A 110,235-nucleotide genomic window follows, 5' to 3' on the forward strand; every position below is an offset into this window, starting at 1 on the left:
TTTTTAAAATTAGATTATGCTTTTAGAATTGCTTTATGTGTGTTTTTTTTGTTTGTTTTGTTAGAGGTTTCGCTTTTGATGACTGTAAATGATTATACTGGGCTTACGAAAAACTCGAGAATAAAAATTCACGTAAACATTTAATTATCACGTATATATATATATATTTATAATTAATACTTAACTTAAAATTATTGAAATTTTTTTTAACTACGATTGATAGTATATAACATAAATAATAATAATTCGCAAATTGTAATTATTCTTCTTATCTGTTTGGCAGTGGAAAACATAGCATATAATATACGTATAGAATTAAACGTATGAGTGTTTTCAGTATTGAGATAATGATAGCCATTGTTAGAGATACAGGGTTGATTATTTTCCGGATAAGGTTAAGCAATATAAATTTATAATTTCACCAAATTTAATAATTGAAATATTAAAAAAAAACTTGGTGTAGTAAAGTTATACAATGCGACTTAATATTTTCAAAAGCAGATTTTTATCCTTCGCCTTCTTTAATACCTAAACAATACAAAATGTTATACTTTTATAACATAAAGATGAAACATAATAATTTAGGGCTTTATTTTTTGCCTAACTAATTATATTGACGAATAGTATTGAAATCTAGGTACTATATAGATTATAGGATATAGGTAATAGGTAGCGGATACTACTTATTAATTATCTATTTATTATTTTGGTACTTTTTATATTTATAAATTATATTAGTTAGGTTAAACCTAAACTAGAAGTTGAAAAGACCAAAACAATTTGACAGGTTCGGATAGAGTATTTTTCTCTAAACAATTTTTACATAAAATGGTTTTTTCTAATTACAAAAACTGGCAAAGTTATAGGTATAGTTGAATTTTTATAATCTGTTGAATTTTTATTATTTATGAACAATTTGTTTTTGAAGAAATTTTAAGTATGTTAAACTTGCATTCAAAAAATTTGAAATTTATCTGAAAATGTGTATTTAAGTGCTCTATTTCATTTAGCGTTAATTCTGTTTTAATATAAGATCAACCAATTGAAATATTTAGTGGTAACTCATAGAGTGAATACACTGTATAATTATACATATATTAATTGTCACTTATTTATTTCATTTAAATTAGTTATTCCAAGATATTAATTTATTAATTTATTGTATTTATTGGATTAAAAGTGTTTGATATATTCATTAATCAGTCGTGTAATATAATAATGTAATAGGCAAAAAACAAAATAATGTGATAAAAACAGATTTTATTCATCTATAAACTTTACTTATCATTCGAAATGTTTTGCAGAAGGCTGATCTATTTTTATATTATCAAAGATTGTTTCTTATAGTGTTGTTTATAATTTATATTGATGTGACGTCATAATTTAAAGTTTGTGAGTGACGTTATTTACAAGATGACAATAATTTAATCAAAATTATATATACACTTATATAAAGTATAGTCTATAATTTATTCTATAAATTATACATCTATGGTGAATTAACGTCAAAGGTAACATAAGTTATGTACTTTAGCAATATCTTTAGTAATTTTGAATCTTATTATTACTATAATAATATACTAATATTTTATTTTATGTTTATCACATTTTTTAAGAACTTGGTTATTATCTTGAACATCACACTTTTTCAAAGTTTTGAAAAGTTACAGCATAATTTACGCAGACTTAAGTAATATAATGTTACACATTTATATAATGTATATATGATTTTGGTTATATCAATTTGTAGTATAGACGTGTAGTTAAAAGTTTTAAAATCTTAACTTAGTTTCAATAACTTTGGATGTAGGTTTTTAGATTATTACATTTTTATTTTAATTGATTAATCAATATATTATTATACAAAATACACTAAATAATTAGGTATAACATATCAAACTGAAGCTTAGAAAAGTATTTTAAAATACTCACCTGTGCATTTATTCTATATCTACATTATGTATTTTGTAATAATTAGTATGCAATACTGAATAATTTATTTTATAATAATGTAAAATACTAAAATTAGTAAAATGTAGGATGTATATTGTTAAAATAATTTATATACATAAAGCTAATAAATAATGATTAATAATGACTTATTTAATTTATTTAACCTGAGTAAAAGTACAGAGTAGTGACAGTAGTGTAGTAGAGGGTCTGTACAAGTATATAATATAGAGCGTTTAATTCCAAAAACTCCTATAGAAAAATAAAGTAAAATAAATACTTGAATGTAGATTGTATTTCTTTTTAAAGTAGTACTATATAATAAATTATTTGTAATTTCATTGTATACACTTTTTACTAGATTTGTTTTGATTTATAAAACTGTAAGTAAAAGAGTTATACAATGAAAAAATTGTTTTCGATTTTAATGTTAGCAGGTAGCCACTGGTCATTGATTGGCAACAGATAATTATTTATAAGAATTAAGTAAAATTATGGCTAACCAAAATATATGTTTAATTAACTCAAATAAATGTGTAACTTTATTATAGTGATCGGTATATATTTTAACAACCTAAATTTCTGTTTACTTAACACGACGAAAGTAAAACACTAATATTAAGCGATATATAAATTTAAATAAAAATCAAAGGCTAAGAGATGTTAAACACGGTGAAAATAAAATACAACTATTGAGTAGTAGATTTTAGTTATATACCTCTGATCTAGTTCAAGGAACGAGAAACGTTATTCATGTAAACACATTGAAAGGAGGCATTAGAAAAATAAATATTCTTATCAAAACATAGCCAATTTAAATAGGAGTCTTTGCGTGGATTCAGATAACATAATTTGTTAAGACCTTAGAATTAAATTAACAGTTAAAAATATATTAAACCATAATATGTTCAATAATATAAATGGGCCCACCTCATTACTGTAATATAATATGGAACCTGACTAAATGCGTTAAAAGCAATTGTTCTAGCACAGATCTGCCGATAATAACCATTTAAGAATGTAGTCATTAGCTTAATATAGAAAAAAAAACAATTTTTGCATATTTTATAAATTATACATTATTGTTATATTAAATTTGACAAAAGAGATAAGTATAAAAAGATAGTTACTTTAAAAATTTTTCATTTTTATATATTAATTATTTATATCATGTAACTGTATTTAAAAAATAATTATTAAATATTTAAACCTTTCTAAATTTAGGTGTGTACCCAAAACATTGTTAACCTTACAACATTATAAAACCTATGATTTTAATAATAGGTTTAAACAGATTTATTTCATATATAGGTATAATTATAATTATAATGGTTTAGCAGTGCATGCTCTACTAAAAAAAAAAAAAAAAAATAGTAAAAATACATAAAATAAATTATTAAAATGTGAAATGATAAACAAGATAATATAATGAACGTATTACTGTTTTTTTTTCAATTTTTCTAAATGAGTGGTATTCATAATTGAAATTAGATTAGTTAAGTAACGAAAATTTGATTATTTATGGGTAAAAGGATTTTTTAAATAATAATAATAAAAAAAAAAATAAGGTAAAATAATTCCCTTTTAGCACGATTTTCCATAACCATATAGGAGAACCACTCGTTATAATTAATAGTGTTTTATCGTAGTTGAACCTTTCAAAAATCAAAATATATACAAATTTATATTGTTTTATTTTTTTATCAGATAATATATAAATCATATAATAATATTAAACCTAGTACTTCTATGATTTTAATCATAATAAATATGTATTATTGAGCACATACTATTTATGTTAACAAATGGGTAATTGATATATTATTTGAATAATCGGCAGCTTAGTTTTCGATAAATGTCTGTGGTCTTTTATTTAAGACTATTAATAAAATTACAAAAGGCATGGTAAATGACGGGTAAATACTTTTTAGAAATAAATAATTTTTAAAGCTTCTGGCTGCGCTTTTACCACTTTAACAGACTTTTCGTTTCTCGTACGTGACATTTCCCTCATAAATGGTCAATGAAAGAATAAACGTATTTTGTGTTACGGAATAGTTCGCTATAAGATTTTCCTCATAAAATCAGTAATACGGTGTAGATTGGCGTAGTCTGTTTTAATGAAGAGATTTGAATTATAATAGTACCATTACTTTACAAAATTAATGTAAAGAAATCGTGAAAATAGTAATATAAAAAAAATATAGTCAAACATTATTTTTAAAACTATTAAATCTGAAAAATCATTTATTGCCAATGTTGTTGTTATACATTTTTTTGTTTATCAAAATAAGAAGTTTAGAAAATTATATATAAACACTATAAGCTGATTACCCTGTTAATAGTTGACGTTGATTTTCGTTGTAAATTACAAAAAAGGAAACGATAATAAAGTTTCCATCTTCAAATATTAATTCAAATATTTGTTATTTTATTAATTGTTAAATAGTAAAATCGTTTTATTATATATTTCATTGCGTGAATCTTATCAGTCATTACAACAGTATAGGAAAATATTTATATAAAATTAAATAAAAAGTGCACCTATACGGATATGTAATATACCATATTAGTTATAGGTACTTGTCTCACGAATTATTAATAAATGTAACTAAAATTTAATATAAATTATTAAATTCATTAGTATACTACATTATAGTGTGTATGGTACTTTATTTTCAATTCATATTACAGCAGTAGCTTTTAAAAACGATTGTTATACCTACATTAAAAATATTATGATAAATATTATATATAATATTTCAACTACAAGAGTACGGCTGTAAAATCTCACGACGGTAACAATCGTAAAATAGTTTGTTTTGTATTGTTTTGTTTGTTTCTTTGCTTTTCTTTCATTGCTTTTGTGTGGATCGTTTATTCTTTTGCGAGCGGATTTCGCAGGTTAGACTTTAGAATAGGAAATGTTTGCGCTGACCGACGACATAAAATGTATAGAAGTCGTATAACAATGATACTCGTCTGTTCTGTAGAAACATTCGGGTATGAAAAGCTGTGAAAAAAGACAAAGCCACAATATCAGCGACGTATTTTAGGTATGAAGCCACCCAGGGCTAATGGTTTTCGATGTCTTCTGTTCTTCTATAAAAATATAAAATATTCCATCAATTTATAATTTTTAACTTTTTTCCTTACGAATACGTGCGTATTTCATTACTCGAATAAATCATTTTAATAATAAAATAAAATAAAGGTAGGTAAGTAGATACCATTCTGCTGTACATCATATGTTGAATAGGTCACTCTTTTTGTCACTGCGAGATCTACGGTTATTCGTTTTTGAGTTAAGTATATCAATAAAAGAAGATCGATTTTGTTAAAAATTAGATTTGCTTAAAAATTCCTAATTTTCCTTAATTGTTTATTTGTTTTTCTTGGTTATAAAATCATAAAGGCACAATTTATTCTTTGCATGCATTTTAGTTTAATTTTTACAAAACTTGCCAAAATTATAAAAACTATAAATGAAGAGTACTTTGTAGTAAAAATATTTAATTTTTAAGCAGAGATTTCAAAATGCAATATAATATGCCTTATAGGTAAAGGCTAAATTTACAAGTATATGCGCATAGAATCTTAAATGTGGGGGGTGACAATGTAAAACGTACTATTTGCATTTTTGTCAAAATTGAGCTATACATTTAAACAATAAATATAAGATGTTTTTATGTTTTATAATTTCATCAAAACAACTTGAATTAATATTCTTTTTGAAAAAATGACTAATGAAAAACAAGGTTTTTTTTGTGTATGCAAACGATTTTATTTATATTATAATATATTATAACAATGAACAAATGGGATCATAAATTGATCAAAAATACATAAAAATTAGTGTGACAGAATAGATGGATAAAAACAGGGGGCGAAGAGAATCGATAGCGTTCGTGAAAATTGAACTGTTGTGGCCAGTGGTTATCTATGCACTTTATCGCAGACGGTCTTAGGCGGTGGAGTGCAGTGTTGGACATATAGGGTTGGCGAACATTTTATGAACCGCCGCACTGGTTCGTGTTTGATACTCCATTTTCTCTCCGGTGTTCCGTCGGTCGAGTTTGAACCACCGGTTGCGGATGCCGCACACCGATGTGCATCGGAGACCACTCCGAAAGACCGACAGAAACCGGTGTCTGTTCTGTTGCGATAGTTCAAACGGCACCGTTGCATTGGTGCCCTCTCATCTTTACCGTCTTAAATCGTGGGATCCGATGCCATTGTTTCTACGACTTATCACCAGAGTCGGGGTGACTCACGATCACGATACTATCGTTGGAGTTCGACCGACACCCAGGAATCGGTTTCTCTGAACAAATGGACAACGCTGCCAACTCAAAATCGTCGAAAGGAGCTTAAGTATTAGATTCTATTACATACATAGGCACTATTTTTGTTTTAATATTCACTATTTAGATTAGAATTTCGACAAAATTCGTTAAAATCGTAAAAAATTGTCAAACTATTTTATTTTGTAGTTAAAAATTTATTAAAAAAATTTTCTTTTTATACCTAAGTTTTAGAAATTTAATATAAGATTACTCATAACTCAAAAGTAACAAAAATGCATACTAAAACCATAACATTCTAAAAAAATATACAAAGACAATTATTTTATATAACATATTTTAAGTTCAAATTTGGACGAAAGTTGTTATGTAAACGATAAACAACAATATTAATTATTTTGTTATAATTTAAAAACATTTATGGAAACTTAAGAATTTTACGTAATTTATATTATTATGTATTTTACTATATGCAACGACATTTTTTATTTATTTTAAGATATTATCTATTTATACTATGAATATACTTTTGCTGTTTTACGGTATTCACAAAACATGTTATTAAATTTTGAGTTATATAAGTTGATATAATATGGCATGAATAACTATTGTTAAATTATAAGAAGGTAAATTAATAACAGAATAAATGCAATATTTTCTGTAAAAATTATATAATCTACTGTGATACTAAAAATAATATATATAACTTTAATATATCATAAAGTATACTCAGTGATAATAGTCTGACGCTTTGACAGACCATCTTTGCTCATAATTGTTCATCATTTAGGGATATATCATTGAATTTAGATTTAACACATCCATAACAGTGACTCACTCGACACCTAATGTACAGCAGGGCGTTAACCATTTGCCTAGTTTTTATTTTAATATTTATGACGCATCATTTGATAGCTCTTTCTATAGTAAATATTGGTAATTTTTATATATTATTATTTTAATTAAAAACGTTTGTGTTTTAAATGAAACATCACGATTATCCGTTTATCAATAGTAGTTGTTGAACATTTGTTACTGCAAATAGTAATTGTTTGTATTAATTTAGATTTTAGACTTCAGTCTTTGCAATGTATTATTATTATATATAATTTATATTATTTGATAATATATTTAAAATATTTATATAACATATATTATTATCTATATACAACGGTGAAGCAAACTCAATTGCTAGTGAGACAGACAACTAAATTTCAGGTGCATAATCCACGTATCTTATTAACTCAGTACCACTACGAGTGAAGGCGTCGTATTCACATAACACGATTTCATGGATAATATTTTAGTTTACTGAAAATTGTGTTTTCATCAATAAAAGTATTGTTTTATTATTATAAAAATACTGCTATTAAAGTCGTATTCATTGTTTACAAATAAATTGAAATAATAGATATTTTAATGGTTTTTTTTTATTAACAATAATATATTATAATATATTTATATATTTTATATTAATATAATTATTTTAATTATAAAGGTAGGGTTATCCAGACACAGAATCCTTAGTGGGTGTACTATTGCAGTGCTCTGCTTATTAAATCCATATTTATCTTGGAACAAATACAGTACCTGCCCATTATTATTGAACATTTTATTTCAAAATACGTATCTATATGTGGATTTAATGTTAATGAATTTGAGAATGTTCAAAATAATTGTCACTGTTCTAGATTTTGAGCGGAGTGACAAATAAAATGATGTGTGTTTTATTTTTTTGTACGTGCCTGTCTTCACTTTTTGACAATAAAAGTGTTCCAATATACAACTTTGAAGGTTATTTTTTTTTATAGTAGAGACTTGCATTTTTCACCAAATATTTATATTACCGTTTTTTAGACATGATATTTTAGGCTTTTTATGGACATTTAAATTGTTTTTTTCGATTTATATATGATGGAATTTTGCGAGAAAAAAAAACATAGAAATTGAATACAAAGTTCCTCAAAAGTTTTCTAAAGCAACCTAAAAATATCGAAAATATAAAGGTATGAATAACTTTTTTATACACGTATTAAGTTTAAATTTTGACAACATTTAATATTTCAATAACCAATAATGATTTGAATTATATTGTTATAACTTTATAAGTAACTTAAAAAAAAAAAAAAAATACAATTCATAGAATTTGGATTCTTCACCATTTCGTATATCATTATGAATTATATATAATTTGTGACATTACCACAACATATAGATTAATTTCGAGCTATTTATACGATGACCCTATTTTTAAAACCGATCTACTATCATAATTAGTCCATGTTATGATAATGTTAAAGTTAAATCAGTTATAATAGTAATAGTACATGAAATAACATTATAATACTAAAAAACTAATATTATAATACTTACTGTAGGTATATATAATATATTTACGTTTTTTTTTTAAATTTAGTTTAATTTAAATTAAAACTACTAGAAAATAAATTTATAATCATCAACACAGCATTCATTTTTTTTGCATTTCCAAATAAGTTTTGCTTGTCATCTCTTAACTACCTTTGATCATAATCAGAATGCAGTTTCCAACTACTGATTCATTTATAATTAATTAAATTGTTTTGCTTTTTAAAACACAGTTATCCGTGAATATCACTGTATTAACTCTTTCCATTTTTATTTGTATTTAATACCGTTATAAAATTCATTAATTTTTTTTTTATGCCTTTTTATATTATGTTAATTTATTTTTTTAAATTATTAAAATGTATTTGATTGTGGGTGTCCTAGACCCCTTTCCATTTTTTTTTATCGTATCAAAGTTCTTTAATGTAAATGCACTTTTCATATGTTTGTCTTCAACCTTCAACTGACCTCCGATCATATTTTATTTATATTTCCATTTGTATATTTAATCTTTTTGTTTCATTATTTAATTTATCATGATTTACGGTTAAAGATATTGCATATATTTTCTAAAAAACGTAAAAAAAAAAAAAACCATGAATAATTCCTCTCATATATTATGCGGGCTAAAGTAGCAGCTGATGTGACCGTAATGCAATCGTTAATCGTGTGAATCTTTTCTGGACATTTTTAGGAGCGACATTTGTCTCTTTCTTCTTATAGCGTTTTTTTCTAGATCGAACAGTTAGTTTTGATAACAACCAACATAAATATCCATATTATTATTTGTATTGTTTAAATGATTTTACCTGTGTTAATATATTAATATTATTTTAATACTCATCTAAATTATAATTATTGTTTATTTATTTACTATATTAAAATTAATATTATAATGTATAGTATAATGAAAAATGTTACCTAGTTTAAAAAAAAATACTTAAAAAATTAATATTTTACTTTGAAAAATTACTTCGGACGATCTGATAGTTGTTATCAATATCCTGCCGTATTTGCGTTATATCTTCTTATATTTCTCCGTCTTTTGTTCCTAATTATATGGGACAGGTCGCCCTTATCCTATATTTGCATAGGGCTTTATCCGGTCACTCAATACTTTTTTAAATTTATCCGTTATTTTTGTGTCATTCTATATTTTTGTTAATCCGTATTTTCTTCGGTATTTCTCTCTTTGTCTTTCCTTCTACATTAATTTCTTAAGCCACTCACACTGCATTCAAGTCACTTTTCTTCATAACATAACCGATCACGATCAAATTGGTGACACACCTACTATTTTACCTTTTATGAATTAATTTATTATCCTATTTTTCTTGGTCGTTCTGTGCATCCACACCTTAGCATTCTCATAATTGGAATATGTATTGATGTAAATATACAGTTTATTTTAATTTTAAATATGAGTTATATCCAAAATGATTGTAAGTCCTATCAATTTAATTTCTATATATTTTTATATATTATACATAATATTATATAAAAATATAATAAACGTCTATTTTTATTTTTATTTCGCATACCATTTAAATAAACTGTAATAATAATTAAAGTACTTATGAATATTTTAAGAAAAATGTATATATTAATCATTTGTGAGTTATGAACCATAAATTACTAAAATTACATAAATTTTAAATATTATTTCGTCAATTTCAATTCACCTACAGAACTTCAACTACTAAAATTTATTGAAACACTACCTACAATCTGGTAACTTCATATGCGTGCACTAAGTCAATGTTTTACTTATATTTATAGATGTTTTTTTCAGAAACATTATTGTTTATTATATCATATCATATTATACGCTGTTAAAACGTCCTCATATTAGTTTTAACTGAAAAGTATACGATTTCATCGGTTGACAGACAGTGTACAGTTATTTATGTTATTCGTCGACTATAAATCGTCGAATAGGCGTTTTCAAAATTGCTGCCCGTTAATGTAATTTGCCTATACAATCCAATCTCGGCGCAAACAAACGGAAATTAATTAATTGCTTGATATCGACGCCACTGCCGACGTGGGTTTGCGCATAAATTGTATATTCGCGTGGGTCATATAGTCGTCGGATTTGCCACAACGAAGAATCATCAATTGCTTTTCCGCATGATATATTAGACCAGTAATTTTAACGTACGTAATGGCAAACTAGATGACAAACAAAAATCGCAAAACTGCAGAAATTATTATTAGTTAAAAATGTTTAATGATCAGTTGAATACGTATTATATTATTATAGGTGTGTCCGAATTAAACACGTCATGTTAACAGTGAAATAAAACTATTATCGTGGTGTTTAATAACTATAATACTTCTTGATGTAGTCGTAGAAGTAATTACTAATTATACGCTGTAGAAGGAACTATGGCTAGAAAATGAAATTGATGCATAAGTTGCGTTGTACAATCACTCATCTCTGCGCAGGATTATATCTTTAAGTACTTGAATAATAATATTTTTATGACGATTGATGTAAGATACTTAAAAATCGATTTCGAGCGGAGCTTATAGTTTAAATCGTTCTGTCTAAGATGTCTTGAATATTTTCTAATGGTTCTATAGTAAGTTTTCTTTCATACTTAGAGAAATTCGGAACATTAGCTCTTCAAAGAACTAATACTAATTGAACCTCGACTTAGAAGTTAGTGTCGATGAAGTATATACATGTATAGGTATGTATGAAACTTTTATAGGTTTTTAGTTTATGACCGCCCGGATCAACTGTCAGAGAATAGCGTAATCCATTGTAAATCGAATATCTTTGTCGGTTACTTTGAATCCGAAAAAATAATTTATTCGGTCGATCCTATTAATTATACACATGTGCGTGCGCCTAATTATGCGTATGCGTCCATTACAATAATAGGACGCAGAATCACAGTGTACCTATCTATTACACGCGACGACAACAGACTATATACAGCAGTTCCGCGGTGTTGTGTGTACGTGTGTATAAAGTCGTAACTGTGGTAGATCAGTTGGCGGTAATGTAATGGGCGTAAAGTTGCACACACATCATCATTATATATATTATATCGCAGTATATTTACATAGGCGGTTGTGAGGTGATATTATTCGGCGCGGCGTACATATATATATATATATATATATATATATTTATATACAGGCACAAGTGCGCGTTTAAAGAATAATACGATGATGTACTCTCTCGGCGTCGTGGATATAGTAGCCACAAGCGTGGGCGTGTGGCTGCGAGAACGGCGGTTCCTAATTTAGTCGTGACCGGGGGAGCACATAAATCGACGATTAAACTTTGTCTTCCGCTGGAGACATGCAAATTATATGCAAAACGGAAACAACTCCGTCGACTGGCATTTGGCATTTATGCGAGGTGAATGTTAATAATAATGCTCGCGCCGCCGTGTATACATTCTGAAGTCAAATTATATCCAAAGCGCGGGCTTGCATGTGCGTATATGTGTGCGCGTGTGTTACTGGCGTTAATTGTAACCCACCGTATAACTGCAGTAGCGTTCGGTCGCCGTCGTGTGGTTCCGGAACTATATATATATATATATATACATGCACATACACACGAGTATATATACGCACAAACACGCCGTCACCGTTGCCATTCGCTGGCCAGCTAAGCGATTAACACATAGTTTACCCTCTCGACAACCCCCGTATACGCCAAAGCCGCCCTCTACCAATATTATACGACGAAATTTCACGTGTGCATTTTATGGTTTTTGTGGCTCACACTACCACCACAACCACCGCCACACTATGCTATAAAGTGTATATTTAATAATTATATATATATATATATATATGACTATTACCGTCATCAGCGATACACCCACCACTACTTTCACAGCTACAACTTCGTATCATTATCGTTGTCATAATCGGGTTTTCCACTCACACACACACACATACACACACACACTGTACTAAATTAAATCAAATAACGACATGTCCTCGTTTCTTGACATCTTATTCGTTAAGTTTAAATAAATATACCGTATCAGTAGAGAAGATTTTCTAAAAACACAAAATGAATTCGATATTACGAAAAATAAAATTGTTGTACTACGCATTACCGAAGCCATCTTGTGTAGTTAATTAACGTTTCCGACAGCCTTCAACAAATCTCAATATTCTGTTTTACTACCGTATCACATGTTTTTAACAGAGCATCATTTTATATTTCAAATAAACAATAGTAAACACGATTATATTTTATAAACAAAAAACACGATAAATACCACTGGAAAACAATAGCACAGAAAATAATATATCGATCAAACAATACAAATTATTGGTTGAACAAAGTGCAAAATAAGTATTTTATTTTCTTGAACATTTGCACAAAGTATACCGTTAATGAAGACTTTATTGAAGAATGCAGATAATATAAATAACTATTCGAACTACCATTACCAAGTTAATATTGGATATTTTTTCATAGGCCATTTCTGCAAGACGTGCGTTTATTATTATTCGTGTTGTAGTGTTAACGATATTGAATGACCAAATAATTGTCATAACTAAATACAATTATATTAAAGTCAATATTTGTTTTAAAATTATAGATTTGAAAAACCAATGAATAAACACTTTGCTCGTAAAGAGAGTATTGGAGTCTGTTACAAGTACGGAGTGGAGATTTATTCATGATTATTATTTGTTTAAAAAAAAAAAAAACAAGTAAATTAATTAATTAAATTTAAAAAAATATATTTTATATTGTTTATTGAATTTATTTAGATAGATATGAATTCAATTAATACCAACAGAAAAAAATTATTCAGTTTAGATTTATTGTAAATAATATTATCATTATAAAAAATAATATATGTATAGTACTAATAAATTATATACTGTACCAGCCGCTAGTTAAAACCATAAAATAAGAATCTATTACAAATTAGTAAAATTTATATTATTAAACTATTGTGACGAATAATTGTTTAGAAAAAAAGTTCAATATAATATATATAATATATACAAAGTTATGAAACGGGAATACTTGGTGAACAATTATTAATGTACATACTTACAAATAATAAGTTTATTTATAACTATCAGGTTGAAAGTTATGATAGAATAAAGATTGTTAATAATATATGAAACTTTAAAATGTTTTCAGTTGACAATTTTCGCATAATTCGTAAAATCACTCACTTATTAAAAACAATTTAACCCTATACTGACTATGGAATATATTATCATCCATAAAAGCGGTCAACTGTGGGTTCACACATTGATTAGTCCATTAAACATTTCTTAATTTTTCATATGGTCTATCTGCTTTTGAAGTTAAAATCCACGAATAAGTAATAAATTATAATTGAATAAAATTATTATTGTTTACAAATAAATTATTCATTCGATAATAGTTAATTGATATCAATTATACAGAGTGATAAGTTAATCATAAATCACAATTCCAAATATCTAAGATATTTTAACAAAATAAAAATGGTATATAATATATACTATTGAGAATGTATTTTCTTTTTTAATTAAAATTAATTAAGTTAACGATAACGCTCTATGTTTTCTTAAGTAATCTATTATGAACATAGATTACTTAAGAAAACATTAAGTTAAATTAAGTGTTAAGTTTTTAACTGTGAAAAATATATTTTAGAGCTCTATAGTATTTTTTTATTTTTTTTTTATCCTTAGCAATAAAAACATATCATAATTTTCAAAAAGTAACTTCAAACCATAGTTTATGGTACATTATAAAAATTATATCAATTCAAGTATAATTTATTAATATTTTATCAATTTTATAAAATTAATAAAATTTTGGGAAACTTAAAAATGAATGCGATAAATATACACAAAGGTATTTAAGATTTGTGATTATTTCTTAATTATTAGACATGCAATAAATAAAAAAAATATTCCTTTTTATTCATTGGTAAATGGCAGGTATTTAGCTCTCAGTGAATAATGGTTAAGTAAATATTATTATAATTTTAAACAGCCAAAGTCATAATTTAAAATTTGGATCCACAAAAATAATCGGATATAAAAGTGGAAAACAAATTACAAAATTACAATACATTTGCATTTATATTATGACATAATGCTGATTGGAAGTGTAAAAAACATGTTCACTAACTACTCGTTCGAAACTATAGGCAGGCTCGATTTATCTCAATTAACATCAATGACATTGTGATGAATTATTTATAATTCAAATACGTTTAAACAAATACATAAATATAAAATCAAAATTATAGTTTGTTTCCGGTGGAACTATAATTTGCATTTCAAAAAATTAACATTTATCATCTTTAGTTGAGCATAATATTATGTATATAGCATCATCAAATTATGGAAATGTCGATTTGACGAAATCATAGTGTTAAATAAGTGTATTCATTCTAATAAATAATCAAATATTTTTTATTTTTGTCATTGTGTTTTTTTTTTTTAATTTGGTACAATAATTTGTATTTTAATTTATTTTGTATTATTGTTTTGAATGTTCATTGTTCATACAATTGTAATATCGCACATTTTAGTAAAATAAAAACGTCTAAAAACAGTTTAATATTAAAAAACTTGACGAAATATTATAACGTTTCGCGAAAGTCGATTAATCAATCGAAATCTATTTCATAATATAGTTATGAAAGGATTAATTAATGAATTATCCTATCATAAAATAAATATGGGCGTACTAGTGAAATAAAGGAAAACACATTTTATACCTTCGCGTGTAAATCGCACCACCGGTTAAGCCCATTGTTTTTCTTGTATCCATTGATGATGGACAGTGGAAATATAATAATTATAATGACACTTCGTGAACATAATGATATTATAATATTATATTGGTGTAGTAACTTAGGCGTATCTATATGTTATACGTAATATAGAGTTGTGGGTTCAAACAAAAATATCAAAAAATAAAAAGGGCATAATTTTATCGCCCTCGCGAAATCGTTCACTTCGATTCGTTGAAAAATTGAAACGAAAACGGATCCTCGACAACGGGCCTCGGATACGATTTTATTATGTAGATTTTAGGCGGCGTCCGTTTTCTATCACGCCAACAATTTCACGAATTTATACGTATAAATATTATAATTCTCTCGTTGGCAACCTGTGAAGGCAGATGAGCTACACCGTTATACCTTACCCCTATTATGGCGTGCGCACACACACTTATTGCAGTTGTCGAAAATAAACGCAACCTCTTTCCGGCGTTAATGTAATATTTAGTCGTGTAGCGTAGTTGTAGCTGTGTATGTACGATGTCGGCGGCCGTACAGTAATTAATTGAAGACGCGCCAGCCGCTGCCCGGGGAGTGCGTAGTAGTGTTTTGGGTTCTGTTGCTGAGGGGAAATTGATTAAGCTTGACGGAACGGACCAAACCCTTTTTATCATATTAATGGGTTTTCTTAAAAGCCCCTTCTTCCGTATCTCCATACTTTCGGATGCCACTTACCGCCACTCGCGTTTATCTGTTGACTGCGATGCGCGTGCATCTCGCGCGCGTTGCCTCCGAACAAGTTGGTTATAACGACACCGCTGTTACACTTGATGTTATTAATTCTGCATGTAACCAATTAGGTAATAACGTGGTGTTTTAGTGAATAAGCCGGGCCTATCTTTCATTATACATAAAGTTATTATATTGCGTTATGACATGCGTTTGACATTTTATCACACGACATTTCTGCGACTCGCTTTACCTACTATTAACCGACAAGTAGTTATGTGTATTATTATATTATTATGTAATAATTTATTGTAAATATCTACTTGGGAAAGCCAAGTTCGACATATCGATATGTTATTTATTTTAGATCCTGATCAGAAAAAGGAAGTCATTGATTTTCCAATGGTTTTACTTCGGTTAACATATACACAGGCTTGCACAAACATCTTAAACAATTTGAAATATAAATTATTATAATTTTATCTAATCATATACATATTAATTGTTTGACTTAATTTTCGAATTTTTGAAATAATGATAAATATATACTTAAATTTGTTTCATAGACATTTATTAAATTAAAAAGAAGTAAAAATATGTTCTACTTTGTTTTATTATTTTAAGATTTACTTAAATATTTTGTAGCCGAATGTTTACCGTAAAAAACGTATATAATATATTAAAAGAATACAGCAAATAATACTATAACATAATGCAATGTACAATTTAAAAGTTAAAAGACAAGTATATTTTTAAAAGAAGAGTGATTAAAATTCAATTTAAAGGTTTGATTATTTAAATTGTATTCATCAATTATATAACTCGAATTAAACTGAATTCTAAATTAATCATTTTAAAATTTAGTCACCTTACAATTGTTTAGTGTATAAATTATTGATTATTCAGAGTATATTCTTCCGATATAATTCTTTTAATAGTGAAAACGTATGTTTCAATATTTTTTTTTAATCAACGATAGAAGCCTACTGTTATTTACATAAAACAAATGTTTTGGTTTTAATAAATCATATTTAAGTTTAATTTTTGTAAAATAAATATATTTAGTTTAATGATGATTTTTGTCGAGTACTCGAATGGATTAAATTTGGTTTCGTTTATGAAAATTGTATTTATATATATTTTTCTAGTAAACATACCTAATCTGCAAGTAATGTTTAGTTCAAAGTTAAGTTTGATTTTCTTATTTCCATAAACATTATTTAGGACATTTAGGTTGTTTTATAAAATGTTATTTGATATTCAATAAAAAATAACCCAATATAGAGCTATATAATAAGAATACATCATGTATAGATATTTAAATTACTTATTCTTAAAACACACGACGTTTTATTAATGAAAATGCTAGTAAATTACAAAACAAATATGTTTAAAAACTGTTCATCAATATAATATACTATACTATATTTAAATTTTAATTAATGAAGGTAAATGTAATTTTTAAAGCAAGTGATTGTAAAATTTATTTAAACTCATTTTAAAATAAGAAGGCTAATGTCAACGGTTTTTATTTATTTTATTTTTAATACTTAATGATTATGCAATGTTTTTGTGTCCTGATTAATTTGTTTAGGCAATCAAAATACATAATTTAAATGTTAATCATATTTGTCAAATTTGCAAAATATTTATTGTTATTGTATCTTATATGACAACATGTTTTAAAACCTTAACAATTTGACATTTTGAAAATATTATAAGATTGATAAATTGTTAAAAATAAATTTTACTTCTTGAATAAAGCTGTATTTTCGTATAGTACCAGTACTATAATATAATTAAGTACCTTATATTATAACTAGTATCTACTACATTAAAATTGTTAAAGACTCAACTTGAATTGTAGTATATAATTTTTTTATTTTTATTTTTTATTATACATGTGTTTAGTATAATATATTTGACATTAGTATTAATCTTACTTGGGATTTTTTTTAAATTTTAAAATACTAATAATTATTGAAATTTTTAAAGAAATTTCGGGAAGCGTTTACACTGACCTCCAATTTATTTTATTTGTATAAAATATTAATTTTTTTTCTAAATTATTAATATGTACCTGTAGCTCTAGGTACAATACGAATGTATTAGTCGAGTGAAATTGTACATTAAATAGGTTGGAGAATGAAGCTACTAATTGCTTAATATTCTAGTAAATTTTTTTTTTATTATTTAAAAACCACTATAAACTTAAATTCTTAAAATAATACTAAATTTCAAAATGATTCTGTGTTTTTGATTGATTTATGAAGAATGGAGTTGATATATTAATTTTTTTTAGCTCTTTAAAATATTTGTAGATTTATTTTTTGGTGTTTAAATTATTGTCTCATTAATAAATTGACATATCAATATATCAATATTAGCCATACTTGATACTATTATTGACTTTATATTAAAAGAAAATACGATACATCGTTTATAATTTATAGCAGTAGGTTATAGGACGCAAGGTATAACATAAATATAATGACTTTCAAAATTAATTTTATTATTTTATAAATGATTTATTTTAACTCATATCGTTATAAAATATATTATTTTAATGAAAACATTTTCTAACGATAAATTTAAGTAAGCCGTGTGGTTCATGTAATCATGTAGCATGCTGTAGAACAAGGATTTTCAATCTGGGGGATGCGCCATTGAACATGGACGTTTTGTTATTATGCTGATTAATATAATAGTAATAATAATAATACTATTGTAAGCTATTAATATAATAGGAATGAGGAGTGATATCATCCGAGTATACATGGTAATGAGTATAAAAGGGAGCATGGACCTCTAAAGTGTAAGAACGGGTACTGTGAAAAATATAATAATTCAAAATTGTACTTATAATACAACTTTATTTTCTAAATATCGATACATTTACGGAAAATAAACATTATAATCAATACACATCAGACATAATCGTAGACATCATAAATACATACAAAGACATCTTTTACAAATTATTTAACATTTTTTAACACAATATAATATTAATAGTATTTTATTATATTATAACAACTGGATAGTAATACAATGTCGGTTTCAAATTATCTTAAATATTATGTACATTATAAAGATAGAGTATAACTATATGTATATGTAGGTATGCAATTTGTTTTTGGTTTAAAATTTAAAGATATTTTTAGAAGATAAAATCGGGAGATATAAATCATAAAACATTTGATACATAATGAACATAAATATTATATACCTACTTATATTTCAAAATCTAGTAAAATTGTTACAATTTTGAAAAAATAATTGGCAACGTTTAGTTGTTAATAATATATATGTTATGAATGTATATATGCAACAGTTGAAAATATTTCTTGTACATTTTTATATTATTTTGTGACAAAACTAATCAATATTTAAAACTATTTCAAGTTGAAATATTCGTATACTTATTAAAGATGCACATATTTTACATTTAACTAAATCGGTAAGATTTTAATAAAAATGCATTTTTTTCTATATATATATATATATATATAGGTAGTTGAATATTTATTTATGGCAGAAATGTTATTTCACTGTTTATCATACATTTTTAGTGAAAGTTATTTCATTAGAATAGTAGAGGATGACCGACATTTTATACTTTATCGATGTATTATAATAATTTACACTATATTTTTACATGGAGCGAATGGAACATTTTTCCCATTTTACGATGGACTCGTTACCTTATAACCGCAAATGTGATCCACAATGTTATACTGAATGAAGGAGATAACATAAATCCTGAAAAAAACCAAAGATAAATTAATATTTAATACAATATAATATTGTAATAATTTATAAAACATAAAATGTTTATAGTATTATTATTTTATTATTTGCTATTGATTATCCGATAAAAGTCGTTAAGTAATTGTATAATTATTTAATTTTGTGTATTGGTCATTCTGGAATCATTTCAGATTACTATTTTCAAGTATATGACTTTATTTTATCCTACTAATTTTTATAATAATACATTTGAAATCAGAATAATTGTCTGTAATAATTTTCAATAGGTATTTAATATTTATTTAAAATTTTTAGAAAAATATTTTGTTTTAAGTTCTAAAATTTAAAGTATAGTAATTTTGATAACAAAAGTTTTTAGTGGATTTATTGACATCGATTAAGCTTAAAATAATAAGGACAACAAAATTACATTAAATGTTGAAAAAAGAAAATTTTTCAAAAAGTTATAACTTGAAATAATACGAGTTTGTTGATAAATGAATAATATTTTACCTATTAAATATAAATTGTTTAGGGGAAGTGAATGTTTTGTTCATAATGTAGAGTGTCTTCATTTAAACGAGAGTTTTAATAGATATTAACATGTTATTAATGGGCTTGACAACCTGATGATTGTCACGGTTGTAATCAATATTGGTGAGGGCATTTAAATATTTATGATGATGACCATAGATTGAACACCGCCAACAAAACCATCACTAACACAGCAGTAATGGTTATAAATTAAAACATCATCTTAATAAATATTAGAATAATAATTAATAAAAACTTACGACTTTAAAGAATTTGCTCATAGAAAGAGAAATATTTTTTTTTTACTTTTTAATATTTAATTTAATGTTTTGTTTATACTAATAAATACAATACCACAATGAAATATAATTTACCATTAAAAGAATTAATAATAACAATTATTTTTCTTTTACAAAGACACGTATTTTAAATTTGAATAATAAAAAGAATAAATAAATATTAATAACATTATTATAATTCAGTAAGTATAAAACATAATATGACGTATATGGATTTTAACTAAAAATAAAATTTTATTGTTTATTATAAACATAACATAAAAAATTGATATCTAAATGTATTACAAAAGTATATATTTATGAGAAATATAGGGTTGAGTTGTAGGTTAATCCTCGGATACATGTATTAAGGATATAAATTATTAACCATATCTAAAAATATACTATTAAAATGCTATGTATTAAAATTATTTTGGATGAGGAGATAAGAAGAATTAAAGTGAAAACGATACTTACTCTCGTTTAAATAATTATAGTTACTTGTATAGTAAAACAGATGAGGTGTATAGCACAGAGAGATGGTAATTTACTTAAAATAATTATTGAAAAAATAAATTGATTATTTTAAACCTTAATATGACGTTTGTATATACTATAGACTATTTAACATAACACCAAATTATCCATATTATGTTGATCTGTATTTAGGTTTAATATTAAATTATTATGATTTAAGAATTTAACAACGTTATATAATTAATAAATATCAGGTAACTATTCAAATAAATAAATAATATTAAATTTTAATATTATGTAATAATATCTAAGTAAATTTTTTTTATTGAAGGTTCGATAATAATGATGATAAAATTGTCTGTAAAAACAATAAGATGATAAAAATTTTATTGAATCAAGTATATAAATAAATATAATAATATATATATTGTTTATTTATTATAAATTATGTTTTGAATAATTTTTAAAAAACAGATGGCTAAATTATTACATTTTTTTTCTATTTGGAAATAGGAGGACCTAAATAAATTTTCATATAGGTACATTCAGGTTGGAAGGGAAAAAGGATTTCAAAGGACCCATGAGGTTTTATACGAAAAAGAGATCTATTAGACTTTACGACTAAGCAATGACCAACCCAGTGCCATCATTCCCTAAGGGTAGATATGGTTTACTCAGCTCCTGCTTTATTTTTTTTACACCAGACACATAGCCCTTCCTACCCTTTTTTGTGACCAATAATGCACTAATTATAACACTCGTCCACCTTTGTTCAGTATAAATTATATTTTATTATGTGCCTTTTATTTACGTTGAATTTTTATGTATTTATATAAATATGACTGTTAGTAAAATATTATTCATAAATTAATATTTAAAATTAAAAACAAATTAGTGAAAAAATAATTTTTTCATTAAATTATATTATAATACCTACATTGTATACAGTCACTGAAATAAATAAATTTCATATTTAAAAAATAATCAGAGAAGTCACTCTGTTATAAAATTGTTTTTAGTGCTTATCTAATTATTGAGTAAGCCACTATAATAATGGATGTATTTAATTTAAGTTTCAAATGTTTCAATCATTACACATAAAAAATGATTCACTTTAGATGGTGAACCAGTCTTTATATTTCTAAAATAATTTTCGAATTTATTTATGTTACTATTTATAATAGAACAATTTATGTTAGTAGAATAATTAATAAGTATATATTATAATATAAGCATTTGCAGACGTTTCTTTCAGTCGTTCTTTTTTCACTTTTCTTATAATCACTGAGAGAAGGTGAAAAAAATCGAAACCGAAGAAATCGTTGATACATATGCTAACAAAAATGCCATAAAAGTGTTTTGTTGTTATATTATAATATAATATTGTAATTAATACACAATTGCAACTTATCTTTTATTGTATGTATAGATTTTATACATAACAAGAAGTTACCTTATAATTTATTTTATATGTAATCATCTATGAAAAATATTATAGTACATATCTACGTTGATTATAAAATAATATTATTGACAGCCGCTTTCTAATATAATATTAAAAGTTGCAAATTTTTCAAAAAAAATTCTAGTGAATAGTACTTAAAGTCCTCTTAGGTCTTCAAAAATAAATTAATGCACGATGACCTATCATAAATATAGTTAACTTACTTCCACAGTAATCTACATACAATTGGAGGATGTCTCCATTACAAAACAGGCTTAAAATATCTAAAGTTAGATTAAGAAAAGTCAATAATCCTAAAGGTTTAAAAATAAGCACAAGGTAAAATATTAAGATGCATAGAAAATATTAATGCTAATGTTTGATAAAAAATTTAAGACTCTACGATTATTCTTTTTTAGATTACAGAACTAAATGAATTTTTTTTGAAAATATTGTCGTTTCGTATTTTTTCTCTGTTTTTAATTTAGGTTTTTTTTATATTTTTTACCCATTAGAGTATACGCTATATTCAATTTTCTACCAATAACTATTGTCAATATTGAAGTATCGCTTCTGCACAATAAATATCTTCATAAATATTAAAAAAAACACATTCCACTGTAAAGCAACATTTGATTTGATAATATTTGCTAAATATAATTAGAAAGTTAAACGTAGAATGTATGCAATAATAATTTAGATGAAAATAAAAATGACAGAATATAAAATGAGGTATTTGTCAAGCAATTTAAATTTAGAACTTCGAATAATAGTCTAAAGGTTGATTTTCAATTTCCACTATTTCGGACAGTGTCATTTTTCCGCAGTATGGGTTGCCCGAATCTTGATATTCACACTATTCAGAGAACCGCCTTGACAGCCATAGTGTTACCAGTGATACTTACCTCTCAAATATTTACCCAGCCCATAGGTATACCTACTTTGGTAAGAAATTTTCACCCCGTTTGATAATATGCATTTATTATAATACTATGATAACTTTTAAATTAAAATTTGAAAATAATACAGCATATAAGTATTGACTATCAACCTTGCTGTTTTACTTATATATTTACGAAATTCATAATAATATATTATATTAGTGTTATGATACACTTATTTATAATTTGTATAAAAAGTACTATGATTAGAAAATACATAAACATATTGCTGAGATACATATAAACGTATAATATATACACATTTAATTAAATCGATTTAAAAGCATACTTTCCAATCAGTTGTATTTAAAATGATTTAAGGTTTTAAGTCAAATATAAATATTTTTAAATATATTGGTGCTGAGACTATTATAAATGAACATTTATTAACAAAAATCAAATAGACAACGATTGTAGTAAAATAAAATTATCATACAATTCCAAGACGCAATCTCATTCTTGAGAACTAATTATTTCTAACAAATTTTTTGTAGAATTTAAAAGTGTTTTGGGGAACATACTGATTTTAAGATTTTTGTTACCTTTCAATAATTAAAAACATAAATGTATTCATCTTTATGTAGTGATAAAAGTTTGACGGAAGTTATAATCTCAACGCACTACGTTCGTACTTGTAAACTATCTTTAGAAATATCATAATACTTTACAACAGATGACAAATAAGAATTACACGGAGGAAACTTTTACGACGTATTATAGAATATTATAAAAATATTGTTGAGTAATATTATTTGAGCATTTATTATTATAATTGTTTGTATATAATGAACTTGTGTCTTAAGTTTTTCATTTCGTCGTGAAAGTTAAATACCTTGTATTGTATACCCCTAGGATATCCGCGATATCTAATATTTTTTTAAAAGACATTTTTCGAATAAATTTACAAAATCACAAAATGATTTAAAATTAGTTTTAGCCGGAATTATACACATTCAAAAACGCTTGATAAATAATGAAGAGTTCGCACTAACTAGTTTACTTTAATCATCCAACTTACATATATTAATGGCAAAGACAAATTGTACGGGATATAACTTGTTAACAAGTAAACTCCACGAGGGTTGGTTTGAAAAACTGCCATGACGTGTAGCTAGTTATATGTACACATAATATGCATAATATTATTATTATATCAGTTTTACCGTGTTATATCCGTACCTATATACATGTATAACACTAAAGTAATAATAATAATAATCATCGTAATGTAAGTATGATAACACTTCTCCCTCACACATCCGTCATATCGTTGACTGCGCGACCCATCTACTTTTCGCGTTCCAACATAACCTGGTCATGTCGATGTTTGATTTCCCGAGGGATCGCAGTTATCCCGCTCATGTCAGCGTTCTGAAAAAAGTTTCATTTCGCACGGGTTTGTCTATTGAAGAGGTGTCACCGATGTCATTTCCTTTTTCCCCCCATTTTTTTTTATTTTTAATTTTTTTGTTCCAATCTTTCCGTAACAGTTAATGTCCGCCCAGGTTTACCGGTGCACGGTCAGTTCCACCGCGGAACTTATTGTACCAAAATGTACCGTTAAAATAGCCACGGGTTAAACCACATTCTCTATTGTTGGCTGTCAAAACCAACAATGACTTTTGGAAACAAGCAATTTACCCACATCGATTGTACTCTCTTGTTAGCCACGGTCCACACCAGCCGACCTCCGTATTATAGGCCACTATTATTTTAATGTTCGCGTATGATCAGAAATGTTCGAAAGTCGCCTCCCGTTTATCATCAATAAAGGGTACGGAAATATGTACACACAATATTTGGCTCCCATCTACAACCCAGTCAGAAAATTAATCATTATTCACTAATTCTGAAACGTTCTTTTTTTTTTTTTTTTGTAATCGCTCTTCTGTACAGTAAGTGTAAAGTATACCACGTCATTGACCAGGTCACTGCATTAGAAGTGTTAAATTTTGAATTCAATGATAAATTATTGTACACCATGAAAAATTACTCCAAATGGAGACGGTCTAACGTTTTGTTAGCCAAAGTTACCAAACAATTATTTTGATTATAATATTAAAATTCTAACGAATATTCCACCATCATCCCTCCACGATTATTTTAAAAAGCATTCATCAGGAATTTCTACTTTTGATGATGAAATCATGAACTAGTTCCTACTAGAAATCACCCTTAAAGTTGATAATCGGAGCATTATTCTACTTAAAAATATGTTTTAAAACAAAACACATTGATTGTTTCAATCAGAATCTAAAAATTAGCTGTAAAAATGTTAGTTTATCAAAACTGTGTAATAGACAAAACCGCGAAATTGGCTTCTGTTGTATACTACATGATTCGGCAACCTGCGTCTATACTATACCGTCCATACCAACTATTCTATAGTAGATTACGTATATTACAAAAGACGATAGATTTTAATGACAGTTAGTTTATATTACATTAATATTAATATATTTTTTAGTTCGATAGATTTAACTAATGCTTAATAAAAATATTGCGTAGGAGTTATAAGTAAATATTAAAGTATTTTAGAATAATATGAATAGATATTTTGTAATATAACAATAGATTAAAAATACCTAGTCTAAATGTTTCAAAATTTAATAGTTTATAGAAAATAATAAAATTATGCATAGCAGATTTAGTCTCTATGATTAATATATTTTGAACTACACTAATATAACTAAAGTTATTTAATGGAAAATCTCAATTTTTTCTTTAAATATCTAGTTTCGTAAAAATTGACATTAATATTGTAACTCAATATTTGTAAAATTGCAAGTTTATATATGTAGCTTATATTTGTCAAATGATGTCGATTAACATGTGCTGCTACGTATTATATTACATGTATGATAGTTTGGTTGAAAGTCGATGATGGTTATTTCAGCTCAATTAATTGAAGAGGTCTATTTGCGCTTTTATATTTAGTTTTATTTATTTATATTTCAAATTTTAACATTGATAAATCTATATTATTAAAGAATAAATAATAATAATACAGATAGTTACTAAAGTTTATCTTAAACTTAATATATTATGCAGTGTTTTTGAAATAAGCTAAACGTTTTATTATCACCGTGTAGTATGAAAATATATTTCACGGGATTAATTTTCATTTCATTTTATATAATTTTGTATTTTTATTGATAAAAGTTTAATAATAAATACTAATTTAACTTAATATAAAACTGCTTACCTGCCGAATGACCATGTGGTTGTAGAATAGACGCAAGTCTTGGTTTATCTTCGTCCAGCATTACTTCAGTTTCCGACCCGATCACGTGGTATATGTCGCTATGGCATTTCACCTTCAGCTTACCAGCAATTAAAACGTCATATTCAATTGACGAGACAGTCTTAAATAATTGACCAGACGGCCTTACTGATGGTATTCTGATTATGCGGCCATTTCCCAACTAAAACAAAATTTATTATTTTACATTTTCATTTGGATTTTTAATTTTGTATTATTCTATTAACATAATATATTGTATGCTATTAAAGTTTAAGGAATTTTCATAATATATTTAAATCTTCATCGTATTTCAAAAATTAAATTTTTTGATATTTGGTTAAAAATAATCTTGTATTGATATTATTATCATATATTTTTTTAAGAAATTAACATTATAAAATTAATTGTTTTAAAGTAATATTTAGGTTTATAGTAGCTATATTGTGTAATAATATAACAATAAGTATCTCAATAGATTTAAATCCAACTAAATGATTTTTTACACTATTTAAAGTTTGATCTCAATACTTCATCAAGATATGGATAATGAATATCACCATTATAAACATAGCCAAATAAGTAATATCGAAAAATATTAAAGTCGCTAAATATGGATTTTAATCAGATAATTTAGGATCAATATGCAAAGAATGTATTTAGGATCAATTTTTATTTTATTTTTGCATTAGGATTGTATGATACAAATAATTTATAATAATTAATCAAATAGTGAAGTATAGTTAGAAACTAGGATTATTATAAGAAAAATAATAAAACCAGGATCATTAAAAGTGGACAATTTAACCATTTGCCCAACTTCGTTCTAATAATATACGGTTCATATAAATTCATATAGTGGAAAATCGAGTATATGAAAAAATAAAAAATAGATAACGTAAAATGTTAATAGGAACAAATTCAATATTGGACTAAATTATCAATGGAGCTTAAGTACTTAATGTCTGTCAGCTGTGTATTAAATTATAAAAGTTTTGCTCATAATATATTATAGCATCGATAAATATGTTTTAGTTGTCAAGTGAAACTCAACACTTAAATAAGCGATAAAAACTATAACAGTTAAAAAAAATCTTCCTTCATTTAAAAATATATACTTATTAAAAGACACATATAGTGACTTTAGTACTAATAAATACCATTATGTTACAATCAATATGAAAAAATCATATTAAAACATTACAAATATAATATAATAATTTGAGAGTGCTATTTAGTAATATTATTAGCGTACCAATTGAAATATTACCTAAATGCCTTTAAATGTTAAATCATTTATTAAACTGAAAAATATACCGATTTGTTTCAGAGTTAAACAAGACACCTATGTTTAATTTGGTAAATTAAGTTGTATTGTAGATAACATATATTTCAATACACAGATTACAATGACTTGGTATAAATGCTGTAATGTTTACTAAAAAATGTGTAAACAAATTTAACGTTTAAAACTTTTTAAATTTAAATATTAAATAATATAAAGATAAGTTTACTGATTTAATAATACATATAAATATAGATATCTACTTATTAATCAATGGAATGAGTTTTGTTGAAAATTAATCTACTGATAAATTTTATTTGATTTAAAGTATGATGTTACTAAGTTTAATGACGAAGGATTTAATTTGAACTCAAGAAATGTCTTCTTTTCTTATTTTATTTTTATCTTGTCATACTAATTATTTTATTCAAAAGGCCAGGTTTTGGTTAAAAATAAATACTTCACTATAAAATATTACTGCCATAATTGATATTATTTCTTTTTCAATTATCCTGTAGAGTTATAGTAAATTTAACTCAAATTAATATTATAATTCAAGATAATTTTAAAAATGATAAATTTAGATAGCTATTTAAACAAATAAAAACAAATCTTCTAGAAGAATCTTAATATTTTAATATATCCACGTTTTATTTATTACTAATCACGTAAGAATAAATTTAAAGCCACTGAATCTACTTTGATCACATTACTTGTATTCTTCTCCCAAAGGTGTGTAGAGTATATAGAAATAATAATAATAAATACCGTATTGGTTATTATCCCGAAAAAATGTTTCGACAGATAGATTACAAATATTATGATAACCTAAAATAAAAGTGTAATAATATTTCCTTAAAAACTGATAACTTATAATTTCTAAGATTATTGATTCTGAGCACAGCATTGGAGTACTTATGGCTATAAAGTTATGTGTGTAAATTATATATTTTATATTAATTTTTTGTGTCTGTCATCAACTTTTTAATCACTATAAACGCTTCAATCTTTGACTAAAAGTGGTGTGTTCTTCGAAGGTGAGTCATAATAATTTTCAATATAGTTGGGGAAAAAATTTATCATATTAAGCTCCATCAGTTTAAAAAAAATCGATTTCCTTTATATTTTGTTGTAAAAAAAATGAAATTTTTAATATAAAATATACTTAAATTTTCTTATGATGATATAAGTTTTAAAATATTACTAGCCCTAAGAATAACTCATGAGGAATCTTAAATTATATTTACACGTGTGTTACATATTACAATTTGAAATTGTATGGTTTTTAACTATAAAATATTTAGTAAATGATTGTGATTTCGAACAAGTTTTGTAAAAATTTGAAAATCAGTCTCTTTAAAACAAACCCTGTGACTATGCATTTTGGTATTTATTCATTGCTGTAAGAATAACTTATAAAGGATGTAAAATTACATTTTTTATACTGAAAAGAAACTTTTATAGTATTTTTATAACCACAGACTTCATAAATTTAATAGTATATTAGTATAGAATATATATATATTTGAATAAACTGAATAGTGTAATAAGATCTTATTATATATAATATGCTATTATAAGAGGTAACGATAATTGTACAGTTTTAATAGCTAAAAATGTACTATACAAAATACACTTATGAATAATGGTAAATATATTTTAATTAGGAAGGTTCTACAAAGTTAAAATATTTTACGTGATAAATATAACGTGGTTAATTATTAAATACAATTAATGTATCGTACTCTTAACTAGATAATAGAAGTGTTTTGTTTTTAGTGATTTATATTTATATTTATTGGTATACCTTGTGTTAAACGTTAAAAAAAATAATCAATTTTTTGAACTTTATATAAATATAACATATAAATCACGATAGAATAAACAAAAAAGTTAAAAAATTGTTTTATCTGATATTCTGGAACAGATTTAAGACCATTGGGTATTACACGTGGGAAAGAATAGGTTAAAAACTAAAAAGTACCTAATTTACATAAACATAATACGTTTTAATTAAAATATCATTCTTTTGAATACGTTTTAAAAAAAACAATTAACGTACCAAAAACCGTCTGTAGTTTGTTTAATTATTTAACCATGCTGGAAGTCGTGCGATAAGATGACAATCCCTTATGTCTACCTAGTCAAAGCTATATATTATATACTAAATGTTGTAGTTTTCTTAAGTAAGTTATAAAATCGGACAGTAACAATGACAAAAAAAAAACTTAAATTAAACTATATATTTTTTTTTAATTTTGTGTTTATACAAAAGATTCATTTTAAAAGCTGTATAATATAATGTAGTGTATTATAGTAAACTTTGGTTTGGTATAAATACTATTTTTGCAACATAATTTTCATTATAATAAAATGTTATTGTACGCACCTCTTTATCATTTATGAACCAAGTGATATTTGCAGGTGGATTTGAGGGAGGTGATGAACAATTTGCTCTCAACTTCTCACCGAGAGAGTACTGAGGCTTTTCAAGATATAACTCTGGTTTGCCATCCATTGTTCCTAAAATACAAACAATACAACACTCATGTTATATTATTTACATAATAATTTAAAATATATTTATTTATTCGTATACATTTTATTAACAAGAATACTTAGTCTGCAACAAACGGTGTTTATAAAGAGAAAAAAAGAATAATATCGGAAATTAAATAAATATTTTGAATTGTACTTTATAATATCAACAAGTTAGATTGATTTTATAAGAAAATATTTTATTCATTTATTCCTCAATAGGTGAGTTGATTCCCGAGACCTTTCTCATGTATTAGTTGATTCCCGGGTCATTAAGAGGTACGTACGAGTTGATTCCCAGCTCATTATATATTTTATTCAATATTTAGTAAAATATTCAACCTATTAGCATAACCCAAGAAACACCACGAGGAGGTTAGCTGACAAGTTTCTCAAAAATGTTGTTTTTTTAGTTTTTTCATACTTTGAAAATCGTTCAATTTTTATTTATTAATTATTTATTGAATTATATTATATTTAATATTATTAAAAACATTTAGTAGTAACTAGGTAAAAAAAAAAAAAATTTAGTAATTTGGTAAAAGTTTGTAACACATAAATTGGCATCTGGTAATGAGATTACCAGTATACCGTGACATCTCTTCTCTTAAAAAAATTTGTTTTTCTTGTTGTTTTTTAGATTTCTTAGTTCCATTTCTCCTGCATTTAATATACGTTTCTAATTGTACTTCTAACAGCTCATTTATACGTAGCGTGTGACGTGTAATGTTTTTTTTTTTGTTGTAAATTCGCGCGTGGTCTCGGTGGACATAAGAGCGAGTTGTGTGTGACGGTCGAATTCTTTGTATGGTCGTAAACTCTTTACTCGTACAATCTATTGATAATTGATATACAACAATAGGGAATCGACTCGTACGTACCCTCTAATGGCCCGGGAATCAACTCAACGGTGTCGGTGCAGGTAAACAGGTACCCGGGAATCAACTCGTATGCAGCCATTTATTCTTCCTATTTTATTTTTCTAGAATGTATTTTTGGAATATTTGGTGTAATAGATAAATACACAATATATTGTATAGGTTTTCGACCCCTTGTTTACACATTAATAATGTCACTAATAAATTAAACGTTACATTAATTGGAACATTTTTATTTAATCGCTATTTTGAATTATTTTGTTTTTAAATTTATTAGTACATATAATTAAATCTACCTAGCTATTTAGATGTTACTAAGTGAATACTTATATGATTAAAATTGATTCATTTATAATAATCAGGTGATTGCACATTACTATACAAAAAATAACATTAAATTATTCATTTAATTTAAAAATAGGTTTAGCTGCAGTATTTATGTGATACCAATAAAATGTACATTTTTATACATTATACATACCTAAATTTATGTATTAAAACTTATAAACAAAATAAAATAATGTAAATTAAATTGACATATATTAGTTTACTAACCATGTATAAGTTATAAAAATGTATAAAGTTGCGTAATATTCTGAATTTACAACTTAATACATTTTTACATTGTATAATTCAAAATAATTATTTAAATTTAAAAATAATATTTTTATATTAAAAAATGGTCCAATATTTTTAAAGCTTGTTATGAATATTTGTATGTTATATATTACGAGATTATATTAATACGTACGGACAACGTGCATCCAAGCAGCTACAATTTCTGTGTGAAATGTTGGCGCATCTGCACTAACTTCACATCTGTACTTGCCATCCAATTCAGGCGTCACTTGTCTCAGTACCACTTGGTTTGGTCCTGATTCGCTGACCTTAAAAAAAAATCGAAATATTTTTTTTTTTACATTTTTGTAGTTTAATTAATTCGCCCGAAAAAAAGGTAGGTGTGTGAAAACTTGTGATGGCAACGAGCCACGTATGAAGTTTATCAGTTATTCCATTTGGCTGATTCTGGAAATGACTACACTATACTAATTGCATATGTTAAACTTACGTCTACATTAATGGTAGCCAAAGGGAATACTCTAGTGTGCGGCAATTCTTTAGGCACATAACGAAAAAACTCCTGACGGCCTTTATACCATTTGACCGTGTACAAAGCTTCTTGTTCTAGGTCATAGTCACATCGCAGTATGGCAGTATTACCTTCTCTAATCGCTATTGGAACTTCAATGAATACGTCTTTGAGGCATGTTGCCATACCTGTAACAAATTTTAAATTTAGATAAAACTTTTGTTGTTTTTTAAGAAATATTTAAGTTTTTTCATATATTTGTTTTAATAATATTAGTTTGATATCAAGTACAGTTAATTCTAAGAGATACAACTAATCATTTTATAAACTTGAATTGAACTTGGGGTTTCTAGAGGTGAAGGCTATTAGCAAAGTACCTATATATTTAATATTTCAACTTTTTAAGGATGTATATTGCATGTGTACAAAATAAATTACTTTTTTTTTTAAATTAACAACGCTAACTGTTTTTTTCGTACATCAAAAATGATACATTATTAAAAATGATAAATGTATTAAAGGTTTTTTTAATTACAATATTAAGTTAAAGCAAGACGATATTAATTTACAAATATGTTATTTAAAAATCTTTTTCTTTTCGTAATTTAATCTAATATTTTACTTGTTCATTATGAATATCAATAATATTCATATTATTTCATAATTTGTATACAATTTTAATCGTGTTTATAAATATCTGTATTGAGTTTCAGATGTATCCAATAAGTATGTAATAAATCGAAATAACCACAATGATATTAAGGACCAACAGAAAAACTTAACTAACATATTTTGTAAAGGGTAAAGTTATATAATCTAAAGGTTGCTAATACTACTGTCCCCTGAGAGTATTGTAAATGTGTAAATATGTAAAACCGACAACAGTTTTGGCGAGATGCCCTAGTGTGTAGCAGTTCACCGATTGACTAGGTTGCCAATTTGAGAAGAGAACAGTATGCTGCTTTGGGACCGGCAGTATTTTTGTTTTTTTAAACTCTGTTTTCAAAACTGTTATTAGTACTTCGTATTTATTAGAATAGTTTTCGTTTGTTGTTGTTAAGTTGTTAAGTACTTTTCATCGAATTACAAAGATTGATCGTCTGAATTCGTAATTTAACATAATACATTGATCTCAGCCAAGCTAATTAAAATTACATAATGTTTTGAATTGTATGAGATATTTATTTTTACATCTAAAATATTAAATTTATTACAGATAGATATTACCAATTTAAAACTTAGTGCATAGATAGAGACGAAAACAAATATTCTCGTTAAAAAAAAAAAAATAATGATAATATTACTTTTATAATTATACTAGATATCGACTGTTCAATGTTTCTCATTGTAAAATTAAAGTTCTTCAAAACAAAACTGATCACATTTTTCTAGGTATGGTAGATAATCATTGATTTAATAATAAAAACAATGTCCATCTCTGTAATAAGTCACTAGATACTCTAAATATTGAATACAAATATTATGTTATCTTTATTTAGATCAATAATTTGGAACTGTCCTTAAAATTAGCTGTCAAGTGAAGTTAGTAAAAATATTTAAATATCTCAGATTGATGTTTTTATAAATCGTATTCGATTCTATGTTATATTATTAGAAATGTATCAGTAATTATTACTGTATTATTTAAATTTTGAAACATTTTCAAAATAATACATTATTTTATAATTAATATTTTATTTTTAATATATATAAATAACTATTTTGAACTATCTGTAATTGTATTATTTAAATCATTTCTTGTACTATAAAAATCTATAAGTAAATATTTATAATTGAGAAATTATTTAGGTAAGTATGTGTTTTAATAATTAAATATACTATGAAACAATAGAAGTATGGAAAAAGTCTTCTTATGTAGGGTACTTTTCTGTTGAATAGGTCACTTCTGCACATTTTTCGCAAGTACATTGTCTTGTTAGTTGTTAAAGACGCATATTTTAAAACAAAACGTATTATTATTATAAAAAAAATGATGAATAAATCACTTTTTTTTTGTTGATAAAATCTTTTACAACATTTTGTTGACATAAATATTTATAACTAAAATAATAATTTACTAGAGTAATTGCAAGTATTAAAGTTTTAAAGTGTTTCCATTTTATAAAGAAAAAAAGTTCTTAATTAAATTTGCAAGATGAGGCTAAAAATAATAGTGGAAGTATTGATCAGGATGTTGATTAAGGGTCATATTAGAAATTATGATATAGGTAATTATTGGAGTAAAATAAGGATTGGCAGTTTTCGCCACCATGCCAGGTTATTATTTTTGTATCTTTTCGTCGTATACAATCAATATCATAATGTTATTAATTATTATTTAATAAAGAAATTTAGCCAGTAACTCAACATTGCCAGTTTTTAAATAATATTTAAATATATTTACGTGGTAAAAATATTTTATATATTATATGATTTAATTTAAATAACGGAATATTCATATCTAGTAAGAATTATTTTATAATAAACATGAAATATGCATTTAAACTCTTTTATTTAAATCTTATAATGAAAAAAAAATGTTTTATTTTCAAACGCTTAGCTTACCAAGAATTGATTAATATTTTTTTAAAAACAAATTATTGTTTTCTTATTAAAATTAAATTGTTTTGAATTTATTATGATCCCATCACAATTAACCGGAAAAATATTTTTTACCTAAATAATTAAGAGTATAATATTAATCATGAAAAGTATTGTGCGGAAATATTTTAATTTTATTTTCATTATTGTTAAAAAATTATAAAACAAATTATTTTAAAATTATAAGTTTCACAATATTCTCGAAATATATATTAAAAAACAATCCTGTATTTTTATTTTAAATTTAATTTATTGGATCTTTTTATTTCAATGTACATTAATTATATTATCATTACTAATTTATTATAATCCGTAGTTAAATAATTTTAATAACTATAATATCTAGTTGTTATTATTCGTATCATAGAGTATAATTAAGTAAAATACTTTTTTATTTCAATTGAAGAATGTTCTTTAGACTAAGCAATGAATAAAATAATAGCTTGTTAGCTCGTCGTGCACAATACGCAGTGTTTCTGAAAGGACCCAGTTTACATTTTTAATTAGCACTATAAAAACATATCTTCTTATAAGATACTAAAAATGTTAAATCATTTTTTAGTCTGATTTCTTACTATTATACAATTATAATATGTTTATTAATGAATGCTCCCGAGTTGGGCCCGAAATTATTTTAGGTAATTACTACTACACTAGTTGGATCCCGGATTATTTTAATAATGCATATTATTATACTTTTTAGGTCCAGGATTTTTATTTTTAAAACAATATTACTATGGTTCAGCAGTTTGACAGCGGTAGTTAGTCGCACTGGTTTGATTATTTCGATGCAGAATGTCGTCCAGGTTTTAAAAAAAAAAAAATTAGGTTAAAATTTAGTCACGTCAATAAATGTTTATGCGTTGGATCGACTTATACATCCAGTTATTTTTCGTTGAACAAACAACATCCATTTGACGATCCTCCGAATCGTAGTGTTCAAATTCCACGATACTATACGTAGGCCAAATAACATTTGGAACCCAATTAATATAATATCTGTTATCAACTCTAGTGTCTGAGACCCAACTTTATGCATTTTAATATTAAAAATTTCCTAATATAATCACGTTTTAATTGACAGTTTATTCACGATCTAATAATAATTCTGAATTCAACTCTATTTTAGTTATTTCAGTACTTACTTGTATATATACTATATAGTAACATAAAATTGAAGCTTATATATATATATACATTAAGTATGTTTTTCTGGGAACGTTCAAAATGGATGTATACAATGCAAAGGACTCTGAGGAATTGTGGTCATCTAAGTAAGAAATCTAAAAAATAATATTTGAAATACTATTGCTCTTTTGAGAAATACATGTTTACAATATTGTTAATAAGTAATAACTTATAAGTTTGTAAGAATAAGAATTTCTTTTTCGAATTCGAAAATAATTAGAACTCCATGATTTTTACTGAAAATAGTACTTTCATATAAAATATTTTTATAAAAAAAAATTATAGTTATGGAATATTAAATCTAGCTCGAATAATAATACATGAAATTGTACTGATAGTGATTCTTTTATCGTTAAACACTTATTATTTAAAATATATTTTTCTTATATTTAAAAGTTAAAATAAATCAAATTTAAAAAAATAATAATATATTTTTATCATTATAATTTCTTAAAATTTTACTTTTTTGAACGACTGTAACTTTTAGTAAGCGAAACTTTAAATACTCATAACTCATAAACTTCTCGTCAGAATTTCTATTTTTATGTATCAAAATACCCTGGAGAATATGCTGCTTCAGAATATAAAATTAAAAATGTTTGTTGTTGTTCAAAAAAGTAAAAAAATTTAAACAATTATAACGATAAAAATATATTATTTTATTTAAATATCGTTTTATTTTGATTAGAAATTATGCATTACAATATTTTAAAAAACGTTGATAGATTAAGAAGTAATAAGTGTTGTATGATTAAAGAATTACTTTATATAAACAAGTACAAATAGCATAATAAAGTGATAAGTAATTAAAATACTTTATTAACAAAAAAAAATGTTATGTTGAAATGTAGGTAAGAAAATACATTTATTATTAGATTTTTTTTATTTCATACAATTTAAAGCTTTAATATTTTAATAAAATTAATATAGTATATAGTATATTTTTTTCCAAAATTCAAAAAGGCAATATGTAAATCTGATTATTCTGATTACATAGATTGGTATCATGTTGACCAAAAAACTAAATATTTTTAAATTATTTTAATAATCTATGTATATTATACTCGTACATATTAATCGGAGTTTTTAATAACACCGAATATTTTAAAGATATGGGTAGTTTGTAATTTAGTTTTCGATAACTTCAACGTGTGTATAAGTCATCAGATAATTTAATTATATTATAAATAATAATATATCATAATGTGTAATTAATAATTATATATTAATAATATGATATAATATATTAATATTTGTGCCAATACTACCTATGTATCATTAACTGACAAGCATAGAAAGAGAGAATGAGAGTATTTAAAATATGACAATTCAACATTTTAAATTGTGCCATACTGCCACGGTAAAAATTACCATGTGATATTATTTACTCATAGTTCACAGTATTTACATAAAATAGGCAATATATAATTATTTGAATTTTTGACTATATAGGTATATTAACATTTTCTAAACATCATATAATTTTTTAAATACTTTTGTTTGTTATATATTATTAATAGTCATTTAGAATTTTCAAAATTTTTCGTTTTTTATTTTTGATTTATATAATTTAAGTTTAATTGTAAGGAGCTCTGCTTATAGTTAAAAAAAACATTCATAATTTTTTACTTTAAAATTTTTACGAACTTTGTTAAACCAACAACAATTTGTAAACTAATTTGTAGATGCCTAAAAATTTATAAAACGATTAGTTTAAACGTATTTACTTAAAAACATATTATAAAATGATTTATATAATTTTTATAACTTTATAGGTAACTGAAGTTTAAGTAAAATTCTGACTATATTGGATATTCACATGTAGTAGCATAATTACTAGGCATGTCTCCAAACTATTTTGGTTACTGTGTTCTAATTCAAAAATATTAACCATACAAGAAACATAAAACATAAAACTTTAACTCAAATTATAATTTTTCATAAAATATGCATTTTTAAATACACTTTAGATAGAGACTAATTTTAAGTTAATTATAATCTTTGATTTTTAACATGGTATATTGGTTTTTGCATCAGATACAACTTTATTTCTAACCGATTTTGAGTTACAGTAAATTATTTGATTCATTTTTAGTTAGTAATACTACAAAAATATTCACACTGTTCCATGTTATTGTTATATAGTATATATAATTGGTTATCGATATAAACAACTTCTTGTTTTACAAGCAACAGTAATAAATTGTAAAATGTATTATAATATCTTCATAGCCGATATAAACAACATTATAACTTATGGTAATTAAATTTGTTGAAATAATTTAACATAAAAATATGCAAAACTATCTATTATTTGAGTTTATTTTAGTTTTGTTTTTAGTTATTTTAGAGTATTACTGGCAGTATTTGAAACAGAAAAAAAATGAATTTTAATTTTTTGAATACTAAATTAATAGGCAAATAAATTTACCGAAAAATATAATCTTTAAAAATAAGTTTTTTTTATAGTTAATAAGTTTATTTATAGTTATAATTTTGGTTGTTTGTATTTTGATTGTAACTTTAATCATTAACGAGTTATAAGCAAAAATTGTGAAGGTCATGCTCTTCTTATATGGTTGGGGAATTACACACAAAAGGCAGGTATTAGGACTTGTATTATGTTTATTGGTGAAGTATTAACTAATTGTATACCGATATTCAACTTCATGACATCGTTTTCGAACTTTTTATTAATATGTCTAGACTTTAATATTATACTGTTCTCATACAGAAACGTTTTACATCGAGCATAATGAATATTATTAACGAAATAAAATTAAACACATCAATTACAATCATCTACTCAATGATGCGATAAATTCGAGACTTACTGAGTAATTTCTCCGGGGTTTTTTCATCATACACACACACACACACATATAAATATTTATATAGTATACAGTATTTTGTATAGGAATGTTTCTTCAAAAGTTGTTTAAATAGCATTTTATAAATAGAAAATTTGATATAAATAGAAAATCTTTCGCATGAATATTATAACATGAAGGAAGACTTGGTTTACTTTAAAAGTTTTTTTGAAAATTTTTCATTCAATCTTATCAAATTTAAAAACAACTGTGGTATGGCCAATATAGTCCTGTTGTCATGCAATAAGAAATCGCCAATTTCCTAACGTTAGCGATGTGAAATAATAAATTTAAATACTATAGTTGTTGTAACAGGATACCGTTTGCAGCCCACACGCACGTTGATGTATCGAATTTGCCTATATAACGTGCCGGCCAATGAACACCAAAGTATAATACAATAATAATTTACGTACTACTTTGTGAACGTGTATGTATAATACAACTAATAGATAATAATAAATAAATACCAATAGTTCCACAGTAGGTATTGCCAGTAAAATCCAATTAATATGTTTTTCGATATAATTTAATGCTATAAGTATATTATTATTGTTTTAATAGTTTGACTTTGGTTACGAAACAAAAATATTGTTTTACATTCATTGCTTTTCTTTAATAAAATACATTAAGCAGAATATAATAAGAAGACACATTTATATACAGCGTGTAACTCTTCTATTTTACATTCTTGCATTTGTTCTATTATTGCATTTGTCAAATAGATGAGTTACTTACATTCTGTATATATAAAATATTTACTTTTATTTATTTAAACTATATATTGTGTTTTAATATTTCTGTAAGTCAACTGATAACATAAATATCGACAATTATCTAATTATAAATATTTAATATAGGTATTGTCTTTATTAAAGGTACATATTATTTTAAAGGTATTAGTAATAAAAACAATTGTAATTTTAAATTTTCATAATAATTGTCCATAAAAAGAAACTTAAAATTATAAATGTAACTAAACATGATATATTTATTATAGTCTTTATACTTTGCCTTAATATATGATCTTTTTGTAATTAAATATATACTATAATTTCTAAGTTTTAATTTCTATTACAACAATACTTAAGATTTATTTTAATTTTTTCTTATTTATTATGTAAACGATCATTATTATTTATGATATCTGATTTGATTGATTAGGTTACATTTTCAAACCAATAATCCATAGAATATTTACTATACAGATTTTCATGCAAATAAACACATTTTTAAATCACTGTAAACTAATACCCTGACCCGTATTCATCACATTAAAATGCTGGTATGGTGTTAAAAAGTTTTCCTGGTAAGAGTTCTTTCATGAAAAATGATAAGACGGAAGGCGGTGAACGCTGACACTAAAAAGTCTTCAAACGGCAATTCGGCTGTTGATAAGTTGACAATTTCTTAATTAGCCTCTACAGATGATTTATGACATCGATTTTTATATTTATACATATTAACATTGAATATAGTTTTTTTGAACTCAAACAAAATGTTGCAAATAATTTTTTTAACATATTTTTTTTTTTTAAAACTGAAGTAAACTTTAAGCGATTTTTCTTTAAAACAGTGTACGGGATATTATAGTATATTGTGTATATACTATAAAACAAAATGTTGTGGACGGGATATGATATGATCTATAAACAATGTTTATTACATTGTTATAAGGTTTTGTATTCAAATGTCTTGTTAACTGTTGGTATAAATTGAGTTAGACATTTACTGCATTTGTATTATATACACTTTTGTTTTAATAACATACTCAAATAGTCAAATATATTGTATAAATCAAATAGTGTTCCAACTCTATCGTTTGTTTTAAGACTATTGACTAAGTTTCGTAAACATAATTCAGTTATCGTATTCGGTGAATTCGTGTTTTGAAATAGTTAAGAAGGTATCTTAATTTGAATGAAAATCCTTTTGACAATATTAACAATTAAATTGTTTTATTAGGTGACAAAATTAATGAATACAATTTCTAGCAATTCAATTAGTTATTATTTATGGAGGATTTAATTTTTTTTTAATTTTTACCCATATCCGAAGACTATTTAAGATACGTTATTATATTAAAATTACTGAAATTGACAAGTCAAGTATAATAATATAGTGTTTAAAAATAATTATATACGTAGCAGAATTTTATATAATTTTTTATTAAAAAATGAAAAAATGTGCTTTTTTAGGAATAATGATGTGTACGTATGTTCGTAAATTTTCTATAAATTTGAATCAAAATATTCCTAACTAAATTATAAAACCATATGTTTGTCAATATTTTATTTAAATTTGATTTATATATATATATATATATATATATATATATATATATATATATATATATATGTATTATACGTAGAGCTTTACTCATATCCGATATTTTAGTACCAAACGTATTCCTTATTCTATAATATATAATTGTATATACATTAAAAAATAAAAATTATACGTATATACATATAAAAATAAATATAATACATACGTAAATAATATATACATGTGAATGTAGTGTGTGTGTGTGTGTGTGTGTGTGACGTTATTGTTGTCAGTAGCGCATTTAGCATGTGTTATAGATAACGGAAACATAAGGAATTATCTACATAAATGATCCACGTTTTCAATATTTAATTAAAACTAAAACGTATGGTAAAACGGAGTTTCAATATTTCAAAATCATAACTAAGACAGTTTTAAAACAATATGTTCACTCAATTAACTAATTTATACGCTCGATGGAACCTATCAAAAGGTTGGTCACACCTATCGCTAGTAACCAAAATACAAGAAAAATATTATAGCATCTTATAACATACAATTATTAATATGCACAGATATTTTATGATTAATGACTAGTACTTAACCGTCTTAACCTATTCGGAGATAACAATTGTATTACTTATTTGGTCCCAGTAGTAACAAGGGTAATTCGAGCTAAAAAAGATGTAAACGTTTAACAGAGTCCCCGAACTAACATCATTTGAATTAATACTGTTTATTTATTTTTACATTTTAATAACAAACCACAGAAATTCATTTCAAAAGGTATAGCGAGCATAGTTACCGCAAAATTTTTTAACCTCTTTACCATCAAAAAATCGAAAGTAACAATCACTTTATAACAGAAAGTAAGAGTAAGTTTTCTATTATATTGCAACTCAAGTAATACACTTAAAAATATACATCGAATTATAAATATCTGAATAAAAACCGCCTCCAATATCTGTTGAACTGCTTTTTTTTCTAATCTATAACACGGGCAACACTTTAATAATTGCAGTATGTTACTTATAAAGTGTACGCCATAGCCCATATTTAACGTATAGGTACATATATTTTACATCTCCATTCAAAGAACAATTTATAAAATCAACATAAAATTGTTATATTTAATTTATAATTTAATGAAACAGTATATAATAACATTACGGATAAGTGGTAATTTCGTTTATTGAATTCAACCCAATATAAATACCTCTTCACAAAAACTAAAAACAATGCATCAACAACGCAAAAAATAAACGCCAATACTATACCCACTTACCTATTTGAAAATCAACATAAAATAGTACTAGAATATCTGAATAATATCCAAATATAATATGTATATATAAACTATAACTCTTCATACCAATAAAATTTGATTACAGACACTCTGTCGTTCAATTATAGGTTACCACGCTGGATTCGACTTTTAATAATAAGTGAACTCGTATTCAACATAAACCTTTTAATTCACTCATGAAACATCAATAGTATTAATTGGCAACCATTTAACATTCACGAGTCTAATTAAATCTTTTCAAACACATTCACCGTTTCATACCATTTTACCCTTTAAATACCTAACCTTTTAAATAATAATTATAACCCCACCCCCTAATTGTTTAATTGCATTAATTATTTTTATTCTAACTAAAAAATACAATAGTGTATACTATACGTAGTACAAAATTGGTATGTTTCAAGTTACAACATATATAGTATTTTTAATTGCTATCACTAAACTTTGTATTGTATTATCTTAACTTTAATAGAGATTCAGTAATACTATTCAAAGTATTTTGTGTAACTATGTCTCATAGTTTGATGCATATAAATTATATAATTTTAGACTGGCATTCATAATGTGCAGCTACATAGGACAAAATTAAGCATGATTAGAAACTTTTTAATGAGTATAATAATTATAGTACCATATCACAATATCTTTGATGAATAATATTATTAGATAACAATTAACATAATTGTATACTTACACAAATTATCAGTTCAAATATATGATATAAATAAAATAAAATATAAACACTCTATTTGATTGAATATATTTTTAAAATAATTTATTTATGTTTTTTTCAAGATTTGATTATAATTATTATATATAGATAATAACAACATTGACAAATTTGAATAAACCGAAATAATAATTATAACATAGAGTTTGTTAAGTATTATCATTTTGAAAAAGACAAATAACATTTTACGGCTTATGATTAATAAAAAAAATTAACGCTATTAAATATTGTACAATTTATACAACAGTTGTTTGTTAAAATTTTAAAATATGGAAATATTATTCTACAGATTTACAGTGTAGGTATATTATATTATGTAATGGCCAGTTAACGTGTATTGTATAAAATAAAACCTATAATTTCCCAACAACTGATTTTATGATCATAATTAATGGAAGGTGATTTTTAAGTTTCAATAAGACTGGTCTAACGTAAAGTAAAATGATTTTGTATGTCATTAGGGATTTTATAGTTTATATTTTTAGAACAAAAATAAATTTTAAACATTATACCAAACAAAGTATAACATTTGATTTTAAAGTAGGTACGACGATACAGATTGGACTTAGTTAAAAAAAATAGTGTTGTATCCGGGGTCGGGCAGTGCACACTACAGCTAATTATCTATCTGTATATATATTTATTTATTTAATTATTTATCTTTATATATTATTATACGTGTACATATTAATCTATACGCATATACATACATAATATATATATACATTATATTATATGAATATTATAGACTTTAATTCTATGATAGGACTATACGAGTAATATGTCCGTAATAATATATGTATAATTTGTGTATAGTGCATATACAGTACCTACTTATCGACATAACCATAATATTATATACATATTTTATTCCGTAAACCATACAATCGCGGAAGCGCGGAGCTGCCATACAGGTATGATGACGACGAGTGTGCTTACAGCGGCACGCTGAATATTAAATGTTTGATGGTTTCATACCGAATATAAACGTAAAAGTTCGGATTCTATGACGTGTAGAGGAATACTATGGTTTAATATGTGAATATCATTAGGCAGGCGCTTATGCACGGAACTGCAACACGACGCGTATTATATTTTAATATATTTTAATAGATAAACATCGTGTTGTACAGCTTTTACCCGTATTAATTGCACGCGCATCGATCGACCGGCTGCGCGTTCGCGTGGGAGAACAATATTTCATTAGATTATATTTTTTTATCTGCTCAAATATTGCTAACGCCAGCGTGTACTCGGCGGTAAACATAATGGGATGCTACTTTATACAGCGACTCTGGACAATTATTGGCGAGCATACAATATTTTACCTTAATTATTATCGAGGTGAGTTGAAATAAAAATTAAATGAGCCAAAAGATATAATAATAGCATAAATTTACCGGTGAAAAATTAATTAAAATCACACTTAATTGACTTATGAACAGTTTAATTAAATCTAATTTTATATTTGATAAAATGTATTGATTTTACGATGTTGTGGTTTTTTTTTTTTTGTTGCTTATCATAAACCTTTTGATGTTGACTAAAGTTATTAAAATCGTGAAAATTTGTAAATCATTTTTTTAGTTAAAAATTCATACTATTGGTTTGAAAATGTAATACATGGTTCATTATATGTTTTTATTGTTGAAGTTAAAAAAAAATAAAGTTGTGCGTAATTCCAAAAATACTTTTTATGAGTGTCTTAAGGTTACATTTTTATCATATATTTTATATTTACTCGTAAAATAACGATTTTTGACCAAATATTTTCGTTTTATTATTCAAACACAAATAACCAGTAGATAAATAAATAGGTACTTGATATTTTTAACAAAAAATTAAAATATCATTTCACACACACCGTATAATGTCTTTAATATTTTAACTAGTTTTGAACTATTTATAAACATTTGCAATTTAGATACACGGAAATTATTATATTTTTTTATAAATTATTTAACTTTAAATTCGTCAAAATCACAACCATCAACAAATCATTTTAAAGTTAAAATGTATAAAATATTTAATATTTATAGCAAAAGATTGAATTGTACGTATTTGATATAGGGTTTATAAAGTGCTACCAAGTAGGTAGTGAATACTGTAACTAAAAATCTTCATGGTTTCAAATTAAAATCCACCGCAAAAAATTAACGCTGCTTCACGCTAAACTTTTTTTTACTATAATAAAGAAAACTTGTGAAAGTATATTTTAAAACCTTGAAAAAAATGAAAAATAATAATGAATTTTTAACTAAAACATAGTTTGAAATTTCTCACGATTTTGATGAATTTTATTAAAATTTTTGAAAAGTCATACAGTTAAACAAAAATCTATTCATCAACACAATATAAATCAAGCCGATATCTACTAAATTTAATTAAATTAAAAAGTAAAAATTAATTTTTCTCTAATTTGTAAATATTTTGTTATTGAATACAAATGAAAACATTGGGGGTGATAGGTTTTGAAGAAATTCATTATTACCTATTTATTTATTTTTATTTTTTCTAGCATCAAATTTCTATTCCCACAAACTAATTTTGCATTGAATATTGCCTTTGCGATTATTTTTATATTTCATTATTAAACTTTTGTATCTAATTTATAGCAACAATATATTGTTATAAATTACAGTTCTTCTCGTGTTTCCCTTACTTTAAGACACTTATGCAAATTAACAACTTTATTAGCTGCTAGTATTATAGTGAGCATTATAGGAATCCGTAAGAATTATTTAAATTTGCAACTAACATACTCTTAAGTTGTTACTTATTACTAATAGCTGTCAATAATTTCTGTCGTAATATATGTCAGTCATGAAGTGATAACAAATTCACACAATCCTAGAATTTCTGTCGGAATGAAAAAAATTAAGAATTATAGTGAATATTTTGTGTTTGCTTAAAAAAAAAAAACTGTAAATTGTGGTTTTATATTTAAAATGTTAACTATAATAATATAAAATTGTGTTTGTAACTATTGAATTTATTATAGGTCAGTCAATTGTATACAATATTATTTTCATAAAATATACTCGTAAAATATTTTTATATTATTATGTTTTTGAACGTGAGGTGAAAGTGTTAAATTCACGCTTCGTAAATAATAATAATAATAATAAAATAATAAGATAGTATTTTAAAGAACCCACCAATTAATATTTACTACTATTTCAAAACTCTTCAAAGAGATAAAACACAAATAGATAATCGTAAAAGCAAATGACCTGTGAAATTAACTGTAAGATACGTTGACGTGATAGGATCTTTGACTTTGGATAGAGCATAAGAAATCTATTGGTATAACTACCAATATATTTTTATATATTGGGCTTTTTGTTTCTTTTTTATTGAAACTACTCAAATACTTTTGAATGTTTATTGTATTAACTATAAACTGCAATAGATAATTTTAAATATTAAGCTTCGATTAAATTGTTTTTGTGAAAAAATTGAAATTCTGACTTTTAAATAATAATATTGTAATTTTTTAAAGTAGACTATAGATGATTTTAGAATATATAATAGTATACAATGCGTAAAGAAATATTTGATTTGATATATTATAATATGTTCCTACAAAAATAATGTTTAATTTTGAAATAAAATAAACAGTTCATATAAACTCAATTTTGTGAATAAATTAGATAATTTGATTACAAACTCACCGAGATGTTTTTTTTTTTACATTTTTTTTTCTATATCAATTCAATATTTTTACATTATAGTTTTTTAAAACATTAATCATGTGCATGCAGTATTAATTAATGTTCAGTTTTAATTTGAGTAAATATAATGAGGGGCTTTAGATGAAATAAATAGAAGTGTTGGTAATTAAATTTGCTTAGACCACTAAGCTATTCCTACCACTTCTAATAAACTATACCATTGTTTCAGGATTCTAGCTATTACCCCCAATAATTTTTACTTAGACCACTAAATATCATATCCTAGATTATAGTTTCGGGGGTAAATAATATATACTAGGATATTTTTACATCCCCTAAGAATAAATATATTCCTGTATATTTTTACTGGTGGTATATGTAAATTGTGACAATATATGTATTATATATTTATAACCTATTCAGTTTTATATTGTATAGTAAATAAGTTTAATGACAAATAATAATATTGTAATATAACAAGAAATATTAACATTTAAAGACAGGCTCTTCATAATGCTGCCCAGCCTAAAAGGCTAAACTATTAAGTATTATTGTTTTTTATTTATTTTCTTCTTAATAAGTTTCTAGTTCAATGTATTTTTAGTCAACTATGCACATTACCGGTTAGTAGAATAGATAATATTTTTCAATATAGTTACTATAATAGTTTAAATTAGTATGAAATTTATAGTATTATAATTTGACTAATCTATGATGGATAGACATTTTTAGGCCATTATGAAGATTTTTGTTGGTAATGTTTATTTAACAATAGTCAAATAAATAGTTTAAGTTTGTTTTAAATTAAAAATTAAAATTTTTTTGGTAAATCTATACTCCATGTAATGCATAATGTCAATTCAATTAATTAGATTTGTTAAATTTTAACATACATAAAAGTGAGTTATCTAAAATCTTTCGCTATGGTAGTACTAATGGTTTAAAAAACTCCCTTTGATGAAAAAATTAGTCTGATGAGTGCTATCTACTTGTATGCACAATGTGTACATTTACAGTTTTATATTGGTTGTTAATTTATACACAATGTACAATTCTTATATTAACTTATGTTATTATTTCGTTAGTAAACAGTGCTAATTTTTCAGTATTATTTTATATTTATTTAGGTATCGAAAAATGATAGTAAAATACAATATAAGTTCATTCACTATAAAAAATACAGTTAATATATACATCATGATATCCCATAATTTGTTATGATACAAATATATAATATATATTGTGTTTCAATGTAAATAGACGCTTTCCCAACTGTTGAATTTACATTAAATTATAGTAAATTATAATAAATTAACTTGACTTAAAATTGGTTTTAAATTTGTTTGTATATATACATAAAATATATATTTTAAAATTTATAAATATGGTCAAATCTAACATTTATACAGTGGTTGAGTAATTTACAGTTCGGAAGAGTTCTTTTGATATTTCAACGATACTTTTTATTTACCAGTGACTCAATAATGTAAAATATATTTTGGCTTAAAGGTTTTCTTACACTGATAAAATATGATTTTTATAACTTTTGATCAATGTTGGTTTTTTACGTATTTGTCCTTTCACTTGTAAATTTGACTTTAACACTTCCACTCTAGTGGCATGGTGACATATTGTGGCCTACACCCATATCAGAGATTATTAGTCACCCAGGCTAGTTAGTACCTATCTACTTTTTACATGTTTGCACTTTACCCAAACATTTCACCTCAATAATTTTCATAGTGATGACAATAGAAATATTATTTCAAAAAAATTATGTCCATAATTTAATTTAAAAATATTATTTTGGTTTATCTAATAATTATATTGAATTAGACGAAATACGATGTACCTTGATTATTGTTATATTTATTTTTATTATCATGCAACTTTTGAAAACAATTTATAATTTTATTTTAGTACCTACTACAATGTTGCATACGTTTAATATCGTAGTTATATAATACCAATATTACCTGATTGAGTAATTTTATCAAATACATTAAACTCATTGAACATAGTTTTTAAAAAGATATTACATAAAATGATTTAATAATAAAATCTTAAAATTTCGTTTAACAATTATTTTTTCTCTTCCATAAAATAAGTATGTACATATAGTCGTCATTCATTTTGTTGCTGCTATCAAACTGATTAAGCTCATCGTTGTAAATGCAGACGTGCGATGCATAAATGGACTTTAGTCTTAATATTAGCCAGTCACAATATATCTACCTTAAGTATATTAAAATAAATTAACAATATTTTAAAATGTATTAAGCTTTAGAACTAAACTTATAAATTGCTATTATGAATACTGAATATTAATACATTTCAATAATATACTTTTATTAAATTATAAATTTCTTTTAAAACTATTTTCATACACCAATAATCATTGTATACATTGTTAAATAACTTAAAAATTACTATTCAAATTATGATTTCAATATATTCAACATTTTTAGAAAAATTACCTACTAAATAATTTATATTAGAAAATCCCTGTTCTTACTCAAAATTTGTGATTTAAAAATACAGAAGGTCTTATCTTCACAGGACATTTTCTAAGTACCTAGTAAAAACCAATTCATAAATTTAAAAATTATGGTTTTAAGTATATTTAAAAATTCCAAAAATCAAAATTGTTGTAAGGGGGGGGGTTGAACATTCTTGGTCAATCACCCTGTAGAAAGTCTAAAACAAAAAATTGAACGTGGTACATTGAGTAGTTATCTATTATTTTGTTAAAAATTAAATAAATAAAAATGTAATGTTTAATTATTTTAACACGTGTGTATTAATCTCTGAAATTCTGTTATTTATTTTGAAAATATTAATGCAAAATAGTTATTTTTATAGTTGATTATTATATAAATCAGTCCATTTTAAATACATATAACATACAATTATTTAAAAATATTTTATTCAAACATTTAATATAACATTAAATTAACATTAAATATAAAAACAATTTATCTCTGTATTCAAACATATCTTGGTATGATTTTAAACATAATTCATAAGTTTAATCACCCAAAAATGTTGTTTTCATAATCTATAGAAAATTGTAGTGTACATTATTGTAAATGAATGTTTAATCTACATAGCATATTATGTGGTTTTTAAAAACTACGGTTATTATAATAACATTTTGGACAGCACTTTAAAAGGTTACGAAAAGGGTACGAAACAACTAAATCGTTGCCAAAACGGTCCCTTATTAAAGAGAAAGAAAAAAATTAGCGACCCCCCGGGGAAAGCAATAAAAATGGAGAAACCACCAGGTATACATTAGTAACGAAAATAAAACATATTTATCGGTTCGTTACTTCCATACGGTTGAGTTGAACATTTTTGAATATTTAATGTATATTTATGATGGAATAAAAATATATAACACACCTAGTCATTTATTAATCTGTATTTCGCGATCAAAATTGTATTATATTTACGTGCATAATTTTTAATAATAAATTCCTACTAAAAATATGTAAAATCTTTTCTTTTAAAAAAAAAAAAAAAAAATGATTTATCGTCATAAAGTTTTATTTCTAATTGGTATATTCATAATATGATTTGTGACTACATAATATGTGATTGGCACTTTCGTACCACTAGTTGCATTAATTTAATATCATAATAACTTTTATTTATTTTAGTAGCCGGTTAAGTGTATTACAAATAAAATACTATTCAGATACAATTACAATTAAAAATAAAAAAAAGTTATTGTCATATTACTTTAATGACAAAGATTAAAATAAAAAAATATTGTTTTTAAATTATTTGTTTAAAAAAAAAAAATATATATTAATATAAACAGAAATATACTAACGTGTGATTAGTGTTAAAATAAATATGTATGTACTAGCAAATAAAAGTAGAATATAATATGTTAAACTTAATTGAATCATATCAATAATAATTAAATTAATTTTAATTATAATAATGTAAAATATTTTAAATGGAATTGTTTTGTAAAATTTAAACAATATGATAGTATAATAGTAGTATGAAATTAAACACCACTTATGTTTATATCATTATAAAGGTGTGAACATTTGAATGATTTAGGTGATTTCATATTTATTTAACGAAAAGTTAGGAAAAAATATTAAAAAAAACAATTATGTGTAAAGCATCGATCATATTTTTTTTAATTGTGTATATACCTGGTATACATATTATCGTATTATGAAGTAATATATCAAGTCATAATATTTGTATTTAAAAATGATTAGCTTTCTACGTGTTCGTATTGGAAATATTTTTTCTCATATCATAGGCAAGTATTTTATATACTTTTGATCTCCAACCAATCATTTTGTCATTGATTTTATTTCAGTATTTTTCATTTTATTAGTCAATATTATTTTGTTTATATTATAAATAATTAAAGTTTACTATATGTGACTTGGTTAGTGAGAAATCGAAACGATAAATAAAAACTTTGAGTCAAAAGCTATCAGAACATGCCAAAAACTCGGTCAAGTGAAATCGTGTCAATTTATATGCATTGGGCCGACAAGTCTTTGATAAGTTTTTCAAAATAATGGTTTCAAAAACATTGTACATCGATCTATCTGAGTCATGAAGTTTATTTGGTGGGTAAATAATGTAGTTATTATAGTTAATCGGTTTCAATATTTCAAGTACTCTTCAAATGTGGAGATTTTGTTAAATAATAATAAATAGATAGGTAATAAGTATAAACCTACCTATCTTACAACCGAAGCTTATCAAAATATAATACATTAGAGATATAGGTTAAAAATCGGAATGTATAAAAATGTATCGATCCTTATAAGATAGTTGCATTAATGAAAAGCTCAAAGCTAGATTAATTCCAAGAAAGAGGGTAAATATTAAATTATAAAATCCCGCAAAACGTGTTAGATATAATTGAATCTTTTTCGTTTTGTATACCATAGAAAATCTAATCGAACTAGATTATCAGACATTTGGAAACTAATCAAGGGATTCGGGAGTAAGTGAGCCAATAAATTAAATGCGACCATTGCCGCAGTACAAATAACATACGCATTTGCCCGTGTTCATTTTGTGAGAGACACTGACTGATACACCTACACGAAAGTCGGTTCGAAGAGAACAGCTACTGCAGTAGTATACGTATAGTGCTGATGATAATCATCAAAGAAAATATAAATCCGTTAAGGCGGGACGTTAATTTAAAATTGAATATACACTTCACCAATCCTATTTGCGCCTAAATACGGTCGATTGTCATTTGTGCGTTACTTATATTATTATGCTCGTTCATACGATATTTACCAGACCGCACGTACAAATTGTTGTTTTAAACATTATTCGACAATATAATATTAATCGATAGTCGGGATACTGTACGTTTTCATTTTAGAGTTAAATATTGAAAAAAAAAAAAAAATTAAAAACATATTAATATATTATTGTGGTCTAAACTCTGAAGACTATATACTACTTTAAAGCGTAATAGTACAGGTCTTAATACTTTATAATTGCATATTTTACGATGCAAGTGTGTCGTATGGCTGTTGCTGTCAGTAAACCCAAATGTCTCTGGTGTTGGTTTGACCACATTGTTTAATTTTTAATTGTATTACTGTTTTCCACCTGTCTTTTACACTGATGTGGGACACTTGAAATACAGGACGTTTTCATTGGTACCGAATTCACCATAATTTTTAGCATGAAATCAATATAATTTATCTTTGAATTGTACGTTGTCTGACTGATGTCAGTGTTTGAATAATAATAATTTAAAAAATTAAAACGCACTTCCACCAGATAAAAAAAAAAACGGAGATAACATTTTCTACTATTTATATATTAATAAATTATGTTCAACTACAACTATTTCGAACTTAAATAACGGAAATAAATGCAGCCATAAACACGAATATATTATATTTACTCAAAATTTAAAATATATTATTCAAATTTAAAATTCAACTCATGAAAATAAAATGTTTTTGACTATGATATTAATACTACTATTATGTCTTCAAGTTATTTATAAATATACTAGTAAATCTATGCATATTTTATATTCTCAAAACTAAATCTATTCAAGTTATTCAACCTATTTAAATTTACTTACAAATATACTTAGTTGAATTTAGTAAATTAATCTCCAAGTTTTCACATTGGCAATGGATTTTTATTCGTCCTTAAAATACTTTATTATTTTAAATTGGTATAATCAATGATTTGTATATAACTTTATCTAACTTTATAATAATTTTAAACATAATTTTATGATTGAGCAGCTTCTGCTATGAGATAAGTTATTGGTTTTGAAAACGTATTATAATGCAATTTTTTCTTAATATTACCTAATATATTATATATTTATTAACAGTTTTAATTTAGTTTTATTAACGTTTTTTTAATCATACATAGAATTTTAAAAGTAAATTATAATATAATATATATTTTAAGTTGTTTATAACCCAATCACTTACTGGTTTTACTATAATACTATATACTTTTTGCTATTTTTTTCTAGTTCTATATACTTTTATTAACATCAATATGTACTAATTATATATTAGTAAAATATAAAATTAATATTTTAAATATTAAAATAAGTATAATACATCTTAATATCCATCTCATCCGTATTTTAAGTTACATGTACAAATATACGAGTTTCTGTGTTTGATTTTCGTTCACATTTAAATAATTTTAATGATTCTCTTTTGTTGTTTTAAAAATCAACATATAAATTTGTTTTTTCGCTAAGAAACATTCCTATAATAAGTAAACTGTTTGTGTAATGATATTACATTGGTAACAATAAGTGAATTCATATTATAAAATTACCCTATTAGGATATCAATCGTGTGTATACGATTTGTAATTAAATAAAAAGTAGTTATAACCCACTGGTTTACGCGCTAGGTTTATTTAGTACAGTGTGTTTGTATGCATAACGTGTGCTTGATACGGTTTTTTTTACTCGATATTCAATGATGCAAAAAATAAACATTTTATAAAGCTATTGGTTAAAAAAGGTATTATAATGATGGGAATTCTAAGGGATCGAGCCATGAAATTTATTATAAAACAAAAGTGGATTTTTAACCTAAAATGTGAAATCATTAAAACCTATTGAATGGCGAACTGTATTATTCAAAAGCCACAATAATAATATAGGTACGTGCTAATGTCAATACGTTTTTCTATTATTTTATTGATACAACAAAATATGATGATCTTTTTTTTCGTCATACATTAAATACGAATAAATCAGCGCGTCAATGTTTTATTATACGTATTTATGTATAAGTATAAATATTAAACATATTATACTGCCGTAATCGTTTTTAAGACAATTTAATAAAAAATATGTGAATCGTTTTACATTATATGATATTTGTACTAATAATAAAATAATTATTTAGTTTATAAGTATAATAAATTGGTACGAAATTATTTATATTAAATGAAATGATTATACAAGTAACTAGCTAATTAGGTAAATATTATTGAAATTGCTATTAATTATTATACAATCTCTATGAATTTCTTTCGATGTTGAAACACTAATGTTTATATATATATATATAAGAGTTGTTATACACTATATTTCTTATATAAATATGGAATGAATATTTGTTTAAAATATGATTCATTGGTTATATTTTACCAAAATGTTTAGACGTATTAAATAAATTATAAAAATGTATATAGGTTTTACGTTTTCGGTTAATTAAATATGTATTATATTACGTTTTAATACTCGTTTGTTAATTTAATTTCAAAATTTAATTAATTTTTTCGTTTAACGTTTAATTATAATTTTAATATCTGTTTCATGTTTATCGTTAAAAAAAATACAATTGTAAACACCAACGAAATTGATCATAAACACAACAATTAGTTGAATTATAGAAATATACTAATAAATATTTTTAATATTTGAATAAAACAACAATAAAATATATTGGAAAATATTAACTATTCTTAACAGAAGTTTTGAAAATTTTGAATTGTTTGTCATGCCGACAGAGTTAAAAAAATGAATACAAATAATACAATATTGTAATTTACATTAGAACAATGATAAATGCTATATGTTTTTTTAACATTATATTTTGTAATGAATTATTTACTTTACATATTATTTACAAATTTATTGTTTAATATTATTTTTAAATTGTGTTTATTGATGTATTATTTTATTTAATAGTATTTAATTTTTTTGTTTTTCATTTAATTTTTTTAAAAATATATTTACATTTTAACGTTATAAAAATGTTATTAAGCACTAGAATTAAATAATTAACTAGCCATACTATAGAATTAATTTGAATATATGTTTTGAAATTATCATTTAGTATATAAAATAATATATGTAAAAATTTCAAATCCACAAAAAATAAGTAAAATCGTTATTCCTCGTTTAAATATTTTATATCGTCCAAATTTAAACTTTGTTTGTCTATAAAAAAAAGGGCTTATGTATCTTTAATATTTTAAAATGTTATATTACTATAATAATAACTTATAAGGAACTTTGTATACAATTCTCAAGGTTTTTGACTGAGCAAAAAAAAATGCCTATCAACATTAATAGAAAAAAACATATTAAATTTGATATGCTACGAATTATTAATAACAGTGAAAGTATCGAATATTATGTGAAAATATACCACCATAATATTAATAATTATTAAATTTATTATAAAATATAATATAAACTCATATTTTAATATTTATTTAGGAAAAGACTAAAATTGTTTTTAAAATAAATATAAATTTTTATAACATTTTCTCTTTGAAATTCTATTCATAAATATAATGACAATCTTAAAACTTAATTATTCTCTAAGTTAAATTTACGTGTAATTTCCGATGAATTACATATACTTGGTAAAGTTTTGCAAACAATTATTTTTTTATATATTTACAAAAGATGAATTTCTGGAAAAAAAACAAATTGTATTTTAAAACTTTAAACATATATACTTTTATAATTTACTACATAAAAATATCATTATTTTTTTTACTGATATATCTTACTAATAAATTAGTACAGATATGTTTTCAAAAAAAAATAATTGATTTTTTTCTCTGAATAAAAAAAATATATCTTATTCTATTAAACCTACTATATTTTTTTATTTACTAAATAAAAAACTTATTTCACTTTTATATAACTTTAAAATGTATGTATAATACAGCCATTTAAATACGCGAGACAAACATAATAAGGATATATAGTTTGTAATGAAAGGTACAAGTAATGCATGTACCTTACTTGACAAAGAGGTAAAAACGAAATATAAGATACTATATCAAATCAATGTATTTATAAAAAAAATAATTTACAAAATACTAACCGTAAATAAATTCAAACAATTTAAAAAATAAAATTCCTACTTTCAAACCGGTAGGTGTACTAATTATTCATATTTTCATTTTAATTTCTAAATATTACTATCACTGTTATAATACAAGTATATTATTTGATGTTGAATGTATAGTTTTAATTAAACTAAAGGGGTCTAGTTCATTTTGTGAACTAAATTAGAACTGAAAAGTTTTTACCGATATAATATTATGTTAATTTAACAATTTAAATACGATTTGAAATGTTAGGAAAAAATAAGTTATTCATTTATTATAAGAAATAATTGATGACAAGTGATTTGTATACATATACTGTATAGATATATTGTATATAAATGTACAGTATACATATACAGTAATTTAAATAAAATATAAGCTTAAATTAACAGAATAAAGTGAAGTTTTCTTGTCGGTTCTGAAAGATTCGATGATACTTTTTTTGTACGTGAAATTTATTAAACCCAACATATGATATCTAAATGAATACGTAATATATATAGAGCATATATTCAAATGCGTAATACTGCTGTTTTTGATTTTATAGAATGTATACTGTATAATTCCAACTATCCATGTAGATAATAAATTATGTTTTTGTTCTTAAATTAAAAATAGATATTCTGTAGGTATTAAATGTATTTAAAAAAAAAAAATCAAATTCAATAAACGAACCTCTTTAATTTTATACCAATATTATAAAAAATAACAAACAATTTTTTTTTTTAAATACATTTAATTGAATTCATTATTCATAGAGGTACCTACATTTTAATTTTACTTTTATAATCTTATAAAAAATAATTTTTATTTTAGTATTATTATCAATTAATATTATGCACCTATTTTTCTGTCTTACGGTAATTATTAAATGATAATATTAAATTTCGAGTTAAGAAAATTGAAATAATATGATATAAGTATATTATATTATTATGATAATTAAATAATAATAATATAATAGATGCATTATTTTCGAGAAAAAAAAATATCATCCTACCGTAATACTTAAAGTAAAATTATGGACTTAAAAGCTATATAAAAAAAAACTATCATGAAATATATTTGATGGCATATATAGGCTGACAGACCGTTTCCGGTCAGAATCGTTTTTCGTATACAATGATATATTGTAAAATTCAAATTTAACACACTCATAATATTGACCCACTCGAACTAAATATATACCAGAGCCTTACCCCCGTATTCGTCTTTTTTTTTAACCTTTGATAGCCTTGCTATTATTTTGTGGTGATATGTAAATAATAAACTAGGTATTAGTTTTTTGTCAACGATTATATGGAGATATTCAATATCGAGTACACATGTTATAACCGTTATGTTCTTTTATTAAAATAACTACATAAATTTGTTAACATTTTATTGATTAGAAGATGCGTGTATTTTATACGTTGCTAGCAGGAGTTCGCATCGCAATTTAAAAATATGAAGAAAAAATCTATGGAATAATTATATAGGTCATTGTATCAAATGTTTAGTATTTAAGTATTTGTAGTTAAATCGTTATTGTATTAGTAACCAATGGTGGCGTCGAGGAAGCAGAAAATAATACGAAACTAGTACCCCTTCCCCGGCGTCGTCACTTCCAAAAAGGGGTACATTTTATCTACATTCTAATGCATTGTATAATATTATATAGAATTTCGTTATAGCGGAAAGAATTGCCATTGATGATTTATTTTAATGAAACATCAGTATTGAATGTTTGAGTTGTAGAAGTTTATTGTTTTTGAATACATTCATTTATAAGTTTATTTTAATTATTTTAATTTAATATAATTTGAAAGTGGGTTACACATAGTTTTCGCATGAAAGAGAACAATGTGTGCGTTACCGCAAATTTCTTACTGAAACTTAAGTTGTCAAATTTAAAATATTTTTACAGAACTTGGAATCACTGTAGAACGTTTAAAACACACGAACAATCAAAATTTCAATAATTAATTTTAAACAATTTGAAAATGTGGCAATCGAATTTCACTACTAGGATATATGAAACACTGAAATTATTAACGTCAATCTACTAGCTACTAACATAATTACTGTTAAGTATTTTTTTTTTTTTTAATCATTTGTTATTTGGATTCAATTACTCATATTAATGCAATAAACATTCAATTTTTTGAAACTATTTAAAATAGGTTTTTAGGTTAGTATAAAATATAAAATAAATTGTATTAAATAAAAAAGTTGATAGGTACATAATGTTTTTAGAATTTATTCGCAATGTTGATTTTTATTAGTCTATGATTATTTTGTTAATTATTAGATTTCGAAAATTTAGTCATTTGGTATGGATAAAATTATTTGTATATCTATGATTCTCTGAGTATTTTTACTATTCTCAGGCTGCGATTAAGCTGAATTTGTATAGGTATTTTATTACATCTGACTATCAGATAGGAATGAGCAAATGAGCAAATTAAATGGTAATATCCAATCGGATATTGCTATTGACTACTTTGAATGTTAAATTTCAGCTTCTTATCACCTGTTTACATGTTGTCAAATGTGCCATATTTTAAAACATTTTAACCCTTTTCTCTGAGTGTTTATGGTAAATATAATTCTAACTAATTTATTAAATCGTGTTTATTTTTTGATTGATGGAAGCTTTAATATCATTAATCCATATAATATGGTAATTGTTTGGTACGGGATTATTCTATATCATTTATCAGTCATATTATTATCAGTTATACCTACCCACATATAATAGCGCCCAGACAAGTTCTATATTCGTTTGGGTTGAGTTAGTTTAAATTTAAATGTATTGAGTCATTTCAACAACCCCAATAGTATTTTGAAGTTCCAAGAAAGCGCTGAGTGATTCACTTAGAATTGATGTGTTAATAATAAATTAACACATCAATTGATATAATCACGTTGCCCAATATGATTGCTTCGTAGATGGCTGATTGGCGTAGTTTTCACGTGAAAATAAATCGTTTTCTATGGGACACTGAATTTATACTTATCGTTAAACGACGCAAGCATATTGTGCTTGCGTTTAATTCAGGTTAATGCATAAATTGATGCATTAATGAATTTTTATGATCTAAATATCCTCAAAAACTATCATTATTCATTTATACAATACAAATTATATGCAAGTAACATGGTATATCTATATTTTTATAGAAATATGTAGTGTATTGACCCATATAACCCACAATATTAAATACATGTTTCTGTAATTAGTACTTATGTGTTATTATAATGATAAACTATATAGAATACAAAGTAGATAATTATTATTATTTTTTTTTTAATTATATTTTACAATATTTTTTAACCAATGAAACAATTATTGACTAGAATAATGGATACCTACAATGGTTACATACTTTAAAATATAAACTACTATGTCGATATGCCATAAATAAAAAAAAAATGTATATAATTGCGTGTTCATATTAATTTAATCAGAAATCTATTATTGATTATATCAATTATACTATTCAGTTTTATATAAATTAATTATTTTAGTTGTTGTTAATAAAAAGTATTATATTTTTCTTGTTCTAATAGTTGTTCGTGAGTATGCATAATTATTTGTACAAATCTATATAATTAGCGTTTTAAAATCAAGTATAACATAAAATTACACACTATAATGTTTTATACATATAATACGTATTGTGCTTTAGCAAATCATTCGTTTTAAATGGAATAACGCCTTTATATTAATGTCAGATATTTTAACTCTTTTTGTAAATAGATATAATTTAATACAAATTATCACTTAAATTTCATTTGATATTGATGGTTTATTTCGTTTTCAATACCAAAATTACTTTTCTTTTTATTTAAATTATTTACTGTTTGTATGAGTTGTACATTTAAATTGGTTCAAATAAAACAGAATAACATTTTTTCAGATTAAACATTATTCATTATAATTGCATAAACACACGCTATTATAAAAATATATTAAGATTCAGGAATGTTTATAGTGTAATTAAAGTTTTACACAATATACTGTATAGTGTATATTACAAGACAAACGTTGAGATAATTCATTTCATTTTGATGGCTTAACATTTCTATACAAATGTATATAAAATATAAATGCATAAAAAGTATATTATGTATATTATAATTATGCATTTAATAAGTTAAAATTATAACTATTTATTGCATTATTTTATTTTTATATTTATGCAGAATGTGAAATAATTTGTGAAATAAATTTATGATTTAACTTGTTTTGACTAAGCATTTGGATTTTATGTAAAATTATACGAATTATCAAGTATATACTTTAGTAAAAAAATAATTTTTTAAGTTAAATAAAAAAAAAAAAATGTGTAAAGAAATATTATAATAACATTACAAGAAATAATAAGAATAAAATTATTTAATTTTAACAGAGGGTGTTTAATAAGTGTTTTATTTTTATCAAATTAATTATTATCATGCTGAGAAATAACTTTAAATTATAAATATAGATAGTTCTTATTAATTTTAGTGTTTTTAATAATATTGATAATAAAACACTATAGCAAAAAATTTAAAATAATATTCTAATAATATAAGAAATATTAACAATTTAAATTAAGAATTTTTGGTGATAAAAGCCTTAAAAGGATATACAATTCTAAAGAGGAATCAAGATTTTAAAACAAGAATATTATGATCAGGTGAGGTATGCCCAAGGGAGCAGAAAATGTTTAAAGTAAGATTCTGATGTATAATAGATAAATATTACAATGTTAAGGACGCTCGTTACTTAAAATAAATATTTCAAAAACTCTAACTATATAATAATAAGGTAGATAAGTAATATAAATACAATTATTACGAAAATTATTTTTATGTTTATCAAATAGTTGTAACATATTATTAATTAAGCTATTAAGTTAGTGTTATAATACTGTTTTTAAAAAAAAAAACACAATTATAAGATTAATACTTGAAAATCTATAATAATAAAATAATAAACCATTGTAAAATGCATAAATCCCTATCCATCGTAAAATTTACTCAACATCAATGATCTTTGATAAATAAATTTATCAGATAATACACTTTAAATAATGTGTAGTGTATTTAATTATTCATTGATTAAAGTAAATCATTTTTTAATTTGTCGTGTTAATGTTAATAATAGCAATAGTTCTCTATTTAAAATCCTTAATGATTTTATTAAGTGAGTTATTTATTTATGTTAATGGTTAAATATTATTTAAATGTAGGTCGAAAGCTATACGTTCAAAACATATGTAAGTTGTATACAACGTGAATAAACAGTATAAAGAACATATGTCTTAAAATATTTATTTTGTTTTTTTAGATCATGGTAATTTGTATATAATACGTAAATAGTATGTATATATATATATATGTTAGTAGACCACTCGTAATTTATTTTTCCAATCAGATTATTGCGGCTTATTATAGTAAAATTATAATAAATATATAAAAACATATCAAGAAAAAAACAAATCAATATTCTAAGCAATTAATATTAATATTCAATAATGAATTTAGAGTTTAAAATAAACATTTTATAAATGTAAACTTGCTGTGTTAAATACCAATTTTTACTGTATCACTAGTTGACTAGTTTTTTTAATAATATAAATGTATTTGTACAATATATATACAGTCATAATTTCATTTGGTAGAAGTCCATGAAATAACTCAAAAATCAATATGACATATTAAATATTTTTTTTAACAACCATATTATTATTATTTTTGATAGACCATTGGAAAGATAAATTTATGATAATTATCTACTAATTCTACTACCATAATAATATACAATTTTAACATACCTACTTTCCCATAAAACCTATTAAATTTAAATAAATCGAATACTCGAACAGTGTTATTTGAGCTGTCGAATCACTGTATAATATTTCATGCCGAAATAATTTCATATCAATAATTTACTCACAAGTATATGTTTAATGTTTATTTTATTTTGCTGTTGAAAAATATATAAGAAATTTGATTTGACTTTTAACTGACTATAGACTCAAACGAGATATTGAATAAACATTGAAAACAGTGTAGGTGCATGAGTAATTTGGAATTTTCTTTAGAAACACATTTTCAATTCAGTTAATGGACTGCAAAAAAACGTAGCTACAATGTTTATGGCTTTTTCGTATTTTCTAGAGAATTCAAATCAAAGGAGCAGACATGCAATTTTTAACTGATTAAATGCCCATTGTATGTATAGTTATCTAATAAGATTGGAATGCATTATATTAAAACTCAACACCTTATTATTAAATTGGATGAAATTGATTAAACAGATTAATTTCAAAGGTAATACAAAATGTCATCAATAAACAAAAGACAATCTGTTTAATACAAAATCACTGATAAACGTTAGACATGAATAATATATTAATTTTAAATTTCATTAAAAAGAATCTTTTATTAGGTACCTTTATCTAATAGGTATATCTATTAATTTAGTCAATTGACAAAGGGCTTATTTAAAGAATAACATTCTTAAGTCATTCTGTCTAAGTACAGCACTATTGTAAAATAGATTATACTTATTTAACTTAAAAGTAATATCTTATAATTTTAAGTACATAATTATTATTAATGCAAGTTATAAATAGAAATTATAACAATATATTCATATCATATGTCCATATAACATATATTTTATGATTTATTTTAATTTTATCACTCATTATAAGAATCTTGCAAAATTATAACTCATAAATAATGAAATATGAAAAATCCAATAGCTGTTTTACTTATTTTATTCAATGGAGCAATATCATTGTTTCGCTATGTATTGTACAAATATAATTATCTTTAAATGTTTAAACTAAAATAGATTGTTATTCACTTATTTGTATAGTAGGTACCTAATTGTAATTGTCAATCCATATAGACAATCATAAAAATTTGGTACACAATAATTACTAGTTAATAAATACAAAATTCTATTAAAGGTTAAAAAAGTAGTTAATAATATCATTAATCTCCGTGACTAAGCAGTACGTGATGGCTTAAGGATCTGCTCAGCTCTAAATAAACTGCCCTTTCTAATTCCAACCTATATGAATATAAATCACGATAATTCATTTTCAGGAGACCTTACTATTTTTTCAAGTCAAATTTACTTATTTTATATAATATAGGTGGGATAGAAAGTCATGAAAATTTTAAATCAACAAAAAAAAAATATAAAAAGAAAGCTGATAAGTTGATAAGAATATTAAATCAAATAATGACTGAAATGATGTATACAATAATATGTATACCTAAATAATTAAATATAAATCTGTTTAATACAATACTTCAATATTATTTTTAAAGAAAGAATGGAATTTACTGTTGTAATAATTCAATGTACTCGCAGCGAGAATAGAAAAATAACATTTAAATAAAAGCATTTAAATTAAACAATAATTTTAATTCAAACCAATCATATCTTTCGTATTGTTTTTCAAATTTAATTTTTATCATTTATCTACGGATATGAGATATACATTTTGAATTTCTATTAAAATTATTGTTATTTTAGAAATAATTATGGAGTAAGAAGACCTAACCCACATTTTAAACATAAATTCATGATACGTCAATACATAACTTATAAGGAACTTGCCAGTAATTAGACTCACAAGTAGGATTTCTTACCAGATTTTTCTTAAAAATGAATTATTTTTTCGGGCGTGAATACCTTTTTTACCCAAAATTACCATAGGTTATTTGATCTCAATTTTTTTTTAGCTCATTTGAATACAGCTTCTGTATTTACCTTCGAATTATCATAAATCATTTAAACTTGATTTTGTGTATAGTATATTTAATCGTAAATTTTTACTGAGTCATGTATAACGATTATTGTTTTGTAGAGAAAAAAATAAAAGTCAATCATCTACTTTACTTATTTCTATAACTATCTTATACACAATATTATATTTTCGTTTAATTATACATTGTACGATGTGCATTTTAACTATTAAAAATAAAATATCATAATAGTTTATTTGAGAATTCTATTGTATTTATACTTGAACCAAATTTAATCAATTGAAGGCTTTTTCCTGTCACTACCTATTACAATTCGAACTTTCTTCGCAAATTTATAAAGCACTTACCTATAAACAAAAGAAGATTTAACGACAGTTGAAATACTGAAACTAAACTTACTAAAAGAATTAGGTATACGCATGTACATATTGTACAATATATGAAAAACGATAAAAGTGCTGGAAATAAAGGCTATTAAACAAATAAACTAATTTGAAAATTTTGTAGTAGCACTCATCTGGACTGTAGAACTTCTATCTACCTGTATAAAACAACTATTTGACATAAAACGCTTAAATTGGTCATCGTAATCGTGCTCACGTGACCTAGAATTTTATCGAAACACGTTTAAACGTATTTTGTGTATTTTACTTAATTTTGTGTTTATATTTATTTTTATTAAATATAATGTAGTAAAAAAGAAGTTAAAAAGTATAAGTTTGAAGTATTTACAAGGCATTAAAATATTATTATATATTCATATATTATATTATATTATATTATCTATATATTATCTATATACTGAGAGAAGAAGACCGTAATCTAATAGTTTTTTGTATATGTGATGACAACGAACCGTTCTTAATGTAGTAAAAAGACAATCACGCGGGTGAGTGGATTTCTTATTTTTCATACGTTTATCATTCACTATTTCAAATTATTATTGTTATAATGCAAATTTGTTGTACGACTATATTAATTATTATGCGCGTATTTATAAATTCATATATCCCTATATGAGTATATGTGTGTATAATGTATATTCTTAAGACTTAAGCATGTAATATCCACTCCTGCCGCGCGTCCGGTGATCTCGAACGTTTTTTATTATATATTTATATATATTATTATATGTAACCACGGAATTTTAATCCGTAATAATGATTATTATTATTTTATTACTGGGATGTATTCTATGATCGATATACGATATATTCAGGCAATTACACGAAAAAAAATCGGGGTGGAGTTTGAACTTTCAACTCATCCTCCCTGTATACTTTTCTGTATATTATTCATATTTTCCTACTCTAATATTATAATATCATAAGTGAATAGTGATGAGACACGAGTTTTACTTAAATAATATAAATGCTTTTAAATGAAATAAAGACAGAACGGCTAAGGCACATATACGATTTTACTTTTTAATAGTCAAAGAAGTTTTTAATTTAAACTGGCACTGTGGTAATTCAAATCATTAAAATAGAAGCATAAGAGAATAGAAAATGAAACGTACAGAATGCGCGTATGTTTGTTAATTATTAGTTAATACTTCATTTTAGTAGATGTGAAGAACGCAATAACAGAGATAGTCTTTGGTGTGGCTCGTCCTGCTTTTAAATAAGCTTATAATGGTCCGGTCTTGTAAAGTTATCCCTGCTCGTATAGTTGAGATATATGAGACATACTATATGAAAGGTTGTTAGATTTACGTGCATTGAACGTGGCTGGGAGGTGTATGTAATTTTATATTTTATTGGGATGCGCTGTTTCTGAGTATTAGGTATTTTTTTTACTGTATGGATATACTATTTATCAATGAGTGGGTATTACCTATAATATATTATATATCTGGTATAGTAGTATCTAGTGACTGCTCAGTGGAATGAGTCAGAGTCGCAAACTAGGGTCAGCGTAAGGATTAAAGGTGTATATTTTTATATTATTGTTTGGTTGTATTTGTTTTTAGCTACAGTGTGATTTTTATTTTAATATACTTATTATCATTACAACAATGAGCACAAGACTAGATAAGAAACAAAACCGTTATATTATTATTGTAATGTTTCCGTACATTCTTACACCTATTGAGAAAATTAAAAAAAAATATGACCGATTTAATATGTTAATTAATATGTAAATTGTTTTCTAATATTAAAAGTTCACAGTTAATGATAAAAAAACATCATTGAAAAACCTATAAATTCTGAGATTTTTTACTAAATTGTACATAACTTATCTTATCAAAATAAATTTGGAAAATGAATATAGACATATCATTGTTTCTATATTTTATTCAAAACTAAATAATTATATAGAAGACGTTCTTCATTATAAAAAAAAAAAATAATAATAATAACATGAAATAACTTTACAACAACAACAACAACAACAAAATACAAAAAAAAACTTTGTATATTTATTAAATAAAAACATGAAACGATATTTTATTGAGATTAGTAAAATCTTGTATTAACAATGAAGTCAACATGCATCAAATGATCTGCCCTACTTATAACAAATTGTGCCATCTAAAAATCATTATAAAATGAACACGCAATGGTTGTTAATGTAGCTTTCCACTTTGGGTAATTGCCCTTGTAATGTTAATGCTGCGTTGACAACCGAGAAGGTAATAAGCACAGTGTCAGTATTCCAGAAGAGGTACACTGTATTCTGCTTTATAGTAAAATTAGTGTTTGGTTTTGTAATGCAATATGACTAATATAGAAATTTGTTCAAAATCCTAGGAACTATATGAAAAATAATATAATTTTAATATTTCACTTAATATCTAAAAATTGTTTACTTTGATAAATCATAAATGAATTATTTTTATTAACCATGTAAAATGGGATTTACAGCATCTTAAACGTATTGATCGTTAAAACATATATTCATGAAAAATAAACATAATTATGACACAAAAACAACATTAATTTATTAAATATAAATCTGATTCGATTTGTCATATTGTCACGGCGAACCAATAAAAATACGATTAATATTTATGTGATGAAGTGAACAGATACATACTATAAATCAAAGAGCGAGTGGAGTACAGCGTGTAAAGTAAAAAAAAATCAACACCATTAAAATATCAATAAGAATTGTGGTTGGATCGGAACGTTTTGGTCGTAAATCATCGGCGCCACATAAAATATTCTTCGACTAGTACCGGTGATCGTCTACGCCGTGCAAACGAGTAAAAGAAATTTGGTTTACGTGAATGTGTGTGAAACTCGCATCGAGTCTGGACACATTATTCATAATACTCTAAAATGTTATTTATTAGTTTGAAAGGGTAAAGTATTTTGCTTATGCATTAACATTTGCGTACGCCATTTATGTAAATTCTCCTCGTGGTTTATATTTTACGGCGTTTCGATTACATAAATATATTATATACCTAAACATAAAAAAAACCCATTATTATTATATATTTTCAATGTAAATACGATTGCTTTCCTATTTTTTATTTGCAATTGAAATATTCAATATTATAATTTACAATTATTAATATAATAAAATTGATAGTTACATTTATTATCATAATAATAAAATTTGTCTTTAACAAGGCAAGAAAAATTGAATACATACATACTTGTATGTAGATTGTAAAACATTAATTAAAATACAAATATACAATATAATAACTATAATTACATTATTTTGTACTCAAATATTCTACCAAAATCCATATACCGATAGACCTATGGTGATAAAACATTAAATTTAAAAAAAGTTATCCTATCTACCTAATATCAATGTATATTCAATAAATACGAAGTTATCAAAATATTTTTCTTTCGTGAGAACATTTTCGATACAACATACCAATTATTAATCTATAATCATAGTCATATAATTATTAGTACCCAACAAATGATATTTTTAGTATACTTGTTTCTTTTTACATTATTTATTGCTGTAAGTTAATTTTAAATTAATAATTGTTTATTTATATTAGTTTATAAGTTAAAAAAATAAAATACAAATTTAGAAGACACCAAGACACTAAGAGTTAGTTGTTTTTTTATAATATATAATATTATTTAGTTTCAAGTGTTACAATGATCTATAGTCACTTTGAAAAATAAAACATTTAAATTGCAAACGTAGTAAATGTTAATCTAGTTAAAAATTCTATGGTAAGTCGTAGAAAAATCAGATTTCACTTTAATTTTTTCGATTTACTTACATTAATTTTTCTGTAGAATTGAACTATTTTAAAGTTGAATTTGTGGTAAATATAATTTATGTAATATGGATTTTGTTGAATTTTTTAATCGAGTATTAAAATTAAAATTTAAATACCTATTCAATCTCAGACGCAATGAATAACTTACTATTGAGATTGAAAATGTCTTGTAATATCAATATATACAACATTATTAAACATTTTAATCATATCGTCTTATAAAATTTGATAAAAAGTGTCTTTATAACAATACGCTGCAAACAGTTTACGATGCTATATAAGTTATAATGCACTTAAAATGGACAATCTTCGTTTAAGTCGCTAATCATGAGTTCAGACTTCACAAAGCCGGAGCATCGTGGATTTTCTTAAATATTGTATTATTATTTTTTTGTTTTTAGTAAATTTTGAGATAGGAGTAAAAAAAAATAACGAATAAAATTTTTTTCATTAGTTTATGTAAAACAGCAGATGATTTTTTATTAATTCGAATTTGGTACCGACAAAGTCGAAAAGTATAGAACTCAGTATAAGTAAAATAAATGTGTCAATAGATAAATAATATAAATATAATATAATAGCAATAATAGAGTAATAATTGCCGTTAAATTTGTTTTTACTTAAATATTTATGAATTTTTCATCCCCACATACGTGTATATTACATTGAAAACATAATTCAATTATTTAACTGCTTACCTTACTGCAGCCAATGTAGGCCAACAGTATATTATTAATTCAATATTAATTGGAACCATCGTTACGTATGAATGACGATTTTGGTTTACTGAGTGAAACCATGTTTTAGAAAAAAAAATACTTTTCTCCAGTAAATTCTGTTCAATTAACATTCTATAGAGATTTTGCATGAAACTTGTTGAGCTTTTTATATCGACCTCCTATAAAATGTAAACCAAAAAACGGAATATACAAATTGGATTTACGCAAAATCTAAAAAAAACTTCTTTGTTTTTTGGTACTTCAATTATTAAATTGCTTCATTTAAATGTATGTAATCAGTAGTTTTAGTAGGGGTAAACATTAAACACCGAATTACAGCGGTTAGTTTTATTATAGTTAAATTGTATATTGCTAAATATATTGCGTGACGTGTGTATATTAATGTATTACGTGAAAGATATTATGTAAACTATGAATTATAAATAACAGAAATCTAAATTAGAAACAATCATTTTCAATTTTTATTTTTAAATCACGAGAAGTAATAGTTCCCAATTAAGCAATATAATTTTATAGTTTTATAGTTAACTGAATCCACAATTTTATTTTATATGCACTCAAACTTTCAGTTGATAATAACAACCTAAATTTTTAAAGTTAATGACCCTTTACCCATTATCATCAAGGATCGTTGAAAAATGTATCTCTCTTCTTCACTTATTCGATCTCAAACCTCGTGACCATTTATTTAGGCAAGTGTATGATTGCTAATATTTCTCAAAAGTTCTCTATTTTTTAAATATTTAGTTAAAGTTTAAATATTTGTCTTTTTAATATTAAATAATTTAAAGAGCTTTTAACAAAAATCCACACAATATGTTAATGTTGTTAATAATTCTAAATCAAATGTTCAATATAATATATAATGTATACTCATTTTTGATGATTTGCAATTAAAAATATATTTTTATATTGTCCAACCTAATAAATTAAAAATCTAGTTATAATAGTGATAAGTTTAGTAAACTATTAAAATTGACACATTACTTCAGATTTTCAGAATTCATAGTTCATTTTCAGTAGGGACGGAACGCTCAAAAAAGTAAACATCTAAGATAATATGATTTTAATTTTATTATATTAATATCTAAATAGTTGAATGTGACTCTGAACGACATAGTCAGCTAGGGAGGATGAACTTTTAATAATATTTACTATACACTCCGCTGAGAATCACAATAGTGATAGTCGTGACAGTTCGATTGGTGGGTCTTCGACGTCTGTGTCCTCGTCGCTCGCTAGTTCACCGCTGGTCGAAAAAAAATCACGAACTAAATGTATTCGATTATTTTCTGCCAATCGAGTACGGACCATGATAAATTCAATATTATGTATGGTATTTTCAAACGCTATCTCGAATTTCAATAATCTATTATTTTTCGGTATGAAACTATAAAATTATTACAAGTACAAACCTATAATAATGATTTTAGATAAAAATATTCAATTAGGTATAATTAAAATTGAGAAATAATAATTTTAATTTTTCTTATGTACAAAATAACTTTGCATAATTAGCTTAAAATGTCTTTATGTTTAATTTATTTATTTTAATAAATATAAAAAAAAATAATAAAAATATGGTTGTATTAAATACACTTTTTTATTTTTTATAAAATGAATCAATTTGAACTCATTCAGTCAAATTATTAATCTACATTTTAAGTAAAAGCATTCAAAAATGATCAGGACTTTATCTAATAACTCTTTAGAATAACTTTTTATTTACATTTAACTTCTGAAAGTTTCAATTATACCTTTAAATTTTTAATTCATGATTTCGATGAAGCATATTGATATTTATTCAAGTGAGCTTAAAAATGCTTAATATTTGTTAATATTTTCTAGAATTAATTTATAAATTTATCAATTATAGTACTGGTTAATATGATTACTTTTGAACAAATTATATTTTCTAAATAATTTAGCTATATTAAATGCATTTATGAAATTTAATTACTTCAAGAATATAATAGGTCATAGAATGAGCCACTCAATAAATTTTGACTTATGAACACATTAAGTGAGGAACCAACTATTTTAATTAAACATGATTATAAATTTCTACCATTAGATTAAAAATTAAATGAGGAATATAATTTTAAATTATAAATTTATAAAGAAAAATTATAGAGATAAAAATAACTAAAAATACACGCGATATCGTAATATTTCTAACAACTATTTAACACGCCACTTTGCATTTGTTATTCTCATAAGATTTTTAATGGATTTATTAAATAAGACAAAACTTAACTATCCGTAGAATCTGGTTCTAATTACTTCTAAATTATAAATTTCTGTCTAATTTTTTAATTTTTAATTTGCAATTAACTTCAACTGAATATTATTACTGGATTCATAAACTTTTCTGTTTTTTTTTTCACATTAATATCATAATCAGTTTAAAATGTCGATGAAAAAAATTATAAACTTATAATAACGAATTTGATAGTTATCATTATTTTTTTTATGAATTGTACACATCAAGTTACAAATTTAAGTACTAAAATAATGATTTATACAAGTAATACATATTATTTGACTTTGATAATCAAATAAAATTACTTACAGTTATTAAAGAATTTATTCAAACGTGTATAAGTAATATAATATATATTATTATCTATTATTTAATATATACATGTAATATTTTATATTTTATAATGAATAGCGTTTTTTATTTAAAACAAATATACTGTAAAAGTACTTTTTTTCTTGGTCATATTATCATATTATGAGTTCATTGTATAAACTAAAATTCTATTTTATAAAAGTAATATAATTCTTAGAAATAAAATAAAGAAAATGTGTATTGTTTAGAATTGACCTGGAAGTACAATTGAGCTAAAATATTGTAGTATTTTCTTATATAAAACTCATTGAATAATTATTAACGTATTGTCATTCAATTTAAATTAAATTAAAAATAGATTATTACTTATCTAGATTATGCTCTAAATAATGATGTTTTTATTTAGTCATAGATATTGCTTTCTAATCGAATAAATCTGACATATAAATGGCTTTAGATTCATATTTTATATATTTTAAACAAATACCGATTTCAATTCAAAGTACATTATATTTTGGGTACTCAAGAGTCAAGGGCAATGCATTTCAAGTATACATAATTCGTTTCACGTGACAGGTATTTCAAAGGTGAAACTTTTATTGTACATTTTTTATAATTTTCAAATCAAATTATTAGTTTTTAGTGCGTATATTATTACAATGTACCTATAAGTATAAATTCAAAAAATTATTTTCATAATATTTACTTTAATAATTTTATAATTTTTAGTCATTTTCAGTCATTAGTGCAAACAGATAACAAATATTAATTGGTCAATAGGAAATAGATGAAAAGTACATTGCTTATATATTTATTTCCACTAGATAAACTTTTTATTTATTATATGCATATTATGTCTAATTTTTGTAATTGTTTTTGTATAAATATTATTTTAGTTAATACGAAGTGTCAAAGTGTTAAAAGTGTTAAAGATTAAACTTTAATTTTTATATCGCTTGCTTAGTTGATAAAAAAAGCATAATTATTTATGCAAATTAATTGAAAAATTGTAAAAAAATTTATATGTATAAAATTGTATTCAAAAAATATTTGCGAAATTTTGTTACTCATCTGTAATGTAGTTAATTTAATATTACAATCGAAACATTGGTTTGTCGATGGATAAATCTAAAATAGTTGTTTATATAATGTTGCATTGTAAGTGTACATATATTATGGCAATCACATTTTAAATGTAACAAAAAACAATTGACTTTACGCTTATGGTGGAATAGACTCACACGAAATGTCGGCAGAGATGAAGAAAACGACAATAACGTATCCATTGTAAATTTAGGAACCGTCTATGTATCTTTATTGCCATAACAACGTAAAATAATAATTATTGCATATAATATAACATACATGTATTATATCATATTATACAATTATAATAATATCGTTCAACTCGTCTGACGCACTGTTCGTACGCAATCCGTGTACGCATAGCTTATGTCTTGTGATGATGTTTATTACAAAATCTCTCTCTCTCTCTATATATAGTTTTTCGATAGTCGCTCGAACTCGAAATCCGACGAATAGTGTGCAGTCGCGTGGCCATCGTAAATTATGATAATACGTAGTAACGACTAACGATAAAAGAAATTGTTCCGTACGGTGCACTAAACGCGTGACCGCGTGCATGAATTCAATATATATATATATATATATATATACGTATGCATTACTATTACAGCAGTATTACATTATAACAGAATATCACGTGTATAGACCGTTGTAGGTGCATAACATAATAATATTATTATTTATATATGTATATATATATATATATATAGGACGTCGGGGTGTACGCGGTAGCAGTATAGGTAGGCGGGTGGGTATATACCCTGACCCGGCGGACAGAAGTGTCAAAGTCAGACGCGATTGTAAATATTATAATTTCGGCCGACAAACCATCTCTCGGTCGGATACCACAACGCGACCATACCGCGTGCAACACACATGCACACGCGGCGAGGGGGAGGGACGGGACTGCGTATATAATATATATATGTGATATTAATGCGAAGGACGACGATGGCGCCAACACGTACGCACCAACACACTGCGGCACACACGACATTACACACGCTCACACGCGCGCATATATATGTGTTATAAATATAATACGTATGTATAGCACATATCATTATTATACTCCGAACGCGCCATTATTGTTTAAGAGTTTCTCGCACACGCACGGCGCGCCATCGTTAATGGTTTTAACGATTTGGATGCAAATTAGTGAAAGAAAACCGCCGAAGGGTTTAGGCGCGGCGGCGGCGCGCGCAGTAAAATCTATCCCGCGCGAGGCGGCGGCGGCGAACGGACGGCCGGCCGGCCGACCGGTCGGCGTACACGATTTATGCGAATTTCGACGATATTTTCCGTTTTTCGAACAATTATTATTGTTTCAGTCGTTTCAGACGGCAGGACAAATCCGCGATGCCGGAAAGTTGCGACGGGCCAACGCGCTCGCTGAGCTCTCTCTCGGCCGCGTAGTATACATTATATTGTTTATTTTCGCGGCGAAACGGAGGTCGGTCGGCTCGGCGCGAGGGCAGTACCGTAATTGAGTTATGGTATATACATCCCGTGCCCTGTATAATGTGTATATATATATATATATGCGGCTGCTACGAATATGTTAATCGAATTACCTACGACGAGTTTCGTACGGCGGCGCTCGGTTTATAATATATATATATACGTATAATTTACAATATACAGACGTGTATTTATATTTATTGTGCGCTTATGTATATACTGTGCACAGTATGCGCGGAGTTTATACACACACACACGCACGCGCACACAACGCGGGACGAGAGATAACTTTTTGTGTCGACATAACTTTGGCTCTTATCGCCGGACAAGAGCCGTCGGTCGGCGTTTTTGACGCGCCGTCGTATCCCGTCGCTACACTTATGCGATATAATCGGGGATAAGGACGTCGAAATACCTTACGCGGCGCGGCGTTCCGTCGCAATAAAATACTATTATGTGAGGTTATTATTTTTATTCGTTTTTTTTTTTTTTCATCATCGCCATTATTATTGGATATTATTTATTCATTATTTACGTGGGTCGAGACGCCGGATTTAAAAAATGTCCGTTATTAAGGGGACGCCATGCCCGCGTGTGTTGTCTCTGTCTTACTAACGTACATCGTAACAACATCTCGTTCAGCAGAATACCTTTTGAACTGCCGACTGAAAGGTAAACTACGTAAGCAATAATATCATAAAATTTCAAAGTGCCACTTTAATATTTAGATATCAACGGGGGGCTGTGGCTGCAGCCCCCCTAGCCCCCCTCTAAATTGGGCTTTGATTATTATTAGTAAGTATACTATCTATAATAAGTACCAAACTTGGAATGGCTAAAATAATGATGTATAATATATTATAATAAGTAAAATAGTAAAGTTTAAAGCCACTTCGATTAATAATTTTGAATTATAACATATTTTACAATGTACTTAAATAGATCAATTTCGTTACACATAACTTCCTATACGTATTCATAAGCATTGAAATCTATACTTTGATAACATTTTCCAAAATTTTAAAATAATTTTATGTTCTACAATTCATTGAGCTGTGAGTTATAAAAATATAATACTTTGTTCCTCATTTATTTTTGATAAAAGACAATTGTCATAATTTTGTTGTTATTTCAAAATCATAGGCTATAAAACTGTATAAAGACATGACATTTTTAAAAATTTAGTATGTTATTATTTTCTATACACAAAGAACTTTTCAACGTTTTTAGCAATTTGATCCATTACTCTAATTAGTTTTCCCAGATTATATTTAAAATTACTTAAAATTTCTTCATTTGACCCCTAAGTTCAACATACTAATAAAATACACCCTCAAAGTTAATAATTGAAGAATTTTCCCTGCTCCAAAAAATAATGAGACATAAAAATAAATTTTAAAAACAAACACACTCATCATTTTACAACAATACTACATTCCTCGCTCAACTTACGGTTTTAAATCTATGTTGCTATTCAAATAAATACTATAGATTGTGCTGTTAGTTTCATATGAGTTTCAATTACTGCAAATTAATTTCATAATATATGGATGCAGCAAACACACATTATATTAGAGTATATACTCGTACACTATTAGGTGCCTACAACCTACGTGATAACTCCGTGTTGCAATAAATTAGCTATTGTCAACAACGTAACATTTACCAACATTCAGGCTGATATCATATTACAAAATAAACTCCGTTAGATTATTTTAATCTGGTTTTTATTATGTGATGGGCATAACTTAAAATCCATACCCATTGTATTAGTCTTATTAAAATTATTCATATATTCAAGTTCAAAAATGTTAAATGAAAACAGATAGGTATCCTGAAATGTTTATTTTGAAATTCTGAAATACACTGTATAAACATAATTTATATTCAAATGTTCTCTTCGGTATTTTTATTTTAGTAGTCATTACAAACACTTTAAACTTTCAACGTTTATGTTTGTCTGTACAAGCATCTTTCTTAATCCCAATGTTAATCAATCTATAGATCTATTCAGCCTCTAGCCACTATAGGTATCATACATAATATCTAGGCATCAAATTTAAAAATTATCGTGTCATGTTTCAGCGTAATATGAAACACATGATAATTTCATATAATATTCCTAACATTAAACACAAATAAACAATATAATATGTACGATAAATTTTTATTTGTTTAAATAATGATTCATATAGTATAAATGCATAATTCAATATAAGGCTTTTAAAAAGTTACAAATTTAAAATACATGCAATAATTAAAGGTAAAAAATAAAAATAAAAATTCTGCAATGACAAAAAAGTGTCGAATATTATTCACAAAATTAATATAAAGGCAATTAATTAAATATCATTTTTATTTAGTCTAGTTTATATTTAATACAATTTTTAATATACTACAATTTATGTATTTTTATAAATTACAATATTATTTTAATGATTTTTTTTAATTTAACAACGTGATATACTAATATATTATTATGTTTTCTTATTTATTCAGTTGCACGCGATTTATTCAATATTTTCTAATGTTCAACTTTACATTCCGTTAATACCCAATTATAGTATATAAGTTTTGAACAAATTAACCTTCAAAAATATACCAAGTTCATAATATTTTTCGTTAAAAAAAATTAACGTACTTTTTTACGACTTGTTTTAAATTATAGGTAGTTATTTATGTTTCAGTAAAACTTTTTAACGTTAATATAAACCAATGAAAAAACTGCAAAATATGTTTTATTTATACAAATATTATATTAAAGTACGACTACTACCTATAGATTTAAATAGTTTATAACACGCCTTATACACTATACCGTACGAGGAGTTAAGAGATAATAGAAGGATAACAGAAACTGAAATATTGACTTAAAATACTATATTAGGTTATACTACCGTTATAACTAACGAACTACTTCTGTATCAAAATACCATGCAATGTTTTTTCTGAAATTTAAAATGTAATAATTAATCATAAATTTAATTAAAAGTTAAGTTTAATATATTTTTTAAAGTTTTTATATTTAATTAGATGATTATATTTATGTATTTATAAAATTACAAGTGTGCTATATTATTATTAACACAAATTTTCTTATTCCAAACATAACCAAATGTGTTAATAATTAAGTAGGTATCTATATTATAATCAACTTAGTACAATATTTCAAAATAATTTTTTTTAAGATAGAAAGATAAAAGTGTGGCATTTGTCAATACACTTAATCCTAAGTTTTTACATAAAAAATGTCTATAGCACTGATTCAATAGTATGTTACTTATTTATACTATACAATATTGGCAATTATTTTAATTGTATGAACTGGATGACAATAAATCGATGAGTTTTTATTTTTATATTTTATTTATTTAAACTTCGCATAACATTTAGTCTTAAAAATTGCATTATTACATTTACATAATTCATATTTACAACATTATAAAATTTATTTTGAAAATACAAATCAATGATACATAATAACAATTAAAAAGATATTTAATTTAATACTCGTATTTAATAACTAACATTTATTATAAATGATGTTCCACCACGTGAGTTTATCTGTTACCAGAAAATTGTACTATACAAATTGTCCCACACGCTTTTCAGATGAAACCGTTTATATATATCGTACAAAAAAACAATTATTTATTTTTTGTTTTACAAAATACATTCTTATTTTTATCTACAATTTATAAGTAACATACTTACGCAGATACGTATTATAGATATGTGGTAGCTAAAATATGAGACATAAATTTGGGATTAGAACAATTGTGTCATTAGCTTTTTTTCTGTCAGAATTAATTTTCAAGACTAAGAAATACTAAAGGAATGTTTTTAATTGTTCACTATCTTTGTTGTTAAAGTCAACGTTAAAGTCTCTGTTCAGTATCATTGGTAAAATAAGTAAATCTTTTGCAAAGAGAAATGAACCTCTGTCATAATACATTAAAAGTACATAATTGATAAAATCGATAATTTGTTAAATATGCTGATTCGGTAAATATACACAACAAATATTGTTTGTTCGCTGAAAAGTATACATACAGTGGAGCAGATAAATTAGATACATAAACTATTTATTTGACGGTTTATTAGTTTATGACCATAAGTGGCATAATGACATGTGCGCTAATTCTATTCTAGCAAATAGTAGCGACTCTACTAGAGCTCCTCGGCTTTTTAAATTGAACAACACAGCCAACATTTTAAATATTAATACATTTTCATTATGCTATCAAATCATGATTCATAATTATTGTTTATTTATGGTCTGGTTGCCATGATAGTTATTTATTAATTATTTTTTTTTTTTATTATTTAACTATTTTTCCTTACTGTAACGTGCTTTTATTAGTTTCTTTAAAATTATTACGGCCAGATATTTTGTGGAAAAGAATGCGCATATATGTTTACACTAAATCGCACACGAATTTAAAAAGAAAATATTTTCTTCGAGCATTAAGTTATCTTATACATGATATCATATTTATATTTAATCTATACTACTGTTCTAAATCCATATTATAAAAAAAGTGGTTTTATTTATTTGTCCTTTTTAATAAAATATTTTAAACGTACCAAACATAATAACTAGTGTATGACAATTTAATGAAGCATGTGAAATATTTCAATACAAATAAAAAAGAAAGAAAACAGGAAACATAACTGAATGACAACAATTATGTAAAAAGCAAGCACATTTTCTATCGGTTTATTGGTAAATGTATGTTATAAAGAGTTGATATCGGATAAGGCATCTTCAAGTCAAAGTTAAACATTTGACGGAAATACATATTATAATTATATTCTAATTATTTTCATGAAATAATGTAAAATTAATGAAGTGGTACTAATGGTAAAGAAGAGTTAAAACTAAAAAGAAACTAAATTAGCAGTCGATGGAAAAAACCAAAACTATATTATATTATTTATCGCAAATTTTCAGATACTACAGGGAAAAGAGTGTAGAATTTTTTTTATATTAATTAAAATATGAATTTTTAAATCTGGTTTGAAACATAACCGTATACATAATATATATTATATAGTTTTTTTAAATACACATAAGACATTAATAACGTAAAATTATTGATTTTTGATAATAATTATCAACTATACTAATTTTTACTTTGTTATTGGGATTTCATCTTTAAAATAAAATGTAAACATTTATATAAACCAAGATTTTCTTACATTTTTGATACATTGAAAATGGCACGTACGTTTAACACGGATTCGTTGTTTAATGAATTGATACATCCCTGTGGGATGTTTAGAGTTCTCACTAGAAAAGTTTGATCAGATGTAATTAGATACTGAAAAATAATCAGATACCATAATAACTTGAAAGGTACTAGGTTAAAACTATATGTAGCTATCATTTAATTGACTACTGCACATTTGAGTGAAGCAATCTGAAAGTACTATTTTATAAATTACGAAATTCAGTCAATAAAACTAGGGTACATGTTTTTATTTTAAATGTATCCTAGTTCACCAAAAGCCATAAGTCACCATTATTGAATTATTCAAACTTCAATATTTTAGTTTAATTCAACAATATTATAATATCTAAAAATCTAAATTCATCAAATTACAGCTAATAATACAAATTTATAAGATTTATAATAATCAGTTTATGTTAATAAATTTGATGTTTTATAAAAAAGAATTCACTTTTATAACCTTTAGCCGCTCCTAATAACTGGTATCTGATTATCTCAACTTATTTTCTTAAAGATTTCTCAATCGTTCCGGAAAATGTTACACGCTCCCCTCCCCCTTATTATTTCTAAAAAAAAGTGACAAACGCATCAAATTTAATTTTTGGTATACCTGTATAATATCATTTTGGTATTTTTTATTAACTTTACCAACTTATTTTCATCTTAATTTTTTTTCTTCATATAACTCTTCTGTATAATCAGCATAATAAAATTGAAATTGAAACAGAAATCGGATATCAATGATAAATAAAAAAATCAATAAATAATATTAAACGTACATTGAACTTTCGGAAAAAAATGTTAAATAGATTTCTAATATTAGTGTTTGTATAATTATAAAACAAGTTTTTATGTGACTACTGATTTTTTTTCGTTGTAAGTATTAATATGTTACATCAATATTTTACTAATTAATTTTATATTTATATTTTTAGTCTATAAATCTAAAATTGCAATAGATAAAAAATATATATTAAAAATAATGGAGTCTTATCAGCAAAATAAATTAAGAGATCCTAATTTAATTTTTTATATTTTTTTTAAACTGAAAAAAAATTGATATAAATCTTTTATTTTTTTCTCTTCAATTTTCTAGTATTTATGTATTACAGACTTATTGATATGTAATCTGTTTAAATAACTTTTTATGCTTAACTTTCAAATGACATCACTACCATGCCCATCATAGTTTCATAAAGACCACGGGAAACTTTTAGAAAACTCTTACTAAAAATCTGAAAAACTTTAAAAATAATAATAATAAAGGACCAAAAATTCGTTGTTCTATAGAAAACATATAAATAATAAATATATGATTATTAAAAACTTAAAAAACAAGTATATTTTAGTTCCTTAAATAACTAATACTTCTACGTATATTTTTAAACTATCTTATAACAATTAACAGTGAACGTTTAGGTAATTGTTGTATTATAATATTAATTTAAGGTTTGCCTTTTTACAAGCTTAAATCTATAATACTCATTCATTGTGATTGTTTAGTTTTATATAAAATAATATTAGACTGAAATTATATTGTACAATCACATACTTTTTATTAATTATTTTTTATATCACTTAAATCTTTTCTTCGAGTAATTATAGATTAAACATTTATTAAACAAGTAATTATTATTTATACCTTTCTTTTTTATTATTATTAAAAACGTAAACTCTCTGTTATATAAAATATAATATCTGAGACTTAAACATAAAATACAAAATTAAAAAAAATCTAAATATATTATTATAGTTTTCTACTTCAGTAAACTTATATATAATATAATAATATTGCATACTTTCAAATTTTAAAAGCTTACATATAATAAAATTGTTGTATGACCACAATTAAGTAAAAGTACTCTGATAAAAATTATACGGTCGAGTCAGTGATAAAGAAACAATTAAGGTCGTAAATATTTTTTTTAAATTTAACAATTAAAATTTATAAAAATCATTTCAGTAAGTTTTATTGAATAGAAAATATATGTAATGAATTAAAAGAAATACAATAAAATCTCGTTAATGGACTGTCAAAAAAAATATGAAAATTTGCATCATGCAAATTGCTTATTAAAATTTTAAATTATAGATACTAATAAAAATAAGAAATTCTATAACGAAAAAAAATATTCTGTGAAATAACATTTAAAGTATTAACCGACATAGGCCGTCATAGATTCATGTTAAAATTGAAATATTTTATTTTTACTGAATAAAAATTATTATGTACTACATAATAAAAAGTGACATGTTAAAATATCGCAAAAACAAACTACCCCAGCAAGGCCGCAAAAATATCCCGCGTAAATATTTATTCAAAATTTAAACCTTTTTATAAAAGTTACATAGATATTAAAATACAATTGTCAATTATTATTAACATTTATAGAATACAAAAAAATTAATTAAAAAAATGTTTAAAAAAAATATCAAAATGATATTTAATATTATAGTATATATAAAATTATTATAAAAAGTGTTAATTAATTTAATTTAAGACTGTTAGCTCACGAAACGCGTTGTAGTTAAAAAATTACACACTATACCAGGGGTCGGCAATAGGCGCCCCGCGGGCCATGTCCAGCTCGCGGAAGCGAAATAACTGGACCACCAAAAATTTTCTTAATTTTCCGTTCGTTAAAGCAGTGGCGATTTTTGTTGTATTTTTTTTCAGCGAAGCAACTTATGTATCACTCCCCCTCCCTTCACAACAAAAATTAAACTAATATTGAAATCGATTTCATTAGGCGCTGAGACAATAATAACGGTTTATGATTATCTGTGTTGTTGTTGAACGTGCCGCAGTCGCGGCTGCGGGCCGAGTCGGGCGATCTATTTTTATGATTTATTTGAAAATTACGATAGCGTCCATCGTATACTGCTGTTTATTAGCTTAAGAAAATAAATGTCATTTTTTTCATTAAACTTAAGTATACAATTTTGTTATTATTAGTATGAATGTATAATTACTTTATAAATAATTAAATATTAAATATTTTGTTTTAAAATGTGTTTTTAATACAAAAATAAATACATTAATGATAAAATTAAGTTCAAGTTTTTTTTGGCCCTTGAAATTTTTTTTTTTTAATATCTGGACCGCTATATAAATTAATTGCCGACCCCTGCACTATACCATTATCAAAATAACGAAAAACATATTCACATTAGATAAAGTTCGATTATTACTTCTTATTACAACTTTTATAATATAACTTAACATTTATATTATTTACGTGGGATATTATAGTTTAGGCATATTTTCGCGGGGAATTTTTTGTTTAGGTATATTTTGTGGTAGAACTATAATAAAACTGTTACTATTAATTATTTATAATATTGATAAATTGAAAAATCAAAAAAAACATTTTTTCTTTAAAATTGTATGCAGTTATCAACAATCAATTTTCAACAAACTTGCTTTCAAATGAATAGATAAATATCATCGACCTCACATGTAACAAACATTACAATAAAAACTCAAGTAGAAATAATTACGTAGGCCTCTAATAAAAGTATTTGTATTATTACGTAAACTACTAAACATTGAATAAATATTAAATATAATGCAAAATAATTATAGAATTCTTATTAAGACATCTAAAATGAACAATAATTTATTATACAAGTATAATATTGACAGCAAATAAATTCACATTTAAACTTACTAAATGGTTTTTTACAAAGACATTAAATTCAAGAAATTAGTTTAGTATCTATAAGTATAATATGTATATACCATATATATTGTAAAAAATAGAAATGTTACCCACTTATCTTAGATGTTCAACTATTGAAAAGTGTCATTATAAAGTTTTTGATTGCGTCGAAAAAGACCGTAATTTAGAACAAATAAAATGGAATACATATAGCTTATCCAATTCTTTATTAGAAAACAATTTGTATCATATATTTAATTTAAATGGCTCTGTTTGAAATATTTCGTTGTCTACTATTGTTAAGGTGTCGAAAAATAAAATAAAAATAGTGTTAGTTTAAATAATTAAATAATTAATGCCTTAAATTACGGTCGGGTCAATAAACATGTCTATAATTTTTGGATTTCATATTATATTTGTATACCTATAAAATATATTCATAATGATGCATCATTAATTTAAAATGTCAAGTGTATAGTTTTTAATTACTGCCATCGTATTATTTGTTTACCACGCCACTATGGTATTGTATGTAATTTTCTCGGAAAATACCACTGCATTGTCTTCTCTATATTCCATTAACAGAATCCGTTTTGTATCAGTAATCCGAGTTATAGTCTGTGTTCGCCCGTTGTTTCACTCTTCGTAATATTAGCTAATTCGGGGCACTTAAACTTCGTAGATAACTTATATAAGTAACCAGATTAAAAGTCATGTGTGTTACTGATTTAGAAATTTTCAATAGTGCCCATTTATTGCTCAAACATTTGTAGACAAATGATCGAGTAAATTTTAAAATTGTTTTATTAAATGTGGTTTTTAATTAAACACGAGAAATACACAATACCGATAGTATAAATCAACTAGGTAACGAGAAACACAATGGAACAGCAAGGAAGACTCAGTAAAATACTTATTAACAAAAAAGTTAATTAATAGTATACATAGATGAAAATCTCATACTCCTTATTGGATAACAGCTCAACTCTACAGATGAAATGTCTTATATCTCTACTGATATATACAAAAATATAAAAATTGTTTTTGGTATAGGTTACTCCATACCAAATAAAAATTAAGATACCACAAACCCGCCAGAATAAACTTCTGAGAATAACACTAAAAGCCCCCTGGTTCATGTGAAATAAATAACTTCACAGCGACACAAGATTACCCTACCTGTCAACATAGATAACAAATCAATTTTAAACTTTCCACGACTCACTACCTAAATAAAACTAAAAGAGCTATAAATATAGGCTAATAAGTGGTACACTTCAAAATAAGCGTAAAAACCTCCAAACCAGCTTACACTCTTCCTCAAGATATCATCCTAACAAACCACGAAACAAACCATGTCTTGCAGTTATGTTGACATAGTTAATTTAATAATAAAAATAAATTTAATACATACTTAAGAAGTACTTAAAAGATAAATGTGTATAACACATTTTTTTAATTCTAAAATGATTGTCTAATGTTAAATTATTGTAATCGGAATTAAGTAATAAAACAGATTTTTTTGTTGTTAAAAATATATTCTATAAGTAATTGTAATCACATTAGCAGTTTATAACAGCATGCAGTAGCCTGCAACTATTATCTTAAAAATAACTCATCCGGTTTCACTGTCGTCTTCCCCATAAAAATGTCTATCGAAAACATAATTTAAAGGCAGGTCGTAAAAAACTGTTGTGTTAATTGAGATACCTTTATACATATAATAGAGGATAATTTTAAAAATTCACGTGGGACCACAATTGTTTATAATTAAAACTGTGCAAGTTAACTTGCTTTTTTGTTATGTTTTACTAAAATTAAGTTAATAAGCCTCATAATAATAAAGTCTAGCTACATCAAAGATATTCAGCAAAACATTTTTTTTCAAATAATATTTTAAACAAAAAAAAATAATAATTAACAATTTTTGAGAAATACATTTTCATTAGAGATTAAGAGGTACTTTTTTTATTATGAACATATTCATAATATTACCGTAAAATAAACAAATCCAGAACTCTGCAACATACACGATAACCAAATAAAATAACGAAAGTAGATGAATGTTATGCAATAAGATATAGTATAATGTTATACTATAAAATGTCATCCAAAAAATTAAATATAGTTATTTAAATAAACCAATAGACATTTACTACACTTAATTAATCATAATATATACACTTATAAAGTTATAACTACTTTTATTTAAACTGAATGAAGTCAAAATTCATAAAACTACGAAAATTATAAAAATATATTTTAGTTCAAAATTCATTAAATTTTCAATTTTTTCTTATGATACTTGAAAATTTAAAGTTCCTCATAAGTTTTTCTTACTTGAATCAATTGCAGCAAACATGGAGATTGCTTTTGACCGTGACCGTTGGAGGGACTTAGCAGAAGCTGCAAAAGGCCTTAATGGCCCATAAAGCAAAAAAAAAGAGAGACTTAATTACTTGAACTTTCTGCCATTACTCATATTATTAATATCAATACATAATGAAGTTTTCGTAATATTTAGACTAATAATTTATTAATAAGTTCAAATTTAAGACATCTATTATACTGACTTACTCATTGACCAAGTACACTTAAAACGTATGACGCAATTTCTCCAATTTTTTAATTTATAATTTATAATAAATAAAAAAAACTTATTAATTGAATATTCTATAATAGTACTTTATTAACAATACAATAACAGTTGCTATTAACCGTCCGTGGTTTGTTATGTTAAGAGATACTTGTACATTAATATTGGTTTTACTTATTGCAGATACCACAGTAAATATTATTTTACGCAATAAATAGTGGTGTTATCTAACCAAAAGTTAATTTTTTTTTTATTTAAGTGCGGAGGCGATGACTTGAATGGTATTATTTGCCGATGTTTTAATGATTTTCACGCGTCAATGGTCTTACTTTGTGCAAAACGGAAAGTTTACCAACAGAAAATCGTTTTCACATTGGTTTTCATTTCACTAAACACAAGTACAATTCAATTACCAAAATAAACTTACTTCACATACACGGGGTTTTTCGTTTCTGCATACGATCATGCAGCTGGCGGCGGATGTTCGTTCAATTCGAACGCAATCCGGAAACGTTTTAGGCGCTAGGTATTATATACACCCATCTCCTCGAAATCCGATCTTAAAACGATAGTGCATACAGGAGAGATGTAGAGTAGGCACCGCACAAAACAAGTTTTCCCGTCTCGAAAACTTTGACCCGTTTAAATTTTCAGACCTTGGCCATTTAAGATTTTCCGCAACGAAACTCAACACAAAACAATGAAACTTTCACTGTTCATTATATTTTCAAAAAATACAAAGCTTCATGTTATTCGACGAAAGTGGTGTTCACATTAAGTGATAAAAATGAAAAACTACCCGTGAAATTTTCAATTATACATTTCATGGTTAAAAGTGGTATGTATATTTTTGAATATACCCCAAATGATTCATTCACGAATGGTGGAGTAATATCATTATTTTCCTTAGTAAAACTTTATCTCTCTATAGAAAGAAGAAAATATTTAGCTTTAGTTGAAAACAAAATCTAGAAGATTAAAATAATAAGATACTAACTGAACGAACGAATCAATTTGTGTGTTGTAAAAACAATAATAATTATATTTAATTATTATTTTTAAAGTTTAATCCATAAGGTATACGAATAGAAGTTTTATTATATTTGTAAGCTAAACCCTTATACAAGGAATCTATTATTAAACTTCGATGGTTTTTAATTTTTCTTTTCATGTGATTCATTTAAAATATAAATAATATTAATATGAATGAAACAAAACTTAATATCATTAACTGAATTAAGAATAAATTCTGTAGGTTCTAAATTACTATTTTAAAACTTGGATTTCATTTTTTAACAACTTTTCACACAAGTTTGGTTATTTAAAAATGTTTTATTATGGCCAACGTAGTACAAAAACTTTAAGGATTATATATAATAATGTAAAGTTAACATTTTAAATGATTACTCAAATAAACAATACAACAACCTGCATACATAATACATAAACATTTAAAGCCTAACTTTATTGTTTGTTTGTTTTTAAATAAAAACTAATAACCTACATCTATAATTTTGATATATAATTTAGTTAGTATACATTTTGTATTACATAGTTTTTTTTTTTTTTTTTGGAATTTATATCCAACGCAATATGTATCGCATATTATAATAAATTTATAAAACATTCTTTTTATTGTGTTAACTATTTCTGCAGTTTTCAAAAACATACCAATATTTATCATACAATATTGTATCACAATTTATGTTTATAAGCATTTGGTTATTACAATAAAGCCACATTTTTACATTTCAGTTGATTAAAACTTTACTTAACTCCTTGAATACATTTTTATAAATTAATTTTACGTATTAGTTGAATTAACAAAATTAAAGACACTTAAGTTATTTAATGTTTATTTTTAATTTTATTGTTAAAATAAAAAAAAAAATTACTGATTTAGTATAATTTTATATTTTATGAACACGTTTATTTATACAGATGTATGCAAATAATAATTAAAAATAAATTTCAAGACCAATAACTAAAAATACATAATAAAGATAATGCGTTATTAACAATATAATGTATAATACATAATATATTTGTTTTAGCTATTTCAGCTACACTTTTTATTTGTAGTTTATTTAAATGTCTTTATTTGTTTAATGATATAATTGAATTTTTTAAAACTTGCTTAATATGCAATACATTATCATTATTATTATTATTATTAATATTATTACTACTATTTTTTACTTTTATATTATTCTTATGCAGAAATATTTTGTTTTTTATTATTATTGTTTAAGGCATTGACTGGTTATTAGTCGGTAATTATATTAAATTTAAACATATATTTATTTTTATACATTGTCTTATTTAGGTTAGTTTTTATAAAATTAGTTTATGGAGTTCAAGTTCGTTAGTAATTTGTTTTTGAATGCCTCTGATGTGGGTCTGAATTCTCATACAGCATATCCGGTGTTTCTTTTTAATGCGTATACATTATACGTTAATTTTTAAAATCTATTTATCTTGAAAATATAAAATTAAAATTACTTCATTTAAATGAAAATAAGTATTACACATTTATTTTTCCACTATCCTAGTTAATAATATAATATTTTAGAATATTTGTAACTTGATTGACATAGTATGTACTTACTATTTAGACATAGAGTAAATAAAGTAAATCTTAAAATATTTTAGTGTATTAATATATTATTGTGCCAAATAATCATATTTGTCATATTGCAGTAGAAGACATGGTACTAATTATAATTTATAAGTTTTAAAATGTATTATTATAAATGTCATTATTGTTTTATTAAATATACATTATATTTTATGTATATAAAATATTAATAGAAACAAATCTTCCAGTTTAAACTTTTTAAAAATATTATTGTAAAAGTCTATACACAACTAATATTAACATAAAACAAAATTGTTTATTTATTATATTTATTATTCGACTTTAATTAATTCGTATATTAAAAATTATAAAATTTATATTTCTAATCTTTGTTCTAAGTTAAAATGTAGACAGTAAATCTTGTACTTACTACTCGTATAATATTTTATTCAACTATAATAATAAATACGTTTTTACTGTTTTTAGTTAATACAAAATAAAAACGCATAGCAGTTATCAATAATTTCGCACATTTATTATTTTTGTAAACTTCGAATAATTTATATTATAGCATGTATACTTCTTAATATGGGTTCTATGTGATTTAGGGTTAATAATTTAATATTCAATACTACAATAATTAAAATAAAAAAGCTAATCCTTGCTTTAAATGTATCATAATAACTTCTAAACTTATTTTAAATTGATTTTATTTTTTTTTTCTGAAAGTATGATTTTAAATTGTTTGATTGTAAAAAAATTAATCAAAATAAAATAATTACTTAAGGGCCTTCATTTAAAATCAATAATAAAAGTTATTAAATACTAGACTACACCTGTTACAAGTGTTACAACATATTTTAAAATCTAAACTTTTGCTAAAATTAAACTCGTTATTTATAAGTCCAAATTGTGTTTATGGTGGTCAACTATGCTGTTGTGTCAAACTAACCAAATTAAAAACAATATAGGTTTTCAAATCAATATTAAGATGTAAAATAATTATCGATTTTTGATTTTTCTCTAACCATACTCTCCATAAAAACCTACATTTTTAAGCTATTGACAGTTGAGTAAAAACTCATAACATATACTATGTACATAAACTATAACACGTCACTATCACTTGAATTTACTTATATCACCACATCAATACTATGCTACAATTCTTGATATTTTCTCCCACCCACCACTTTCTTCTTGGTCTCATGGCTTGAAAAAAAAAACAAATTAAAAAAATATACACTAATATTTGGGTTCCTATTGAATCTCTAGACTTATCTTTATAGTTACTGTCTGTATTTTTAGGCTTAAGATATATTTTTCATCTAATTAGTTTATTTAATTACTATTATCTACACATTTTGAATTATATTTTATATTTTTAGTAATGAAGATAATATAACATAAGTAGAGTTTACTAAAACTTGTCTTAACTTGTCTAATTCACCATATTTTAATGGGTATCTACTTAAATAATTAAAATAAAAAGTTCCGGTTTTAAAACACCTACACGTTTCCTCTATAATATATATTTATATTTTTTATAAAAATATTGTGCTATCAATCCATCATATAATAGACAGGTAGGACAACGCCAGTGTAAAATTTAGAAATCACATAAATTCAGTGAGCTTTGATACTGTTGTAAGGTTTATATGGCATACAAACTATGGGATAATACGTTAGATTGATGTGATTAATGGTCAACGGGAGGTCCATAAGCATCTATATAAATATATATTTTATTGAAAATTGGGTTCACTACATTAAGTTATCATAAAGAAATAAATGTACAATATAAAATAGCATATCAATAATAATAATGACTTTACATAGAATCTGTAAATGCTATTGACGTTGTTTGACAACGAATGTCAATACATAACAGTTCCTAAATTATTTAATATTAATTGGTAAGTCTATATCAAAACATTATTTATTCTAAAATACATTTTATTTGTAGTTTTTATTAAAAAAATCTATTTCTTTATCATTTGTTAATTATTTTAGATATTATATGAACAAATAGTGTTTTTTTCTTACAAAATATATGTTAAACAAAGTCAATTTTTAATTTGAAAAACCACGAGAAAGATATGGCTTAGGATTCTAAGACCCTCACGAAGTACATTTCTAAATATAATCAATGATAAGGTTAAGATGATATAATATGAGCATACGTATAATATTATTATTAACAATTTATTATTGATTAAAAAAAAAAATATTGAATTTATTTATTATATTCTCATTAACACCACACTCAAATGTATTTGATTCCATCTTACAAATACTATATATAGCGAATTTACGCTAATAAACTTATCTATATCTATCGTATTTTTTGTTATTTTTACCACAAGAATTAATTGAATTATTATTTTACACTTATTGGTATCGAAAAAGCATCTCCGCAAAACACAGGAAATTTTGTAACCTTTATCATTAGTTTTGATAATAGGACAATTCAATACTAAAACTAACAAAACTAAACATGAACTACTAAATGAAAATGTGCTATATTACGCATTTGTATTATATAAAGACAACAAATGCGGGTGTATTGACTGCTCTTAAATATGTAAATATGACGAAATCTTCTCATATTCTTAAAAAATTTGTTAATTTATTATATTCAAATTGTATGTTCTGAAAATATTTATCAAAAAAAATAAAGTTCAATAATTAAATAATTTTAATATAAACCGATAAGGTTTAAATTTCTAATAATTCAGATTATAATTAAAATATTAATTTATTGTTAGTCATAGGTAACTTGTCTTATAAATTAACACATTTCATACTTTTGATAGCGAATGTATCCAATATTTTTGTTGTTTTTCAGATATTACAAATGTAATGCTATTTTTACGGTTTATTTTTTTTTTATATATACAATATAAATAATTGAGTCATAGAGTCACCCAACTACATTACTAGCGTCTAGCACATACGAATCTTTAATTGTATAATCACATAAACACTATTCAGAATACAATCATACACTTCGCACTTCGTGTAGCACCTATACCATTTGTGTTAAGGTAGTTAAATAAAAATGTATACTATATGATGCGATATCTACTAATATTTTGAATTTGTTTACTGGAGCACAAATAAAAAATATGACAAAATAATGGAATAAACATAGATAGAAAAACACTATAGTGTATGTTGATAAAAATGGGATATGACGGGGTTAAGTAAAAATATTGTACGAAATAACGTAAAGAAAATGTAAAAAATAATTTCAGTTTAGTACAATCATGAATAGAAGTGTGCACAGAATGATTGATTGATTGATTATTATTTCAATATCAAGTCGATAGAAAAAAAATCACGAAGATTGATGTAAAATGATGGTTAGGTAAGGTAAAGTAAGGTGTATTTTTTTTTTTTGAATGAGAATGTGTAAAAATATTCAACATTTTTAAGTAAAAGAAAAATGCAATGAGATTCACATAAAATATTATAAAATATCAAACTATTCAAAAATTATGTCAATGTTATAAAAACAAAAACGAATACTTTGTTTAACATTTGAAACCAATGTTTAGTATACTTACATTCTTTATTTAACGAATAGACATCACACAAAAATATTAATTAACTTTTAATCCTTAAATTTTTGTATTTAATATGATAAATATTCACAATTTTTAATTAATAAATTATTATAAAGATATAAAATAATATAAGCAGAAACTAGTGAAGATAGAAAAAAACCACAAAAATGTGCATTTTGTACAATTTTGAATAGTTGTATCAATGTGTATATTGTATATGCTCAGATAATTCGGATTTCTTTATTTTCACTTACCCGGTTAATTAGCATTTTCTAGACATAGTGTATTTTTGATATATATATACATATATATTTATTATTATATGTTATAGATAGATGACATTTTCAATTTGTATTAGTTTTATTCTATAAACGTCAATAACAAATTTTTCGCTGAATCAAACATTTTGAAATTTAATACAAGATTGCACATAATAGTTTTTATTATACCTATATAAAAATATAACATATGTAGGCATGATTTTTTTCTTAAGCACTTGAAGTTAAAATTTTGACGACAAACATTTTCAAATTATTATTAAGTTAAAAATGTATGAAATGTTAAATTCCTCAATCTTTAGAATTTAATTATATTTTATTCACACAGTTACAATTTAAAAAATAATATTTTTGACAAAAATTAATTCAACCTAAAGTATTTCTAATAGTAAAATGAATTACCATAATAGCAATATAAATATATCATAAAGTATACTTAGTAATATAGGCTGACAGATTGTCTTCGCTCAGAATCGTTTATCATATGCTATGATTTATCATTGAATTTAAATTTAACACATACATTACAATGACTTACTCAATGACAAGTTACACTCGACACCTAGTCGAGCAGTTTCCTTCTTCCCCACCTTTTTTCATTGTTAAATCTTGAATTTTTTTTTTACTTAGGATATTAACTATTAGGTGTAGAAAAGATTAATTTTTTTTTAATTCTCCTCTCATATTTGCATTACTGATTCACAGAATCAAAAAATTTATAGTTCAACAAGTTTAAATAATAGATCCGGTATACCAAGTAGCTAGTATAAATTATTTTTTAATTTTATTACAAAAAAAAATCGTTGAATGTTTCTTATATCGAATTATATTATACCTATTTATTCATTTCTAAAATTATACTTGTATTTCTGTACTCTGAAAAAATACCGTGTTTGACAATAAAACTTATGAAATGAATGTTTAAAAAAAATTATAAAATTTATAAAATTATACCTATAGTGTCGTTTTAAAAAAAAATACAATTTATACCATGAATACCATCCATAATATATGTGGAAAATTGATTTATAATTATTTTCTTAAAATAAATTTTTGGCAAATAAATCAAAAAAATTATAGCAAAATATTATGTATCTTGAATGTAAAAAATATTACAAGTTTTTGATTATATTTAGGCAACTAAATAAAATATGTACGTAATTTTATATACTTTCAGAACTATAACTCGTCTCGCCGGCCTTTAGGTAATACCAAAAGCTTAGTTTCTTGGCGGATAAAATCGACGAAGACCCATAAATTGTTATTCTCAAAATGTAATAGCTGTCATCTTCAGCACCTTAGTGTTAGCGACAAAATAACGTTTCTCTTAATATTATTTTCAAACTCGGCATTGTGTAGTTGGTAACCCAAAACGGTTACATTCTATGATCGTATTATATATAGTGTGTAATTTATAATATGTGTATATAAAATGAATACTGCCAACACAGTAGTATAATTGTCATTTGTCGAAATGATTCTACTATTGTGTATTGTTTCTTGTTTTAGTAATTTACAAATTATCACCACTACTCGAGATATAGATTTTTTTCACATCAAATATCCAAAGTATAAACAACTTTTTGTATTATATGTATCAAAAAAAGTCTTCTAGAATAATATGCAAATAAATTTTCGTACTATGACTAAATTATTAGATTTTATAACAAAAGGTATGCCTATCTGAATAGAATGCAATGCTGTAATACGAATTGTAAAGTAATTGTGGCAGGACGAGAGAAGCAAAAACGTTCTATCCATAAATAATCCATAGTTTAGAGACAATTTTTAATTTCAATTCCTCTTAAACTATTTGTCGGATTTCAATGAATTATAAACTGCATTTTTGAATATAGTTAAAAATTACGACGGTGTTGAAAAGTTTGATGCATATTTGAATGTTTAAATAACCTACGTAATATAAATTACCTATAATATAAAAATATTTTTTTATTGACTTTTTAACAGCTATATCAAGCGACAACCATACTATATAAGTACCTATCACTTTTATAATAACCGTGTATCTGCAAAAATAATACAGCATGTTCTGCTGTTATAATTGAATTTTTATTAGTGTATTAAAGCCAGAAATGAGATATAATTAGTTAAAAAAATAATACTAAAAAATCAACGAAAAAAATGTTATACTAATAAACATTTACCTTTTAACGTTTCATGTATCTTGAATAAATAGGTACTTGTGTTTTCTTATCTGTAGACCTGTAGTAAATGGAAACTTGAATAATTTTTAAATAATTTTGATATTATATTAAAATTTAGAATATTATTATATTATATTATTAGTTTTATTACTCTAAGGAATTTATTATATCATTATATGATACTCCAGAGTAAAGATATTAGTACATAGATTGCTTTTCAAACATCCATGTTACATCGATGGGCTATTAAAAATTAACAATACATAATAATATAGTAGTCATTTGGTTTAAAGTATTTTTAATTATTTTTTCCGTAAAATACTGTTGAAAACGAATAATAATTCGTTAATTAAGTAACAATAATTATATTTTTATATATTATATATTCCATTTTATTATACATTTTATTACCATATATTATTTTGTGACATTATATTTTTAAAATGTATTTTAATATTGATTTATGGATTGTTTGTTTATAAAATATCAAAGAATACTTAAAAACAATGTATTAAGTGTTTAAAACTAAAATGTGTATCTTAATATTTACACAAGCTGCACAATACAATAATAATATTGTATAATATTATCTTCTATATATAAAAAAAAAATCACTATGTCAATAACTATAATCAATAGGTATGAGTAAATTATTGTATTGCAATTCATTACTTATTATTGTAAAATTCGATCAGTCTAAAATAATCCTTGTATTTGTATTTATAAGTGCATATTATTATAATAATAGATACATGTCCATTAAAATCCTAATTTATGTATCATCTAAGTACGTCAAGCATATTGTTAGTATTTATACGTGATTGAAGATTGTTCTTATATTTTTGATTATGATTAAATATTTAAATATAAAATACTAAATAATGCATACATTTTTCTTCATTAGGTTGGTACTAAATATGTTATTATAGCTTCATAATTTAGATGTTGAAAAGGGTATAGAAATATTTTACGGACGTCGCATGTTAGGTCACTCTTTTGGGTGGGTCTCAGGTAATTATATTATATTTACAAAAAGCTATTATTTAAAAGATGATTCAGAACAACCTTTGATATAAACTGCAGTAATTGAGAATATCACATTTTTAAATTATTAAAATACTAAAAATTATTATTCTGTAAAAATATGTCCAAGATTGTAAATTACATTTATATTGTATTGATATAAACAAATACCTAAACGTTTATTTTAGTTATAGATTAACTTATACATAGAAATTTATTTAATTTTCATATGTGTTGAAAATCATAAGAAAAAAGTAAATTTAGGTAAAAGGTAGATGATATAGTTTGTAAAACTATTGAGGACAATAATTTATATGAATAAAAAGAAAAAAAAAATTTGTTGAAAGTTACTCATTTTTATTTGAAATCTGCCAAGTGGTTTATAAAACATATACAAATACAGTTGTTGACAATTCATTATTACGTTTTGAAATATCTTATAACTTACATATATTTTATATTTATATGAGTGTTACAACAAAAACGTTTAGAAGTTTGATGTTTGATTATATCGATGAATACAGAACAAAACTATGGATATAACAAAAGTCGCTAATGACAAAATACTATAACGATTGTGGGAATATTGTGGAAGTCGTTAGTAGTATGAATAAGCAAAAGATAAGATATCTATGTCAAACTACAAGAAAAAAATAAAATAAGTATATACCATGTTCATACTTTATCGAAAAGTAAAAAGGAAACGATCCTTTAGCTTGCTTATCAACAAAAGAATTTTTATAATTCATAAAATATTTAAAAAAAAACCCAACATTAATATAATATATATATATATTTGAATATTAAATCATCGATATGTAGTTTTTACCAGCTATAATGGCTTGTATAAATTAACAAATCATACTATAAAATATTTACCTACCTATTAAGTAAGACAATTTACTGATAATAAACATCAACCTAACCATCATGAAATTCTTTTAAATTTTTATTTTTTTCTCCACCTAAATTTAGTACAAATACCTAATTAGAACAAAAAATTTGTTTTTTTATAAACAAAAATCAAGATACATAAAAATACATATTTTTTGGTACACCTATTTGAAAGTGTAAATACATTTTGAATAAACTCAAAACAGTCAAAACCACGGGCTGATATATTATAATTTATGTCCAGTTTGAAAGGTTTTTCATTTATGCAATTTCTAAAGAAATGTAAATATTAAATCCAAAAATATTCTTAAATATTAAACCTATTCAAATGACTATACAGTAAGTGTATTATATAAAAGTTCGCAGTTTATAAAGAATGTTTAAACATATTCATGTATCTGAACTACATTGGTTCTAAGTTATGAGGTTGATGCAAAAGTTATCAAAATGCCATGATACGACGACTCTGTAATAAAAAATATATTAGAAATATAATCATTTCACTCAATAGAAGAATTCATTGTATGAGAAAAATTTAAATATACCTTAAGGTAACCACACTGTGTACTCAACAACTATAGTCACTTTAAATATATTCTTAGAAAAATTTTATAAACATAACATGTATATAAATATTTAATTCAAATTTAAATTTTATAAATTTTTAACAAATAAAATGTATTCTTACTGCAAATAAAATACACAAAATATTTTGTACAATATTTTGATTATATTATGAAAATTAAGATGGTTCGTTGACACTAAATTAAAAAATTAGGTATATCGTGTATTTATATACGTGCCATAATATGGATAAATTTACTAATTTGAAATATTAGAATTATTATTCATTGCAATTTATATTACCGTATAGCATTTACACTATTCATTTAAAAATAATTCTGTATATTTAGTGTTTACATAATCTGCAATAGCAAATAAGGTAATATATGCAATAAAATCGGACTTAGAATTCAAAGAGCATCAATATATTTGCGTACCTACCCATTGGCTATTTTTAATGTAAAATCCTCATATCTATACATCTACATAATCGTACTTTATTATTAATGAATCAACTCGGACTTAAATTAATTCAAAACTTTTTTTTTCTAAGAACAATATTATTTAATATCGTTTGATATCGTTTTTTTCGTATTAGGATAGAAACCTACCTGCATACAAATAACTTGGCGATGTGCATTTATAATTAATATATATAATACAATAACTAGATATAGGTAATTAAAAAAATTAGCATTAAGCATTAGCATGTATATTTTATTATAAATAACGATTTAAATTATATTGTACAGCTAAAATATTAGGTCAATGTTGAAAATATTGTTAAAAATGTCTTACAATCTATTTAAAATAATATGCATTAATACTTAATAATTGATAATATTTGAAAATTTAAACTAAAATTGATAAACTATAGGTACTATGTAGTATTTATTATATTATTTACTAACATACGATTTTGAAAAGTTTATTTAATTCATGCATTGTTTTACTATTGATAATAATATATCAAATATATTATATACCTATTATATGTATATCTAAATGTCAAATGGCTTAATATATTATTTTATAAAAGCATTTAAATTAAAATTATAAGTAAGTTATTGCATTGCTATAATTGAATATTATTCAAACGATTAAAGTATGAAATAAATAAATTGAAAGTGAATAGCTAAATATAATTGTGAATACAAATTTAAAACGATTAATAATTATATAGCACGCGTTCAATTTTTAAGTATTAGACAATTAAAATGTTAGTTATCATTAAAAATGATTTATTATACTTAATAATACACACCGATATACCATTTAAATTAGTTAAGACTTACACTATTTTTCACTTACATGTTATGTAGCAATAATACTTCTCTAATTACTGCAAATTGTACACAAGTAGTACATTTTTTTTGTTTACCTTTTATTATATTAATACGATGTATATAATTCCCAATGCTCGTGTACTGTGCGGCATGCTTAATGCTACCTACCGATACTTAATTGATGTAATTCGACTTATTTGTTAATTGTTATCTACTGGAAAATATAATTACTGGTTTTAATCTTATATGTTCTTTTTCATTTTATTATTCAAAAGTACCCGTGACTTAAGTCATCAAGATAAACTATATTAATGGTCATACAATAATATAATACCCATTATAATAACTTGTATACATTCAGGATGCAACAATAAATTACTATTTCTATAAAAACAACTTAATATAAAGTCTAACAATATAATAAACAATTTTAAAATACTTGAAAATGATAATCATTAGTATAACATTACCTAAGTAAATTTTATTTTGATAAATTGTAATTAATTAGAAGGTAGAATAAAATTTATTTTTAGTGGGGATCTTAGTATAATTAAGAGTACTTGCCTAATTCTCCCATAGAAATATTAGTATTATTTATTTTTCACATTGTTTAACAAATAGTATTAAAAATATTACAATAAATATATCTTAATTTAAACAAAAATGAATAATAATGTAACCATAACTATTAATTTTTAATTTCATTATATTATTATTTATCGTTTAATATGTATTTTTTATCAATACACGTTTATATGTTTATTATGTTTAATTAAAAATGAAAACAATATGAATTATTATTATTATTATTATTATTTATAATGTAAATTTAATTCATGTGCACTATGAATATACTATACACACAGAATAACTTAAAAAATGCAATGTTTCCATAACTTTATGAAAATATTCCGTAAAAATAGGTACATACTTTAAATCATAGCTAACGTTAAACGTACACGAAAAAAAAAATCTATTCAATAATCTTTTACCTTTTGGCCTACATAAATAAGTAACAATTTACACTAGTAAGCAAACAGTTTTTTGGTATTTGTAGTCCCTTTGATTAACATTTTAAATTATGTATTGATGTTATCTTATTGAGTTTAAGTTGATTGAAAACTAACCTTGTCTTTATTTTGTTTGTTTATAATTTACATTGTAATTGCTTTTTAATTTATACACAAAAATAAAAAATAAACATTTTTTTGAAATTCTTTAGTATTAAGAAGTTTATACTTTTGTTAAACGCTTAACATTTTTAATAGCCAAACCACTACAGTGCCTAATTAATTAGTTTGAATAAATAAAAATATTTATTATCTATTCATAGGTTAATAATATTTTTTTAATAATAGTTAATGTTCAGAATGATTTTTAGCAGAATTATCTTTAAATAGTTCAATTACTTATAATATCTATAATATTAGTATCAACAGACAACAATTAAAGTAAAATAAATTATTTAACAATATGATTTTCTGAGTAAAATTTATATGATTGTCACTCCCAGGGAATTACCAAATTGCTTAAAATATTAAAGAAATAAAAAAAAAATCTGATTTATTTTAAATTTTTATTTTAAACAGTTATAAAAGATTTGTTTAATTTAATTCTTATTTAATACCTACCCACAATATCAATTTTTTTTTTTTTTTGTATTAACCTAATAAAAAATTCAGTGAATTCCTCATCTTTATGAATTTATAATATATATTAAGTATATAATATCTATGACTTCAGAAAAAAAGAAATTAATTCAAAATAAGCTTATGTTAAAATATAATCATCATACTGATGTACCTAATACATTAAATATATTCAAAATTACTATGTTATATTATCACATATCTCTAAAACCTCGTATATATTCAAATGAATATTTATATCACGTCTTAATTAAATAATTTTTAATTAGTATAATGACTAAAGATATATTACAATATTAGTACAATTCATACTTTCAATACTTTAGTTCCTTTCAAAATATTCAGCATACTAATTACTAACAAGTTATATTGTGCTAGTATGATAATTAATTATAACAAATATCAACGATATATCATACTCGGTGACATTAGAACTATGTGCTTTCGAACGGACAAGCGTGACGAAACGTTAACACAGTTGTTCAATTTAAAATTATATGTTGTTGGGTACGTATTAGTTGTAGTATAATACTTTATGGTTTATATGTTCATACACAAAACGATATCGAAACGAAATCACACTATATAGCCACTTACCAATGACGAACGGCATTAGAGCGGCGGTACACCACCAACACCACCAAGTCGTGATCGCCAGTCTACCGCGGCATGCGGTCGTCTTCGTCATCGTCGTCCGGCGGGCATCGAAAAATCGAAAAAAAAATAACAAATGTGGATTCAAAAATATCGGAGGTAACAGGCCAACGGGCGAAGGAAAGGCGTTCAAATCTCGGCGGCGATCAGCTAGTCGGATGTGCGTAAATCACGACCATGTGTACCGGACCGATTTGTTTCACGAGACGTGGATCAAGCATGGGCTCTTACACGACACTGCCAGCCGAGAGCTACTGCTACTGCTGCTGTCGACGACGACGGCGGCGGCGGCGACGATGGCGTAACTATATGGGTGCGAAATGCCTGCATCCTTACAACTCCAACACACTGCCCCTGGGTCCTGGTACACAACCCTCAAGGGGTGCTTGTACCTACAGGGTTGTTTTACCCCTCCCCCAATTATTATATTAATATCTATTAATGTAGATTAATATACTATTATTATAATTTTTATTTACATATAAACGGATGAATATGTTTATTATAATTGTTTTTATGGTTTTATTTTCTAACACGATGACAAATAGACGTAATATTTCAAATGATCATAATTATATTGGGCGATTAAATATAACAATAATGAAATTAAATTATGTATTATACCTATTTGACTTGGCAATAGACATAAAGCGAAGTTTAACGGTTTAATGAATAATTTTCAGAACAAAACACCAAGTACATAAAAGGCAATAATTTAATCAGATATTTATAGTAACATAAAAATCGAATTTCTCACGAGTAAGTTTATCATAGTTATAAGTATTTAAAGATAAATATTATATATTGTTTTGCAATGGTATTTAATTAAGTAAAAACAATATATATTTTTTCATAATACGAGCTATTAATTATACTTGATTATGATAGAAAAGTATACCATTCAATTCAAAGAAAGTAAACTTTCACAAACGTTCTTGCTTCATGAGCTTTAAGAAGAAAATGTAGGTAATAATTTTGATAAAAACATTCATAGAATTAAATATGTTTATATCTTATAAATATAACTCATAATCGATAAAATAACTTCTTTATTTTTAAATTAAGATATTTAATTCAAAATTCAAAACCTGTGAGTACAGGTACAGCTGTCATTTCAAAATAATAATCTATACCCCTACAGTTTTATTGCAACTATATAGTGTATGTTGTCAAACGCCCAAACTAACTTATGGATTTTAGATTAAAACCTTTAATGGAGTATATTAATAAGTTATGCCTACATTAATTTTGGTAATTATATATTTGTGATCATTGGAAAAAAAAAATAAAAATAACAACAGGGATAAAATCATTTCATCCAATCCTTTATATTATAACTTAGAATACGTTTTTTTTTTTGTAACTAACTATTAGCTATTATATTATCAAAATTAAAATAAAAAACGAAAAACAATTAACTTGACATTGAATATTTTATAATATTAAACATTCACGTTTCTATAAACAGTATATAAACCATAGTTACGTGCCTGCATACGCATTAATGTTTCAAGTGATTTTAAAAATAACAAGCAATGAAAAAGAAATATTACAACCCTGTACCAAAAATATGTCATGGCTTTTCAAAAGTTCGAATGCAACACTCCGTGTATACTGTTCAGTGTTCTGTATGTACATATGTATGTATAGTGGTATTCCATAGGGATGTACACATTTTGCCACAAACAATCTCTCATGTAGACGAAACACAACTAGTAGAGCTACAGTAGGTATACCTACTACGACAACACCTGTCAGATTGTAGAAACCAAATTACGGCTTCTTGTCTTATCATACGTCATAGTTTTGCTCCTTTCTTGTATTTAACGACCTACTAAATACCAATTTCAACGTCATGTTTATAACTCACAAAGTTCTAACTTACAGCAATAAGTCTTTGAATCACAAAAATAACTATGATTAGTCAATAGTCAGCATATAGTATAAGTATTAATTTAATATATTATAATTATTATATAGGTTTGATGTATAATGTATATTAGAATTAAGGTTTAGACGTTAATAGAAAATTAATTTTTTAGCCATGCTCTGGAAAAATGTATTCCAAGTACATAATTCATGTAAATAACAGACACTTCAAAAATGAAACTCCAGTAATACCCCAATCTCAACCAATGACCAATGCAGTAGAGACCATGTAATTACTTAAAATAAAAAATTAAATTAAACTTTTATTTTGTAATTTTAATAATTTAAGTCATTCATTAATTTTCAGTACACGTTTATACTCTATACATTTTTTATTTTTAAGTAATTCAAAATATTATCTTAAGGAATTATATTAAGTTTAATGTAAAGCTCACAAAGGTATAAGGTATAATAGTAGAATGTTGAATTTAACATAATCTCAACTTATTAATGTATATTTAAAATTAATATTGAATAATATAGCTGTAATAATGTTATTCACCGATTAAAACCATCACCAAAAAATCATTCTCGGTTTTTTTTAATCTTAGATTTATTAAACTAAAAAAGGTTTTTGATAGTTTTTTAGGGTCCCAACCATGATCCCAGAAACAATTATTCAATCATTTTTATAAGTTTAGCGGAAAATTCAATATATTGTAAACAAATTATTTATAAAAAAAATGTATTTATAGTCAGCATTGAACATTATTTACAATTCATTTTTAAAATGTATGTGAATTAAAACACAATTTTCATATATTTTTTAAATAATACCACAAGACAATTCTAACAACAGTATTGTACAGTTAACACCAAAACACATTTTAAGTGCATATTTATCTTAAAAACTATTCAAGTTTAAAATGTATAGTACTATATTTTAACTATTTTAATTTTTATGACACTTAACTACATTCTGATCCTGAATACGTATAAATCAAATCTATAAAGAATTCAATCACACTGACGGATTTGATAATGGTTTCTGATCAATTTCAAGCATGATTACATTTATACGTAATTATGTATACGAATGAAGAACTACAAAATATACGATTTATGGTAGAAAGATTTTTATTTTAAATATTCTTCTACCTATAGAAAAAAAAACTAAAAAGTGTCAAATGTTGTCAGTTTTACATTAGATTACAGTTTTATTATTCGGCTGATGGAAAATTTAATTACGTATAATAATTCAGAGGAGATTTATCGTAATTAAATGAGGTATTTAATTAAATTAAATTAATATACCATACACACGAACACAGAATAAGTGTAATTATTTAAAATTTATTCAACTAGCAAAATTTTTTTTTTAATATTTTGAATCTGAAACAATATTATTTTTATTTTATTTAGGAAAATTATTATTAATTTCATAGTTTATTAATAATAGTTTAAAATAATTGTTTACTTAGTTTAGGTATTACCTACGTGATAAAAAAATCCAAAGACACGTTTTTTTTTGAATTATTAATGCAATACTTAGTATTCAATAGAATATGAAATATGAAATATAAAGAGTGTTTTCACTGAAATAACATAAGCCAAGCTATCAGTTTGCCGACTTTTTACTGATATGAGTGATATGACATATCATGTATAACGTTTGTTCATAGCCAAAACGATCGCAAAAAAGATTTATATTAAAAAATATTTTATCGGGATAATAGAAACATTAAACCATTGAAAAAGTCGGTTAGTGATAGCAGCAAACATTTTAATAAACATTTAACAGTTTTGACAAAAAAATATCGCTAAAACGATATTTAGTAAACCGTTTGTTCTCGATACCTCCACGAAAACGTGCTTATCATATTTTATGTTATAAATGCAAGGGTGCCGAGTACAGAGGGGCTTGGGGGCTGCAGCCCCCCATGAGCTTGATAAGGTGGAGCTTAGCCCTCTAAAATTTAAATTGCTAATACTATTAAAATGTTATAACATATAAAACAACAGATAACTATATTATTTTAGTAATTGTTTAACAATTAGTAATGTTTAGTAATTATTTAGGTGAAATTGTACACGTGTTTATAAAATAGTTAACCCCACATGACATTTTCAAAACCTGGTGCCTCTGTATGTATGTACGTATAAAAATGTCCAATACTATTTACACACATATTAATACATTACAATATAGTCAATAGATAATAATCATTCTAATGTAATATACTAACTTACTATAGTGAGTACTGTACTAATATAATATGTAATATTAACACATAATATAATTATGGTCGATTGAAAAGTTAAAACATCTACATTCTACACTATATTATAGACCATAGTACAGATACTCGAATTTCAAAAAAAACACTCCTAAATATAGTTAACTTGAAGTCAAATTTTGTGATGTCCATAATCACATATCTTAACATGATCTTGAAACTTGATAAATTATTAAATGCAATGATAATACCTAATGTTTTATTTTTCTTTAAAAAAAAAAGACCACTATATCACTTCAATGGAGATAATGTACGAGTACATGTCACGTATTTTGTGAGCAAATATTTTATTTATGCTTATATAACATAAAAAGAACACACACACACGAATATACCATCGAATGTTCATGGCAGCAGTATTATGTCAAAGTCAAATATGAGTTAGTTTAAAAGCTACTACAGCTATTCAAGTTCCTCAAGATGAGGAATGTTTGGAAAATGAAATGATAAGCTCGACAATAAAATATAATTTAAGGTATTTTTTCCTTAGATAAAACTAAATGTTGACAAAATGAGTACATCAGTAGTTTTTAAAATTATTTAGTCTTAATTCTAAAAAGTAAAAATGTAGGCAAGTGAGTAACGCTCTGTTGTATTTTAGATATCGAGTAGTGGGCCACTATTATAGTATTATGAATGGTGACAAATTGATTTCAATATCTATATTATCATTGTACACGAAAAACGATTTTGAACGGAGATAGTCTATCATTAAACATATTTTTTGATATGTTTTTTTGAACACTGTAGCTATATTATAATTATATTAGAGTAATTTATCTTATTTTTAGCATTAAAATAGGTTGATATAAATGTTTCCAAAAGTATTCCATTTATTTTATTATAATTATTTAATAGAGATATAAGGTCGGTAAATTTTTACCGAGTAAATTTACCAATTATTTTTTTACCGAAAAAATTAGCATGTGACACCTCAAATTAAACGTCTTAACGAGATGAATATTCATAACATATCAATAGAATGGAATAGTTGATAATATAAACTTAAAACGTAAAAGTTCAACACGCCCACAACTACTGATAGTGTGTTACCATAATATATAATATAAATCTACAACTATATGCTATTAATGAATTTTATTTTTTTATTAAATTATATTTTTAACTATTTATATAAAGATAACTAGGAAAAAAGACAAATAAAACTAAAAACTAGAATTTATTTTTATTTTTTATTTTTGGTGTTAATGTTATAGGTACTTAATGAATCTGATTTAATTAATTTGCAATTTATTTTATAGGTACTTACATTATTAATACGTATGTACATATAAAATAACTTAAAATATAAATATAAAAGTCGGTAATACACTCCGAGGTACTTATATAAAGTCATTCATTAAATTTATAGTACATTGATTATCCTACTATTCAGTATATATAATAAAAAAAAGCGTTACATAAGTTCATGAAAGAGGCAGTGAAGAGTTCCTGGGGGTGTCCCTATGGTGATATACAAAAATTATCCACATTTACCAAATTTAAAAAAAATTACGGTAAATTACCCAAAAAAATTGTAAGTCTCTAGTATTAATCATTATAAAAGTATATAATTATGCCACTATTTATTAACCTTTGTAACTCAAATTGTAATTGAAATTTATCTGTAAATACTAAATACCAAATAATACCATAAAACAGTAAAAATAGATTTATAGTATTAATAGATAATATTTTAAAATACATTAAAAATGTCAATGCGTATAATAAGTTTATATATTAATAGTTCTATTGGTATTGAGACTAGAAGTTTAAAAGAACGGAGAAGACGAAATCAATGGTTTAAGGAAAGAAGTTTGTTACGAAGATGAAAACAACAGGTAAGACGTTGATCAACGATAATGTCTATGTAGCGAATGCACTCCTAGGATAGCAAAGTTTACTCGTTTAGGGTAATAGGTGGGCATTTTCTCTTCTAAAGTATGAAGGTGCAGTGTATAGGTTTTGATTCATTTATTTTCACTCCCCACTCCTTGTACCATTCTCAAAGAGAGAGAGATACTCTTGGATGTATGAGGAAGCAACACAGTTGGATCATGACTATTAGATATTAAAGCTATGTCATCGGCAAAGTCACCTATAAGACTAGTAAGTAACATGGTTTTATCAGATATGGAAGTGTTAAATTTCAGAGGAGCAATGACTGTGCCTTATGGGACTTCTACTTTAATTGGTTTTGGTAAAGAGGTAGATGAGCCACAACGCCCATAATGTACCGAAAATAAGCGATCTTCTAAGTAAAACTCAAATATTAGGTAATAATTAAATAAAGTAGTATGATTTTCAATTTTAACGTCCAAATTTAAATTTAAAATCTATACAAATAAATTGTCCTTTTATTTTTTAGTTCTAGTATAATTTATACTTTATAAACTACTAATATAGAATATTTCATCTACCTACCTATTAAGTTTTCAAAGCTTATTGTAATACAAATTTAACATTTATACATTCTTCACTACATAATAAGTCGCATTTTACATAATTCTCACAAATTATGCATAAATAAATATCTTTCATATTTTTAAATAGTTATAACAACAATTGATATGGAACTTTATATACTTATTCAATTTTCAATTTTTTTGAACTTCCAAAAGAATTTTTATCGAAATTTATAGAAGAAAACTTAAATAAATTCAAATTTTAAATGTCTATACAAGTAAAAATATTTAAAATAATATATTTTGTATAAAAAATACGTAAATTTCAAGTATCTATGGTTATTAATTTTGGAATTACAATAAAATAAGAAAATATAGCCACAGTGAATCGTTCCTTTAGAAACCAAAAAGAGTGTTAATTGTGTTCATCTAAATATCTATAGTTGTATATTGATGTATTTAATGACATTCAAATAAATATAGGCATAAACACACATAGCAAAGAAATTATAAAAAAAAAGAAAACAACAATAATTAAAAAAAAAAACTTAAAAGGCAATAAAAAAATGTATTTTGAATGGAATTTGTTAAAAACAATTAATACATTTTTACTCTGCGCATAATAAAAAAATAAATATTAAAATAGTATTATTAATAAAAATTTAAAAAAATTATTTTGACAGCATTATTAATTTAATTAATTATTTTTAAAAATATTACAAAACTTAAAAAAAATCCCATTTTAGCCATGAGTGTAGGACGTAGGACGTGATAGTTTTTAGTCAGTAAAAATGAGAAGGAAAATGTGCATATATTATGATCCAAATTTTTCGGAGAAACCCAGTTAATCTTAAAACTATTAAAATCTAATAGGATTTAGTTTACCCAAATAAAATATATATAGGACTCAGTTTATTAACGCAGATCTACACAATACCTACACATTAGTAACTAAGTAGGACAGATAGGTGCATAATAATAATTAGGTTAATTAGAATGTAATTTTATAAGTCACAGGCAATTTATTAAAATTTTTCGTTTAATGTATTTGCCGGAGCTCTTACACGTTACACATTGATTACAGATTATTTAATTTAGTTATTTATACAGTATATCTTAATAATAATTGTTTTATGAAGTATATAATATATCTCTTATAACATAATATACATATACTGGATATTTTTAAAAGAGAAATTTTTTCTCTAAATTTAAAATCTTCATAGTCTCTCTAACAGTGAGTGTTGATAACCAGTAAACACCAATTCAATCCGGGTTGATATGACTACTAATATCATTTGTATCGATAAAATTATTTTACCTATATTATTATTAATTATCATCTAAACTATAATTTTATTATAATACCTATGTTATAGATAACTATCAATACTATATCCAAGTATTTATCCAATACTTTTTCAACACTAAATAATTACTTACTCGCCGCGCCACATTTTAATTTTAGAATAATTTTCCAACAATAACCCTCTTGCGCCACCACTGATGAACTGCAACGTTAAAAACCGGAATAAAAAAAAAACTATTGTATCCCCAAGAAACAATAAATTATTTTTAAATATTGAGAATAATATCATAACAATGTTTTTTCAACATTTAAAATGTGATAATAGCCAACATTGAGTTTTAAATTAAATCTTTAAAAAATATCTTATTGTAATTTTTTCTGATTACAAAATAATGCTTTTAAAACATTTTCATAGAATATTTATAAAAAAAAAATATGAGAATACATAATAGTTTTAAGTAAATTATTTATAACTTTATACATGGTTTTCGATTTTCTCTTCAAAATTGAAGACTTGATCAAATTCACATGATGTTCATTCTTATAAACTAGTAAGTGAAAGCAAATGTCACCATCTTACTACGCCAACTACCAAGAACTACAAATTGCACAAAAGTTATCGCACACGTCCCTGGCGTCATTTAAAGGAAAACTCTTACTCCGTCCATTTATTTTTGAGTCATTGTTATGAAATTTATATAAGTTCAAAAGCAATTAAAAATGAATGAAAAAAGCCACAGACTGTTCAGAGAATTTTTAATTTTGACCTCCCAAAAGTACCAACTAGAATACTAGATTCAATTTGCTCCAAGAAACCTCTATCGAAGTGGATGATTAGATAATTTTTTCTAGTAGGAAAAATCGTGTCTTTAGACACAAAAAAAACACACGCACGCGTCATTGTAAAATCAATATACATTCATCGTTCCGCTCAAAATCTAAAAGGTAAGTCGTTTTAAAAAAAAAAAAAAAAAAAAACAATGTGCTGATAATCCTGTAATCATAATTCGCAAAATAATATTATTTTTTTAACCCAGATAATGCGATAACGTTGAAAATACGTCGAAATAAAAATGTTATACGAGGAAAAAAATATTTTTACACATATCTATCTTGTAAAGTTATAAATAGGTATATGCGTGAAATGTATTACATTCTTTATTTCGTTAATGTTAAATAATTTAAGAATATATACTGTTTGAGGAAGCAAACTTATATCTTCCCCCTCCGAAAAAATAAATAAATTTAAGGGTGCAAATGGCCTCCTTACCGGCTTTACTCCTCTTCTCACAATAATTACGCCGCGTTTATTACAATCGCGTAATAATATTATTTCACTGTTGAACACCATTGTGGCATAAAAAGAACCTTGACGGTGCGCGTGCTCAATATTTCGCTGCAAAATGCGGCTATTCTACTGCCTACCTATCCCGCTCTGAGGAGAAAAGTGAGCGTTTAATTTGTATAACTTGAAAAAGCTATAAGCACAACGGTGGTAAATTATTTCGTTTATTCGATTTAATTCATCCAGTGTGGCACAACTAATGACACTATCTACCTATACACATTACATGTATAGAATGTTTTTCTTAAAATAACGACAGAGTTAAATGTTTTATACCTCTGCCCAGCCGTCGTGTATAAATACAATTATATTTGAGAGACCGGCGACCATAAAGCACAATATCTAGATACATAATATTATAATATTTTATAAAATTAAAATTTCAAATAATTTAGAAGAATAAATAATAAGAATGTTTAGACTTAGATTATTATTTATTATTTTAAAGCCCGGGTGTGTACCTATGTTTATTGCGTATTTTTTCCTTTTTACGTTTTTAGATTCTT

At 24.5% G+C, this 110,235-nt stretch overlaps 1 protein-coding gene across 1 annotated transcript; it reads right to left on the reverse strand.

Annotated features, from left to right (window-relative positions):
* Nucleotides 1-19,574: 19,574 nt before the first annotated feature.
* On the reverse strand, nucleotides 19,575-100,727 carry LOC113549087. Its single transcript, XM_026950243.1, has 6 exons — nucleotides 100,448-100,727; nucleotides 32,514-32,722; nucleotides 32,196-32,331; nucleotides 30,418-30,551; nucleotides 26,708-26,927; nucleotides 19,575-19,840 (listed from the first exon to the last, which is right to left on the reverse strand). The coding sequence occupies exons 1-6, from the start codon at nucleotides 100,536-100,538 to the stop codon at nucleotides 19,779-19,781; spliced, it is 852 nt and encodes a 283-aa protein (XP_026806044.1). The 5' UTR covers nucleotides 100,539-100,727; the 3' UTR covers nucleotides 19,575-19,778.
* Nucleotides 100,728-110,235: the final 9,508 nt, after the last annotated feature.

Source organism: Rhopalosiphum maidis, chromosome 4, assembly GCF_003676215.2.
Source record: "Rhopalosiphum maidis isolate BTI-1 chromosome 4, ASM367621v3, whole genome shotgun sequence".
Taxonomy (NCBI): Eukaryota; Metazoa; Arthropoda; class Insecta; order Hemiptera; family Aphididae; genus Rhopalosiphum; species Rhopalosiphum maidis.

Bases quoted from the DNA above. Each gene is read 5' to 3' on its own strand.
- LOC113549087 (XM_026950243.1), bottom strand. From the start codon at position 100,538: ATGACGAAGACGACCGCATGCCGCGGTAGACTGGCGATCACGACTTGG. The intron at 30,552-32,195 runs GTACGTATTAAT...TTTGTATTTTAG, and splicing joins TGCTTGGATGCACGTTGTCC to GAACAATGGATGGCAAACCA. The intron at 26,928-30,417 runs GTGCGTACAATA...ATTTTGTTTTAG, and splicing joins GGTTCATAAATGATAAAGAG to TTGGGAAATGGCCGCATAAT.